The sequence below is a fragment of the Muntiacus reevesi genome, chromosome 2 (assembly GCF_963930625.1).
Source record: "Muntiacus reevesi chromosome 2, mMunRee1.1, whole genome shotgun sequence".
Lineage (NCBI taxonomy): Eukaryota > Metazoa > Chordata > Mammalia > Artiodactyla > Cervidae > Muntiacus > Muntiacus reevesi.
This window is the reverse complement of record NC_089250.1, coordinates 165,056,333-165,198,376: the sequence shown is the minus strand read 5'-3', so window position 1 is coordinate 165,198,376 and position 142,044 is coordinate 165,056,333. Positions and strand designations below refer to the sequence as shown.

General features: G+C 50.9%; 1 protein-coding gene across 5 annotated transcripts; it reads left to right on the top strand.

Moving 5' to 3' along the window:
- The first annotated feature begins 57,877 nt into the window (after positions 1 to 57,877).
- Positions 57,878 to 140,031, top strand: CHST15 (carbohydrate sulfotransferase 15). 5 transcript variants are annotated; one of them, XR_010661565.1, is made up of 9 exons: positions 57,878 to 58,044; positions 99,570 to 100,616; positions 101,238 to 101,577; positions 103,443 to 103,586; positions 106,813 to 106,969; positions 124,545 to 124,701; positions 130,816 to 130,963; positions 132,708 to 136,332; positions 138,595 to 140,028. XR_010661565.1 is itself a non-coding variant. In XM_065923498.1 (8 exons), exons 2-8 carry the CDS (start codon positions 100,044 to 100,046, stop codon positions 132,896 to 132,898), a joined length of 1,710 nt encoding a protein of 569 aa, XP_065779570.1. In that variant the 5' UTR covers positions 57,878 to 58,044; positions 99,570 to 100,043; the 3' UTR covers positions 132,899 to 140,031. The 5 variants fall into 5 exon arrangements, 4 of the variants coding, with proteins under 4 accessions (XP_065779570.1, XP_065779573.1, XP_065779571.1 ...); XM_065923498.1 differs by having other exon boundaries at positions 132,708 to 140,031; XM_065923501.1 differs by lacking the exon at positions 57,878 to 58,044 and adding an exon at positions 58,763 to 58,781 and having other exon boundaries at positions 132,708 to 140,031.
- Positions 140,032 to 142,044: the final 2,013 nt, after the last annotated feature.

The window sequence follows — 142,044 nt, the reverse complement described above, 5'->3', positions numbered from 1 at the left end:
CAGTTTGACTGAAAATGTCTTTCACCCAGTGTCCAGAGGTGGTTTGTTAGAAGGTTAAAGTGTTTCAGGGCTGTTCCCCAAGCAAAAGGCGGGATCCTCAAAAGACAAGGTGGTTCCCTCTCCCACGTGCACTTAGAACCCACCCAGAGGGAGAGAAGTGTGGGGATCCCAGGGATGGGAGTCAGGTCTGGGGATCCACACAGATGTCTCAAAGACCTGGAGTCAGTGCAGGGGAGACTCCTGAAGACATTGTTCACAAACTGTCAGACAGTCAGGAGGGACGATAAAAACCTTAGAGGAGAGATGCAGAGATGCCCCAGGAGAGGTGCAGAGAAGATCCTTTATCCTGGAAGCAGAGACCTCTGCTCAGCCTCACGTGGTTCTAGGAAGTGGAAGCAGGAACCAGATCAGGAGAACCGGAGTGACAGAAACACTGAGAACCAGGGCCCTGGAGGATAACCCACATCATCTGGGAAGTCTTCGACATTTGTGTGCAAACCGGATGCCAGGAAATTACTGCAGTTGTTAGCAGAAACACTGACCAAAACTGCCTGCCCTGGCCAGACCTGATAGTAACCACTTGCTTGAGTTATCTTATAACATGAGGTCCTGCTAAGGAACTGGGAACTAACAAGCTACCACCCACTGGAAGAATTCAGGAAAGGTCAAAAGGAGAGAAGAGATGCCAATTCATATGCTCCTACCAAACTCCCAGAATCCTTCTCGATGGACTCCACCTTGGCTGAGGGATACACATGCCTCCAGGAAGGACCCTGAGTCATAGTGATTGGCCAGGGACAACCTGAAACTAACCCCATCACCATAAACCTCGAGACTGCAAACCATGTGGCAGAGCAATCCTCTGGGCTCTCCTTACCCTATTGCCCTCCGCCCGGGTGCCCTTCCCAAAAGTCTCTGGCTTTGTGTCTCCTCGAACAATGTATCTCTGAGTGTTAGCCAAGAGCCCACTCTCAGGCCCTGGAAGGAGCCCCGCTTCCTGCAACACCCTGACACAAGGAGTGCAGGAAATAGAAGTATGGAGTGCAGAAAAGAATCCGTAAAATGGCACAAAGAAGTGTCTGCCCCAGCTTAAGGCCAGGAGGGTACTTGGTCAGGGCTGTGGGGGTGAGGCTGTGTCCGTATCCAATGGTCACTATTTATTTCTGTGCCCTTGGGAGACGCATGCATCATGTTCCCAGTGCCAGCCAAAGATTGTCGTTCACCATCTGGTTCTTCAAGGATTAAGTCATTAGCCACTGCAGTTGCTGACCTTCAACACACCCTGGAAAGGACTGCAGGGTGGAGAGCAGGAATGAAGCGTTCTGTGCTCTGGGAAAAACTGGCAGAACAGGCCTTCAGATGGTGAGATATTTTCAGGAGAAAATTTTATGAACCCAATTTCTTGCATCTTCCCATACCCAGAAAAGCACTAACATCCTTAACAGAGACAGCTGGTCCTCATGGCTAGCTGCAAGCCTCTACCGAGATGTGTGTTCACCTGCACATCCCTCCTGACCAAAACCATACAGTTTGTAAAAGAATATATACACGCAGAACTGCCAGGCTTTGTCCAGAGGATTTCCCAGGCAAGAATCCAGAAATAGAAAAGCAGTTATTATATACTAACACACATACACGGAATCTGGAGAGATGGTACTGATGAAACTATCTGTGGGGCAGCATGGAGACACAGACGTTGAGAGCAGACTCATGCACACAGCTGGGATGGGGGGAAGAACGAGAGGATGGGCGGTATGGAGGGGTTAACATGGAAACTTACACTACCATATGTAAATAGATAGCCAATGGGAATCTGCCGTGTGACTCGGGGAACTCAAATCCTGGCTGGATAACAACCCAGAGGAGTGCGATGGGAGGAAGGTGGGAGGGATGTTTAAGTGGGAGGGAACATGGGTAGACCTATGGCTGCTTCTTATTGATGTTTGGTAGAAGTCAATGCAATACTGTAAAGCAATTATCCTTCAATTAAATAAATGCAGAACAAACAAAGAAACAAACAAAAAAAGAATACTGGAGTATTGCCACTTTCTTCTCCAGGGGATCTTTCTGGATCAGGGACTGAACCCATGTCTCCTGCGTTGACAGACAGATTCTTTACCACTGAGCCACCAGGGAAGCCCCTGAATCAACAACTATACTTCAAACATTAAAAAAAATCATGTGTCTATTGACCTCTTTGTCACTTCTTTGGAGCAGTACCTAAGAGCTATCTGAGAGGCTGTCTCCCAGGCAATAGTCTTCAGTAAACTCCCAATTAGACTGAACCCACAGCTCTCATCTTGTGTCTTTTTTTTCAGTCAACACAAGTCTAACGGGGTAGTGATCACCAGGTGGGCTTGGGAGCCACTGGACTGGTATTTGGGTGCCAGCTGCACTCCAGACAAGTAACCTCATCCTCCAAGCCTCTCCTCACAAATGGGGATCGTGGGTGTGCCAACAGTTGTGATAAGTACTAAATTAAGTGATGCTCCTTAGTTATAATAATGTTTTATAAGGGTCTGGCTAAAGGACTGCTCTGGGTGCTGTTAAGAAGGACTTTATCCATGTGACCTCCAGCTGTGTCCACCTGGACCACCCAGGTGACCATTCACAGGGCAGAGTCAGGCCTGCTGGACCCTGTGGGTGTGTGGGCAACTCCAGCCTTGCCTCCGAGTTTCCCAAAGTGTGAGTTCCTGGTCCCTGGACTCCAGGGTCTCTCTTCACTCTGGCACAGCTCCCTCCCAACTTGCAAGTAAAACAGCATGTAATATGGGACTTACAATGTGGGAGCTAAAAACAGGAACCCAAGCTCTATGTTTAGAAATGGTACTTACACCTGTGCAATGTGGTGAAAGGTCTGTAATTTCTCCGTGGGTGTGAAGGGAGAGTGGTTTGCCCCAGCCCGGAGGAAAGAGTTTCTGAGATGAAGAGTTAGGGGTGTCTTGGGTGTCCACCCTCTGCTCATCCCGCTGCTCCCCTTCCTGGGCAGTGGAGGCCCCAGTCACCTACATCAGAGAACTGGGTAGTGTTGCCCTGAGACTCAGTCTGGGCGGTCAGTGCCTTGGCAGAGCCACAGATGCAACCAGGATGGCTACTCTCAGTCGGGGTGGTGGGTCATGGTAAGGACCCTCCTCCTGGGCTGTGGGACAGGATCGGACGCACACATTGGAGCCGTGTAGTCCCGGTGGGATGCTCCTACTTTGATGACGAGGTTTGAGCTCCTCTCCATTCTGTCCCTGCGCCCCTGATTGTCACTGTCCCTCTCACAGGTCAGCCCATGGGGTGGAAACCGCATCTGGGCTCTATCACAGCCTGGCCCCAGGTGAGCACGACCGGTCACTCAGGGATGAGTGGAACATGCACTTTGACCCCCACAGACACAGAATACGCCCTCCATGGCCAGAAATACTGGGATAAAAGGCCATTGCTCCTGCCCAGAAAGGGAACTCAGTACAGGGCCTGCGGGGTGGATGGGAGGTTGAGGGTGGAGTGCAGATTAGGACTCAGATAGGCAGACTTTTTATTTTTTAATTCTTGGGGGTGGGAATTTTTTTTAATACTTATGTATTTATTTACAACACTATGTCAGGTCTTAGTTGTGACACGTGGGCTGTGGGATCTTAGTTTCCGGACCAGGGATTGAACCCACATCTCCTGCATTGCGAACTGGACCACTGGCGAAGTCCACAGACAAGCAGTCTTTGAACCTTGTGTTCTTCTAGCTGCTCTTTCATTCCTCTTGGCCTCAGTCTCCCTGCTATAAAATTGGTGAATGTTACTTCTCAGAGACTGAACATGGACGGGCATCTCCCAGGGGCTGTGCTTCATCGTAGCACAAGGGGCTCAAACCTAAGCATCTCCCGCAGGGAGTGGCTCGTTAAAGCCTCTAGACATCTGCAAAGCAGTCCTACGGCACAGACACCTGGGTACAGAGCGGCCTGAATGCAGGCTGTTGACCAGATGTCTCTTCCAGCTCTCAAGGTTTTCAAGCTGCTGAGTTGGATGTTCCTGTTTAACCCGTATCAGAAATCCCACAGGAAGCAAACGAGCAAAACACTCTGTTCTGGAAAGCAAATGTTTGGGGCCAAGGGGACAAGGCTGGGGTGAGGAGCCAGGCCAGGGTCGCTGGACTGCGGGTCTTTCAGAGGTTCCCCCATCAGGGGAAAGATGGACCCCTTGCTCTGTTTCCCTTCTGACCCATGTCTGGAGCAGGGGGGCTGGCCTGGCTCTTTGGTGATCCCTTTGGAAAATTAGACTTTAGGAAGAGGAGAGAAGGGGAAGGATCAGATCCTGGTGGGAACAGAGTGACCTCCTAGCTCTGAGTACCCTTATCCACAGGCACCGCTGGGCTGTGGCCAGCCGTCCAGGCAGTGGGCTGGCCCTGTAGGCGTCCCTGGCTGGAGTGGGGTGTTGCCACAAGCCCTCGAGAGGAGTCTCCCTCTGTCACTCTGGGAGAAGGGCCCTTGCTATTGTCAGGAGGTGTAAGAGTGTGTGTTTGCGGGGAGGCGGTTTCCCACTGCACGGGTCTAGCCGATTCCATCAACACCCTTCAGTGTCTTCCCAGCTGCTCCAGGCCCTCTGTGGGGCTCCGACTGGAGCTCCTGTTGGTCCTCTGCTGTACTAGGTTCTCCTCGCAGGTCTAAGAATGAAATTGACATGAGCCAGAGAAAGAGGAGAAAATCACAAAAATGTTTAATAACATGGAAGAGACCCAGGAAAACTGAGTAAGTCATTAAAATGACTGAAACCATCTCTTTAAATTTCATCTTCAGCTAAAGATAAAAGAAGATGTCGGGGGTAATGGTTTGGGACTTCAAAGGGGAGAAAGGTGATTCACCTGGAGACAGAAAAACAAAACGTTTGGTAAATGTTTGCTGATCCTGCAGAGGCAATGGACACAGAGTGGACACTGGTCTCTGGGCCCTGTTCCCCACCATATCAGTCCCTGTTCTTTGCAGACGTCTCTGGTGATGACTCTTCTCTGGGAACAAGCCTTCCATCTAAATTTTTTTAGGCTATTAGGGGGAAAGAAAGAAAAGAGAGAAAGTGAAGTCGCTCAGTCGTGTCTGACTCTTTCCGACCCCATGGACTGTAGACTACCAAGCTTCTCCATCCATGGGATTCTCCAGGCAAGAATACTGGAGTGGGATGCCATTTCTTTCTCCAGGGGATCTTTCCGACCCAGGGATCAGACCCGGTCTCCCACATTTTAGGCAGACGCTTTATCGTCTGAGCCACCAGGGAAGGTCAGAGTTTTTCCCTGAGTCTTTTGAACCTTGCTTGCTTTCAATCAGAGATACTCTGCATGCTAAAGAGATATTTTGGGGTGGCAAGCTTTGCTCCCCTACAGGTCCCACCCCTCCTTTTTTCTCAAATTCCCAGGGCCTGGGCAGGGGTTCTGGGCTCCGCCTTTGGGTCCTACAATACTTGGGGTCTGGCTAGCTGTTTTACTCGGTTCCTTCCCTTTTTCTGGAATTACTACTCCCTGGCTGCATGCAGCTGTTGGGCATCCATCAAGGCCACCTCCTCCAGGAAGCCTTCCCTTATGGGCTGAGTCATGCCTCTTCTGAACTACCATTGCACTTAGTACAGTCCTCCTGTGTTGGGTGCACCAGGGGCACCTGTTCTGTACTGGGAAGGAGGTGGTGGCAGGAGGGTACATTTGGAGCTGAATCCTAGTACTGCCAACTCCCAGCTGGGTGACTTCCGCAGATTACACCAACGCTCTGAGCATCAAGCAGAAACAGCCACCTGCCCTCACAGGTTGCTGGGAGGAGAGATGAAAGAAATCCTCCAGCACAAGGGGGCAGGCCTCTGAATGTTGGCTCCCAGCTCCTTCTGACCACAAGGGTAGAGGTGTGATGCTTAATGTTGGCTGGGTACTAAGCCCTCTGAATGGCCCTGAGCTGAATTAACTCAGGGTCAGGGGCCTCTCCGGTGTCATTTACTCAAGGGAGCAGGCAGAGCAGGGGCTGGACAGAGCTTGAACGTGGCTCCACCTCTGAGCAGCAGACGTCCTGATGTCCTTCTCTGGGGACAGTGAGGCCAGCCTCACAGTGACAACGTCACCCTGTTGCGCCTGCCCCTCTCCAGGCGGACATTGAAGGGACTCCCACCCACCCTTGTTTTCTGCCTTCCCCTTCTCTCTCTTTCCCGTGTGAACTCAGAGGCCTCCTGAGGGACCCCCCCGAGCCCCCAAGAGCTTCTCAAAGTATGAGGGCACAGGTTGGCGAGGCGGTGGGTGGAGGTTCCACTGCTGAGGCCTCAGGGTGCCTCCCGGGGCCGGTCAGTCCTCCCCGAGGGCAAGCAGCAGAAACGCCGACCCGCTCTCCGGAAAGTGCTGCTCGCCTGCAGCCTCGGAGCTGGCTATGGCTCCACAAGCCGGCTGCGTTGTCCCCTGGGGGGACCGGTCAGGAGACGGAGGCTCCGGGAGTAGGGGACAGCTCTGAGGGGGTCTGTGCAGCCTTCCCTGGGGGCCTGAGCTCAGGCTTGGTGGTTGGGGGTGGGGGGTAGCTCTCTTTCCTTCTCCCCCCATCTCGCCCTCTTTCTCCCTGGACTGTGGGCCTGGGCTCCCTGTCCTCGCCCGGCCTTTCCACTGCTTGCCGTCTGGCTGGAGGCCAGCAGCGCCCAGCCTGGCCTCTGCTGGTCTTCCCACAGCCACTTGCCTGGGCCCGTTTATTGCCTCATTTAGCTACCTGGTCAACAGCACTGCCCGCCTTGGCTCCTATCACCTGGAGATCCGGCTGGGTAGCAGCAGCCGATTTCTCAACTACTCTGAGCTGTGGGATTGGTGACACTTATTTCACAGCCTTATTGTGAGGATTAAATGAGAAATGACCACCCAACTCCAGTGGATCTCTCCCCACCCCACCGGCCCAGGGCTCAGGGCCTGCACGCTGGCCCCTGGAAAGCAGGCGAGAACCCAAGATATTAGGCCCCGGGAGGGTGGAGGAGACATCGGTGAAGGCTTCTTGGGTTACACCAGAGGAAGCTCATCTAAGAGGACACGGCCATGCTCCCCCGTTCCCACATGAGCAGTTCTCTCTGCCAAAGTCCCCCTTTTGGTGCTCTCCAGTCCAGCTCCGGGGAGCCCCCCAGGCTGGTCTTGGCTCCCTTCCCCGTCTTCCTTCTTCAGCCACCTCCCTGCCTAGGAAGTTAGCAGTCTTGCTTCCTCTTTGCCTCTCCCATTTGCATTTCCTCCAAAAGATTGATTTCTGAGCCATACAAACAAAGGATTCATTTTCTTTGTTGGGCAAGGCAAGGCTGCTTGGAAGCATCCATCATTTTATTTTTTGATTTCTTTGTTGTCACATGCGTGAAGCTCCTAAACAGTACACAGCCCCTTGCAGCTTAATAATCAGTACTGCTTCCTGGTCCCAAGTCAAGGGGCCGCTTCGACCCCCAAAGAGAGGGGTCCTCCAGAGACAGAGGCATGGGGGCTGCTCAGAAGGTGCTGGCGTTCAGAGCCCGGCTGGCCTCTGCCTGTGGGGTTCCTCTCCGGGTCTGGGGTCTCTGCTGTAAAGCAGAGATGCCCGGGGGGCTGGCTCTTACTCGGGCTCAAATAGCCAGGTGGGAATCAGGGCACACTGTGCTTGAATTAGAGGCTTCCAGTCAAGTTAATTTCATGTTGATGTCCAATGGGACTGCTCTCTGGTCCTCCCTCTGCCCAGAGCCCTCACTGGCTCCCCAGCACTGTCCGGGCAAGTAGGACGGCATCCGGCGCCCTGTGGACCGTCTCAGCTGTCCCTGCACGCTCACCAAAGCCCTTTTGCATGCTTCTCTCTCTTACCACGGCTCTCCCTCTCTCTGAACTTGCTCTGATCCACCCACGCAATTCAGCTTATTCATCCTCAGCCTCACATCTCTCTGCTCAGGAGGCCCATCCCAGCATCATGGATGCTTGTCTTACCCCATCAGTACCCCCTCTTGGTCTGTCTCACAATCGCCTGCTCTCTTTTCTGAAGGGACACCCCAACCCAGACTCCAAGCTCTATGAAGGCAAGCCAGCACTGTGTCCCCAGTACCTTCTATGTGATGCGGATCCACACAAGACTCTGAGGAGTAGATGAGGAAGTTTCTCGTTGTGATCAAACACCACACTTTTAGCAAAGAAATTCTTGGTGTTGGTTAAAAGGATTTGCTAGATGTTCATCCTAAATCACATGTTGTTGTTGTTCAGTTGCCCCCTCGTATCCGACTCTTTGCAACCTGCATGCCTGGCCTCCCTGTCCCTCACCAACTCCCAGAGTTTGCCCAAGTTCATGTCCATTGCATCAGTGATGCCATCCAGCCATTTCATCCTCTGATGCCCTCTTCTCCTTCTACCCTCAATCTTTCCCAGTAGTAGGGACTTTTCCAAAATGTCAGTTAAATGACATATCACTGCCTCAAATTAAAATTTTAAAATACTAAGCACAGTGCTTTGCATTTTTGGTTCAACATAGAATACAGTTTGCTGAGTTTCTGGAATCCTGGTTGGGTCTAGTTTTTGTAAAAAGTAAAACTTCCCAGTCAAATCAATTATTTATTTGTTTGTGAAAATAAAAATCCACACCCAGCGGTCCGGTTATAATAAATCCCACCCCCCCCCCCCCCCACATCCCCAGTACCCCCCTCCCCTAGCCTCAGATCTGAGGATCCTGGCATGAGGTTCTTGCAGGACCTGACATCAGCCCAACCCAGGAGCGCACGCAGCGAGCTGCCTGTGCATCTACATTTTCTGTTTCCATTTTCAGATGATTGAATGCTCGGGGCGGGGCGGGGGGGGGGGGATGCTTTGAAAAGAACCCCCCACCCCAACCCTTCAGCAGGTTAGTGTAGCTTAGTAATTAGCAATCACAATATGAGCTGGGATAATTATCCCCAAAAGTCAGAAGAAAAACACAGATGTTTTTAAAGCTGCACAGAGGAGATTTTGCCTTTCGATTGTAATAATTTAGCATGCGAAATGAATTAGAGGCTGGCTTTTCCGGGGACTTCATTTCCAAGGTAGGCTAGGGAAAAACCTGCTGTTTTTGAAAAGAACAGTCCTGGTTTGGGGGCAGGTGGGGTGGGGGGAACCCATACAATGCATGACAATTTTCAAAATCTAGCAAGAAGCAAGAGACGCTGGATTGAAGGAATTAATGAGGTTTTTTTTTTCTTCCCCCATCCTGGGATTTGAGTTAAAGCTTCCTCATAATTGAAAACTTGTGGGATGCTCCTCGACTGAAATATCAATATAAAAGTACAGGTGTGTGTTTGGCTTGGCTATCATGTGGAACAGGTCTGGACAAAGAAGAGATACCTTTGGGTGGCCTTGCTTTCTCTGGGTTCCAGAACTTTCCAGGGGCCAGTCCCATTTGCTCACCATGATTCCTCCATAATTACAGGAAAGTATATATCAGAAAGTCCTCAGTGAAACAAACCAGCCAATCTTGTTTCTGGAAATGAAACAAATGATCAAACGGATCAGATCACAGGGAAAATGGAAAAAAAAAAACATGACTGAGAGGGGCCCCTGGTGCACTGGGTCCTTTCTTTTTCTTTTTATGGAGCTGAGAACTTTTTAAAAAATTTGTTATTGGAATCGAGTCGCTTTACAATGTTGTGTTTGTGAATCAGCTGTATGTGTACATATATCTACTCTTTGTTGGCTTTCCTCCCCGTTCATCACAGAGCACGGAGTACAGTTCCCCGTGCTCTAGAGTAGGCTCTCACTGGTCATCTGTTTTGTACATAGGACCAGTTGGGTACAGATGCTGCACTGGTCCTTTCTGGGAGCTCCACTCTGTGCCCTCTGGGAGGATCCTCGGGAAGTTTCATTTGTCTGAGGAAACACGAGCATGCCCTGGCCTTGGATCAGGGACTTGAATTCGAATTTGAGACTTGCTACTGACTGTAAGGAAAGCTGAGCACAGAAGAACTGATGCTTTTGAACTGTGGTGTTGGAGAAGACTCTTGAGAGTCCCTTGGACTGCAAGGAGATCCAACCAGTCCATCCTAAAGGAGATCAGTCCTGGGTGTTCATTGGAACAACTGATGTTGAAGCTGAAACTTCAATAATTTGGCCACCTAATGTTAAGAACTGACTCATTTGAAAAGACCCTGATGCTGGGAAAGATTGAGGGCAGGAGGAGAGGGGGATGACAGAGGATGAGAAGGCTGGATGGCATCACTGACTCAATGAACGTGAATTTGAGCAAGCTCCGGGAGTTGGTGATGGACAGGGAGGCCTGGCGTGCTGCAGTTCATGGCATCACAAAGAGTTGGACACGACTGAGCGACTGAACTGAATTGACTCGTTTGGCTTTTGTCGTTTGTAAACACTGTCCCCTCAGGACCTCGGTTCCCTCAACTGTAAAATGGAACTTGGTTTCTACCCATGTTTTCGTAAATTGTGTTCTGCAGAACTGTAGTTCCGAGAGATATTAAAGAATAAAACAAAGGACAGAAGGACCTAGTGGACAACACGTTTTCCCCTGGGCAGTAGTTCTCAGTCTGGGAGGTTTTATTCCCAGGGGACATGTGGAAAGGTTTGGGGACCTTTGTTTGCTTGTCATAAATCAGAGGTGGTGGGGTTTGCTGCTGGCATCTAGCAGATAGAGGCCAGCACTACTGCTAACACCACCCGATACAGTCTACCCAGCCAAGATTTATCCAGTCCCTCTTAGAAAACAAAATTCAACTAAGTACACTTTTAAGTTTTTATCAGCTTTGTTCAACAGTTCATGAATCAGGCAGTGTCCCAGCTAATAAACAGAAAGAACCTCTAAAAAACTGTACAAAATGGAAGTCTTGTCTAGGCAGAAAGGGGCAGGACCAGGAAGTTGCTAGCAGAGTGAGGACTGTGGCAATTTTCTTGGGCTCCAAAATCATTGCCACCGGTGACTGCAGCCACGCAATTAAAGGACGCTTGCTCCTTGGAAGAAGAGCTATGACAAACCTAGACAGGGTATTAAAAAGCTGAGATGTCACTTTGCTGACAAAGGCCCATAGAGTCAAAGTTATAGTTTTTCTGTAGTCACTTATGGATATGAGAGCTGGACGGACCATAAAGAAGACTGAGTGCTGAAGGATGGACGTTTTTGAACTGTGGTGTTGGAGAAGACTCTCAAGAATCACTTAGACTGCAAGGAGATTCAACCATCAATCCTAAAGGAAATCAACCCTAAATATTCATTGGAAGGACTGATACTGCAGCTCCAATACTTTGGCCCCGTGATATGAAGAGCTGACTCTTTAGAAAAGACCTTGATGCTGGGAAAGATTGAAGGCAGGAGGAGAAGGGGACGACAGAGGATGAGATGGTTGGATGGCACCATTTACTCAATGAACATGAGTTTGAGCAAACTCCAGGAAACAGTGAAGGACCGAGTAGCCTGGCATGCTGCAGTCCGTGGGGTTGCAGAGTCAGACACGACTTAGTGACTGAACAACGCCACTTTCCTTTAAAAGAGGGTGTCAGGGGTCTGTCAAGCAGGTTACTTCACTAGTGCAGACCAGATAATTCCAGATTAACTGGTCTAAGATTCCACTCCTGGGAGAGATTGAATCTCTAAGTTTGGAGCTAAGTCTTGGTTTGGTGATGTGGGCTTAGCACAAGTGCTCCATTTTAGGCTTGTTATTTCTTTTTTTTTTTAAGATTTTTTTTTATGTGGACTGTTTTTAAAGTCTTCATTAAATTTGTTACTATATTGCTTTTGTTTTATGCATTGTATTTTTGGCCACAAGATATGCGTCATCTTAGCTCCCTGACCGGGAATCGGGAATTGAACTCATACCCCCTGCAATGGAAGGCAAAGACTTTACCACTGGACTGCCAGGGAAGTCCCCTGTTGTTTCTTTCTTTAATGCCCCATTTCAATAGGCTTGAGGTTGAGAAATGCTGCCAAAAGTTTCCAGAATCTGTTTGAATAATAAAGCCTATGTGCAGTAAAAAGACCCTTTCAACTTTTAAGCCAAGATGCCGTACATATATGTGAGGGCAGGGCCTCTTTTTTTCCTACCTAGCAATAAGGTGAAAGTACCTTAGGACTCACTCTGGGAAACAGAGCTAAGTGTTAACTGAGGTTTCCTTCTACTCTGACCAGCTCAGACGCTGTATCCAATGAACAGACCTTCCCAGAAGGATGCAGGGCTTCTTACTACCCGTATCTGGTACAGTGCATCAGTCAGATGAAGCATTCAGGAACTTCCAGGAGAGTTGAATCCAAAAAGCCGGGCTTACCTTAGGTTTTCTGAAGCAGAACCTGAAACAGAGGTTTTACTGGAAAAGAGCGCTCAGGAGAAGAGAGAGGGAAGTGCATGGGGCTGGGCACAGGGCTAAGCTCAGGATGTGGTCTCTGCTAGAGTCTTCCTACTGCCTGAGCCTGCAGCTCCAAAGCAGGTATTGTATCTCAGAGTTGGGAGTGAGTTAGAGGCAGGAAGCCAGTCTATGTTTCAGTCCAAGGACTTGGTCCAACATTGACCTTGGTCTAGCGGAAGGCATAGCCTCCCAGGCAAAGACGGGTTCTTTAGAGAAGGAGGTGGTTGTGCACTGTCATCACACACCCTTCTGGGGGTTGACTACACAGGCAGGAAGAAAGACCAGTGACAACTATTTCCCTGCAGCAGAGTGTGGAAGGGCTCAGGATGGTCCACGCAGGGAGCCCCAGAGTCTGGAGGAAAAGCTCGGTCTGTGCTTGACTGACTATTAGAACGGGGAGTGATTTGGGGAATTAACCCCATTGCCACATCACTGGGTCAAATTGCCCTTGGAATTTCACTCAGAGTGCCGAGGGGTGTGTGCAGTGGTAAGTGTCCCCCAACCCGTATTTCAATGACTACTTGGGTTTTCACTTTTTCTCTTCTTTAGCTTTCTGAGATCCAGTTGTTGTTCAGTTGCTCAGTTGTGTCCAACTCTTTGTGACCCCATGGACTGCTGCAGGCCAGGCTTCCCTGTCCTTCTCTACTTCCTGGAGTTTGTTCAAACTCATGTCCATTGAATCAGTGATGCCATCCAAACATCTCATCCTCTGTCACCCCCTTCTCCTCCTGCCCTCCATCTTTCCCAGCATCAGGGTCTTTTCCAAGGAGTCGACTCTTCTGGGATCCTATCGCTGCTCTAAGCTGTGGGGGCCCAAGGGAGTAAAATGGCTGGTGAGGGAAACTGCAGAGGAAAAACCAGCCACCGGCCAATCACCACTTGATGAGCCCCTGCATTAGCCTGGTGCCAAGGGAGGGGTGGTCTCAGAGCAGGAATTGGCTGTTCTGAGAGGTCCAAGGGCACACACTTGACAGGTGCTGGAAAGCAGGACTTGTGGCCTGCGCGTTGGGCTCGTCCTCATATGGACCACACGTGTACTTCCAAGTGGCCGGGGTGGGGCTGCTGATGGAGTAAACAAGAGTGAAATATGCAAGATGCAATTATTTAATTAGCCTCATATTTGAAAACATGTGGCTTCAAATCGGATGCCAGTGGAACATCCTGGCCCACATTCCCTCTCCTTCCCAGACCCGAGCCCATGGCGTCTTGGATCATTTCAGGAGTGTTAGCGGCTGCTGCTGTCCCAGCAGATTTGCAACCACAAAAGGAGGAGGGGTCAGACTGAGAGGCAGCTTCCTCTGGTGGGAGGACACTGGACTTGGCGTCAAAGCCTCTGATGCCATGGCATTTCCAAGAGCGGCATTATAGCCCTTCATATGGATTTACTGTAATTTTCGTGAGCAGCAATTTATTGCTAGCAGTTTGGGGTACTTTTTTCCCCAGAATTTTCAGTATTCTGAGTAACAACACAATGACTATCTTTGTATATTCAGCTCTGCCCACATCTCAACCAAGTCCCTTGGGATAAAGTCTTAAAATAATTACTGGGTCAAGTTTACGTACATCTTAAAGGCTGCCAGATTGCCCTTCAGAAAGATGTGCCAATTTAAACACCCAGTGTCATTGTATGGAGGGCCCATTTCTCTGCTTCCTCATCTGGACGAGGTATTGTCTTGGCCAATCTATTAAAAAAAATAGCATCTTATTATTTTAGTTTGCTTTTATCGTTTACTGTTGAGACTGAACTTTCCCCTTCGCTCTTCGACCACTTGCATCTCTTCTTTTGTAAATTGCCCTCACATGATGTTGCCCACTATTCTCCAGGTCATCCAACTCATGGCCACTTCTGTGTATGAAGGATCTCAGCCCTTTCTGATGAAGGTCACACTTATTTTCTCAGTTGACTGTTTGCCCTGTTTTCATTTTGTGGGAATTCAGTTTTGAGACCTTGACCCTCCAGGTGGAGATAGATCCCCCGGAAGTAGTAACCATCGAACTTCCGGGTTAAGAGATTGTCTCTCACTTATCTTAAAAAATGAGGGCTCAGCTGTAATCAGAGAGGGTCAGTGGGGAAGAGGTTCAAGGGGTCAGAGCGTATCCTGTTCCTCGTTTCACAAATCATGCTGCTAATTGCCCAATTTGGAGAGATTCGGTTGTGATTCTCGGCAGCGGGACGTGCATTGCTTCACGCACAAGGGCAGCTGAGGATGTTTTGCTTTGCTGGGTGGTGTGTCAGGAAGTCCTGCAGTGGCCTCTGGGGCCCTGTGACGAAAGCCCTGGTCTTCGAGTGGAACAGAACTAGGACAGACCTCGCTGAGCTCTGGGTCTCTCCTCTGAGCTTTCTGTTCCTAGAAGAGGGGCTCTAACACTTAGTCTGTGGTCTTTTGGGGGCCACTAACACTAACCACTAACTGGCCAGTGTGGAAATGGTCCTGCCCGTGCGTGGTGATCTGGAGCTTTGAAAGGACTCTCCTTTGACCCCTCAGAGCTATGAAATGAAGTTATTCAGGCCCTTACTCTCTGGGCCTCGCCCCTTCTATAAAACAGAGTTTTTCACGGGGTGGTCTGGGCTGTGGCCCCACGCCCCCTGGGCTGCTGGGGTTCCCTCTGAACAGAACTCTGGGTCAGAGGCTTCTCGAGAAGCCTGCTGCTGCCAGGCTGAGGAGAGGGACCGCCTTGTCCTCTCAGGCTGCATGACTACTGTCTGTGGTTGTTACGTGCTCAGACGGGTCCGACTCTGCGTCCCCACGGACTGTAGCCTGCCAGGCTCCTCTGTCCACAGAAGCCCAAGATGTTCAGGTGAGGGTCTCCTTCTTGGTTCTCAGCTGTGCCTTTTCGCGGTGTCCTCTCTCACATGCCAGAAGGGGCGAGGGGGCAGCGAGGTCTCTTTGTTAGGGCACGAATCCCGCCATGAGGGCACCACCCTCGACCTAGTCACCTCCCCCAAGTCCACCTGCTAAGAACATCACCTTTGGGGGTTAGCATTCCTACACGTGAAGTTGGGGGGACACAAACATTCAGCCCGCAGCAAGGACCTTCCACATCCCCACTTTGCAATCTCCCTCCTGGCAGGACAAGGCGAATCCAGCGGGGAGGACCTTTGTTACAAGTCCGCATGGCCTTGTGATAACAGTAATGGCTGAGTCATGCTGGACACCTCCTGGGCACCAAGCCCTGTGCTCAATGCTTCAGAGACAAAGTCTCCACACGTGTGTGATTGTCACCAGGAGGCCACACCCAGATCTCGCTCCGAAGGACATCTGGGTGGGGACTCAGAGACCCACCCAGAGACACTAGTGTGCAGATACACACACACAGACACACTCACACACACATATTCACACTCGTTCATATAGGCACAGACACACACATGCACAACACACGCATACACAATACACAACATTCACAACACACATACACACACACATTTGCAGATACACACATACATAACACAACACACACATATACCTCATTCACCCACAGACACTCAGACGCAGACACAAACATAACACACTCATACACAGACATGCTCATGCACACACACACACACACTCATCCACACAGACACACTCTCACACAGGCAGACACACACATATGCATACAACACACAGACACACACTAACACACACGCACCCATGCAGCAACATCAGACACAGCTCTCGAGGGCTGGGCGGGGTCCTGGCCGTCACACGTGAAGAAGGGCAGACACAGGCTGAGGCCCGCTCAGAAGCAGATGGGCAGGCAGAGGATGTTTCTAGACAAGTACAAGTGGAACGCCTCTCCTGGGCTGGGCGCTGGGGTGACGCCGTGTAGGGCAGACCTGCAGGGTCGTGTCCTTCCAGGGTTGGGCGTCTATACGGACGTCGAGCTGGAGTATCTGCAGGGCTGCATGCAGAGCCCGGCTGGCTGGAGTCAGCTCCCATCATGGGCTGTCTCAGCAGACAAGTGACAAGGATGCTGGCTGGGGCGTCACCTCCTGGGCGGGGAGAGTCCGTGAGACTCTCAGTGAGATCTTGCCCATCCATGACTCCAAAGCTGCTGTTTTAGATTTCACATTTGGTGGTTCTCACAGAAAACAGAGCAGAAGGAGGAAGTAGCAAGGGTTTCGTGGTTTCCCGCACCCCCTCGCCCTCGGGGTTCTTCAGGTGGTGTTATTAGGGCACATCAGTGGCAGGGGGTAAAGAATGGTTCAGTAGCCCAGTGACCTCTGCCTTGGCTGCCCTCAAAGAAAACCTGCCTTAGCAAAGATGATTCTTTCAAGATCAGAGGCCCAGGAAGTCAGGGCCATGCAGAGAAAGCAGAGCGTGGATGGGCCGGCAGGGAGCCTGGCTTCAGCCCTCTGCTTTGTAACTTACTTGCTGTGTGCCTTTAGGCAAGTCACTCACCCTCTCTGGGCCTCTAGTGTAATTTGAGGGAGTTGCACTGGTTGGGTTTATAGCCCTGAAGGGCTACAAATAACCCTGTACTTACTGAGCCCACGACAGACCCCCACCCACGACAGACCCCCATCAAGGGGTTGGTGGGTGGGTGGGCTGGCCAGCCTTGCTGTGTGGATGCGGGGCTAAGATCAAACATCCGAGCAGGAGGGTTTCTGGGGGTGATGCTATTTCTTTCTTTCTGGGTTTCAGGACAAAACCTCAGAAGCAGGTTTACTTCCCAGCACCCCCAGAATTTTCTTTCCAAGGATGATATGTGCTAACCAAGACGGCGGCATCAGAGCTGAGACTTCTCTTTAAACACTTTTCTGTAAACCTCCATGCGGGCACTCCCCTTGTCTGCCGCAAAACTTGGATGGCGTCTTTAAATAGATCTCCTCAGGGCCTCAGATTTCAGCGGAGGCAAAATCCACAAACAGCCAAGGGCAAATGGGAAAATTAAATGTTTCAGAAACTTACATCTTAAAACTTATAATAAGCATGCAGCAAGCTTTATGAGACTACTCAGTGGTACTAACCAGTCTCCGGCCCTCCCAATCCTTGGACTAAATCGATGCTGGTAATATGCCAGCCAGCTGGCATGAACTTTGAACCATTTCAACAAAGTGTGTGGTGTAGGTTGACCCCCACTGCCTCAACCAGCCCCCACCCCAGGTGATGCGAGCAGGCTTCATGGGTGGGCACGGTGTTTTTTGCTTAGAAGGGTCTCATGCTTGGTTTCATGTCCAGCTGTCACTATCTTAAAGGTTTTAAGTTTTGAACAAGGGGCTCTGTGTTTTCATTTTGGACTGGGCCTTGCAAATTTTGCACAGTGTCTGAACCCAAGCACAGTTTTCTTAGACAATCACTGAACTGATGGCAGTGTGTTAATATCTGGTCTAAAGCCATTTAACTTTCAGAAGAACTAAGCGTTCAACTTGGGTCTTATTTGCACATGACTTAGCCTGCTGACCTGTCCAGAGTCAGTGCCAAGCACAAAAAGAAAAAAGAGTTATTTTTGGCTCAGAGAAATAAAACCAAGTCTGTCTCATATGTAATTTCAAATACAAATGCCCAAACGTGTAAATTTGATGAGTTACCTACAAAGACCATAAGGAATCGCCAACGTTCTAGCACTTGAATTAGATGGTATAGATCAGGGGTGAGCAATCTGTGGCCCTGGGTCTCATCTGGTTTGCTGCCTGTTTTGTGAATAAAGTTTTATTGAAACACAACCACTGCATTCTTTTACCTATTGACTAGGTCTGCTTTCAGGCTATAATGGCAGAGTTGAGTAGCTACAAGAGGCTGGAGGACCAGTCTGGCCTTTTACAGAAAAAGTTTGCCAACCCTGATCTGCTACTAGAATTTATAAATTTCTAGAATACATTGATGAACTTCCAAAAGCATAGCTCTGAAGAATAACGTTGTACCCTTGGGACAGGAAATAATTACTTAGACATAAACCACAATTGAAAAAGATTTATTTATTTATAAATTTGATTACAGTAAAATAAAAACTTTTGCAAAGCAAAAGCCACCATTAACAAGGTTAAAACAAACTTAACTCTCTGGGAAAAGTTCAAAATACTAAACAGAATTCAAATTACATGACAAAATCCTGAAAATCCAAGAGAAGTAGAAAAAATGGCAAAAGGGAATCATGAGGAAGGTCAACCAGACGACCAGTGTCAGTGACAAGCCTGGACAATGACGAGGAGACCAGTGTGGCCATCCCTGGCTGCCCGCTCTGCATTCCTGTGGTGGGAATTCTCTTCCCCCAGGTCTCTGCGTGGCTCCGCCTTTCAGCATGTGGATCTTGACTCAATCCTACCTCCCATCCTCGCCATTGGCTTGTTTGCCCTATGATCTAGCCCCTTTCCCCCGCTGCCCTGCTTTAATACATCACAGGGTCCTGGGAAGCAGACTGGAAATGCATTTCTGGGCTTGCTTGCCATTGGCTCCTGGTTATGTTCAGCCATTGGCAGAAGCTGGCAGCAGATTGGAAGACAGAAGGAAGGAGAAGCCAGGTATCTGTAGCCCCTAGGCTTCCTCTGCTTCAGGGACCATCTCGTCTCCAGGAGATGCTCCACCTCCCTGTAGTCTGGATTCTGCTGGACGGTGCGTCCCTCTATGGCACTCCCTCTTGGGCTCTGGGACACCCACGCTCCCTCCTTGGCCTCTCCTCTAAGATTAGTGCTTACTTGCTCAGTCGTGTCTGACTCTTCGCAAGCCTCATGTACTGTAGCCTGCCAGGCTCCTCTGTCCATGGGATTTTTCAGGCAGTAATACTGGTGTAGGTTGCCATCTCCTTCTCCAGGGGATCTTCCTGACCCAGGGATCGAACCCTATCTCCCACGTCTCCTGCATTGGCAGGGCGATCCTTTACCACTGGGCCACCTGGAAAGACCTAGGATTGGCAGCAGCTACCTTGTTGCTGCTAATCTCCGGGGAAACTCGACATCCTCTTTGTTCCTTCTGCTCTTCATGCACCTTGTAACTAGTTCTCTATACTGAAATCCTTCTGTTGAACTCCGTGGTATAGGATCTGCTTTCTCCCTGGACTTGACGCTAAACATCTGGGATTCTGTGACTTTGCTTTGAAATTACTCTTACAATACAGCCAATCTGGAAATAACTCAAATTTTCAAATTTCCTTGTCCGGAGTTGTCAACTCGGCTAATAAAAGCCAGAAATCACTACTTCCTTCGAGTGCTTTGTTCTGCTGGAAGCCCGTTGGTCCTGGGACACGACCGCTCTCTGTTAAGCGCTCAAGTGTGTGCACTCATTAGGAAGAAGGGAGCAGAAAGGCCATCACTCAGATTCGGCAATGACCTGACAGCGTGGGCCGCTCACACCGTCCATTCCAAATACCAGTCAGCACGTCAGCACGGCCTCGGAGGCCAGCAGAGCTCGGCCAAGCTCATTGGAAGCTGCCACTCTAAGCTGTCTCTAGTAACACATGGGGAGAAGGCTGGGGCCTTTGTGTTCTGAACTTTGAGGCAGCTGCTCACTGCAGTCATTTCCATGTGGGCGCACCGCAGGCATTAGAAGTCTTTGGAAATGGGCATTGGATACTTAGTATTTAGACAGCCTCTCTCCCCCGTTGCCACTGCCTCTATCCCAGAGTCCCCTGCTTCTGGTATAGACCACTCCCCAGCCTCCTACCAGGTCCTCTGCTGCCGGGATGCCCCGCCCCCCATCCCCTTCCAATCCGTCCTCCACGCTGCCATGAGAATGGCCTTTCCAAAATGCTCAGAGGACTGAATCACTTACCCATTTAATACCCTTAAATAATTCCCTGTAGCTTTCAGGATAATTTCCTGGCTCCTTGGTCTGGCACTCAAGATTACTGCATGGTCTGTTCCTCCCACAACATCTGCAGCCTTAACTTTAACCATCCCCTCTCCGTGTGTGCTTTAAACACCACATTTCTTATGGTTCCCCTGCTCTATCTGCTCAGCGTCTTTGCTCATGTTCCTTCTTCCTCCTAGATTCTAGGACCTAGAATACTGTTCCTCCCTTCTCTGTCTGATGCTCATAGCTTTCCCCCTAAATTTTAAAATAAAACATCTGCATTCAAGGGTTATAAAGCATATCCCACTGAGCTTAAGAAATGAAGTCAATCAACATAGACAAGGTTCTTTATACCCCTTCCTAATCCTAGTGCTCTTCCTCTCTTCCAGGTAACCACCATTCTGAATTCACTCTTTTATCATTTCTGTAAAGATCCTTACGTTTGCCATGAGAGTACGTACACATGCCTAAGCAATATGCACTGTGGCTTAGAATGTTTTAAAACTTCATATAGATGACATTTGTACAGCTTGCAGTGTGTGCCCAATATCATGATTCTGAGATGTTTCACATTAATGCAGGTAGCCATAGAGCATTCATTTTCAGTACTATACAGTATTCTAGCATGTGCGTGCACATGTGTGTGTTCACATCTGTCTTCTTGTTGACGGACACTTACATTGATTTCCTTTTTTTTTTTTTTTGCTGTTACAAATCTTACTGCTATGAACACTGTGGACACATCTCCTTGGGCACACAGGCAAGAGCTCTTCAAGGGCATCCTACGGAAGTGGAATTACAAATCACAGGGCAATCACGTTTTCAGCTTTGCTAGGTATTGCCAGATAATTTGCCAAATGGTTGAAGAAGTTTAGACACTCATTAATGACACATAAAGAAAACTCCCTCCAGTCTACAAGCTTGTCTAAACTTTCTAATGACACATTTTAAAGATTTTTGACAACAAATGAGTGTGAAATGAAATTTCATCGTGGTTTTGATTTGACACTCCCTGATTAGAAGTAGACTGCCATCTTCCCTCTTCTGTGAAATGCCTGTTGATAACTTCTGTTCATGTTTCATTTTTTCCTCTAATTTTTTAAAATATTTTGAGACATTTAAAAAATTCATTTTGAATAATACTTTTTTGGTTATATGCATATGCATGTATGTATTTATAAATGAACTATAAGTAAAATATCTTTTCCCTGTTTGTGGTTTGCCATGTTCTGTTTATGGTATCTGATTAGCAGAAGTTTTTTTTTTTTTTTTAATGTAGTCAAAGTCTATTTTTCCTTTTATTATTTATTTTTGTTGTCTTTTTTCCTCCATATACTCTGAGAGAGGATCCATTTTTTTCCATAATCAGTTTTTCTAGCACCGTTTATCTAATAGTCAATTCTTTACTCTTATATTCAGCTTTTTCCATTGAATAGAAGCAATAATCATAAAATTTTTAAAAAGCAGTGATCATAGACTTGCCTTATCCATCATTCTAAAAGGAACACTTTTAAATGCTCTACTGTCAAATGTGATGTTTATGTAGATTTTTAATTTATTCTCTCAGAATAAGTAATACTATCTTTTTCTAGATTTCTAAGAATTCTTTTTTATCAGGAATGGGTGTTAAATTTTATCTAATGTCTTTTTCTGCTCTTAATGAGATTCTAATATGGTTTTTCTTTAATCTCTTAATATAGTGCTATTATTAACCTTGATAATAAAACCAGAGAAGGACAGTATGAGAAGGCAAATTAGTGAGTGATGTTTCTCACAAGTTTGCATGCAAAGCTCCTAACAGTACACTGACAAGTTGAATGTATCAATACCTATAAAATAATAATCATCAAATTAGATTTATCCTAAGAGAGCAGCGATGATTTATTAGCAAACTATGGCAATATAGCAGATTTCACTATATCACCGACTCAATGGACATGAGTTTGAGCAAACTCTGGGAGATGGTGAAGGACAGGGAAGCTAGAACAGTATCTGTAGTACAAACTCACCGAATATTTTCTGAATGAATGGAAGTCACTGCTGTGTGGAAGTTTGCTGTTCAGTTGCTAAGAGCAAACTCTGGGAAATGGTGGGAGACAGGGGAGCCTGGTGTCCATGGGGTCAGCTACAGCCCATTGGGTCACAAAGAGTCAGACACTACTTAGATACTCTTCTAGATGCAAAGACATAATCGTGAAAAAAGCAGGCAAAATCTCCATTCTTACTGTTCAGTCACTAAGTCGTGTCCAGCTCTGTGACCCCATAGGCTGCAGCACGCCAGCCCTCCCTGTCCATCACCAACTCTCAGAGTTTGCTCAAACTCATGTCCATTGAGTGGGTGATGCCATCCAGCCATCTCATCCTCTGTCGTTCCCTTCTCCTCCTGCCCTCAGTCTTTCCCAGCATCAAGGTCTTTCCCAATGAGTCGGCTTTCTGCATCAGGTGGCTAGAGTGAACTTCAGTTTCAGCACCAGTTCTTCTAATGAAGGGTTGGGTTGATTTCTTTTAGGATCGACTGATTTAAATGGTAGATACAGGAAATCAAGTATAAGAGTTGAAACACCTTTGGAAACAGATTATTAGTTGGCTGTATAGACCAAAGTTTATAAAGCAAATAGCTAACCTCTATTCAGGTTGGCAAGCTTCGGGTTGTGAGGGGTGCCTCCCCTTGTGGGGTCATGATCTAGAAGGGGAGACAGACAGGAATTTTTTTTTTCTCTTTCAAAACAGAGACCAGGCCCCTGGCAGCTGCAGCACAGAGACGCTGGCGTGTAGAGTGAAAGGAGACTGGGCGCTGTGCCTCCAAACAGTGAGTGTTGTAGAGTCAGAGTGAGCTGTGTCCCATGGGATGGACAGCTGTGAGTGGCCTGGGGCCTTCTTGACCCAGGACCTCGGATGTGGGTTTGAGCAGCAACCAGACTCCATGGCAGGTGAAGCCACGGGTTCATCATCCGCGCTCCCTGCAGATGGCAGGGTCCGAGCCAAGCCTGTTGCAGAGGCGGCCCCTGCAGACATCACTCAGCATCCAAACTCTGCTTCCAGGTCACTCCACGCCCCTGGGGATGCTCCCCGGGCCATCCAGTCATTTAAATTGTGGAAGCACTTGCTTCCTTGTCTCAGGGAGTTGGATGGGACTAATGGGATGATTTGCACTCTGAGAAGGAGAGAAATGTCCTCCCCTGAGATGTGTCATCAAAACAGTGACAGTATTTGGAATTAACTGGGCAGGTCCATGTTTCTTCGTTTCCCAGCCGTGTGTGAGTGACACGTCCTGCCAGTCGGCTTTGCGCAGCCCTTTGCAGACGGGTCAGACTGTGCTGAGGTGCTGGCGCTTGTCTGAGTCTTCGTGAAGGAAGCCGTCGTTTGGAGGGAGTCAGAAAAACAAGCTTCTAAATATACAAACAGTGACAGTGTCTTGTTTCAGTATTTACCTACACCTTGTAAGGATGGGTTTCTAAGACGTAAAGCTTGCTAATTCCTTCCAGATACGATTCAGTAAGTATGATATATTGAAAATAATAGAACTCTCCTCTGCTAAAACAAAGATTAAAAAGGAAATCTTGTGTGGGCTTGTTGGGGGGTGGGCAAAGAGGGGTGGGATGGATTGGGAGGTTGGGGTTGACATACTTACAGTGCTATCTATGTGTAAAATAGATAGCTAGTGGGAAGTTGAGAGTCCCTTGGACTGCAAGGAGATCCAGCCAGTCCATCATAAAGGAAATCAATCCTGAATATTCATTGGAAGGACTGATGCTGAGCTGAAACTCCAATACTTTGGACACCTGATGTGAAGAACTGACTCCTTGGAAAAGACCCTGATTTGGGGAAAGATTGAGGGCAGGAGGAGAAGGGGATGACAGAGGATGAGATGGTTGGATGGCATCACCTACTCAATGGACATGAGTTTGAGCAAGCTCCAGGTGTTGGTGATGGACAGGGAGGCCTGGCGTGTTGCAATCCATAGGATCGCAAAGAGTCGGACATGACCGAGAAATTGAACTGACTGAACGGAGCAGTGGGAAGTTGCCGTATAGCACAGGGAGCTCAGCTCGGCGCTCTGTGATAGCCTAGGTGGGTGGGAGGGAGCTCCAGGAGGGAGGGGGATACGTGTACATGGAGCTATTAATAATTCACTCTGCCCTACAGCAGAAACTAACACACTTTGTAAAGCAACTATACCCCAACTTAAAAAAAACAAAACGAATCTCCATCTACCATAAACAAAGAAGGTATTCGGCAATTTAGAATAAAAGCTAAGGAATTACGAATGTACAGGATCAAGCAGGTACCTTGTCAAATACTCCAGTTATGAAGAGTTGAGGCTTAGTCAAAGCCTGTCTTTTTGCACAACCTTCTTTCGAGGGCTGCAGGAACCATTTGGGGCCACAAGGATGCCCTGGGATGCTGGGATAAAAGCCCTTGTCAGCACACCAATCCACTTGGATCCTTTGGCAGGAGGCACCTTCACTGCTCATCTTGGGTGCGGGTCACTCTTCCTCTCCACCTTGGCTCTGGGGTGACCCCTGGGGCTCTGGCCTCCCTGAGCTTGGCTGGTGAAGCAGCAGGTGAACAACAAATTCATATTAAGAGGCAGTTTTCCTAAAAAATTATGAAAAAGAGCCTATGACTTCCCCATTTCTTACTTTTTCTAAGTTTTTTCCCTAGCAACCACCATTAACTGATCTCTTTAGGAGGCTTGCAACCTGCTTTTTTTTTCTGCTTGCATTTAGTCAGAGCTTTTGATGCCTTACAAAGCTTTATAAAATAAGTTTTATGTGTGAGAGTCAAATAAACAAAACTCCATCCTTCTATGCAGAGTCAGGATTTTACCTTCACATCCTCAGAGGGCTAGACATGCCTATGTATCCATAGTTGATCACTTTCAAATCAGTTCTTATCTTTGACCTTCCCTATCCTTCAACTGGGTCTCCTGATTAAGAAGACACTATTACTCCACAGCTCTGATGGAGAAACCAAGGCCCTGAGAATTTGGGGGTACATCTAGCCTTGCTCTCTCTTTTCCATGCTCACTGCTCTGAGGTCAGACACTACCCTCTTATCATGTCGCACTGGGAATCCACAGGGATCCTATAGCTGGCCTCAGCATGGTCAGCTTTATCAGTCCCAGTCTCTCTGTGGCCCAGGACAACCGAGGGGGGTGTTCTCAAGGCTGCAGACAGCGCATGCACCCTCCACAGCAGCAGATAGAAGTCTGTGCTGTAACCAGCCTGGGGAGGCAGAAGGCAGAGGCTGGGTCTCAAGTTGCACCCGGAACCTCAGTTGTCTGCATCGGCTATACACTGAGTAGGGGCTCAGTAAAGGGCACAAACTTACATGTCAGCAAATGCAAAAGAAACATCTAAAAATGGAATGAGGCTCTCAAGGTTCCCTGGCTGGTTGGGAGCAGAGCTGAGGGGAGAGGCCAGGCCCCCAACTCCTCCCCCAGGAGCCTTCCTGTCTCTTTGTGATGTATCTTCAAGTTCTGCCATCTTGCTTTTCTTTTCACAGAAGTGGTTGTTGTTCAGTCACCAAGTCATGTCCGAGTGTTTGCAACCCCTTGGGCGGCAGCACACCAGCTTCCCTGTCCTTCACCATCTCCCGGAATTTACTCAAACTCGTGTCCATTGATTTGGTGATGCCATTCAACTGTCTCATTCTCTGTTGCCACCTTTCATGGAAGAATATTTGTCAAATATGTGCTTGCTTTATTTTGCTTTTAAAGCCCCAGGGGTAGGATCAAAATGCTTCTTTGCAGTCATCAATTTACAATAGAGTATTAAAAAATGATTGTAGGCAGACCTCCTTTTATTGTGCTCCGAAGATATTGCTTTTTTTTTTTTTTCACAAATTGAAGGCTGTGGCAACCCTGGGTCGAGTGAGTCTATTGATGCCATTTTTCCAGCAGCATTTGCTCACTTTGTGTCTCTGTGTCACATTTTTATAATTCTTGAAATATTTCAAACCCCCCACCAGCAAAAAGATGAGGATTTTCTGAAGGCTCAGATGATGGCTGGCAATTTTTAGCAATAAAGTATTTTTAAATTAAGATGCGTATGTTGGGGGATTTTTTTAGACATACACTATTGCACATTTAATACCCTATAGTGTATTGTGAACATAACTTCTGTATGCAATAAGAAACCAAAAAAATTTATGTGACTTTCTTCTTCGTGGTGTTTACTTTGTCATGGTGGTCTGGAACCGAAAGGGCAATGTCGAAATCTACCTATACTGCTGAAATGATGAAGTTCCAGGGGAAGGGTCAAGGACCCACCTTAGAATTGTCTTTACCTGTGACTGGGCTTAGGAAATGCCCATGTTTGGGTTTAGGGAGTTTCTCCTCTCACAGAAAAGCTTCCCACTTGGCTACCTGAAAGGTAACTCATCCAGTGGCCAGACCCTCTCTGGGACGCCTGGCACCCCGTCCCTGGGCCCTCGTGACTTTAACAGTCTTGGCAGGCCTGCAGTGCTACTGGCTGGGGGGGGTCACCAGTTTGCCCCCCCAACAACAATCAGCCTCACTTCCTGCCTGGAGATTCAATGCTGATACCTGTGGGTAATCATGGCTCTGTCATCTGTCTTCCCAGCCTGGCTCCATCCAGGTAATTCTTATTGGAACAATGCTTTTGTTCTTTCTTCTGAGATGACAAATGGTGGAATTAAACTGACTGATGGTGTGGGAAGTTTACAAATGTTGAAAATATGTAAAAATATTCCAGGAAGTTTAAATGGTGCCTTCTTTTCAAGACCAAGCCAGGGGAGTAGTGGCCATCAACATACGTACAGTGGATGAATGGAACCATCCGCTCCTGAGCCACAAGGGGCTGGAGAAAAGATCACACGGCTGGTGAATTTCAGATTCTCCATTTTAGCTTGTTCTTGCTATAAGAAAAGTGCACGTGTCCATGTTAATGTTTCATATCTAGGAATTTCCAAGTTCCTGCCTGAGGCTAACTAGAAATATCAGTGACTCTGAAGAGATTTGGCAAAGTAACAGCAGGAAAAAAAAAAGGGATAGCTTCCACCGGAGGGTCTGCAGAGAAGTCCCAAGATGCTGAGTGAGATGGTACCAATGATGTTATTTCAAAAGACGTTTTTCCTTATTTAATTTTTTGAGCTACTATATTTCCATCCATATCTTTTTCTTCCTTTGCTCCTGACTTCCAAGCTGCCCACCCTTCTCCTTATTTCCTAGTTTATGGGTTTGTTTCGGTCCTTCAGGGACTAAACAACATAGAGCATTTTGGCTTGTGACCTGAGATCCAGGAAGCACAGGGAGGCTGGGAGAGGTGTGAAAAGGAAACCAGGAGGCCAAAGAGGGGAAGGAGAAGAGGGAGAGGTGCTCTCTCCCTGCCGGCCCCCAGTCCTCCTGATGCTGGTCCCCTGGGGTCTCTGCCTGCAGCTGTATCAGTCCCCCACCCCCAGACCGCGGGGCAGCACTTGGGAGAGCGTTGCTGGCCTGCCTTGTGGTGTGCTGGCTGTGAGCCCTGGGTACCTGCACACAGAGTCACATCGCCTTCCCCGCCCTAAGGTGATGGTGTGCTCTGCCCTGCTGGGTGGGGTGGCCTCAGCTTCCCTGCTCAGCGCTCCAGGTTTTAGCCCGGCCTGGAGCCTGCCTTGAGCTGCTGCCTTCTTGGCTGGAGCCTGATCAATGTCTTGGCAACCCTTCGGTCTTCCCCACTGCCCCTGGCCAGCCCGGCCCTGGCCTGGGTTCCCACCTCCTGAGGCCAAGTGGTCCCCCTCTCAGCAGAGTTGTTTTCCCAAGTCCCTTAGATGTCCCTTTGGCCCCAGCAGCCCAGTCTAGGATTCTGAGGTCCCTGGGCATCTCAAACCCAGGTCTGTTGTAGATGTGGAGTAAGGGGGGGGGCGGGCGGCGGGGGGCGGCTGTAAAGTCCTCTTTTGCTCCATCCTTCCACTTCAAGGGAAGAAACCCCCCAGTGCCCCCAGCTTATCCCCAGGACGTGAGGAGAGAGCAGCCACCTCTCAGGCATTCTGCAGAGAAGGGAGGAGCCCAGGGCAGGGGCAGTTTGTTCACTGAACTTGGCAGCTTTGGGGCGGGGGACAGAATAGCATCAGAACTTGAGTCCAGGTCCTGCCATTCCTGCATGTGCATGTGACAGGTCCCTAACCTCTCTGGGCTCAGAGGGAACATCTGTAAACCGCAGCAGGGCTGCAACCCATTTCTCAAGGCTGCTGGAAGGCGCCAGTGGATGCTGCAGCCCTGGGTTCAGCTCCCGGACAGTGAACACCAGCCCTACTTCCACTCCGGGATCCTCAGTATCAGGCAGTCTACTTACAAACAGGTCCCACTTTGGAGAGCAAGGAAGATGGTTTAAAAGCAGAGAGCAAGGACCCAGAAATGTGGCCTGGCCCCCGAGAAAACAGAGGCAGGGCCCTTGAGTGCAGTCTGTTCCTCTATGATGGCTGCCCCTTCACTCCTTGTTCCCTGGGCACAAAGCGGTCTTGGGGGTCCCTGGAGTCCCTGGGCACCAAGGCCTGGACCCCAAGTGGTGTGCCCTCCTTTCTTTAGTGATGAAAGGAACAGATGAGAGTGGATATAGCTCCTTCGAGGAAGCAGATACCAAAGGCCTGGGTGCTTCTGGAAACACCTCAGAAGCATTTGCAGGGGAAATCAAAGCTGCAGCAAGATTCATAATTGGAAACCCCTTTATTACATTAATTATCCCTCTTGGAGACCAGAGCAGGGCTTCCCAGGAAGCTTTTAACATCCTGCATTATGGCCGTGGGCGTCTCAGGGCTACGTGCAGAGAGCATGGGCCTCGTCAATTATACATGGCCCCGCGGGCAGGCGGGGCGCAGGCTCTGCTGGGAGTGGTGGGGCTGGACCATGCTCTGCTCCGTTGGGAGAGCGAGCAGAATGTAGCTCATCTGCAGGCTGCCCTCCGGGCCATGCCTCCCCTGGGGAGTGACATGTGACTGAAGAGAAAAATCACTCCAGTGATGCAGGCTAACAGGGGAAATATTTGTTGGGAAATTTGTGCAAAATGGGACTTTTTCTTAAAGACTGTTTTTTTTTTTTTTTTTAATGTGGACCATATTTAAAGTCTTTAATTTGTTACAATATTGTTTCTGTTTTATGTTCTGGTTTTTTGGGCATGAGGCATGTGAGATCTTAGCTCCCCATCCAGTGATTGAACCTGCACCCCCTGCATTGGAAGGTGAAGTCTTAACCACTGGGTCACCAAATAGTAAGTTCAGTTGTTCAGTCATGTCCAATTCTTTGCCCCATGAACCACAGCACACCAGGCCTCCTTGTCTATCTCCACCTCTCACAGTTTACTCAAACTCATGTCCATCGAGTCAGTGATGGCATCCAACCATCTCATCCCCTGTTGTCCCCTTCTCCTACCACCTCCAATCTTTCCCAGCATCAGGGTCTTTTCTAAGGAGTCAGTTCTTTGCATCAGGTGGCGAAAGTATTGGAGTTTCAGCTTCAGCATCAGTTCTTCCAATGAATATTCAGGACTGATTTCCTTTAGGATGGACTGGTTGGATCTCCTTGCAGTCCAAGGGACTCTCAAGAGTCTTCTCCAACACCACAGTTCAAAAGCATCAATTCTTCGGGACTCAGTTTTCTTTATAGCCCAACTCTCATATCCATACATGACTACTGGAAAAACCGTAGCTTTGACTAGATGGACCTTTGTTGGCTGAGTAATGTCTCTGCTTTTAAATATGCTGTCTAGGTTGGCCATAAATTTCCTTCCAAGGAACAAGTATCTTTTAATTTCAAGGCTGCAGTCACCATCTGCAGTGATTTTGGAGCCCCCCCCAAAATAAAGTCTCTCACTGTTTCCACTGTTTCCCCATCTATTTGCCATGAAGTGATGAGACCGGATGCCATGATCCTAGTTTTCTGAAAGCTGAGTTTTAAGCTAACACTCTCCTTTTCACTTTCATCAAGAAGCTCTTCAGTTCTCCTTTGCTTTCTGCCATAAGGGTGGTGTCATCTGCATGTCTGAGGTGATTGATACTTCTCCCAGGACCACCAGGGAAGTCCCCCAGATGGGGCTTGCTGACATGTGATAGCGGAATAGGAAGTGCCTGCTTCTCCCACGTGTGGGCCCCACAGTTTTGATGTTTGGGAGGCTCCTGCTGAAAAAGCCTAGGAGAGAGTCTAACCCACACCCTCAGCTGACTGACGAGGATACAGAGAAGGGGATGTGACTGAACCAGGGTCACCCAACGGTGGGGGGAAGATGAAATGTGGTGAAACCCCGCGGAGGTGCCCTGAGGGACTTCTTGGGAAATGTGGGGTGAGACCAGAGCCCCTTCTGGGTTCTGTGGCTTCACAGAGCTGGGAGCTGCTGCCCCCTCCCAGACAGACCTTTCACAGCCTTGCCTCCTGCTCCCACCCATCAGCTGTGGCGCTTAATCTGGCCCTGTAGGGCCATTCCTCTCTGCCCTTGCTGGCGCCACTGGGGTCAGCAAACCTGGGAGATCTTCAAACTACTGCTGGTCAAGTCCTGAGACACCAGAGTCCTGCCAGGTGAGGGGCAGGATGGCGGCTACAGCCGAACAAAGAGGACTGCACGGCCTGGGAGGGCTGACAGTTGGTCAGGGCTGAGTGAGGAGATACAGGGGGCAGGGTGGCTGGGACTCTTTCAGGGGTCCCACAGCGGCTGGGGTCTTGGGGCAGATCGTCATTCCAGGGCTGGAGCAGCGTGGGGATGGGGTGGTGTCTGCCCAGGGAGGCACCCTCTGCGGCCTGCTGCATACACACTGTGCACATTGGGGAAGCCACTCAAAGCCTCAACATTTATCTCTGCAGACGGCTGTGCTGTTGGATGGCTTCCTGGGATGAGGCTCTGGGGAAGGTGAAGGAGTTGGTCACTTACCTGACAGAGAGCTCTGATAGCCTGTCCCGGCAGAGGAGAAAGAGTCCTGGGCCCAGGGTGCCCCAGATTTCACTGTCAGGGCCCCAGGGAAGGCTGGTGAGCTTGTGACGGGGAGTGTGTGCCTCCTAGCAGGAGAGTGGGGCGAGAATGCTCTTAGCTCCGAGGCGGGTGGTCGCTGGAGCACCTGCAGTTCACCTCTGTCGAGGGGCCAGGTTCAAGGGCTCTGGCATAGGAAGGCTCAAAGCCTTTAGAAAGGGAGCAAGATGGAAATCTCTAAAAATAGGAGCCCTGGAATACAGCAGCAGAGGGGCTCTGTGCTCACTTGGATATGGGCTCTCGAGAGTGAGGGTTGGGGGATTCTTTGGCAAGTGGTGGGGGGCAACTGTGGTCTCTCCCAGGACCACCGAGCTATAGCAGTGGGAAATGTAGGGGGTGGTCCGGTTCTGCCATTTGCCAGCTATTATGGACTGAAGGTTTGTGCTATCCCTCCCCTTCAATTCCTATGCTGAAGTCTTATTCCCTAATGCGATATTTGGAGATGGGGCCTTTGGGAGGCAATTAGAGTCAGATGAGGGTGGGGCCCCCGTAATGGGGTTTGTGCCCTTGTAAGAAGGGACACCAGAAAGATGCTTGCTCTCTGTCATGTGAGGACGCAGAGAGAAGGTGGTCATCTGCAAGTCAGGAAGAGTTCTCACCAGCAGCCCAGCCTGTGGGCAGATATTTAAGCCTGCCAGGGCGTGGTATTTTGTTAGAACAGTCTGAGCAGACTAATGCACTGGCTGGCTGTGTGTGTGAAGATGGAAGCTACACCCTCAGGGACCTGGGTGGACGTCTGGGGTGCGGGCACTGCCCAGTTAGCTCCCTCTGGGAAAGAAGCTTTCTGTGAGGGCATGAAATTCAGAGGCCAAAGGAAGACCAGGGCTCAGCAGCTAAGGGGCCACACAGCCAAACTCCAAGTGGGAATAGATTTAGCATCTGGCAAGAATACCATATTAAGAGGTAATTTTTCATCTGTTATAAATCCATTAGGAAATTAAAAATCTAGGCTGTGACTTTAAAATATGGAATGGGATTTTCTTCAGAGCCCCTGAAGGTAAGATTTTTTTTTTCCTTTAATAAATGCTGAAATCCAATGAGTCTAAATCCCCTGGCTGAGGATAAGGCTCCCAGAGGCGGTGGCCGCTCCATAACCATTCGCAGATTTGGGGCCAGGATCGTATTTTCAGAAATATTAACATAAACTCTGGCAGTCTTTGCCCTGGGCTGGACCTGGAGCAGTACTCACAGGTGTTAGGAGACACTGACTAGTTGCCAGGACCCACCAGGACGCACCAGCCGCTGAGCTGGGGCCGTGGAGGTGGGGAGGGCTGACTCCTAGGTGGCTGAGGTCAGCTCAGATCCCACAGCTCATGGCTGGTTTTGGAAAAAGGAGAGAAACAATGAGCAAAGTCAGAGTTCAACTGGGACTAGTTAGTCTTCAGCTAGGGAAGTTATTGTCCAAGCAGGTCAAGTTCTTGCAGAGTCAGGGAAATCAGTGTACAATTAGGTCGTTACTGTATAACCAGGTTAAAGTTAGTTTTTGACAAGAGCTAATTAGTATATTCCAAGGTCAAGTTAGTATATAACCAAGACTTCAGTGTACCATCAGGGAAAGTTGAATGGACTGCATGAAAGTGTTTTTAATACTTCATCAATCCGGAGATCAGACTTGGTGCAAATCGGGGTCTCGAATCTGGATGTCTGAGCCAAGAGTGCAGATGGGGGAGGCCTGGGGGTCTTCCAGTGATGCCCAGGTTGGAGCAGGAGTGAGTCTTCTAGCCGGAGCCAGTAAGTTGGACGGCAGCTGGAGGACTGGAGCAAGGACAACGCAGAGGCCCAAAGCTTGGGGGCGAGAACCGCAGACCACCGCGGATGAAGCAGACCTCTCTGCAGGAACTAGTGCTCACGTGATGATCTTAAATCACGACTGATGTCAGAATGCAAGAAGCACATAAAACTTTTATCAAGGTTTTTGACCAAAGTGGTTGAAATTTTAAAACCTTATGTCCTGAGGGTGAATCTTACTGACCTGGGATACTTGATTTAGTTTCACACACATCTTCCAGCCATGCTGGAAGAGTGTGAGAAATGTGTGTGTGTGTGTGGGTAGTATGTATGTATTTAATTTGTGTGTACCTGTCTGGTTCGTGTTTGGTGTTTGAGGGAGTGTAGTGTGTGTGTGTGTTTCTGTGTACTGAATAAGTGAAACAGAGATGCCAGCAAGGGAGCTAGATACCTAAAGAGAAGGGGAGTGTGACTGGCTCAAGGTGGGCTAGGGTATTGGAGGTGGAAAACATACAGGCAAATGTACATACGGTTCTGACCGCAGATCAGGTAACACTTCTCAAAACATGTTTGTACAACTTGGTTGCAAGGTTTCAGCTGAGTCGTTTTGGTGTCACGTGACTTCTTACTGTAGATGATTGGACCAGGATGATAGTGAACTAAGACTACTGACTAATCAAATTATTTCCCCAGAGAAATGGAGAGACAGGGTCAGCCCATGAGGGTCAGCCTTCCCTGCCCATCCCGTGTCCTGGCGCTTCGCAGCTCTTGGCAAACATAGGGCTCCCCAGGTGGTGCTGATAGTAAAGAACCCACCTGCCAATGCAGGAGGTGTAAGAGCCACGGTTTTGATCCCCAGGGGAAGACACCCTGGAGGACATGGCAGCCCACTTCAGTATTCTTGCCTGAAGAATCCCATGGACAGATGAGCCTGGCGGATTACGGTCCATAGGGTCGCAAAGAGCTGGACGTGACTGAGGTGACTTAGTACACACGCAGGAACCTGATGTCTACTAACCGAAGGACTAGGCCAAGCACCCCAGAGGCTACTGTGTGTCGTGGCCAATAAAGCTGCAAGGTTGCAGGTACTCTGGCAGCTGGAAAATGAGAAGAGAGAGACCGGGAGAGGAGAGAGACCATGGGGTCCAGGGAAGAGGGTCAGAGGCAGAGATGGAGAGGACAGAGAGAGATACAAAGAGAGACACAGAGACTTTGAGTTCCGCAGCCCCTCAGCGTAAACCCTTTCCAAGCTCTCTGTGCAGGTCCTGCTGTTAACCACGGCGATGGCAGGGCTAGGGTTAAGACTCAGGATCCCAGGACTTTCTCCCCTTACCAGCAGTTATTGACCCTTGCATCTTTTTTCCAATCAGACCCCAGGCTCAGGACTTCCCTGGGGGTCCAGTGGCTAAGATTCTGACCTCTCAGTGCAGGGGGCCAGGGTTCGATCCCCAGTTAAGGGACTAGATCCCACACATCACAACTAAACATCCCGTGTGTTACGAACTAAAACCTGGTGTAGACAAAATACAAACAATACCCGAGTCTCCTCCAGGGGAGAAACAGAAGCCAGCTCTCCCGAGAGAACATTCTGAAGTCCCTGGGTGTCTTATGTCTTCCTAACATCTCTCTAGCCCAGAGTCTGTCTTCCTGTTCTGGGAGTGCCCTCTTTGCCGAGAGAACTCCCAGGCACCAGAAAGCACTCCAGGCTGCCACGACCTCGGTTCCATCGCCTCCATGAATGGAGATCATTCCACAGGTGGTACACACACACCCCCACCCAGCCACACACACCCCCACACATCCACACACACTCACACTCCCTGCCCCCCCCCACCATTTCCTGTTTTGCTTCGCTGTCAAGCCTGCCTGCTCCCGAGCCACCTCCTCTTCACACCGGCAGCATCTTAAACACAAGGCTTCTGAACGATTCCGCGCTTCTCCAGCAGAGTTCCAGTCCCCACTCATTTCCTCCTATTGTTCAGAGAGGATGCACTTGATGCTGTGTGTGTGTGTGTGCGTGTGCGTGCGTGTGTGTGTAACCATATGGCCTCGGTGTGTAGCCATAACTGAGGAAATGGCTGCAAAATGCCCTGTTTGTCAGGTTTATCAGTAAGGGGGAGATGGACGTGAATTCTAATTCCTGGGGGAGAAGCTACGAGGGGAGACCCTCCTATATGCTGGTCTTTTAGCTATTTTTAATGCACTGAGCACGTGTTTGCAGCGTGCCCACCTCCCCAGCCCTGTACCAGCCACTGAGCAATGCTTGGGAAATGAAAAAAGGAAAAATAAGACCTGCATCCACGTCCTGGGGAAGCTGAAGATTGGCAGGTAGTGAAGGGTCGAGGGGAGCGGGGAAAGCAGCCGTCATCCGTGGAGCTCTCGCTAGGTTGTTTAGGACTGTGCCTACATAAGCATTCTCCTCCCTGTCAGCCGGGAGGCAGCTTCCATTCTGCAGAGGAGGAAGTCGAAGCTCAAAGAGGAAGTGACACAGCTATTAAGTGGGGAAGCCAAGATCTGAGCCCAGGTCTGCCGTGGCTGGGTCACCAGGTCAGGCTGCCTTTAGAAGTAAACAAAACCAGCAACAGAAACATTCACAGGCCAGGAACTGCGTGTGTGCCCGCTGCTGGGCCTGTGGGTTTGCAGAAGGGTTCAGGGAGGAGCCAGGAGTGGAGGAGACAAGGCTCCCAGACCCGGGAAGCCCTGCGCCAGATGGAGAAATGGCTGGTCGTGTGCTCCAGAAGGGACCCTGGGTGCCCGAGTTGGTTACGATGCTCATCCCGACCGAGGCTCCGAGAAGGCAGGCTCCACGCAGGGATCCGGGAGGCCGAGGAGGACCAGCCCTGCCCTGGGGACTGTCCAGTGGCCGGCACACCGCTTCTCCTCTCTCCCTACCCGCAATTCTCGCCCCCTCCCCACCCCAGCCGTGCCCTCCCCCTTCCCTTTAGGCAAAGCGGGTGGGGTGCCCTGTGAGGCTGCATCCCTCTGTGTCTGGGACGAGCTGAGATGGGAATCTGTTTCCTCAGGAGCAGAAAGTTGCTGATTTTACAATGTGGCAATGAGAGAGTCAACTTTCTCCATTTTGCAGGGCCCCGTCTTGATCCTACGCTCCCCTGGGGAAGGGGGATGTCTCTATGCCGCCCTTAGAGCAGCGGTGTGCCCTGGTGGTCTCGCCCCACTGATGGGAAAGGAAGAGGACATAGGAGGTCAAGACCCCTATCTTGGGCCGCAGCTCAGTCACCAGGAGGCAGGATGTCGACCCTCTCTGGGTGCTGCACGCTGGTCCGCATGTCTGAGGCCGCCAGTCCGGCATCAAAGCCAGCCTGGTCCCGCGCAGCCTGGGGAGCTGTGTTTCAGCTCAAACTCTGAGATGAACCCTCACTGTGCCCTGTACCAATTGCTCTGCTCTCTCCTTCCGACCTCAGTGTCCCCATCTGTTCAGTGGGGCTGGGGGACGAGACAGTGACCAGACATTATCCCTGACCTGGGATGGAACCTGCTCCCTTGGGCAGAGAGTGCGTGGAGTCCTAACCACTGGACTGCCAAGGAATTCCCTACCAGGGAGCTTTAAACACACAACCAAGGCCCAGCCCCAGGCCCTGAGATTCTGACGTAATTTGTTTGAATGACTCGGTTATTCCTGCCTTGAAAAAAATCTCTGCCAGCGAATCTGAAGTCACAACCAAGCTGGATAACTGAGGGCCTTGTTAGTTGAGTGCGGGGTTTCTGCTCCGGGTCTCCCCTGGGGGTGGGGGCTTGGCCTTGGGAAGGAGAAACAAGGTATTTGAAAGCCAGAACTGTTTTCACCTCTGACGCTCCTGTTTATTTGTCCTTCAAACCAAAGAATTTATAGGTAACTTTATTGAGATACTGGCTGAAGCTTTCATAAAATTACAGATGAGGGTAAGAGCAGTGAGAATTATGCTACCCCATACAGCAGCCCCTAGACACACCTGCTGATTTAAATGGTTAAAAATGAAATAAAATCAAAATTTCACTTCCTCAGGGTACAATACCCCCATGGGGCCAGTGACAACTGGGGGGACAGCCCAAGTACAGGCCGCATCTCTCATCACGGAGAATTCTACTGCGTGGGCTGATATTATAGAGAATAGACCACAGTCCAGCCTTGCCATCCTGCAGAGGGGGAAACTGAGGCTGAGGTCTGCTACGGTGACATGTCTTGCTAAGGGCCTTGGGGCCGAGAGAGGCTCAGGGCCTGGAATCCTGACATCCTGTCCCGTATCCTCCACTCAAGGAGGACTGGGGAAAGAGGTCAGACTTTGGAGACTGGAGCTTTCCCGATCTACATGTTTTCTTTCTCACTATCTGCCTTCCCCCCACCTCACCTCCGACTCCCCAAAAATGCCATGCTGGTGTTGGGTCTCCTCTGCCAGCATCTGGTACACACCGGGTGCCCAAATAATTACTGTCTGCATAAAAGGAGATCAGGGAGGTGGCTGGGACACTGCAGAGAGCAGAGAAGGGGCTGTGGGAGAAATCCTTTAAGAAGCAGGTTGGGGAGGGGCAGGATGATGGGGAAGGAAGGGCCGGGGCTGTTGGGGGAGAATCAGGCAAACAGGGAGACAGGCGACCCCTCAGGAGGAGGGTGACCACGGGCGCCTGATGCCGCCAAAGGGCCAAAATAGGGACAAAGGGTAGGGAGATATCGGAGCGGGTGTGGTGGCCGCGAGCTGGTGGGGCCAAGGCTATTGGCTGCCTCCGGGCAGCCTTTGTTTGCTTGGACCTTGGTCAGCGCCTGGCTGCATCCTGTCTTCCAGGGCCTTCTGTGTCCACAGGACTTCCGAGTTCACAGATGCTGGCACAGGCCGGCTGCTGAAGGACCCTCACCCTGACCCGTGCAGGTTACTGGGCGAGGTGCCTCCACCGCAGCCTCCTTCTCTGTGGCCCTGGGTCTGAGACAGCGGAGGACGCGGCCTTCTTCCCAAGCTGGGACCTTGCCCATCAGTGCCCCCCGGCTGATGCTACATCCCAGGGGTTCCTTCTGAAGCTGCCAGTGCAGAGCAGGGTGGAAAATGGATCTTCCTCTTTTCCGTCCCCCAGCTCTCGGCCCTGAAGCATCTTTACAGAAGGGTGTTGATTTTATCAAGCATGAATGGGAACCAAGTCTGTTATCCGAAGGCAAGTCTGAGCTGGGCTTTCAGGAATCAGAGGCCCCTCCATCCCGCTTCCCAAAGCCTCCACATCCTAGTCTTCAGGCTGAAAGGAAATTCAAATGCAAGGTGTCTTTAGGATAACATCAAGTGGTTTTTTAAAAATGCTATTTCATTTTCTATTCTTTTTTCAAATTCTCTGTGGAACATATGACTAATAGGTTTTTTTCTTTTTTCTTTTTAGCATTCAGGGGGCTGAGCTAAGCCCCCAATTAGAGCAGTCACTTAAAATATTCCACCCCAGTACTCTGAAAGTGATGTGCTAAAGGTGATCAAATTAGCAATGGGAGCAGGGTTCCCGCCAGAAGGAGAAAGAAGGGTGCAGCTTTTGCCTCGCTGTGCTCCAGTCTGTGAGTTGGGGTACAGAAAACAATGTGGGCAGGAAGGTGCCCCCATCCCTGCAACACGGTTGAGATGCTGCAAAACATGCTGTGTCTTTTACATCCCTAGGGGTAGCTGGGAAGGGAGGCAGGATCGCTCTCTGAGAAGCACGCCCTTTCCACCCCTAGGAAAATCACGGAAGTGCTCAGCTCATGGACTGGGGGACAGATGGCTGCCCCATCGCCTGTCTCCATGGACGGCCTTGCACCTGCTGCAAGCAGAGAATCAGAGCAAACTAGGAGGCTGTCCACAGCTCCCCGCCCACCTGCCTGTTTGCTTTCACTGTCTTCATCTTCTCTCCTCGCGCGGCGGACCGGCCACCCACGTCCAGCCCTTGGGTACCGGACCCCGTTTCATCTCTCCTGCTCTGAAGACGCTACTCTAGCAAGTTCCCATCCTCCTCGCCCACGTCAGGCCTTCCTTTCTCTATGGGTTCACCCCCATCCACATTCTTCCATGCTCTGCTCCTCTCTCCTCTTGTGACCCCACTTTCCCTCCACCTGCCACCCCCTTCTCCTCCTTCCTTTCGTAACCTAGGTCCTGGAGAACACCGCCTACTCACACTGTCTCCAAGTTCTCTGTGCCGAACCCCTGCTTTTCACCTCCCTTTTTCTCCTTATACCTGTCATGCTACAGAACCTTAGTCATTTCTCTGGTGCCTGCTGCCTCCCTAGAACTGATCTCCCTGAAGGCAGGGATTGGGTCCTCTTTATTAATGGTTGTCCCCTGATGATCTAGAGTAGTGCTGGTCTACAGCAGGGGCTAGATAAATGTTTTTAAAATAAATGAATGGAGGAATTCACAGATGACAAAGCAGGTCCATGTACGTTGGTGAGTTATCGCCATGGATTTTCACAAAGCCCCCTGAGGCTGGTCTCGGTCTGCCTCATTTTGCAGAAGAGGAGACAGAAATGTAAGGGTTGGCTAGCGATCCCCAGGATGTGGGGTCAGGATGGAGGTGGGTCCAGCTCAGGTCTCCGACACCTAGTTATAGTGGTATCTGCTTTACCCCATGGGGTTTCCATGGTGGCTCAGTGGTAAAGAATCCACCTGCAGTGCAGGAGTTGCAGGAGATGCAGGTTCGATCCCTGGGTTGGGAAGATCACCTGGAGGAGGGCATGGCAACTCATTCCAGGCAAGAGCCTAGAAAATCCCATGGACAGAGGAGCCTGGTGGGCTACAGTCCATATGATTGCAAAGAGTCAGACACGACCGAAGCAACTTAGCACTCACACATGCACACTTTACCCAACAGCTGCCTCCAGCAAAGGGCACCCCCTTCAGTGTCTCTAGGGCCCTGATGAGAGCCACGAGCTCTGCAGATGGAAGCCAGGACCAAGCTGCAGACAACCTGCATTAACCCCATCACCTCCTGCCTCAGAGCTTCCCTCCCTCTGTCTAGGACTGACCTCCCACTGCCTCCCAAACCGCCCTAGTTCAGCAAAACATCAACTGCGTGATGCATTGGTTAAGATATTCTATCTGGGGGTGTAATTATTTCAAAGGTAATTAGGTACTCAATATTTCTTATTCTGGCTGCCAGAGGAATTAATAGGAAACCTTTCAATCAGGAACAACTGCAAAATTATTTCTGGCCCCAAAGATAATCAATATTACCCAGCAGAACATTCTTTGTGTTTCAGGAGGCTATTCATTTCTGGTACTTTCAAAACCGGAGGGCAAAGTGTTATTTCCATCTTCGTCAGAAGGATCCTTCATGAAGAGTGTTTAAGAAGACACTGACACCTCTATGGCTTTTTCTGACCATCCATCTCCACGTCACCCTCCAGGGTACAGGCATAAAACCCTCCCCAGTGGACGGTGACTGATGTCCACATTATTAGGAACATGAATCGCTGCCTTGCCCTGAGCCTTCCGACCAGACTTTCTAGGGCCTGCGATGGGATATGAGACTCTCAACCAACCGTTAGGTGGTACGTCCTAGAAGCCCCCCTGAGCCCGCGGACCCGGCATCTTCCCAGAAGCGCCGCTGGAGGGTCTGGGGCACCTTCCCTCCCCAGCCTGCGATGCAGGCAATTCCAGGGCTGCCCTCTCAGCTTCCCTGCTGACACAGGGGGTGGTGTCCTGCCTGCTTAGCGAGGTCCCTGACATCCTGTCCAGCTTGGGCCTGGCCCCTCCAGGGTGGAGGGTCTGTGCGTGTGGAGGAGGGGGACGTGGAACAAAGGTTTATTGTAGGTTCTTGCTCTCTATTCCCCTGCTCCTTTTTCTGGGTTCACTTCAAGGTCTGCTCTGAAGCTCTGTAGAATTTATGGTGGGAGGGAGTTCACCAACAGGGACAATCAATGGAATGGGAAGAGTTCTCCTATGCTAACAGGAACAGTGATCTCAGATCACCATTCATGTACAGTAGGGAAGGAAAACTATAGGTCAATCAAGTCAGAGGGAGAAAGGCAGAGAATGTTCTAGAACAAAGGCATCTGTTGCATTGACTTCTTGGATAGGAGGATTCTGTTTCCATTGGAACCAATGTAATTTCTGCACTTGCAGGCTTTCCCATCCATGAGCATGGGAAAGTCCTGCTCCTTGGTTTCATCTATAATCTGTAATGCTGGTCTCACAGGCTGAGGTCTTGAAGATGCTGTGGGAGATTTGAAAGATGATGGGAAAATGACCATACAGGGCCTTTTCTGGAAAGGGAAAGAGGGGTCTATGAGCTTTAAAGGATTGAAGTCAGTGGTAAACCCCAGGCTGTAGCTGGTCAGCAGAGCATGAGGATGCTGGAGAAATGCAGGAAGCCTTGGGTTCCCCTGGAGCACTCCTGCTTCTGGGTGGTGATAATGTGGAATCAGGAGGGCCAACACAGGAAGCACCTTCAAGACCATCGATTTAAGCTCAGCTCAAAGGTGTAGCAGTGAGTACACGTGGGGTGCTATGCTTAGTCGCTCAGTCGTGGCCAACTCTTTGTGACCCCATGGACTATAGCCCACCAGGCTTCTCTGTCCCAGGGATTCTCCAAGTCAGAATACTGGAGTGGGTTGCTATGCCCGCCTCCAGGGGATCTTCCCAACCCAGGGGTTGAACTCAGGTCTCCCACATTGCAGGCAGATTCTTTACCATCTGCACTACCATGGAAGAGAATAAAATTGTAGGTGGTTGAAGACGGTAAAAAGTTTATTTCTAATTAGAAGCCATCGAGTCCCCCTCCTCCAGCCTTGCTCCTCCCCTTGTTCTCCCTCCCTCTATTCCCCGTAGTTCTCTGTCTTCAATTCCTCCAAAGAGCTCACCATGCCCCCAAAGAAGATCCAACACTTACCAAAAAAAAACATAGTTTGGGGAAACTGAGGTGCAGAGATGTGAAGGGTCAGCTCTGTGGCTACCCCATCAGGAAATGACAGAGTTGCGATGTCATCCCAGGGGTGTGTGATCTCACGTGCCTCCCAGCTGAGACCCCTAGGAGAGATTTGGGGTGAACTCCACCCAAACATCTGATAAGTGCCCTGAGCGTCCTGTGGTCCACTTACCAAACATTGAGTGGACACTAGGATCCAGCAGACCACAGTCTCAGGCTGTGTGACTCATTGGAACAGCACATGCAAGAGAAATATCCTAATTTGATCCTTTCTGCTCTCTGAAGACCATACGCTGGCACTTCCTGGGCTTCTGAGAGAATTCTCCCATTGTTTACAGGAGGTGATGGCGTGATTACCTGGTTGTGTTTTCAATTAATGATGCCCTCCAATGACCATGGGTTGGCAAGTCAGGCTCAGTGCTGTCTCTGAGGATGGAAAGGTGATGGGCACCGCGCCTCTGGTGGGCACCCTGTGACACTGGAGGTCTGATGTCCTTCTAGACGGCAGCATTTTCCCAGTGGCAGGATGGGTGAACTCCCCATGCCTTGTGATGGACCAGTGGGGCTCCTGCTCCTACTGGATGCCAGTCTTTCCTGCTCTGAACTCCTGAAGCCTCCCTCTGGAAGATCCAGTCTTCTTTATGGCAGCCTCATGCTTTTAGAGCAGGCAGGACTATCTGCCCATCTGTTAACACATCTGTCCACCCATCCACCCATCCATCCATCCACCACCACATTTTTCATCTGATCTCCATCACCTCCAGGATGAGGCCCAAACTCTTGGTGCATCGATTTAGGATAATTTTGCTCCAAGGAATAAGAGGCCTCAATTCAAAGTGGTTTCGACTGTCACCCAGACATCTCATAACCAGAAGACCAGAGCAGGGCAGACTCCAGATGGGGTGTCAAGGTTCTGACCTTGTTCTCGTGATCCCATCGGTTCTGCAAGACGGCTTTGTCCTCTGCCTCGAGATGCCGTGGCCATGACTGCTCTGGGAATCTACACGGTCCTGAAGAAGAGGGACCCTCTCTTCTTCTGTCTCTCTCGATGGCCTTTGGTTGTGGATTTTCTCATCTCCTGAAGAGGCCACAAACCAATCTGGGGAGTGGATTCACACTTGATGTTAGCCAAAAGGCCGAGGAGTGATTGGGGCAGGGGGGTAGTGAATTCAAACCCAACTGACTGTTTCAGTGGGTCTCAAATAAGGCCTAATTGGTGGAAAAAAATTAAACAACCACCTTCCACTGGTCCCTGGAGGCCGAGTGACTGGGCAGCTAAGCAGAGTGGTTGTAGGTGGCACGGCCCGCTGGGCAGCGCTGAGTGTCTCTCTTGTCCCAGAGCCTGGCATCTCGCCGCCAGCCGGGAAAGCACAACACCCAGACTGTCTGCTCACCCGGCAGCTCTCCTCCACGCCCCCTCCAGGAAGTGGCCTCCCCGAGGTCTTTCAAACCGTCTTCTCACTTGCCACCTTGGGTTCGATTTTCTTTTTGCCTGGGAAGGAAGACAATCGGCATAGTGGCTCCCTTGTGTTAAATGTGACACCAGAGACCCGAGCTCCTCTGGCTCCCTCCCCGCAGCGCTCATGGGCGGCGGGTCTCAGGGCCCAGCCCAGGGAGAGTCTTCTACCCGCACCCCCGCCCCCTCCCACCCCACAGCAGAGGCATCATGAGGCCGGGAGGGCACGTGACCTCTGATACCCAGAGGACCTGGGCTCACGCCGCAGCTGGGCTTCTGGGGAGCTGGCTGAGTAGGGGTGACTGCCCAACATCCCTGGGCTTCAGTGTTCTCCTCTAGGAAATGGAGGTAATAACGCCACCATTGAGAATCAAACAAGGTAAGATGCGTAAAAAATGCTCTGCAGACAGGGGAGCGTTATGCAAATTTGGGGGCTATTCTAGAACTGGGGGGCCAAGGCCACTGAATCTTAGTGTCAAGGTAGACACAAGTGATGAGGACCGTGTCCACCCTATTCCTTTCAGAGTTTCCTTTCAAAAACAAAGCAAAACAAAACCCCAGGCTCCAGCACACACACACAGGAGTCTCCTGCAGATAGAGTTGAGAGAAGATGGCGAGAGCTGCCCTGGAGAGAAGGCATAAAAGAGATCTATCTGGGCAATACTTGACACTTTGGTCCAGCACCCGGGAGCAGCCCCACCTGTCCCCTGAGGTATCCTACAAAGAAAGGAAGGCCAGAAAGTTAGCATCATTTATAGATTCAGTCGACAAACTTCACCGAGCATCCACTGTGTGCTGAGTGTGGGGATAGAAACATGGATACAGAAGGGCTTCATCAGTGCTGGGGCGCATTGGCTGTGGGCTTGGATGAACCGCCCCTTGGAACCTGGGCAACTGAACAAGGCACATAACCTCTCGGAGCCTCAGTTTCCTGGTCTGCAAAATGGGAAGATGAAACAGTCTGATCATGAGGGTTAGATGAGACGGGGTATGTGTGTAAAACATTCAGACAGTCATCATGATGATGGCGACAGGGACTGCAAGGATGGTGATGACCAAGTTCCTCCCTTTCGGTAGATCACAGGACATTGCAGAAGCGCAGGCTGGGGATGTGAGTTTCACGGGGGACCTGGGGAGGAGGCTTCTAGAGGGGATGGCTCTTCAATGGGTGGAAGAGGGAAGGGAGCTCCCCAGGCCGTCAGTCTGGGTGGGCGAGGCCTCTGCTACACTCACTGCAAGGCTCACACCTTAGGGGGTTGACTGTGTCCACACAGGCCATGTTCGTTGAAAGACTGGCCATGAGGTGTCTGCCTTGCGGTGGCTCAGTGATGGAGTCTGCTTTGGGGGTCCACCCCTCCCCAGACAGCACAGGGAGAGCACCCACCCCTCTTCTGTGCTTCAGCCAGAAATGACACGCACCGTCCTACCGGCAGTCGCCTGACCAGTATCTCCCACGCAGTCTCATCGAACCACAGGGAGGGCTGGGAGATGCAGGGGGCAGAGGTGGGCAGAGCCTCCCAGGTGAAGGGAGGGCCCAGGCATGTTGAAACCTCAAGCAGACAAGGGCTTGCAATTAGGAGAGCAAGGAAGATGGGGTCTGAGGGCTGGGTGGTGGTGAGGATGAGACAGTGGGTCACCCTGGAGGCCTCTGGCTACGAAAGATTGGAGGGCGTGGCTAGGGGCAAAGAGACTCATTAGGAGGCAGGAATCTGGGCAATGGGAGTGGACGCCTGAGTTGGGGCCACAGCAACGGGGTGGGAGGAGAGGTAAGCCTTCAGCTGTCAACAAACAGAATCAAGAGACCATTTGGAAGCTGGAAAGAAGGGATGAGATCAAAGTAATTCCCAGCCTCCTCACTGGGTCCCCTGGTCTGCGATGGGATCAGGGAGGTTGGGGTAGCTTTGATGGAAGATGAACTTCCCTGCCTCTGCCCTGGCCATGGGATGTAACAGGGCTTGGGAGAGAGGACTGGGCTAGAGCCATCAGGCCACAGAGCCCAGACCTCCTGTCTGTCTCCCCTGTCCTAGGCTGGGCCCTGCTTGTCAGCCACCCTCCATGTACAGACACCTGCTGGGCCCACTTGGGGGAGACAAGGAAACCAACCAGTCCTGGAAGAACAAAGGGGAGGCTGAGGGATTAAAAGCACAAGCACCCACGGCCGCCACTCTGTCATCTCAGCTGCAGAAGTTCTGAGGTGTGAAAGTGAAAGTGTTATTCACTCAGTCTCATCTGACTCTTTGTGACCCCGTGGACTGTAGCCCGCCAGGCTCCTCTGTCCATGGGATTTCCCAAGCAAGAATACTGCAGTGGGTTGTCATGCCCTCCTCCAGGGGATCTTCCCGACTCAGGGATCAAACCTGGGTCTCCCTCATTGCAGGGAAGTTCTGAAACTGGTGATCAATTCCTAGTCTGAACACATCCAATCCTGGGGCAGGCCAGGAGGGCTTAGAGGACAAAAATCGAGGTGTTAATTATGGCACGTGGAAGTACACCTTTACCACAGAGGACTGCTGTGACACATCACGTTGACATCATTCTTTGCAACTGTTGAGGTAACGGAAACATGATGAATCCCCCTGGCCTCTGGTCTCTGGGATTTGGAATCCAACATACTGTAAAGGACTCCTTTCTGAAACTGGCTTTCTCAGCCCGTCCTCTGCAGACAGGAGTTGTTCCCACAAGCATCATCGAAAGTCTCACGCACAACTGAACCGGAGAGGTGGTCTTCGTGAGCCCCAGAGTCCTTTGCTGGTTTTTCTGTTGCGCTCAGGCATTTCAAAGGCTCTTTTCGAGTTTATCAAGAGCCATGGTCCAGCCTCCAGGGAGGAGTACCCTGGTCCTCATCAGAGGCAGGCTCTTTATATGTCAATCAACACATGCATTATATTCTAGCCATTTCACAGATGGGTTCTCAGAGGTGCCAAGGGGTCAAGACTTTGGCCAGGCTCATTGAGGAAAAGCCTCAGGGTGAAAATGGGAACCAGAAACTCTGCTCCGGCCTCTGTAAATCATGGCTGCACCCGGCCTCTGCAGAGAGAAGATGCAAGCCCTGCTAGACCCGGAGAGAAGGCAGCACCCCCACCCCCCGAATCATCCCTCACGAAAGGGACAGGCTTGGGACGACAGCCACACTTGTGGGATCTTCTCTGCCCAGCGGAGAGGCCTGAGCGCCTTTTATTAAACAGAGGACCATTCAACAATAAATATTTCTCTCACACGGCCGGAGAAGTTACCACAGTTGGCCCTTTCCCAGTCTGGCTGAGTCAGCAGGAAGTTAGCCAAGGTGCAGAAGACCTTGTGTTCTGTGGTGCTGGTGTGTTGATATTTTTGAGCTACGGAGCTGGAACGCAAAGAGGACTGAAAAACACCCTCGAACACCACCATCCTCGTGGGGCGCTGATCCTGGAGAAATGAGTCAGGGTCCTAGAGTGCCAGGAGCCTCCTGAGGGTAGAAGGATGGGTGGGTGAATGTCACAGGGCATTTGGGAAGAAGGGGCCCCGCTGTAGCCCTCTCAGCTACAGTTTCCTTGTCTGTCAAAGGCTGGTAGGAATGCATTTCCTCAGGGCTGCAATAAGGCTGAGATCTGCCGAGTGAGGAGGGTTTAGAAGCAAAGCACTGGCCTTGGACTGGACCCTTCCTTTACAGTTAGGACTGCTTAGCTGAGTCCTTGGGCAAAACCCTTTCTCCTTCTGAGCCTGTGAGCTCGGTCTTGTCTGACTCTTTGTGACCCCCCTGGACTGCAGCCTGCCAGGCTCCTCTGTCCATGGAATTTTCCAGGCAAGAATACTGAAGTGGGTTGTCATTCCCTCCTCTAGGGGATCTTCCTGACTCAGGGATCAAACCAGAGTCTCCTGCAAAAGTCTCCTGCAAAAAACTCCTCCTAAAGACGAGTTCTTTACCACTGTACCACTTGGGGAGCTCTTTTCTGAGCCCACTGCTTCTTCATATAAATGTGTCTCAACACGTCCAATATGAACCTTTAAGAGGTAGGTGCGGCAACCCACTCCAGTAGTAGTCTTGCCTGGAAAATCCCCTGGACAGAGGAGCCTGGCTCCTCAATCCATAGGATCGCACAGAGTCGGACATGACTGAAGTGGCTTAAGCAACAGCAGCAGCAAGAGCAGGGACCCAAGCCGACTCATCGGAAAAGCCCCTGATGCTGGGAAAGGCTGAACGCAGAAGAAGACAGCAACAGAGGGTGAGATGGTTGGATGGCATCACCAACTCAAAGAACGTGCCCTCGGGCAAACTCCGGGAGATGGTGGGAGACAGGGAAGCCCGGTGTGCTGCAGTCCCTGGGACTGCCAAGAGTCAGACACGACCTGGCAACCGAACAACAGGAACCCAAAGGCCTGGGTGAATGTGGACGTGTCTGTGAACTGTAAAGCCCTAGAGGTACCAGGTTTGATTTTTTTTTTAGGTGCTGTTGTTATCGTGGCCTCTGCCTGGAGCATGTCCTCACTGAGGTCAGGCAGCGGCACGTGGGACCTTGTTTATTTGTATTAGGCTTTTAGTAGAGTCTGGGGACAGCTCCTTCATCAGGGCTTAATAGAAAAGAAGAAAAACTGATTCTGTTGTTCCCTTCACATAATTAATATTCCAAATAAGAATCATGTAGTCATTTTATGAATATTTGATTCCTCGACTCTTCAAATATCAACTCAGCTCTCAGGCTGAACTGAAAGAAGAAATAATTGTTTTTACAAGAACCCCGATGGGCCCTGAACACACCCTGGGAAGGGATGACTTAGTCTGGTTGACAAGACGTGTCATACAAATGTCTGAGTCGTGGTCCCTGAAGCACCACTCAGCCCCTTTGAGGTGAACTTTAAAGGTCCTGGGCCCCTGTGAGGCAGGAGGGAAGCCCTGCGTGAGGTTGGTTTCAGGGGAAGCCAGTGGCAGGACACCCGGGATTCACAGGGACATCAGTGGCAGTGGGAGAAGTGGGCGACTCAGCTCCAACTCAGCCCCCGGTGGGCACCTGGGGGAAAACAGGTCCTCCCTCACCTTGGCACAGAGGCAGTGGATTCCCCCAGGCTCGGGAAGAGGGACAGCGGGCCCTTCCGTGCTGCAGAGCCCAGGGGTCTCTGGGTCCAGGAGATGCCCTCCTCACCTCTTGACTCCTCCTCCCAGAATCCTGCCCGCTGCGGGCCAATCAGAGGCCGGGTACAGCACATCTACTGTGACACAGCTGGCTAGGCGCGTGCCACTGGTGTGGAAGCACGCGGATGGGGAGGGAGGTGACTGGTGGCCCCCGGGCCCCTGGAGGGGACCCCTGAGCCAGTGCTCCAGCCTTTTCAGAGCTAACCTGCTAGATGGGACTCTCAGGTGACATCTGGTTCATTTCTGGATTTGGGGATTGTGTACCCCAAGGAGAGAACCAATTCAAGGGGCAGTGAGCTCCACGTCATCTCCTGATTTGCCTTTTGTGAAGCTGTGTGCCTTTGGAAGCCTCAGTTTTCTGACCTGTAAAATGGGATGGTATCCTCTCAGCCCCTCCCAGATGTTCACGGACACAGATTGCTGAAATGTCAGGAGCCTTCAGTTCGGAGCTATAGAAATGGTGTGTGTCTGGATGTCTCTCCTGCAGTCTGAAAGGATTGGTTCCCACTCTGCTGTACAACAATTTTTTCTGATTTAGTTGTCCATGCAAGATTACTTTTAAAAGTTGGGCGATATCACAATAAAGCTCAGAATTCTGGCTCCCAGGCCCCATCTAGCAGGAGCGGAGACCCAGCTGCCTGGTGGGATGGGTGTGGGTGCTCCACAGTGCCCCAGACCCCACCCTTCCCCACTGCCCACCCCTCACCTCCTGCAACAGCATCTCAGCTGGAAGCAATGGGCAAGGCCCCCTGTCTGGCATCAGGCAGGTATGCAAGAAGCAACCTCTTCTCCGTCCCTGTGCAGCAGTGAGGCTGGGAGAGGATCCTCTGTTCCCAGGGAAGGACTGATCCAATTTTTTCCCTCTCCTTCCCCTGTGGCTGTGGTGTAGACCGGCATCTCCTGGCCTAGAAGGACTCACAGCTCAATTCTGGATGGAGGGGAGGGCAAGAGATGGGGTGGGCCCATTGCCCCTTGAATCAGTGCTCTGTTCAGGGTACTCCCCAACTCAGGAATGGACCAGATGTCATGGGCCAGCCCTGAAGCCAGCCTCCTCAAGTTCCACTAATGTGACCCATGGGTTTAGCCTCCCAGGTCCTGCCTTTGCTGAGGGCCTCCCATCTCAACCACCTCAAGTGTTCAGGATGCCTGAAACTTATGAGATAACAAAGCTCCCTGCAGGCACCTCTGAGACCTGGGGTCGGCAGAAAAGCCTTCATTAGACATTCCTTTTAGGTGTGGGGCCCCACAGGCTCTTGCCCAAGGACAGCTTGGGATGGGGGTGTGAGCAGTGCTTAGGGGTCTCGTCTTGGGTGGGAGGAGAGGGTGAGGTTTGGAGAAAAGATTTAGGTGCCAAGGTCGGAGGAGGGCTAACTCAGGGTTCACGCTTTCCTCATTTAAGGTGACTCTCCGTGGTGGTCTGGGCTGTTCTTCTCCACCCTCCAGTCCCTCTGCCATCTGCAACCCTGCCCCCAGACCAGCATATAGCACATCCACAGTCACAAACTGGGATACTGCAGTGTCCGAAAGGGCCTCAGAGTCTGTCCAGACCACAGAGGCCTTTTAGGGGTACATGGACCAGGTGCTAAATACAGTGGAGCTGCTTACTGGGAAAGTTATCAGAAGGATTTAAAGAGAACTTAAAAAGAAGTGGAAGTCACTCAGTTGTGTCTGACCCTTTATGACCCCATGGACTGTACAGCACACCAGGCTCCTCTGTCCAGGGAACGCTCTAAGCAATAATATTGGAGAGAGTCGCCATTCCGTTCTCCAGGGGATCTTCCTGATCCAGGGACTGAACCCTGGTCTCCTGCGTTCCAGGCAGATTCTTTATTGTCTGAGCAACCAAGGAAGGCCCAAAGAAAACTGTTACGTCTTCTTAAAACCGTCTCAGTGAGAACGCCCCCCCTGGGTCCTAGTCCTTAAACTCTGACACTTACTAATTTTCCTAACAGGGAGAAAATATCCATCAGTAGCCTTGCTGGAATGTGACCACTTTGCTGTCTTTTAATTATATGTACTTTTGGACAACTTTTTATTGTGAATGATAGTGGTTTTCCCATTTATGATGAAACACATGATCTTTTATAAAGACATGTTCCCAAACTCTCTGTGCTGTTCACTTCAGTAGCTCAGTCGTGTCTGACTCTTTGCGACCCCATGGACTGTAGCATTCCAGGCTTCCCTGTCCATCACCAACTCTCACAGCCTACCCAAACTCATGTCCATTGAGTCGGTGATGCCATCCAACCATCTCATCCTCTGTCATCCCCTTCTCCTCCCGCCTTCAATCTTTCCCAGCATCAGGGTCTTTTCAAATGAGTCAGTTCTTTGCATCAGGTGGCCAAAGTATTCGAGTTTCAGCTTCAACATCAGTCCTTCCAATGAACATCCAGGACTGATCTCCTTTAGGGTGGACTGGTTGGATCTCCTTGCAGTCCAAGGGACTCTCAAGAGTCTTCTCCAACACCACAGTTCAAAAGCATCAGTTCTTTGGTGCTCAGCTTCCTTCTGTGGACATGTCCAAATGCAGTCCAGAAATAGAGATGGGTGCCTGACATCCCACTCTAGCTCCAACCATCATCAGCCCACTCTTCCCACACTCCATTATTGAAGCAACTTCCAGCCGCCTTACACTTTATCTGGATATATTTCTGTGTGTAAATTGCTTCTATGTGAGCATAGTGAAAGAACGTAGCAAGTGAATCACTGCACAGAGTGTTCCAGATAAAGTAAAACCTGCGAACAGCCTGGATGACTGGGGGTTGGGGACCCTTGTGCAGACCAGCTTCCTACTGAGTACATGAAAAACCTGCCCCCCGCCAGGCCCCTGCTCTAGCCCTGGCATAGGCTTGGCACTTGATTCTCCCTTCCATGTCCTTTTAGATCGTGCGCCTCTAGAGGGCAGGGCTGCTGTTCGGAGAGCTCTTGCATGACATCTCTGGACCTGCTCAGGAAATGTTCCCGGAAGAACTGATGTGGGCAAGAGGAGCTAACCTTTGAGATTTCCTAACAGTGAAGTGTGGTAGGCCGAATTTTAAATGAACCCCATCACCTTTGTCCCTGGGGTCATGTCTATGAATGTGTAGGTTACATGGCAAAAGGGACCTTTGCGACGCAGTTAAGGTTGCTAATCAGTCAACCTTATCAAGACAAGGAGGTTATCTTGCATGATTAAAACCTTGGATTCTCCTGTATAGTCTCTGTGTCATCACAAGAGCCCAGAAAGAACAAGCACAGGGGTCCCAGGACAAGAAGGGCTTGAGTGCTGTTGCTGCTTGGCAGATAGAAGGGGCCACGTGAGGAGAGGTATCGGTGCCCTCTGAGAGTAGACACCAAACCCAAACCAGCGCCCAGCGAGGACATGGGGACTCGGTAACCTCAAAGAAGTGAATCCTGCCGACCACCTGAAAGGGGCTTGGGAGGGCTCCCACCCCAGGACCTGCGGGTAAGAGCCCAGCCCTGCTATCCACTTGGTTTTACTCTTGTGAGACCTGGAGCAGAGCATCCATCAGACTTCTGAGCCACAGAACCGTGTGGTAGTTAGAAGGTGCTGTTTGAAGTCACTGGGCTTGGGGTCATTTGTTATGCAGCTGCAGGAGACTAATACAGACAGACAGCAGATCACCTTCTATCACTCCTTGTGATGGGTAATCAAGATGCGATGACACCTTGGAGGGGTTCAGTGCCAGGAGAGAATCCAGTTCCACCCTCATGTCACGGGCAGGGATGTGAGGCCTGGGGAAGGGAAGGGGCCACCGTCATGCTGAATTTTAATGTCATTGAAGAAACTTGTAAGGAAGCAACTTTTCTCGAGTTAACCCTTCATCCAAGAGCAGATAGTCCTGGGAAATGCCTGGTGATGCCACTGTCCTAGAACTCATCTCAGTGTGATCACGTCTGCTGTCCCTGGGCCACTTTGGGAGGTAGTGTGAACAGCGCTGATCAGCATGTGAGGGCTGGGAAGGGAGAGTGGCCTGGGACCCTGCCTGGCACTGTGGGCTGGACTCACCTTTGGGTGCAAGGGAGGCATTATAGGTGTTTAACTATGGGGCCGACATGCTCAGATTAGAGTGTTGGAAAAGATGCTGACTGTGCTTGTAGAAAGAACCAGTTAGTGGAAGTCAAGGAAAGGAGGCAGAGAGTGTAGCTAGAAGCTGCTGCAAGAGGCCCAAGGGAGAGAGCGGGAAGAGGGTTGTTTAATCTGTATATTAAACAGATACCACTGTATCTATATACTGTATAATATACGTGTATATTAAACACGTACCACTCCCAGAGTTTCAGATCTTGGAGTCTTACCTCAAACCTACTGAAATGGAATCTCTGGTTCTGGAGCCAAGGAATCTGCATTAAAAAAAAAAAAAAAGCAACCCAGGCTTGAGAAGAACATGATGGCTAATGGGAGATGGGGGGGTAAAAGAGCCAAGAGCTAAGGATGACACTGGCGTGCCTGCCTCAGGCATCTGGGCAGGTGTGTGAATTTAGAGAACTGCGGTAGCGAGGGGTGAAGCAGGTCTGGTCTGGGTTGGACCCAGCAGCAAAGGTGGGCAGGGAAGGGGGTGCAAATTACCAAGACTTGCTAGGAGCCTCTACGGCTCAACCAGGAAAGTGGAATGTATTTAGAAGGCTCAGGTATTTCACAATAACGGCAGGCAGTGCTGCTCTAAATTTACCAAATCAACAGCTCATTTTTGTGTTGGGTGGGTTGGAGATCTTATGACAGAAACAAGTAAGTGAAAATGCTACCGGCTGTAAACTTTATTGGCTAAATGTCTATTATGCAGCTAAAAACATCCAGTTAATAGGCGATGCCCGTCAACAGCTGGTAGCGACAGAGTCTTAGACGGTGATAACAATGACATTATGTCTCTCTCATCACCCGTAGGTTCTTCGTGTCGCCAATTACTGGCCATACGCTGACTTGTGGAGAATAAAGAGGTGATGACATTGTCATCACTAAAATCGCTTGGAGTCCTCATCTGATTTTCCTTCAGAGGTTTCTGCCTGTGCTTGCAGGATCCCCGGGCTTCATTGGTGGGGAAAGCATTTGATTTTAGAAAATAGTTTGGTGGATAAGTTGCTAATCAAGCCAGGAAATTCCAACTGGGGCATTCACTGGAATGCCTGGGAGTGTCCAGGCATTGACTGGGAGTGTCCGCTGCGTCAGGCTCTGAGATAGGGGCTGGGAATGTCGAGACTTACATGACCCTGTTCTCACCCTCAAAGGGCTTACAGTCCCTCAGATTTCCCTGGAGGGATCTCCAAAGTAGAGTTCTAAAGCCTTCCAGCTATGGGAGCATCTTGAGAGCAAGAGCACTGACCCCCTGGGCCACCCTGTTAGAATAGGCAGCTCTTATGTAAATACACCTGTTCTGGTGTTTGTTTGAAACTGGTCTGTTGCTTTCCTTCACTGAAGTTTTGAAACAGAGTTGAGGTCCACAGCTTTAAGGAATTTGCTATTATCCTAAATCCGGTTGAGGTTTTGGATCGAGTGTAGGAAATTTTCACAAGAACCTGAATTTCACGTCGATTTGTGATGGATTAGCATACCAAAATTGGCTTAAAGTGCACTTAATGGATGCATTACTGCAGAAGGGATCTGTCTAACTAGAGTATTTTTAAATTTATGAAATTGAAATGCACTTCAGGTTACTGAGCAGTCTAAATTCGTCAAAGTCACAGGGCTGGGGGCAGGTCGTTGCTGGTGGCAGAGAGTTGAAGCCACGTCCACCGAAACAAATTTGAGAGCATGTGCCCTGAGGCCCAGGGACCCCCGTCGCCCCCAGGGGCGGCCCTCCCCAGCTCGGGAACTCTGACTCCACTAGCCTTCCACACCCCCAGGCTGTCCCTGTGGAAAGAGCCTCACATTTGGGAATAAAGTGAAGGTGAACTGAACTTTATCCCAGGCTCCGCTAAAGCGTTAACTGAAAATTAAGGGGGATTAGGTGATAAGTAAGTCCTCTGACAGATAAAAGGGGGGCATTCCTGGGACTTCCCTGGTGGTCTGTGGCTAAGACTCTGCGCTCCCAACGCAGGGGGCCGGTACGATCCCTGCTCAGGGAAGTAGATCCCTCACGCTGAGACTAAGGTCCTCACGCGGCAACGAAGAGCAAAGATCCCACATGCGGCAACTAAGACCCGCTGCAGCCAAATTTAAAATTACATAAATAATTAAAAATAAAAGGAGCATTCCATTCTGATAGGAGGATCTGGGGAGACCCCAAACGCTCTGGTCTCAAAGCTCCTATAGTACAGTGACCGAAAGCAACGTTGTGGCTGTTGAGTTGGGGCTTGTAATGAGCAGTGCCCATAATCTGATCTTGTCTCCTTTCCCCCCAAGTGGTTGGTTCTCTCCGTTTTCAAGTTGTTGGGCCAGTTCCTGGAACCGTGATTCCCATCACTTCATTCCCTCAAAATGAACTTCCAACAGCCATGCCTCTTGTATCAGCGGCATTATAAGATCCCAGAGCTGCAGCTTTCAGGGTCCTTCCTCCCTCCAAGTGGGGAAGCAGAGTAAGAGAGGGGTCAAGGTCTTACAGACAGCTGATGGCAGAAGCAGAACCTGGGTCTCCGAGCCTCAGTATTTCCCGAGCAACTCACACGTGTGAGGCCAGGAGACGCAGCTGGTCCACCTCTTTCCTCCGCTCTCACTGCGCTCGCTTGATGGGTGTGCCCGCATGAGCCTGAACTCACTGACACTAGAGCACACTGAAGGTAGAGAGTGGCCTTTGGTCTCTTCCTATGTTGCTTTGTTTCAGAGCCTCAGTCTCCTCATCTGAAAAATGGGGACTCAATAATATTGGCTCACAAGGCTATTGTGAAGATCAAATGAAACACCACAGGGGGAGCGCTTGGCAGAGTATGTCACATGGTAGGGAGCTGTAGGTCCCCATTCTCAGGAGGGCAGAGAAACGCAACCATCTCAGTAGCTCCCACCTTCGCGCCAGTGTGTAGCACAGAGCAAGCGTTCAGGGAATGTCTGCTGGATGAATGAGTAAATGAGTGAGTGAATGAGTGTATTCTGGGGATCATGGCAGGTCCTCGGTCTTCCAGTTTTCTGATGTGCTTGCACTGTCTTGTAGAATCTTTGCTCAACTAATATTTGTTCATGAATTCAATTAAGCAATTGAATAACAGTTCTCATGTGACTGTTACATGCAAAGCCACTTTCAATAGCATTGATTACTAATAGCTGACATCCCTGAGCTCTAACTAGGGTCTAAGAACTGTGCTTATTGTTTTTCAGTTACTGTGTCAAGAATCTGCACACCAGCCCACTGAGGGCATGTATCAGTCAGCCACTGCCACAAAAATGCTGTGTAACAAAACTCCGACATAGACCTTGCAACACGCATTTCCCCCTTGTTCACGTGTTTATAGGTCAGCTGAGGCAGTTCAAATTCCAGCTGCACAGGGGAGTCACTTGGCTCCAGGCTGCAAGTTGAGTGTGGGTCTGCTACACGTGTGTTTAGTTCAGAGCCTTGATGGAAGAAGTAGCAGCTTCTCAGGATGTGTTGGTGGTGTTCTCATTAAGGATTCAAAGCCCAAGAGAGCAAGCCCAGGCCTGCCACACACGATGAGCCTCCGATTCAGCCACATTCCTCAAAATCTCATTATCTAAAGCAAATCATGTGGGTAAGTCCAAAGTCAAGGGATGGAGAAGCATGGTCCATGCACTATGACGCCGTGACAGGATATAGAAGTGCAATAACCTGCATGGGGTCAATAATTCCACTTACTGCATGTAGGGGCTATTACAGGCGCCAGACAGAGGCAAAGAAAGAAATGACTTGTCCAGTGTCACTCAGCTAGTCGGTGTCAGCAGCAGGGGTTGAACTCAGACAATTTAATTCCAGAATTATGGAGGCCTAAGTGTGCATCCGGGGAAGGGACATTTGTTTTCTTAAATTGAATTTTTTTTTCACTCACTAGTTGCCAATATGATACACCAGCCTCTCTCACAGACACATATCCATCTGTCCATACATCCACTCACGCACATACGTCTGGTATTTGGGTGTTCTCTCAGCTCTCCAGAGTAACAGACTCAAGGGCAATTTTTGGGTGATTTTTTTTTTTAAATTAAAGTTGAGAGGAAAAACTACCCTCCAGTTAATCTCAGGCACGTGTATAAATACCTTTAGAAAGTCCCTGGTGGAATCTGTATCAAAGCGGCAGCATGACTATACTTAGAAACAATTTGCTCCATGTCAACCGTGATTTCTGACACTTGAATTTGAAAGTGACCTGGGTGGGCCCCGAGCCATCTATGCAACAGAGAGATGTGTTTACTTGGAAGGAGGAGAGGAAAGACGGAGGTATGTGTGGCCGTGGAATAATGTTCCACACACCCTTACAGGAGGGGATTTCCTTCTGGGTGTTTCCACAGAACCTTCCCTGTGTTTGTTTAAACCCATTGCACACCCTGGTCTGACAGCTGCCTGGCCCAGGGCCTTCCTTGCAGACGCATGCACAACCAACCTTCTTTAACAGCACACTGCTCCAAGTCCTCCCCCCTGCAATTACTTGAGTATATAAACCTCACTGAAAGGCAGGCTTTTCTTGGGAGCTAATAAATAAGCCCCAAAGCCACAACATGTGTAAGACCTTGAAAAATGGCATCATCATCTATTGGGAATTGTGAACCCTGCAAAAAGCAGCTCATTGTATTTTCAGAAAAAGCTTTTTGTTTTAAAAATAATAATAATGAACAAAACCTACCAAGTGGAGTCTATATGGAAAAAGCAATGTAGTCTGAGATTCTAAGGCTGGTCTCTTTGCTGCGTTAATCTCCCTTCGTAGATTTTATGTAAGAGGCATTATTTGCAGGAAAACAAGATACCGTTTTGAAGAATTCCCCTCTCATCCCAGCTTCACATCTGCAATTATAATCCTCTGATTGTGACCCCTGCATTAGTTGCCATGGATGCTGAGCAGAAGTTTATGACCTCAGGGTGGGCTATAGTTTCTGGGGGTGAGAGGAGCCTCGGGCAATAAAAATCATATTTTTCCAGAAAGAGAGGAAAGGTTGGGGGAAGGTACCCTCAGGACGCACCCCTCAGCGGTGTGACAGCACTGGACACGGAGAATTTTCAGCTCCACTTCTGGTTGCTCCTAGGACAAGATGCTGAACTGTGGTCAAGGGGACTCGACCGGCAAAAGACTATGTGACTGAAGACAAGGATCTTTCCCCCCCCCTTCTGTCCCTTAGATCTGTTTTCTGAGAGGCTGGGCTTGAGTCTTTCAGAATTCAGTGTTTTCTTCAACTGGTTTATCTTCGGTGGAGAGTCTCCAGGTCGACCACGGGTGCGCCACTTCCTTGACCTCGGGCAGCCCCGTGGTTTCCTGGAGCAGCCGCGCCTGGGGCCACTGCGGCCGGGCTCGGGGTCCCGCTGAACCTTCCTTCACTGTGAAAGCAAGCAGGCTGGGCCGAAGAGCCCGGGAGAGCCGTCTCCAGATGCAAAAATACAAGAGGGCGCAGAACCCACCAGCGCCATGGCCTTGAATATCAATGCACGGGCTGACTCCAGACCACCAAGTTCATTAAAAAAAAAAGTCTCTGGCAGGGTGTCACTGGCAGACTTGAGGGGTTTCGGTTTGCTTTCCATTCCGAATCACCGCAGCGCCCATACCGTGCTGACTCGGAAGGGGAGGGGGCGGGAAGCAAACCCACCGCTCGGCGCGCACGCCTTGGTCTCACATTCCAGACCCGAGCTGTTGTGTGTCCGCGCGACACGGGGCGGGGGGGCGGGTTCTCTTCGGATGTTTCATTCGCCAACCGCACGTCACTCCCAAAACTTTTCCTCCCTGCGCTCGGGGAGTCAGGTTGACGCGCCCCGCATGCCGGGCTCCGGGCGCCGGGCTGGGCGCGCTCCCGCGAAGCCGGAGCCGCAGAGGCTGGGCTGCCCCCGCCGCCCCCGGGCTGGACTCTGGCTTCTCAGGTACAAGTTGGGTGCCAGGCGCGGCGCGGGGGCGGCCACAGCGGCGGGTGGGTGTCTGGCCCCGAGCTCCGGCGCCCCTCCGCGTTCCGGCCGGGCAGCGCCGGGGTCGGCCCGGGCTGGGCGTAGGGAGTCCGGGCCGGCGGAGGCTCCGCGCAGCCTCATTCCCCGCGGCGCTCCCCGCGCGGTGGTGGTGGTGGCGGCGGCGGCAGAGGCGACGACGGCCCAGGCAGACAATGAACTTGCGAGCGCGCGCAGAGCCGAGGCAGGTTTGGGCCCCGCGACCCTCGGCCCAGCCTCACCGAGGCAATCGCCGTCTCCAGCTGAGGGCGTCCCCTCGCCGCCGATCCCGGCCGCGCTCTGGGCACCCGGCGCGCCGGGAACCTCGCGGGAAGGGCTGCTCGGAGGCAACGGCGGCGGCGCCAAGGGCTCGCACGCCCCCCTCTCCGGCTAGGGAGAATGCGATCAGAGCTCGGGGACCGGGGACTCGGCGGCGGGGTGGTGGCGCTGCGGACAGCTGCCTCTGGGCAAGCACAGGCCAGCTGTCCAGGAGAACGGCCCCAGGAATCGGAATGGGGGTGCGGGGGGCGCGCTATGCAGGCGGAGGACCGACTGACCGACCGATCGGTGCTTTCTCCCTGGGAGCGCGCGTGGGGTGAAGGTGGGGGTGGGGATTCCCCAGCCATGCGCTCCGCTCCCCGGCGCACTTCGGGGAAGTTTCCAGGCGCGGCTTGGGGCAGGTTGGTGTGTTTGCTATCCGCCACTCTCTCCCCGACTCGGGTTCGGGGCCACCTTCCTGCCCTGGCTCCAGTCCCGCGGCTACCCCGGGCGGGGAGGCGTGGGGTGGGGGATCCCAGGCGCGGAAGCCCGTGGGACCGGGTTCCGGGAGGGGGACCGCGTGGGCGGGCCTGGGAGGAGACGGGAGCGCGGCGAGGCCCGGAGCGGCCTGAACTTTTGCTCCCCGCCTTCTTCCTCCCGGCCCTCCGCCCCCTGTCCCCTCCCAGCGCCCCGCCGCAGCTCCGGAGGCGGTGTGACTCGGGAGGAGCCGGCGCTTCCCGGAGGTGGCGGAGGCGGCGGCCGCGTCCCCAGCCGGCCTGGGCGCGGCGAGCCGAGCGCTGCAGGTCTGAGCAGAGCGGCGTGGCGGGGCGGCGGGGGCTGCGGGGCGACGGAGCTGCGGGGAGCCTGGGTGGCATCGGCCCCTGCGCGGGGGCGACGTTGCCGATCGGGATGGAGCGCGAATCTACTGGGTTATAGGTGCGGATGGAGAGGACTCGGCGGCCGTGGGCTGATGGGGGACGGGTCGTGGCGCAGGTGGCCCCCTTGGAGTCCTCTTAAGATCGCGGGATGCAGGCGCCCGGGAGAAGCGAACCTCGCCTTTGGGAGAATGAATGAAACGTTGTGGAAGCGCCTTCCGACTCCTCCGGGCGAACGGATTGGCCGGCATGCGCGCGTGTGTGTGCGTGTGTGTTTAGGATTCGGAGCCGCCGGGGTCCTGGGCGCGGCTGCTTGACCGCCCCGTCGCGGTCCCGGCCCCTCGCTGCGCGTCAGCCCTGCAGCCGGGGTCGGCCCGCGGGGGCTGGAGCGGCGGGTACAGACTGAAGGCTGGGGCTCGGGGCTGGCTGTTGGCACCTGGACGTCCGCGCCTGGAGTAAGGAGGTTCGAGAAGGAGGCGATAAAGGCTGGGGCTGAGCCCAGCTTCCCCGCCTCCGGCCCCGTTTTCCCGTTCCCCGAGGCCCTTCGCTGCATTCACGTAGGGTGAGTTGATGGCACGGAGTTTGGGGGAATGAAGTTGTATCTCTGGGAAGCCTTAGGACGCTCCGCGAAGGGATGTGGCGCGCTGTCTTGTGAGGCTGAGCCGAGGGGTTTGCAAGGCCCCAGTTCTTATCAGCTGCGGTTCTAGAAGGACATCCACCAGGTGATGGAGCAGAAAGGCAGCCGGGGGGCGCACCTCCCGAGGCTCCCGGGGGGAAACTGAGGCCTGGAGATTTGCCCCAAGTTCCTCTAGAACTGCCCCCCCCCCACACACACACACAGCATTTTCCATGCCCAACTTTCCTACTCCCCTTCCCCCAGCGGTGCAAAATCAGGAGCCCTCCTTTCCAGAACATGGTACTTGTTAATTTTACCAACGGTATGTTGATTGAATCCGGATGTCTTAGCACACAAATCATATATGATTTTGTTTAAAATAGCATGGGAATAAAATGCCTTTTAACTGGGTAATTTTTAATCAAATAGGTTTTTCTCTCTAATGCTCCTGAAAGATTGGCAGGAGAATGTCCTGCCTCCCGCTGGCTGGGGAAACTGAGGCAGCAGGTGAAGCAGCTTGCCAGGCTCGCTCTCTCAGTATAGGTGCACAAGTGAGCCAGAAGTGAAGCTGCAGGGGGCTCTTCTCCCCCTCCCAGGTCCAGCTCCCTGGCCCTCTGAAGGAAATTCAGCAATGCTTTTGTGTTCTTTCTCTCCGGGTATTGCATGACTGCAGTGAGCAGGGTTAATTCATCCAGGACCTTGTGTTTGGAGGCAGGATGGAGAGGCAGGTTTGTCCAGAGTGGATCCCCTGCCTGCCTTGCTTTTCTCTGACGATCAGATGGCCAGAGTTCCCAGCACTGTCACGGTGGCCGCCGTGAGTCTCTGTGTCTGTACCTTCCTTTTCTTCTGTTGCTGTTGCCCGTGGCCAGGAGAGGGGAGGCGTTTGACTTTTCCACTGGCCCGAAGAAGAGAAGATTAATCCCAGTGTGTGGAAGGGGCAGTGTTTGCAGGAAAGTTTGGGAGAGGTTGGAAAGTGGACTTTGCTTATTTGGTGTCTGGAGAAGGCGCAGAAGAGAAGCCCCAAGTTAACCATCTGGTCCACAGGAACCCCAGGCTCTTGGAAGCTGCATTAGTGGATGCTTTGGGTTAGAGCTGAGTTGTGATTAGACTGTGGGTGTCCAAGGCCACCTAGGACCTGGCTGGAGGTTGCTGGGTGCACTGGCATCCAGGTGAATCCCTGCTAGCTCCAGGGGATGGGGAGAGGTGGGGAGACTCCGGGGCTGCCCTGAGCAGGTGAGCCCATGCCCTACCCAAGAGGGCAGCTTTGACTCAGTTCTACCCAACTGGGAGAAAAATTGACAAGTCTTATTAATTTTCAAGGGAATTCTCAAGCCTGAACATTTAAGTGTGGGCTCAAATTCTACAGGGAGAGGAGAGGATTGGGAGTGGGTGCTCTGCCAAGAAGTCTGAAGCTTGACATCTGGTCCTGAGTTTGCATATTGGGAAGGGTGTTCCACCATCAGAGAGGTGTGACACGTGATAAGGATATGGGGACCGCCGCCCTAGGCCGAGGGACTAAGAATTGAGGACGCCCTCTGTGCCTGTGGCCAAGTGCCAGTCTTCGTGCGCTGTATGTCACACATCCGTTCAGTAGCTATCAGACGAACTCCTGTCTCAGTCGGTAAAGAGTTTGCCTGCAGTGCAGGAGACCTGGGTTCGATCCCTGGGTCAGGAAGATCCCTTGGAGAAGGAAATGGCAACCCACTCCAGTATTCTTGTCTGGAGAATTCCATGGACAGAGGAGCTTGGTGGCCTTCAGACCATGGGATCACAAAGAGTCAGACAGGGCTGAGGGGGTAACACTTTTACTTGCCGTATGGAAAGAGGCACTCTGTATAAAACTTTTCATATCGCTTCATTATCCAGTAGTACACACCGATACAGGGAGAAGACAGAGTTCCTGCCCTTCTAGGAAGGGAGTGGGCAAAAATGTCTGTGCCCCGTGGACAGTAGAGAAATGAGCCGCATTAAGAGCTGGGAGAATAAGGCCGGGAAAAGGACCAGTGGAGGGTGGGTGGCCTGGGAAGAGTCTCTTCTTACTGATGTGGGAATTGAGGCTCGGAGCAGGGAGTCCCAAGTCACACAGCCCAGAAGTGGGACAATAGCCCAGGTCTCTGATGCTCTGGCTCCTGGGCCGGCTCTTACAGCCCTCCCTGCGGGGCTGGAGCCTCTTGGAAGCTCCCAGATGAGTGGACACTCCCTGTGCTGGGCAGTTCTTGCTTCCTGCACCCCAGATCCAGAGCCTGTCCTGGTCCCCAGGCGTCAGCAGTTCCAGGATTACAGAGGTGCTGTTTGGAACCTGTTTTGTGAGAGAGGAGTTTCCTTGACCTATGACTGAGAGCAGAAACTGTTTAGAAACGTAGCTGGCCTGGGAGCGTCACTGTGTGAGCACGCCATCCCCAGGCATCTCTTGAGCGGCACGTGATGTAGAAGCGATGCTTTCAGTCTCAGCTGGTGAGGACGGTGCGTCTCCTGAAAGTGGGGCTACTCGGGACGGTGGCTGACTTCCGCCCTAACTGTGCTGCCTTGCTGCGGATTCAGAGCCTATCTTCTCACTTAGCTGACAACGTATCGGGGGACTGTTCTGACCCGCGCAGGGTGTTTCTTTATTGTTTTCAGTTGCTGGGGTCTGATTTCCTTCCTGAGAGGCTCCTCCGTTAAAACGAAGTGCTGGGACGGGATGATTTATGTGTCGACCTGGGTCTTCATGGCGTGAAATGAAGCACAGAGGTGGCTGTTATCTAGTGTGTGCATCCAGTGTCCACATCTAGGAAGAAAAGTGAAGGGTCTGTGTTGATTCGGGCCAATACAGAATATTTTTCAAGTACGGGCGTTGGGAGGAAGACATTTGGTCCTAACAGCCGTCCTTTGTTGGGTCCCTACTGGTTCCCAGCTTGCCCTGTGCCAGCCTGGTCAGACAGGTGTCTCCCTTTGTCTCAATCAGAGGGCGGGGAGGCTGTTGGAGACCCCAGGGCCCAATCATCTAGCCCTCCGGATGTGCAAGAGGTCGGATCACAGAACGGGAGTGGAGGAAGGAGGGACGTGGGGTGGGGGTGGGGAAAAGCGGTCATGGCTCTCGAAGGGGAAGGCGGTGATGAATCAGCAAGTGGGGTGGGGGGTGGCAGAGGAAAGCAGGTTCTCGGTCTCTGTTGATTTCGAAAGGGATGCGGAGGAAACGCGAGCAGTCTGTTTCATCAGCGCCAGCCATACGCGACATTTATGTCTTCCTCCAGGTGCAAGCCCAGGGCCAGGTGCGTGGGGGCCACGAGGCAGAGCTTGGAGTAGTGGGCCAGGCAGAACTTGACGAGTCAGGTTACATAACACTGCCCAGAGTGCCGCTGTTGCTAGGTTAGCGCGGCTCTGAGATTGGAGTGGCCTGGGGCCACTTCGCCCCTGGCCTGAGAGCTGGGGCCTGAGACCTGAGCCAGGTTTCTTTCGCTCTGTTGTGTCCCGCTCTTTGCGACCCCATGGACTGCAGCCCACCAGGCTCCCCTGTCCAAGGGATTCTCCGGGCAAGAATACTGCAGTGGGTTGCCATGCCCTTCTCCAGGGGATCTTCCCCACCCAGGGATTGAACCTGGGTCTCCTGCGTCTCCGGCATTGCAGGTGGATTCTTTACCATCTGAGCCACCAGGGAAGTCCTACAGAGGACACTTAATACGGGCTTGGAGTGGTGCCTAGCATACAGTAAGTGCTTAATATACATCAGCTCTAGAGCTCATTACTGAGGATGGGAGAATGTCTCTTGAGCTCCTTGAAATTGCTTGTCCAGTTATTTTATTTTATTTTTTTAATGTAGCTGTGTATGTTTCCTGGTGGAGGAAGGAAGCATGACTTCTAGCATATTCTACCTCAGAGAGCTTCTCTGACACCCTAGGACGCCTTAGCTTCTAGTCAGGCTGATTGCTTCATCTCTCTGGGCAAAGAGAGGGCTGCGTCCACAGCCGCCCTCTGAGATGCTTCCAGCGGACGCCGTGGGCAGGCGGTCGGGCGGTTTGGCTGTTCTCCTGTGTAGTGGTGATTAAGTCGGGGGCAGATCAGGGGATGTACTGGGGAGGCCGGCTTTCGAATGCTGCATTCCTGAGCCCCACTCCAAGCTTCAGAGTGTTCTGAGCGGGTGTGCGGGGGCCTTCTTGCCCGGGCAGGCTCGTTCTGACACCCATGCTACATTTCTAGAATTTGCCTGGGTCCAGGCCTTCCGGGTCTCTGAAGCAAGAGAGGCTGGCAGATCCTCAAAAGCAGAGAGTGTCATTATAATGGAAACCTGGACCCTTTCCAGAACTGCGCTTGTGATTAAAATATTGAGACAGGCCGCCTCGTCATCCAGGTGCCTGGAAAATACCCCAACACGGGCAACATGATTAGATTACAGGGCTGTGCTGTACTCAGTCACCCCAGTCGTGTCCGACTCTGTGTGACCCCATGGACTGTAGCCCACCAGGCTCCTCTGTCCACGGGGTTCTCCAGGCAAGAACACTGGAGTGGGTTGCCATGCCCTCCTCTAGGGGACCTTCCCGACCCAGGGAGCAAACGCACATCTCTTAGGACTCCTGCATTGGCGGGCCGGTTCTTTACCACTAGCGCCACCTTGCTGTTGAGTTGCTCAGTCGTGTCCCCTGCTTTGAGACCCCATGGACTGCAGCATGCCAGGCTTCCCCGTCCTTCACCACCTGGGCAGGTGCAATTATCTTTTCCTATGACGGGCAAGAACCTGGTGGTTTCACATCTTCTCTTGAAATGGAATATGTGCCTGCTGACCCTTTTTTCTCCCTGTGGTTGAGAAGATATTGGTGTGACCTCAGAGGGGGAGAGGCCTCGGGAGATGGCGGGTCTCTTTCTCCCAGGGCGGCCCTGGATCTGGGGGAAGTTCTGACTTGCTCTGCTTGCTCTTGTAGGGAGCTGCCCTAAGGGGGCCGGGGGCCCATAGCGCATTTGCTGTGAAGTTGGAAGGTGCATTTTAGAGTCTGAGAGGCCTGTAAAGCTGTGTTATTGTCTCACTCCTTGTTGAAAGGGGTCTGGACTGCCCCCTTTGTGACATATGTTACTGATTCAGGCTGAATGAGGCAAGTTTGACTAGCACCTTCATTTTCCAATCAACCAAAGGTTTGGTGCCCACCACGCGGATGTGCATTTAGCCTGAGTGTTGAATCCCATATCCCCTTGGAGAGGAAGTCTAGGTGGTGGGGTGAGCCTGAACACCACATGGACCTGGGCTTGAGGCTCTCCTGTGTTTCTTTGTTCCATTATTGTGACCCTGGGCCAGTGGTTACATCTGCTTGGCCCTCAGTTTCCTTATCTGTAACGTGAGGTTGATAATCTCCATCTTGGTTTTTTTGTGTAGTTTGGGTACCAGCAGTACAAACGGGTTTCCTGATAGCTCAGTTGGTAAAGAATCCTTCTGCATTGTGGGAGACCCCAGTTTGATTCCTGGGTCAGGAAGATCTGCTAGAGAAGAGATAGGCTACCCACTCCAGTATTCTTGGGATTCCCTTGTGGCTCAGCTGGTAAAGAATCCACCTGCAATGTGGGAGACCTGGGTTGGAAAGATCCCCTGGAGAAGGGAAAGGCTACCTGCTCCCGTGTTCTGGCCTGGAGAATTCTCCATGGGGTCCCAAAGAGTCGGACACGACTGAGCAACTTTCACTTCCTTTGCACAGTGCAAATTAGGGTCCAAGGGAGCCCCCCAGATCAAACCCCTCTTTCCTGGCCAAGTTCTGAACCAGTGGAGACAGGGGAGGAGAAAGATCCATAAAGATAGAAATGCAGTATTTGGTCCCAACTGAAGTGGACCTTGGAGAATGTGCTTGAACCAGTGGGCATGTGGGCATCGCATACCTGAAGTGAGAAGCGGGCAGTGAGGGCCACTGACCTCCCCTGAGTCGCAGGCCAGTGGGAAAGCGGAAGCCTCATCTGGGGCAGCTGCCCCCCACCTCCGCCCCGGGGCAGCCAGCAGAGGGCAGTGCCTACTCTGTGTGGGAAGAGATGAGGCCAGGCTCTTCCTTGCATGCTCCTGGGATGGTGTGGACCTCAGCAGGTGGAGACACAGTGGTGGTACACAGGCGGCGCTCTCTCCACCAGGAAGGAAACATCAGGCATGGGTAGGAAGAGTCCCCCGCTGACCTCCTCTGACCCCGCCATCCACCCAGAGCAAATGATAAGTGCTGAGCCCAGGGCCTGACCCATGAAGGGGTCTCACACGTGGCACCTGTTAGGTACAGGGTTGATAAGGACAGCATCAGATATGCAGTCGATAAGGACATCGAGGTTAGAAAGTAGGCCTGTCGACTATGCTGTTACCTGCAGAACATGGCAGTGAGGAGTCAGATTGAGGTAATGATCAGCCTTTGACCTCAAGGCTGCGTTCTAACTGTAACACAAGGGTAATTTACAAGGAGGGGCGGAACCACTGGCAGACTGACTGCCTGGTAGCCTGAGTGCCAGAGCCTTTTCTGCCTCCTCTCGGTCCCCGCTCTTGGTTCCCCCCACGGCCTGAACCTTCGTCCAGCCCCCGCCCCCCTCTCATCATTGCCTTCTGGAAGTCTTGCAAGTATTTCTTAACCATCTCTCTACATCCTTCCATCCAGACACTCCTCTGAGTGTCTGCAGGGCTCCTCTACTGAACTTGACCTTGACCCCATCCTCCTTTTTACCATGATCTTTTTAGTATTCTGGGTGTGGTCCACTCACTCCGGCCTGGTGAGCCTCTCAAGGGTGAGAGGCTGTCTGGGGGTCCGGTCAGTCACGAGAGACTGTTTGTTGAATTAACACATCAAGAGCCAGCTTGTCCTGGATAAAGGCCTGTGATGGATTTCATGTGGGCCTCTGAATGTGCATCCAAAGAAGACAGAAAAGTAACCCCAATTTGGTAGCGTGGTGCAGGAGAGTTAGTGCTTATCAGTAAATTTCAGAAGGAGTCAAGAGCCTTCCTGACATTAGGTTTTGGTCTGTTAAAAGGTAGTAACCACAGTTTTTTGTGTGTCTTGAGAGTCTTGGGGAAAAATACTATGGAAATTTGTATTTCAGGAATAGAAGCAGGAGCCATTAACTCAGGCAAGAAATGTGGGAGCTGTTAGTGTTTCTTAAAGCTGGTATAAATAGCTTGTCATTAAGTTCCATGCTCCTTTGTTTGGAATGTAAATATTTGCATTAAAAATATAAAGTATGTCCTGGAGTGTATTTATAGAGACCATAATTTCCAAACCGAAAATCAGACTATTGGTCTACAGAGGGTTGTTCCCTCTGATTCGTGAACCTGTTTATATAAAGAGTCTTCCAAATGTACACATGCAGAACTGCATTTGCTTTGTGTACGTCAGGGATCTCCAGGATTACAAGAAAGTGGGTGGCCCCAGGGAACTGGGCCAATCAGTGGGGTTTCCCGATACACACTTGTGATCATGCCATCTGTTAAGTTGCAGCCACCCTGGGCAGGGTGAAGTTCTGGCCCAGGTCCCGTGGGACCGGCCGGCTTCCCTGTCTTCAGTTTCCTGGACATCCAGGTGGGAATTGGCTGCAGCTGGCTTGTCTCTGGGTCGTGTAACCAGACACTCGATTTCAGAATCGCTGTTGCTTTAAGAAGATGTGGAGAAGAATTCAGGATCGGTGGTGTTCTTTCTGTGGTCCCGTTTCTGGTTCAAGGTTGAGGTCTGAGGGCCTCTGCCGGATGTCATCCTCCGGCAGATTCTTGGGGCCGTTTAGCTTTTTCATTTTCCATGACGAACAGTGCAGACTTGTCAGACATTTGCTGGAGACAGGATGTCACCACCTATTGGTCTCTGCCCTCTTCTTTGGAATCAGAGACTGGGGGCTACAGTCGGGCTGGGCCAGGGCCTCTGCTCCTGGCATTGCGTGTGTGTGTGCGCGCGTGTGTGTGTGTGCATGTGTGTGTGTGCGTGTGTCTGTGTGTGTGTGTGTGTCTGTGTTGGAAGGGGGCGGGTTTATTCTCAAGGGGGCAGCCCTTGCTGGAAAGACTCTCTCCAGTGTCTCAACAAATACAGAGTGAGGGTCGTCTGGTCGGTGGGAGCGGGCCGACCTGGTCCACAACTGAGCTCTGAATCCAGGCTTGTCCCGCACCTGGAAACCCCCCTATCATCACAAGGTGATGAAGGACACATGAGTGGGGATCCAGAGGGATCTTGGCAGGACCGGGGGTCCCCCAGCTCTGGCTTCCGGTTGGCTGTACCAGCACCCCCTCTGCCTGGCATCCCAGGCAGCCCAGGGCCCTTCTGTGGGTGGGGACAGCTCCATCTCCCCGCCGTGTGCTGTTGCTGTAGGACCAGGCTCAGTTGAAACGGCAGGAATCCTTCTCCGTCTCCACAGGGCATGGTGTCCTGGCTGTAGGAGCTTCAAGCATCTCTCTGCTCGGGGTCCCAGGATGTCAAGCCCCACTCAGGGGAGGAAGTAAAACGGGGTGGTGATCTGAGGGGAGGGGCGTGGCGGGCCGAGTCGTCAACCTGACCGTGCCCCGTGCACCATCCAGGGTTAAGCGCTCAGCTTCCCCTGGTTGCCTCTCACTGACTCATCAGTATTTCTTGTCTGAAAGAAACACCCTCTGGGCTTAGAAATGGTGAGTCCTTGGGGAGGACCATCTTCCTATTTACCTGGATGTTCTTGGACTGTGGGACACTCATGATTGCCCTTTCTGTGGTCATCTGTAGCCAGACCCACATGTTGTGAACTTCCCTTATTTTCTCACAATTCTCGATCAAGATAATAGTTCCAGGAAGGCCCCAGCCAACCCCATATCAGACCAGTAACCCACCCACACTGTTTTGAAAGTCAGAGGAAATAGCTGCTTTTAGGACATGTTGAACTTGCGGAAGAAAGTTGTCAGGAGCCCTAAATGAGAGGATGAAAGAATGCTCAGAATAATGGAATTGGGTTCAGCCTGACATCTGTGTTGCCCTAACTTTGAAAGTTATTTATACTTGTTATGTAGCAGTTTCTGTGAGAAATTAGATGTGGAAAGATACACAAAAGGGAAGAGGGAGCTTAGCAAATGTGGCCTCTTCATTGGAAATAGCTTCCAGGCAAAAAGAAAAAAAAATCCTTTGCTCACCGGTTGGCTGTTGAAAATCCACGTTTCTTTTACGTTGTTCACAATTTGGTTCCAAGAATAAAAATGATGTATTAAAGAGTAGATGAAACCTCAGTTGCCATTTCAATGGTAGAAAATAAATTTGCTTTTGGCTGTTAAGCTGAAATAAATCAATAGAAAAATGCAAACCTACCCACTTTCATGTCAGCAGTTTTTGTTTGGTTTTTTTTTTTTGTGGTTTATGTACCTTTGAGTCAGTTATGAAGTCGTGGAACTGTTTAGGGAGAATGTGTGCATGTATGTGTGTGTGTGTGTGTGTGTGTGTGTGTGTGTGTGTATGTGTATTTATGTTATGTATATTTACTTTACAAAGTTCTCATCGAATTTATTTTTAAAAATCATGCAATAGATTTTTTTGTCTGTTCAACCTATCCTTTTTATAAAACAGCTTTAATGAGATGTAATTCACATGACATAGAACTCACCATTTAAAGCATACAATTCAGTAGTTTTTAGTATGTTCACAGATGTATGCAACCAGAACCATGTTTTCTTTTAGAGCATGTCCTCATATTAAAAGGAAACCGTCTACCTATCAGCTGTTAGCCCCCATCTCCCCATTCACCACCCCCACCCTAAGCAACCAAGAATCTACTTTCTATCTCTATTAATTTCTTTATTCTGGACCTAAGATGAATGGAATCACATAGGATATGGGGTTTTTTTGTGTCTGGTTTCTTTCACTTAACATCATGTTTCATGGTTCATCTATATGGTAGCTTATACCAGCACTTCATTCCTTTATATGGCCACATAATATCCCATTGTATGAATAGCCTACGTTACATTTGTCCATTCATCTGTTGATAGGGTGGTTCCACTTTTTGGCTCTTAGGGATAATGCCGCTTTAAACATTCATTTATGAGTCTTTGTGTGGACATGTTTCCATTTCTAGAATTAAATTTTTTGAGCTATCTTTACTTGCTTTCCATAATTCATTTACTTTTTTATATGCTCTTCTCCTGGCCCTAAAGGAGGACTGATTCTCAGATGAGATTCTGATTCCCCCTGACTTGTCTGAATGTTAGAGCTTGCAAAGGCCTTCAGGGGAACATAGTTCTGCCCCATTTTGCAGATGGAGAAACTGAGGCCCAGAAAGGCTACACGGAGTCAGGATTGAATCTGGGTTTTCAGAGTCGATTCAGTTACCCTCAACATTCTCCTGGAGCCCTTAGTAAAGCGGGCTCTTGATTGGCTGGTTGGGTGGACAGACAGTGACCGCCTGGCCCTCGCCCACTGTCCTAACCCCCTCTGACCTGCAGAGGCCCCACAACAGCTCATCCTCCACCAGCTGGCAAGCGAGAGCTGCAGCTCGTGGCTCGTGGCGCCAGTGCCTCCTGAGTTCTTTCCCTGAAGCAGCGGGAGGCCAGCGCTTATCCGGGGAGTAATTAAATTAGGAACCAATTCAGAGAATGAAATTTTATCTGATCTGGCCGAGCCCATAAACACGGGGCTGTGCTTGTGACTCCAGGGTACATTATGAAGTTGGTTTTTAAAGAGGCTGGGCCGCAACGAGGAAAGAAACGCGCAGGGCCAGCCGGCAGCTCTCCCGGGCAGGCGTGCTGCAGTGCCTGGGGGTGCATTCCCGGGTGTTGAGCCGAGTCCCCAGGCTCGCTTTTGTCTTGTGACTGGAATGTTCTCGGCGCTTAGGAAGGCTCACCTGTTAAGATCCTTCTGTATCCATTTCATACTGTTATTGTTGACACCGCAATGCACCTCTGTAACTACAATCAGAAGGAAACTTTGCTGGAAGCTTGTTGGTTCTAAATGCAGGTTCTAAATCTAAAGCCCTATGGGCTTTTTGAAAGAAAACACACATTCCAGTTCTGCGTGAGCTCTTGAGGGGTGGGCTCCGGGCATCTGTGTGTGTGTGCTCGTGTGCACGCGTATGCACTTATGTTTGTACGTGGGTGCGAGTGTTAAGCTCTTTAAGATGAAACGTAGCAGTGATCACAGCTGTTCTTCTGAGATGGATTTCCAGTTCTTCCATGGCAAAGATGGGGGCCGGTAATCTGCAGAGATCTCAGGAACGAGCCTCTTTTGTCCTCAGTCTGTCCTCGACTGTGACTTTCTTTGGGTTTCTTGATCAGATTCCCTGCATGTAACTAGCATACGTGTTCCATCACTGCATCTTCTGTGGGATTTTAGCTCTGGTTTCCTTTTCTGCATGAATGGCCCTCATCTCCACAGGGGCCCAGCCAGAGGCCCAGGAGTCACCTTTGGCCTTTAGCATATCACTGCAGGAATTATCTCCTTTCTGTCTCTGCCATCACAAGGTTATTTGTCCCTTTAGGATAGAAGGTGTGTCTTATTCAAGGTTATATCCAGGACGCGGGCCATGGGAAAGAATGATTGGCTGTACCGACAAGTGGCTGAAAGGAGGAAAGGCAAGAATACATTGAATTACCCTTGATCCTGCAGCTTCGCTCAAGAAAACAATCGGGAGCCTGACCGTTCATCTTCAATTCTTCTGACTCAGGTCCTGCATCCCCTTTAAGAGTCACCATCCAGTGATGGAGGACCTACTGTGTGCCCAGCACTAAGAGCTGAGAATCTAGTAGTGACTTGACGAACAAGGTCCATCTCATAAACAAGTTCATAAATATCAGAGAACAGACAATAATAAGTGCTACATGTTAGGGAGTGACTGTCTGGGTGATTGGAGAAGGCCTTTCCAGAAAGGTGACGTTTAAGCTGATTCTTGAACGACAAGAAGGCACCACGGTCTGTAGCTCAGAAAGAGCATCCCAGGTGGAGGGAACAGACAAGTGCCAAGATCCCAGGAGGGGATCAGTTGATGGGATGGGATCGGGTCAGCCTGGAAGAGCAGGTCAGAGAACTTGGTTTATTGCACACTTGGGTTGATGCCCATTCTTTTCTGTTCTACATCCTTCACGTTTTCCTTTGAAAGTGTTAGTCGTTCAGTTGTGTCTGACTCTTTGCAACCCCATCGACTGTAGCTCGCCAGGATCTTCTGTCCATGGGATTTTCCAGGCAAGAACTGGAGTGGGTAGCCATTCCCTTCTCCAGGGGATCTTCTTGACTCGGGGATCGACCCAAGTCTTCTGCTTTGCAGGCAGGTTCTTTACCATTTGAGGCACCAGGGAAGCTCCTTTCCAGCTTCGCTCTCTCACTGTCTCTCATCTCTGGGTGAAGAACCCCTGTCCCATGCTGGGCTGGCCTGCAGCTGCTGTGGTTTCAAAAGGTAGGGCTAGTGAGAAGCAAAACCCCCATCCTTTTTGTCTTCTCACTGAGGGTTTGGCGTGTGAGCAGAAGTTATTTTTATGTAAGCACATGCTTGATGGGGGAAGTCTTGGGTGGGCAGCTGAAACCACACTCATGAAAACAGGACTGAAATAGTCCGTGAAATCCCAAAGGTGAGCATGTGGCTGTTCACCTGAGTTTGGTGATGACTCCGGACAGCCTGGTTCAGGGAGAAGGCACCATTTGGAGAGGGACTGGGGCATAGCAGACTCCCCAGCTGGTGTGGCCCCTGCCTTGAGCCTTGCTTTCTTCCCCTGACCTTGACCAAGTCCTGTCCCTCTCTCAGGACTTGACTTCCTCTGGGCCCTCATGGGGAGGTTCTTTCCTCACCCCCCATGGCTCCCCACACCTGGCCCCAATGTCTTGACATGTTGACAACTTGCCAGGAGTCCCCTTAATCTTTTGGCACTCCTGGATTCTGCCCATAATTTTATTTTAGCTTTTTAATTTGAAGTAATTTTAGACTCATAAGAAGTTGCAAAAATAGCACAGAGTTCCTGTGTACTCTTCAACCAGCTTCCCACAATGATAACATCTTACATAACCATAGAACATTATCAAAACCAGGAAACTGACACAGGTACAATTCCATCACTACGCTACAGACCTTGTCTTGCTGCCATCTAATTTCATTAAACCTAGGGAGCCACAGCACTTTGGAAGCCCCTTAGAATTTCATGAACTTCAGTGTTGTCATTTATCTTTTAGATTGTTTTTGGATCCCTCCCAGTTGGCCATCAATTAAAATTAGTTTTTATCAGATTAAGAAATTCTGGAAGACCCGTGGTTTATGTGTTTCATGCCTCTATGTGCCCATCTGAAGCTCTGTAGGTGCCTCATCCCTGGATATGCGCACAGCCTTCTTCTCTAGATCTGAGAGATTCTCAGAGACAAGGAACCTATAATATATAGAGAATAGTTTGGTGAAATGGACTTCCCTGATAGCACAGTTGGTAAAGAATCCACCTGCATTGGGGGACCTGGGTTTGATCCCTGGGTTGGGAAGATCTCCTGGAGAAGGGAAAGGCTACCCACTCCAGTATTTTGGCCTGGAGATTTCCATGGACTGTATAGTCCATGGGGTCACGAAGAGTCAGATATGACTGAGCCACTTTCACTTCACTTTGTTGAAATAGAACCCAGGACAGGGAATTGAGAAACTTGAGTTCTGATAATAGTAACCTACATTTGGCTACTTAGTATGTGCTAGATTTTGCATTATTCCATTTACTCTCAGCAACCTTGTGACAGACATGAGTAACATCCCCATTTTACAGATGTGAAAACTGAGGCTAGAGAGAGTCACCCTACCCAAATTTTGGTAACTTATGAATACTAAGAGTTGGGACTTGAACCCAGGCAGCTGACTCTTACCTTGTGGGGCTGCCCTCACTTTTTCAGGCCTTCACACTTCTAGTTCCTGTGTCCTCAGGCTGCTTACTTGACTTCTCTGAGCCTCTTTCCTCATCTGCAACACGAGGGACTTGACTGAGAAGATGTCATGTCCCTTCCGTCTTTGAATGATGAAAACAGGTATACCAGTAGAGGAGGAAACACTCCAAAGATCTGATGGAAATTTCTACCCTGTCCCTTGTAGGTCATTTTAAAGTTGGGAAGATTTCTGTGGCCTCATTTGGTTTGATGGGGAAGCTCCATTCCAATTGAATTATGCTCTTGTGCACTTTATTTCATTGTTTTTTACCACACTGCATGGCATGCAGAATCTCAGTTCCCCAACCAGGGATCGAGCCTAAGCCCCTTGTGGTGGAAGCATAGAGTCCAAACCACTGGACCGCCAGGGAAGTCCCTTGCTCTGGTGTATTATAATTACACCACATACAAACTGATTTCTCCAAGATACAAAATCCCCATGCAGCCTGCTATGTCTGAAGCCCCAACATTCAGCTCTGGGTCAGAGTGATGCTTGTAATAACCAGAAGGTGCTGTGTGAAGCTGCTCCCGGTCAGCCTCACAGGCAGCGTTAGTTACTAGATGCCACCAGCGCAAGATGCTCAGGCATTATCAGCAGATACATAATTGATTTTGCATCCTCCGTAAAGGCAGGTTAAAATTAAGCTTGTTGGTAAATGGTGTTTAAACCTCACTGTCTGGGGACGAGTGGTAAAAACTAACAGAGCAGGGCACTTGTGAAAGGGCTTGATTTTTTTTTTTTCAGATTGTGGAATGAGTTCATCCCTCAACTACGGTAAAGATTTTCCCATTTAAAGGGGCTGGAAGCGTGTAAGCTTCCGATCATAAATTTCATAGGAGGGGACTCCACTTGAGTGCCTGTGAGATGGCTAGACTATGGGATGGCTGTGTAATCACATTAGCTTGATAAATTAAAGGTCCCCGTATTTTTTAAATCATCAGGCCGAGCTGCATTAGAGAAGATATTGTGATGAATCAGGGCTATGATAAATGGGCTCGTGGAAACTCCTGGTATAGAATGGAAGGTACTAAGTCTGCAGTGATCCTGGAAAGGTCCCTGCTGAAACCAACGATGGGATTAAACCCTGGGCATCTTGCCATTTTCTAAGTTTCCATTTGTATTGATGTTTATTACTTTGGACTTCCCTGGTGGTTCAGCTGGTAAAGAATTCACCTGCAATGTAGGAGACCTGGGTTTGATCCCTGGGTTGGGAAGATCCCCTGGAGATGGGAATGCAAACCCACTCCAATATTCTTGCCTGGAGAATTCCATGGACAGAGGAACCTGGCAGATTACAGTCCGCGGGGTTGCAAAGAGTCTTGGCTGTTACGTGTACCAGGAATCAGAGAAGCTGTTTAGATGTGATTTCTTTCTCTGTTGCAATACTGTTTCATTAAGTCCAGAACTGGCACTATAATTTGTAGACCTTAGTACAGCATAAAAATGCAAGCCCCTAAAGGATCTGCCTGCAATGCAGGAGACTTAGGTTCAATCCCTGGGTCAGGAAGATCCCCTGGACAAGGGAATGGCTACCCACTCCAGTATTCTTGCCTGGAGAATTCCATGGACAGTGGAGCCTAGCAGGCTATAAATCCGTGAGGTCACAAAGAGTCGGACACGGCTGAGCAACTAAAACTTTATGAAAAAATTATTAAGAACTTCAAACTGGGCTTCCCTTGTGGCTCAGCTGGTAAAGAATCTGCCTGCAATGCGGGATACCTGGGTTAAAGCCCTGGGTTGGGAAGATCCCCTGGAGAAAGGAAAGGCTACCCACTCCAGTGTTCTGGCCTGGAGAATTCCATGGACTATACAGTCCATGGGGTCTCAAAGAGTTGGACACGACTGAGCGACTTTCATTTTCTCAAACCGGGGAGAGCAGGGCATTAGCCAAGTGCCCCTGTGGGCACCAGGCCCCGCGTGACTGCACAGGTTGTGGCCCATGGAGCTGGCGTGAGACAGCTTGTGTCATGCCCACCCTAGACCACCTTGACCTACAGCAGCTTGTGTGAACAGTAGATTGTGAGCACCATGAGGGCCGGGCTGCGGCTGTATCACCTTGGTTTGCTCTGCAAGCTCTGGCGGGGTCCCTGACCCCTGTTCATGCTGAGGAGAGACTTGCTGAGCTGAATCGGGACACAGAGGGATTGTCCTCGTCTGCTAGTGGGATTTCACGTGACTTTCTCAGATTCTGTGCATCAGAAATCTGGAAAAATCCACCTTTGGACTTTACAGAGTGGATGGCATGAGGACCAAAACTCCCACTGTCTGCAGCTCAACTTGGAGAAGAATGCAAAGCACCTAGAGCATCTCACAATGGTTTATGTGTGTTTCATTTGCAGCCCCGGGGCCTCCGTCCTTAGAGAACCAGCCCCATCCCTCTGGACTTTCATCTCTGGGTGTCCCCGGCTTGGGCTCTGCCCTGCCAGCTGAGTGGAAGACCCCTGGAGAGAGTCCAGGATTCCAAGGCCACCATAGGTCAGCCTCGTCATTTCCCAGCCCTGGAGCGAAGCCGTGGAGATGGGAGGGGGTGGACGGCGCATCTGGGCAGGGAAGCGGGCCCCAGCAGCCGAAGCATCTCTCCTGGGAGCCAGTGGCTGCAGGGCTTGGAAAAGCCCACTTCTTCTTTGTGTAAAGTCTTTGTTCTCTCCAGTGTGTTGAGCTGGGGCTTGTACGGGCTCAGTGGGTGCCTGTTTCCTTTTAGAAGCCAGTGAGAAGCGGAAGGTAGCATCCCCGGGCTGGCTGCCAAAGGGAGGGGAGGTTCCAGCGAAGGAGAGCTGGGACTTGCCGGGTTTACATTGGAACCGGAGATCTTGAATGAGGATTAAAGTTATTTTAAATTGGGGGAGGAGGCTGGGGGTTGCTCAGCTCAGAATCCCTAAGGACAGCTCTTCAGAGCCGAGTCTCGGGTCGGGGTGGGCAGGGGTGAGCGGCAGGGAGCTACTGTGGATTCCCCCCTCTTTTGTTCTCAGTTTGTGCAGAGGTCACCGGGGTGTGAGCTCACAGGGAGCCAAGACGTGCTCGCCTTTCATTGTCACAAGCCGCTGAGTCTGAATGGGGCTGCGAGGCTCCAAGAAAGAAACCGTCTTTTATACCCGTCCTGGCTGCGGAGAAAGAGCTGTCAGCAATCGGAGTGGTTCTGGAGGCCACTTCTACCCTTGCTGAGCCCAAGATGGTCTGTGGTACCTGGGTGTCCGGAATCACATCCTCCCATTCAAGGTTATGCTCAGCCAGGACTTAACTCACTCAGGAAATGACACGTTATCGCACCTTGGTCTGCAAACAAAAGCTGGTTTTATTTATTTTCCCCGTAAAGACATCCACAGGCATTGTTTTCACTTTGAAAAGAAAAATAACAGGAAGAAGAGCCCACAATATTTTTATTAGCTGGTGTGGGAAATTTAGATAACTTAAATAATAATGTTGGGTTTGAAACTATTGGGGGAAAAAGTCTTGAGGCATAAACCAGTAAAAAGAGAGAGAGAAAGAGAAACACAAAAAGATGAACGTGTAAAACCTCACAAATACCTCTTACCTCTGCAAAACCTCACAAATACTGAAATGGCGGGGATCTCTTCCTCTTCTGTGGAGTCCACCCACTGTGTCCATGCCTCGCCCAGCCACACTGCATGGGACCTGCTGACGAATGAATGAATCAGGGTCCAGATCCCTGTTATAGGCTGCGAGTTGGCTTTCTTGGATGATGACCTCAAATGGAAGGAAACTGTAAAGATTGTGGTCAGTGCTCAACATAAGTCAGTCCCCCCTCCAGCCCTGAGAGGTAGATGACCTGATCCTTGTTTATAGAGAAGCTGATAAATCTCAGAGAGGTTTGGGCAACTTGCCCAGGGTCAACCAGCTGGCGGTGGCTGGGCTGAGATTTGGTTCTAGGACTTGCCCCACGGCTGCACGCCACTCTTTCTAAAGAAGATGTCAGGGACAGGAAGAAATGACACTGATGGACAGCCGGGTATTGGAAATGCCTCGGTGTCCCCATTCTGAGCCTTAACCCACAGATGGACAGAGATAAGGAAATGGACAGCTGGCTACCGGGGAGCTGGTTGTGGCTAAGACATGCCTGGTTCCTGCCTGCGTGGAGCGTGGTTTCTAGTGGGTGGACGAGATACCAACCCTCAGTTGAGTGACATATTTCAACAGTGATGAGTGTCCGAGGAGAGACGAAGGGTGGGGGTGTTGTGTGCACATGCCTGTTGGTACGCCGAGCCAGTGTGGCCAAGGGTCCAGGGAGGTGTCAGAGAGTTCCGGGGAGTGATGGAGGAAGCTGGGAGAAGAGTAGGGAACAAGAAGCTCTGAGCCCAGAGAGGAGGGAGGGACGGCCTAGCAGGCCTCCTGGACGGGCAGAGTCTGTGATGTTGGGACAGTGACAGGGGTGGTCATGGTGACCTCGAGTGACGTGCCAGGACCTGGGGTCTCTGTCTTTAAGGCTCAGAATGTGGTGGACTTCTTGGCCCCTGGGCACCAGATGGGATTCCATAGTGACCAACTTTCCCCAGGATCAAAGAGCGTGTTCCCTTCTCACTTTAAAACTCATGGGTGTCCCTGGTGGCTCAGACAGTAAAGGATCTGCCTGCAGTGTCGGAGACCTGGGTTCAGTCCCCAGGTCGGAGAGATCTTCTTGGAGAAGAGAATGGCCACCCACTCCAGTGTTCTTGCCTGGAGAATTCCATGGACAGTGGAGCCTGGTGGACTACAGTCCGTGGGGCTGCAAAGAGTCGGACACGATTGAGTGACTAACAGACACTTAGACCTCATGGCTGCCTGGCCTTCAAGTGGCTGCCAGGCTGAGGTGGCCCCGTGACTCGGCCCAAGAGGACTGGGGCTTGCAGCCTCCTTGCCGAGTCCACCCCGAGAAGAATCCTTTTAAGACCCTGGAAACCCTTCAAATCTGGGAACTTGAGGTCCTTAGCCTCTGGACCGAGACATGGGTCGTAAAGTCAGCCCTGAGAGGTTATGAGCAGAGGTGGCTTTGGTTTGGTGCCTCTACAAGGAAGTGGGCATCTCTCTGAGAACATTGTCCTCCAGGGTCAAAGCGAGAGAGCGGAATTGTATGGGCGCATTCATGCCCGAGTCAAATTTCTGTGTGCCCTCTGCTTCTCTCTCAGTTCCTTATGGGACAGAAACCTACCACCACCCATTCTTTCTTCTTTTTATGAACTTTTCCCTCCCCTGGAGGGTAGCAGACCTAACTGGACAGCATCTGCAAAGGTTCACAGCTTGATGGACTTGCATAAACAGAACTCACCTGTGCAACCGGCACCTCGGTTGAGTGTGGAAACTGCACCCCAGAATCTCCCGGTTCCATTCTGCTCACTGACCACCCCCAACCAGCCACGTCAGGCATGATCACCATCCTCACCTCCACCACCTCTGCCTGTTCTTTGTACTTAATATAAATGGAACTATGCGGAATGTTCTCTTTTGTGTCTAGTTTCTTGCGCTCAGTACTGCATTTGTGAGAGTCTTCCCTGGTGTTGCAGTGTTAGTTTGGCCTTACAGCTGGGGCTCTGAGCATCCTAATTCTAGTACATGGCCTTGATCCGCGTGAGGATGCGTTTCTGCTGGGCATGGACCTACGAGTAGAATCACTGGCCTTTGGGAAACAATGTGCTCAGTATTCGTACGTGTGGCTAGTCTTCCAAGCTTTTATCTCCAGTACAGTTCGCACCAGCAGCATATGAGTCTCCTGAAAGATGAAATAAGAGCCTGGAACAAACATACCGTGAGACTGATGCCCCTTCGGTCCTCTCCCCACAAAAGACCCTGGGGGATAACTGCTGACTGTCCTGCAGGTTTGCATTGAATGAATAAACTGGGAATGAGCAGAGAGAGTCCCTGTGACACCCCAGAGAGATGTCCCTCCCTCCTGGGATTCTGCACCCCCTGGTCACGTTTCACTGGGAGCCAGTCTTTGTGCCTGACCTTGGGAATGGGAAAGAGCCCAGCAATTAGTCACTGCCCTTTGGGGTGTCTTCCCTGAAGCAGAGCCTCCGGGCTGATCCTTGAGATGGAAGTAGCTGGCCTGGGCTTCCTTCGTCCTGGAGCAGGGACAAGAAAGGAGAGCTGCCACCACTTAGATTTTATTTGCAAATGGGTTCAGTCCTAGAACCAACCAGTTCTACCCACTCTCTCCTTTTGTGTAGCCTGACCAGCCAGACTTTCCCCCACTGTATTCAAGGCAGAGAAGGAACTTTCTCTTCCCCCAAGGCTGATGTTCAGGGCGACAGGGGATCTAAAGCAGTGAGAAGAGGCAGCTGGCATTTCCCAGGCGTCCCTGTGTTGACACCATGGGCATATTGTTGTCCATGATATGGACAGGAAAGAAGGAGAAAGGATTCTAGAAGTCCTTGAATGCAGAGTCCTACAGGGCCAGCCCAGGCTGAGCACCAAGATGTGAGTGCTGCCCTTGTACCATCAAATTCCTAACTCACAGCAGCGGCCGTGGCTGCATAAGGGAGGCTTGAAAGGAAGGAATATCTGTGGCCATGGCTTGAGGCTTGAGAGTGAACAGGAGAGAGTGCCTACCTGCCTCGCCCTGCCCGCAGTAGCTTCTGCAGATCTAGGACTGGGGTGAAAGCTGTTTTGTCTTGTGCCCTATGGAGACTTACATCAATTTTGGGAAACAGTGATTTCCCAGTGCCTTTTGTTGGGAGGCCAGGTAGGGAGAGGAATGAAGGAAGTAAGAAACTTCGGAGGTCCCTGGTGAGGCAGGGAGGCGCTGGTAGGCTGGGGAGGGGCTCAGCTGGTCTCTGTGCTCAGGTATCCCCTGGCAGGAGCTCCTGAGGGGACACTGGTGTAACTGGTGGTCTTCTCTGCCTCGCCTGTTCAGTGTCGATCACTCAGATTTCTACAACCTGAAACCATACACTCATGAGTCCTGCGGTCTTGCTGGTCCCTGGGGAAACACCCGGCTCCCCCGCCCTCTGAACCCAGGCCACAGCCCTGTGCTCGGCTTGTCAGGGTTTCCCCTTCTGTCGCTGGGTGTGGTGGAGGCACCCTTCAGCCCCCCAGAGCCACTGGGCTCCCCCACCCAACCCCGCAGGACCAACCCTCGTGACTCCTGCAGGGTCACACCCTTCACACCCACAGATGGAGTCTGAAAACTGCAAGGGTGAACCTGAACTTCACAAGACTCTTGCATCTCCTGGCTGTCTGTATGGTCGGTGTGGCCTTGACTGGTGCTAGAGCTAAACTTGCAGAATTCAGATGAACCCGATTCTCCCTGTTTGGGAGTGTTATGGGATGTGGGAAAGCAAGCTAAGTGTTGATTTGGGAGTTTGCACCTTTGCCTGGGGGAGCCCAAATTTCAGATCACTGACTCTGAGGGGGGACCTGTAGGGCTCTATACTGAGCTGAATGTCTGTGCAGCGACATGGGACATTTCGGCCCTGAGAGGCAGAGTCCCCACCCTGACTGGTCGTTTCCCACTCATGTCTGCCTGTGGCTTAGCCCAGAGAGGGATGTGCTCAGACCTGTGCAGACACTTTCTTCCCAGCTTGCATTTCTCCTTGCTCTGCCATCTCTGTGGACTTGGGGCCCCAAGTACCATCAGATCTAAGACTGAAAATTAAAAAAATGATCCTGTTTTTTTTATTGTGCGAATTTATGTTTCTTATTACAATGGAATGCTCTGCAGTTATTTGCAAGATAAGGTCTTTTTAAAAGAATAATTGTTTCCTCTGCCTTTCTGATTTTTTTGGTAAGAGTAGGGCTATCAAGACAGGTGATATGAAAGCCGAATTTTTAATAAGAGCGCAGTGATTCTTTTTCAACCAGCTTAGAAGACATTAAAATAAATGTAGGTGCTTTGATCTTCTCTTTCTGTATTAGAATGAAGGATCAGTTGTAGCAACAGACAGCGAAGTAATTCGTTTCTGATGCATTTCAGCGAGCTGACTTTCTAGAAGAGGCCAGAATGAAACATGGAACAGTATGACACAGACCAGAGACATACCCCTATGTTTACTAAACACAAGTCCTAAGAGCAAGTGGTAACAGGAGTAATAGTAATGATGACGATAAATATAATAAAGGTAGTGACCAACCAGTCAAGCACGTGGGGATACCAGGCTTCTTGCTCAGAGTGTTCCATGGCTCATCTCAGTCCTTTGTGCAATTCTGTTAGACTAGACGTTATCATCATCACCCTCTCATTTCAGCTGGGGAACTGGAGTGGGCTTGGGGTCAGGCTGTGGGGCCAGGACAAGGACCCTGGCCACCTGGTTGCCCCCTGTGCTCATAGCCACCACCCTGCTCCCCAGGAGCTGCTCATAAGTGGTGACTAGTCTCCATCACTGTTGGCTCTGCCTCTGACCCCCCAGAGGAGGTGAGAACTGGAGGCAGCTATTCCTGGAATGAGCCATATGCTCATTTTTTGCTTCAGTTATTTCAGTAATTGAGGCAAAGATTCTGGGAGTTTGGACATTAAGTATCTGGATAATTGCCTCAGTACATCATTTTCATTTTACATGTTTAGACCCGACCTTTAATGAAATTTGAAAACCCAGCTCTACCTGGAGAAACAGTATTACTTTCTAACTTTGTTTGCCCAAAGTAGCTGATGGCTTTGGCTTCCAGTTATCAGCTTCACTGCCAACATATAACCTCCTCCAGAGGCCCTGTTTGTCAGACTTGAAAATCGACCTTGATTTGGGGGCAGATTCCCTGACTTTTCCTTTCCTGGGAAATGAAGAGTTTGAAAAGATGGTCCCTCGGGTGCCTGGGCTTGGTTCCTTGGCTCTGTTCTGGTGACTTCTGTCCCTACCTGGATCATGGGCGGGTCTCAGGAGGGGGTGGAAGTCTGCCTTTTCCTTCATCCCTCCTCAAGGCCCAGCACTGATGACTGAACAGATGGGTCAGGACCAGTGTGAAAGTGCCCGTGGTTTCCCTGAATGATCTGAGTGCAAAATATCCAAAGAAGATAAATATCTTAAGAGCTTCCTGCTACCTTTGAACATTTTTTTCCCCTAATTTCTTCTTTGAGATCCCAAAAAGAATTTTAAAGAGACTTCAGATAGGCTTCTTGCAAGAGTCCTGGCATTTTATTGTAGTAAGTGGCGGGTGCTGTTGTCATGTGACTAGAGGTCAGGGTCTGCATGCCGGGTGATGTTTGGAGAAGCCCAGCCAGTGACTCTGGGGCGTGCAAACAGCTCCTCTGAATCCCACTGCAAAGCCTCTTTGGGTCAGATCTCAGCAGGAGTGGGGGTGACCGGGGCAAGAGGAAGAGGTCAAGGCTCTGGGAGGCGCCCACACAATCCTGCCGTTACCCCAAGGCCCTGCCTGGTCTCAGCAAGCTGTGAGGGGGGCCAGGAGGGGGCCTCGGTGCTGACCCCACCCCTCTGGGAGCGAGGTGACTGGCAGAGGAGGTAGAAGGACCTCCTCCCCAAGCTGAAACGCCTCCACCTCTTTTTTTTCCATTGTAAAGTGAACGCTGTTGGCCGTTCGTAGGGAAAAGCTTCTTTGGGGTTTGTTCACAATCATTCGTTTCCGCTCAAGGCTTTTACAACTGCAGAAAAGGGTGTGAAAACCTCAGAAACGCTGAGTTAACTAACCAAAGACAGCCCAGCAAGGCTGTGAACTGTGTTTTGTCATCCGAAAGTGAAAATAATCCCAGGGTATGAACATTCAGGAAAAAAAAATAAGTCAACCCATATTGCTTTGTGACAACGTCAGCTTTTCTTGTGGACAGTTTCATAGGAGGAGGGGTGGGTGAGGCTGGAGAAAGGCAGAAGCCGTGACAGACCGGTGGAGGGGTCATTAAAGAGGCTCCAGGCTCCCCCCGGTCCCAACCTGCTGGCACAGATGGTCGACACTTAGACCCATCCAGCCCTGGCACCCTGGAATGCCATGAAGAATTACTTTAACCTAAAAATCTGGTTTCTCCCGCCCATAAAAACCAGTAAATCCTTCAAACTAATTGAATGAAGGAGCTCATTTAATTACATAGTAATTGGTATTTTGTCTCTTTTAAGTATAGAAGAGGGGAAAGTGGCTGAGGAGAACACATTCCCCCCTCCAAAAAAAAAAAAAAAAAAAGAAGAAGAAAGAAAAAGAGAAAGACAGAAGGGAGAAGGCTAATTTCAGTTGACTCTGAATACTTGATGTTTTTGAAACATTTCCAGATTTCCTTTACAGGAAAGGAATGAAAGGGATCCAACAGGAGGAAGAATTTTCTTTTTTTCCCCTTTTGTCCTGAACTCAGTCCTGGGGTTTTGTGGCTTGTACAGAGAAACTGGGTAGGCTGAGTGCATTTAGAAAAATTGGCCTGAAGGAGTTGTAAGAACTGAAAATGAGTGAAAAACAAAACAAAATGGAAGAAACAAAACTTCCGGCCACAGATAAGAATCATGTAATTTGCTAAGACATATCATTTTGGTGTTTTCTTGAGGAAAGCTAATTTGGACGAGCGGGGAGCTACAATGGAGGTTAGGGGAGTAAGACAGAGCCTCGGCCTCTGGAGACCCTTGTTTCTGCTCCCGCAGAACCGGGGATGGGTGGGTGACCCTCTGGGTGCCCAAGCCTGGGGCCAGCCCATGGACAGCCCCACCCTTGAAACCAGTGTCAGCTGCAGGCCAGAGAGATGCCAAGAAATGGCTTTGCAGTGCCATAGGAACTAATCCTAGAGAAGCAGATTCCGAAAACTTGCAAAATTTAAAATCCTATGTTAAACATGAGCTCTCTCCCCTTCCCATTGTTGGGAATTCTCTGTTTGTGACTGTACTCTATTTTTGTATATGATGCCTGCTTCCTGCCTGCCTTTCCAATTTCCTTCTTTAGGAATTATTTTAAAAGGGAACAGAAGAGACCCTCTTACCTTCATGGAGCTTACAGTCCAGTGGTCAAGGCAAATGCCAGCCCAACAAGCATATAGAGGTTGACTTGGTCTAGGGACTGGGTTGGGGGAGCTTGACTGATATTGGAAGGGGTAGCAGGAGTTTATGGGTCAATGTAGAAGGAGATGGTAGCCGTCCAGGGAGGCTGGGGGAGGCAGATGGAGACAGAATCAGAGGTGGCACCTGCCTGCCGAGTCCTGCCCTTTCCTTGACTGTGAATGTCCCCATTCACAGTGTGGCTGCTGACCAGGACTCGGAGGTTAGGGGGCCTGCCCAAGGTCACCTAGTCAGGGGGTTGTTTCACGGTCTGTGGTATAAGAGTCATCGAGTCAGGCATGCTCCTGGTTTGTTCACCATGTGTCCCCAGGGACACCAAGTTCAGTGCTTGTTTGATGCTCCAAGGCCTCTGCTGCGCCTTGCATGAGTGGACAAATCATCACATAGGGCCTCGGATTGTGTCGGGAGAAGTTGTTACTGACTTTGAACTGACTCAATGTCTGAATATCTATGTGCTTTGACCAAATAGTTTTCTGAACCAACCTAGAGCAGTTCTTGATAGAAAGTCAGCTACAAGGATTTTTTTTTGTCAACTTTTTAAAAGTTTGAGACTTTTTTCAGTTCAGGAAGAAGTCTGCTGTCTGCAAACAAGTCCCAGTCTTCATCATGATGCCTGAACACTTTCCAGATCTTTATGGAAAAATTCCACTCTTCCATGGTTAATTCCAAGATGTTATGTGTTTACTTGTTTACATAGAACTGAATTCCCAGGGCAGCTCTTGCTGCCCAGCTGTCTGCGTTTATACCCTGTATCACTTCCTCTGCTATCCCCTCTCTGCTTTGTGTGCATGCTCAGTTGCTGAGTTGTACCCAACTCTCTGCGACCCCATGGACTGTAGCTCACCAGGCTCCTCTGTCTGTGGGATTCTCCAGGCAAGAATACTGGAGTGGGTTGCCCCTGCTCCAGGGGATCTTCCTGCATTAGGGAATCAAACCCATGTCTCCTGCATTGGCACTGAGCCACCAGAGAAGCTCCCCTCTCTGCTTTAACTTGTTGTAAAAGGAGACTAGTCCTCTCCATCGGCAGGGTGGGCATGGAGGATTCCACTGAAACAGCATCTTAGCAAGCTGTTCTTGGAGAACATGTCTTTGTTATGATGTTTATTGAAGGACCACCTCTCTGGCTTCCGAGAATCAAAACTTGGGAAAGATTTTTTTCGAAAGAAATCATACCCCACCAAACACTTTCAGAATGTCTCTACTTAATGGAGAAGAGAAAAGAATTCCTTTTTGATAGGCTGATCTGTGTTTAGTGTCTGGGGTGATATGTCTATAAATAAATACTTACTTGACCTATTTATCTTACAGAGGTTGGGAATCTAGATTTCAGATTTGAGTGAGGTTATTAGAAACTGGGTCTCTTTTCTAAAAGTGTCAAGGATGTTAGAAGGAGAGTTTGAGACTACCATTTAAAATTATGTATTTATTGAATACTAAGGAGTTTTGTTTTGCGATTATTTTAACTGGTACAACTAGTTAAAAAAAAGTTACCACTTTTTTTAAGGTTATATTCCATTTATAGTTATAAAATATTGGCTTAAACTACCACATTTAAAATTAGTTTCTTCTCTGGGTCTCTCCTTCCATCCAAAATCTGGTCTTGGCTCCACGTGTCCTGGTGGGACCAGCGTCACTGCTGCCGTGTCGGGGCAGGAGAGGGCCTGTTTCAATCAGTTTTGTTCAGATGTTGCTGACACGCAGCCTTTGCAACTTTTCTGCTTCCTGTCTTGCATCCAGGCCTGGCTGGGTCTTTGTACCCCAGGAGAGAGTCCATTCTGCTCAACTGAGATCCTGTCTGCGGAGGTGGGAGGGAGAGAAGGAGACATGGGCGAGGCAGTGGGGATCTAGTTGCTGTTTGCGAAGGACTTGGAGCTGGTGGCCGCATGGAGGCGTTGTGCATGAGTTGTCTTGATCCTCACTGTTTTCTGGTGGGTGCGTAGCGCCACGGTCTCCCTTCAATAGGTGAGCAAACCGAGGCACGGAAATGTAAAGCGGTCTGCCCCACGGCACACGGGGCTTCACAGGTGGCGCTGGTGGTAAAGAACCTGCCTGCCAATGCAGGAAAGGTAAGACATGTGGGTTCGGTCCCTGGGTTGGGACGATCCCCTGGAGAAGGAAATGGCAACCCACTCCAGTATTCTTGCCTGGAGAACCCCATGGACAGAAGAGCCTGGCGGGCTACAGTCCCTGTGTGACTCTGTGTGACTCTATATGGGGTCACAGAGTCGGACACAACTGAAGTGACTTAGCATGCCCAGGGTACATAGTAACCTGATGGGTACGCGTGCGCGTGTGTGAGTGTTCACACACTTCATCTTTAGTCCCGGCCACCATGCTTCGCCTTCCATGGGGCGATGTGCCTGTTCCCACGCCCTGCAGCTGTGTGAAGCAGGATCGGGGTCAAAGGAGTCAGCGGCTGACTCAGTCAGCACGCAGTCAGTCACAAGACATCATCCTCGGGGGTCTCACCGCCCTCTCTGCTTGTGGCCCCTTGGCACTCTTCTGGACTGTGCCTGTGGATGCCCGCTCTAGGGGGTTCTGCGGTCGGTCAGGGATTTCCATGCCTGTGCCAGAGAGGGCAAGGGACATGTCCCCCCAGGCTCACTCCCAGGCATGTCATTCTTGCTTAAATGCCAACTGGATTTGTTTTTTGTTTTTCTTTTCTTTTTTTATTTAAAGCAGTTGAGCATTATACTATTTCTGTTGGAGAGAGAAGATGAAAAGTGAGGGGATAAAGTGGAGCTTGACTGTAACTCCCCACTTGGCACTTTGCATAAACGCCTTCCGGGCCATGACACCCTGCCTTGTACAGCCCTGCAGTCTCTTTGCTGTTGCCCCTGATCTGGGGGGAGAGACAAGAGTGACCCATTTTCAACAGATGAGGAAACTGAGGCTCAGAGATGGGCTTTCATGTCCCGGGGTCCTTGGCTCAGCCCATTTTCTATTTGCCACTCCTGTTTCCTCAACGTTTATTGTCATTGTCTTTTCATCATTCCCATTTTGTGGTCGTAAAAGTAATACTCCACGTGAGTAAAATTGGAAGCATGGTGATTGGAAGCCGTAATGTACATGTGGGTCCTGCCCCCATGCCCCCTGTGAGAGGAGCAGTTTGGGCTTCAGCTCATGTTTAAATCCAGCTCTACCGCTTACTTGCTGTGTGATTTGGGACAAGCCACTTCACTGCCCAGAGCCTCGGTTTTCTTACCTGTGAAATGGAGTGATTGCTTGTATTGTTATCATCGTTTCAAAGTCAGGGTGCATGAGAAGCAGCATAATGCCTGCCATGGAATAGGTGTTCAGCTCCTGTTAGTCCTCCTCCCAGGCCCTGTATCAGGGCTTCTCAAGCACCTCTAGGGGACCCTGAAGGCAGTAGATAATAAATTCTCACTGGAGTGCCAGGGGCTGCCCCCAGGCAGCTTGCAGACAGCAAGACAAGCTGCAACTCTGCAGATTTTGTATCACTTAGCGATGTATCTGAGTATGACTTAATTTATAAGCAATGTTTTCATTGTTTAAACATGTAAAACCCAGAAGCTTCTGGTTGTGGCTTCCTGCAGCTCCTGGCATACCTTAGCACACTCCTGGGAGGTTGGCCCACATTTCCATGGCCCTGGAGTCTACACATCCCACCTGGGAGCAGTGCAGGAGTTGCTGTCCTTGCCTCTTGCCAACCCTAGTAAGGGCTCGACCTGTCTTCAAGCAGACAGTGGATGTTCTGGAGAAATCCCGTTTCACCCTCATCTTGTTCCAGAACCCTCCAGAGGACATTGCATTTTAGTCTATTGCTCACTCTTTCCATCCAAAAGAAATAAATTCCCAAGAACTGTTGCCAGGCAGTTCTTCTTGTTCAAGGGTTAACCAGATTCTTATTCGCTTATCTTTGGAAATAAAATGATGTTTAAAACTATTCAGATCGGCAAGGACATCTGGTGGGGAGTACGCAGCTGTTCCGCATTCAGTGGTTGCCACCTCTAATGTATTCATTGCAGGGCCCACCATGCATCTGCAGGGTCATTATTCGCCGTTGGTTTTGAATATGTGAGCTCTGTCTAGGCAAAACCTCTCTCCCCCGCCCTTCCTGAAGGACATCTGAGTTGGGCATCTCCTGACACTTGGCAGTCTTTTTACTCTTCCTGAAACTGCGTCAAAGCAGGTGAGAGGGTTCCAGACACCCAAGTGAGGGGGGACAGAGCCTCCCTGCTCCTTGGGACCTGAATACCTAGTCTCTGCATTATACTCGAGGCCACTTCTCTTTTTCATTCCTTTTCCTCTTTGTGGTAAGGAAAAATTGATGGAAGCTAGAGTCTACCTCTCATCTTTGTGGTTTAGGTGCTCAAGAGCCAAAAAGATCCCCTTGCTGAAAATGTGCACTTCCCCCCTCCGCACCCACCCCCAGTAGTTAAGGTTTGTTGTTACAGATGTTTGAATCCTTGAAAGCATGCAAAAACATACCTCAGTTATCAGGTACCTGCGTTCCTGAGATCACTGGACTCTGACGATGCATCATACTTTGAGAGGAGACTGAGGGTCTAAGGGTGCTGGGGTTTGCTTACAGTCACGTGGCTGGTTGAGAGGGGTCCCGGGTCTTTGGATCCCTAAGCCCTCTCTCTGCTGTTCTCTAAGTCATGTGGAGGGGGGAGTGTACAGCATTAAATTCGTCTATAAAATGGGACAACTGCATGAGTTTTCCTCTTAGATTATCACGACGTATAAACAGGATTATCCATATAAATCCCAGCCTGCTGTCTGGACACCAGAAAACCTTCACTAGATGTTAGCTCGTGTCACTAAGAGGCAAGAGCCTTGCTCTGGATTTCTGCCAAGAGCTTGCTCCTTCACTCATTCATTTAAAAATTCTTTTGAAAATGCCTGCTCTTGTGCCAGGCATGGTTGATATACAAGGAACTCTAGGACCTAAGCTGATTTGATTTCAGGGTTGAGCATCACCGACCCTACCTGTGTGGAGCTGACAGTACAATGGTTCATACAGTCACTGGACCCTAGCCACCCCTCTTTGCCTGGGAACCAGGGTGGCTGGTGGGCTGGGTGAAAACTGACCTTGCCCCTCCTTGAGCCTCGAGTTCTGGGCAGCTTTCCCCTAGCTTTACCCCCTTACATGATGGTGTGGTGCAGAGAGAGGCCATAGGCTTTGCGGCCAACACACCTGTGGTTGAATTGTGGTCCTGCCAGTGGCTGGACATGGGGCTCCAGGGATGTTTTTAACCCTGCTGTGCCCCAGTTTCCTGTATATAATTTGGGGTCACAGAGCAGACCTCAGAGGGTTGCCATCAAGAAGGGAACTTGCAGGCTTCCCTGGTGACTCAGTGGTAAAGAATGTGCCTGCCAATGCAGGAGATGTGGGCTCAACCCCTGATCTGGGAAGATCCTACATGCCTTGGGGCAGCTAAGCCTGTGCACTGCATGGCCTGAGCTCCAGAACCTGGGAGCCGCAGCTATGGAGCCGGAGCACTGCAACTAGAGAGTACCCGCCACTCACCACGACTAGAGAAAGGCCCATGCAGCAAGAAAGACCCGGCACAGTCAAAAATAAACAAATAAAATTTAAAAAAAAAGAAAGGACCTTGGTGGCAGGGGTTGGACCAACGTTTGTTACCTTCTCTTTCCATCATCCCTGAAGCCACTTGAAACCCTAAATTAGGCCCATGTTTTGAAGCATGCATCTCAGTCTGCACAAAGAATGGTATTTCATTTCTAATGTCAAGTGTCTTCAAACAGAGCCCACATGGCTTCCTTGACATGCTGTGAGTTGTAGGATTGTCCTTGCTTTCTCGCCAAGAACCGTGGAGGTGGGTGGGTCCCACAGCACCCTGGTAAGCTTGTCTCCAGTAGGTCCTGCCCTCATAGAAAACCGTCACCATAGATGTGCAGCCTTGAGTGGAAAATCAAGTACCTAAATCTAACACTGATTCGGATTACTCCTGGAAATAATAAAATGAGCATTTAGAAATAGTTTCTCCCCAAGTTTGGTTTCAGAACAAGAAAATCGTGGGTTGTGCCACAAAGACCTTTAGCATCTTGAGCCTGTTGAGAGTCTCAGGCAATGGCGCAGTGTGAACATCTCACAGCCTCTTGTCCACCCTGCCCCTGGCCGTTCTGTGCTTTGCAGAGAGAAGGGGCCATCTGGCCAGTGTCGTCTGTGTGTCTGGCTGTTGCACGGAGGAGCCGGAGCAGGTTACCTTCTGGGAGAGTGGGCGGTCCCTGAGGATGTTAGAAAGATCTCGTTTGATCTCCTGCCTTCAGCTGTTGGAGATCCCATGGGTCAGCAAGGCAGCCCTGTTGTCAGGGTGCTTTTTCAGTCTCCTGAACTAATGCTGGTTCTCCTGGCTCTGCAGACACTCAGGGGCTGGTGGGCTTTGCAGCTGCCCTCGAAAGGGGATCTGTCATTCTGAGTGTGGGAGTTTTTCTGAACCTCTGTTCTGGGGTTCGTTGGGATGTTCCAGAGGGCTGGACTGGCCGTTTTTCATACTTGTAGCTTCAACAAACAGTGCCCTGCACACCGTGGCTGCTTGATAAACACGTGCCGCCCAGTGGGAACTACTCTTAAGGAGAGAACACTTCCTGTGTTTGGGAATTAATTGCCCAGCTTTTTTGCCTAGCGTAAGGCAAGTATCGCACCAGCTTTTCAGTCCTCGCTGCAAAATGGTTGACTTCTTAAGTGGTCCGAAGACATAATAGATGATTATGATATGAATATAATGATAACGGGCTTTTACTAAGGAGGAGTTCATTGTAAATCATCCATTCAGGAGTGTCAGAGCTGAAAGAGGTAGTCCTGACTCTATATTTTCCTTTCAAGATACAGGTTCAGAGATGCAGGGACTTGTCCAAGGTTATTGGCCAGATGTCAGGTCTGGATGGCGACCAGTTGGGAAATCTCAGCTCAGGGGCCACACCTGTGGCTCGCGGCCTTGTTGGAGGCAGATGCTCACTGCGAGGGGTCTCATCTTTCCCCAGGGCGAACCTCCAGTCATCCCAGGCTCTCCAGGGCTCCTCACCCTGGTTATGGCAACATCTGAATGATCCCAGTCGGCTCTGCTTTTTAATATCCTGTTTCAGCTATAAAACTTGGCTGTTATTCTGTGATCTGTATGCCTGCCTCTAGCTGCCACCTGCCTCTTCTCACTCATTACTTCATATTAGTTGCAGACGGGAAAATTGGACACCTGTACCTAGAACTATATATACACGGAAAGCAAGTAACCCGGAATGAGGAAGGCCTACGGGCCTCTCCTGTGATAACTCAAAGAATACGGATCATTTATTGAGGCTTTCTGTGTGCCAGTTGCTCGGCTAAGCATTTTATATAGATTATCTCATTTCCTCTTCACATCCATGCTGGGTGGAGAGAGTTTTATTCCCGTTTTACAGATGAGGAAATAAAGTCACAGGACAGTGAAGTTAGTTACCCGAGGTCATTAAGCTGGCTCAGACTTGAGTCAGATTGACACGCAAGTCTGCCTCACTCCAAAGCCTGCGAGGCTTTGTTCTGACGACCCAGAAAATATTTTTGTTCCATCCCAACTTTCTACCAAGTTGTGCATCATTTGGTTCCCTGGGCTAGATGCAGAGGAGGAGCAGCTGTGTATTTGTGGAGATCTGATCTCAGAGAAAATGTCTCTTTCGTATAGGTAAATTTTATGTAATGAAACAATAGTTTAGAATGTATTTTCTATACTGTAAAGCATGTGCAGTGGTCATTATTAACAAATAAAATTTTGATGATGAGCTTAATACAGAGTCAAGTATTTAAAAATAACTTTTAAAAAACTGCCTGTGTTGCATGTGACATACATTTTGATTGAGCCAGGGAGATTCTGCAGGTCAGTCTGAGAATCCTGTCTCAAACAAAACACAGATGAGGTGTCTCGGTCAACGGGAAAGGTGAAATCTGGCAAGGAAACCAGAAGAACAGGATACAGGAAGGGCTTGCTCAAGGAGAGGAAGCAAGGAAGAAGTTATAGTGACTGTAAAATAGGCAAGGGGGAAGTTTCTTCATCAGGGAGTGGGGAGAATGGGGTCAGTCGATTGATAACCAAAACATAGTAGCTATGGTTGTCGTAAATACACATTTTGCCAGAAAATAACCTGGTATGTGACATTTGGGTAGTTTTGTCTTGATTTGGGACCAACTGACATCTGGGTTTTCAGCATTATTTTGGCATATCTACTTTTGGTGTTAGCCAAAGAATTCTTCAGGGCAAAACACTGATTCAGTTGATTCACTGGGTCTTCTTTGAATGAATTCAGTTCGGTTCAGTTCAGTCACTCAGTTGTGTCCGACTCTTTGCAACCCCATGAACCGTAGCACGCCAGGCCTCCCTGTCCATCATCAACTCCCGGAGTTTACCCAAACTCATGTCCATTGAGTCGGTGATGAATTACTTTGCCCTGAATTGCTCACTTAGATAAACATACTTTTTGAAACTCTTCAAAGCAGAATCAGCTTAACTTAGTAAAGTCTATTTTTGTAACCTGTAGAGGGGTGTATTGGATAGCTTTTATCACGTAGCAAGACACCCTCAAACTCAGTGACTTAAAGCAGCAGCCACTTATTTCTCATGTGTCTACAGACACTGGCTGGGGGTCAGCAGGGTCTTGGCCACTCCAGGTGGGACTCAGCCAGGTGGCTCTGGTCCACGAGTCTCTTGTCCTCCTCTTGGCCAAGCTGCCATGTTCTTCCCCCAGCGCCCGTAAAGGTAGAGAGGGCAGGTGGACACATTCGACTCGTCTGAGGCCTGGGCTCGGGACTGGCCTGCTGTCTCTGCGGCCGCATTCTGTTGGCCAAAGTAGTTTCCAAACCCAAGTCAAAGGGTGGAGAAAGGTATTCCACTAATTTGATTAGAGGAACTGCAGAGTCATTTATGTGGCAAAGGGGGTGAACAGAGAGAGGAATAATAAGCTGGAACCAAAGGGCAAACTGCCATAAACAGAAATAAACTGCTACTTACCAAATACTTCCTGTGGGCCAGGACTGTGTGTGTATAATAATAGCTAAGATTTATTTGGCACTTACTGTGGGTCAGACATTCTTCTACACGCTGGACACAAGTGGGTTCTATGAGTGTTACGAGATAGACCCTAAGATTATCTCCAATTTGCACCCAAGGAAACAGGAGGGGAGAGGTTTAGTGGCTTACTCAAGGTCAAAGTAGGGGAACCCTGCTCCAGCACCCAGTCTTCAGTGCTATATGTGATCTGTTACTGTCAAGGACTGTTGAGAATCCAGAGGCCCAGGCCACTTAAGGGACTTGTCCGAGGTCACCAGGTGGACACAGCTAAAGCCTGCTGGCTCACATGACTGCTGACTGTATTCTTCCCACTGTGCTATTGACTGACGATGTGAATTGAGGAACGCAGCTTTATTCTATTTGCTGATTGTGATGTGGTCAAAGGCATGAGATCCAGGTATGAGACTGAGACAGATCTGTTATTCGTACAGAATTCTCCACTCTCGTTAGCCTTCTTCTCAGTCCCAGTCACAGACTTAGGATAGCCTTGAGCTAAATGTGAAAAATATTCCTTTTGCCACTTGTTGATTAATATTCCTTGGGAAAAAAAAATGTATTTTCATATACATAGCCCGAAGAGAAATGTCAGCAGTTAGACAAAGTAATCAGAAGAAGGCTTTGTGTTTTAGTAAAGGTTAATTAAGACCCATCAATTTTTTTTCTTTAAAACCTTGAAGTAAAAGAATGTAATTAGCTATTTTTTTCCCCTCTCTGTTCCCAGAGGTCAGATGTAAATGTTCTACCTAAATGAAACCATTTATTTAAATTCATCCTGATTTCTTTGGAAGTTTTGTATATCTTTCTTCTGCTATATCAGCTTATAGCTACAATTATTTAATAAGGTTTTCCTAGGGTGAAATTGGATGCCCTTTATCTATCTTAACGCTGAGGGGGCATTCAATTACTTAATCCAAAGCACTATATCTGGGTCTCTCAATTACAATTTTGTTATAAATGGCTTGCTAATGATGCTCGGGGTGCATAGGTTAATAGGGGCCATCTTAGCCAAGGCTGGGTAATTGAACGCTCTTTATTCTGGGACCGGTTATCTGATCTCTTACAGTGGTACTGGGTTCCCACGATTCCAGCCTGCATCCACAGGGCACAGCGTTGAGCCTTGGCTGGAGGGCAGTCTCACTGAAATGCATGCCTGCGGACCACGGTTTAATACCCAACAGGAGAGCCAGGAGTCCTGGCTGATCGGAGTCCACTGGCACCAAAGCGGGGACATTCCAGACAGGTGAAGTGCAAGGGATATCCATTGCTTATTTCTTAAGAAAGAATAACCTGAGGGTTAGGTTTCAGAATGACTGTTCTTGGTGTATAGAAAATCTCAACCCAGGAGAAAAACAGCAATCCATTTTCCTTTCAGTCTAGCTGCATGAATTTGATTTTTCTTCACTGAGTTGTGTTAGTTCTCAGCTACATGTATTTTAAAGATCCCTTTGAAAGAATCCAGAGTGTGCCTCTCTGTGTGTGTGTGGACCGATCTCAGCTTTCTGGGCCTTCCAGAATCTGGTCCCTGCCTTTTCTCCCATCTGTTTCCTACCCTCTTCCTGCCCCATAACCCAGAGATCTGCTCTCCTGATGGCTTTGCTCTCCAACTTCCCTTTTTTGCGGGGTCTTTACTTCCCTGGTCCCTACGTGACTGGCTTCCTTCTCATCAGTCAGATAAACCCTCCTGAATTAAGTCTTCCCTGGTCATCCTCTCTACTCTACCTCTCCTTCCTCTAAGGCGGCAGTTCTTCCCAGGGATGAAGGCCAGGGATGCTGCTCAACATCCCACAGTGCACAGAATAGGCCCCCACAGCAAAGCATCGTCCGGCCCTGGTGCGGCATGGGGAGCCCCTGTTCTAAGGGTGTCATGGTTTTCTCTTTTTGTGTTTTCTTCCAACATCTGAGATGATGTTATTCATTTGTGGCTTTTTAAATTGTCTGTTGTCCTGCGATTCCCCTAACTCCGGGTAGAATATAAGTTCCAGGTGGGGCAAAGGTCTCCCTATTATGGTCACTCCTCTACCAGTCCCATCCACTTGGATGAGGGTGGTCTGGAAACCTCAAAGCTCCAGGCCCTGTTCATAGCAATGCACTCACTAGTCATATGGTTATTGTTTTTAATCAAGTATTTTACATACTATATGCTGGTCAGATGTTTCAATAAAACATGTAAATATAACATACATTTTTTTCTCAAAGAGAGCCCCCTGGAGGGATTTTCCACACCAGCAAAATCTCAAACTCTCCAGACACCAGCTGGGTGTCCTACAATTCAGTTGCATTCTTCTAATAACTCCCGGGAATTAGCACGGCTTTCATGGGTTAAGAGCTCAATCCTCTGAGACTGGAGCTTCCCTGGTGGCTCAGTGGTAAAGAATCTGCTTGCACTGTGGGAGACTTGAGTTCGATGCCTGGATCGGGAAGATTCCCTGGGGAAGGAAATGGCAAGCCACTCCAGTATTTTTGCCTGGGAAATCCCATGGACAGAGGAGCCTGGCGGGTTACAGTTCGTGGAGTCGCAAGAATCAGATGCAACTTAGTGACTAAACCACCACCACCTCTGAAACGGCTCCCACTTCGGGCCTGGATCATAAGTCTTGGGTCCCCAGGCTACCCACACTTCTGTTCTAATTGGCTGCAGGGTCAGAGGTTCCTACAGTCCTTCCTCAAGTTCCTTAACTTGAATGATGCGCGGTACTCAGAAAAGCAGCCTCCTTACTCTTACGGGTTCATTACAAAGGAGACAGTACAAGAACAGCCAAATGGAGGAGATGCACAGAGTGAGCCTGGGGGAGGGTCATGGACCTTCCAGGTCCTCTCTGCACACACCACCCTCCCAGCACCTCCGCGGGCTCTCCCACCAGAATGCTCTAGGAATCCTGTCATTTAGAGGAAGTTTTGGAGGGCCTGCAGCTCATGGGGTCGCAAAGAGTCAGACACAACTTAGAGACTAGACAACAATAACATTATCTATGCACGAGTGAGTAAATCATTGGCCACTGGGGATTAACTCAGTCACCAGCCCCTTCCCTTTCCTTGGAGGTTGGAGAGGCAGGGCTGAGAGTTCCAAGCTTCCAAGTTTTTCCTGCTACCAGTCCCATCCTGAAGCTGTCTGGGTCCCTTCTCCCCCGTCAAGAGTCGCCTCACTAGCATAAACTGAGGTGTGGTTGAAAGGGGCTTGTTATGAATGACAGAAGGTATTGTCCCTGTCACCCCTCTCACCCAGGATGTTCCAAGGGTTTTAGAAGCTCTGTGTCAGGCAGGAACTGAGGACAAAGACCAGATATTTCTTTGGTATGACATCACATCCCCATCACATCCTGGTTTCAGGCCCCCAAACCTGGTCATGCCAGCTTCCCCGATGGCTCAGATGGCAAAGAATCTGTCTGTAATGCAGGAGATCTGCGTTCGATCCCTGAATCTGGAAGATCCCCTGAAGAAAGAAATGGCAACCCACTCCATATCCTTGCCTGGAGAATCCCATGGACAGAGGAGCCTGGCGGGCTAGTCCATGGGGTCGTGAGGAGCCGAACATACCTGGGCGACTGACAGTTTCAAACCTGGACGTGCATCTCGGGCAGTGCCCAGTGCAGAGTCCTCCTTCGGGAGGGATCTGGAGAATTAAAGAGGGAAGGGATGAAGGAGTGGATTATAGGAGATAACATTGGAGCTGAGTGTTTAGGCTCTGCAGGCCTCTGGAATTGTCTCCCGTTTCCTGCTCCCATTTTATGAAGTGAGACGTGGAGTGGGAGGTCTGGCTGGAGGGTGTAGCCTGCCCAGGGGACAAATCCTCTGGCCTGCTGTGTCCCAGGCCTCTGTTGAAACTGTCAGCTTCTCTGACTACTCAGGTCTATTTATTTACTGTGCTTGTCTTAGAAAACCTTTGTTCTTGTTGAGGAATGTTTTGCCCATTTTGGTGGGTCCAGATTTTGTACATTTTTGTCTTGGAGCTTCAAAGACCATGTTTTGGAAAAGGTCTAATTAGGCCTCCTGCAGCCAGAGACAGAAGGGTGCGAACTGGCTCCCCCCGCGATGCTGGCTGGAATCTCACTTTAACCCTGCTTGACCTTGTCTTCGCCATGTGAAAAATGTTTTCTTGGCTTAGTGATGGGGTTTCTGAGTAGGAGAGCTTGCCCTTTTGTTTCTTTGGTTTGGGAGAATTGTTTGTGCCAAGTGATGGTTCAGGGCTGGTTGAGCAAATTGGAGGCAGAGGTCTGAGCCTTGAGGTTTCCGCCGAGTCCCTCCAAAAACTCTCAGGGATAAGGGGGTGATGGAGCCTGAGATGTTGGCCTGGTTCCGGGCTGTTTGCTCCCACGGCCCCCTCTCCTCTGTGCTTCTCAGAACTGCTCTGACCCCTATCTCAGCCTTTACTCACTAGCATTCCTCAAACTGCTTCCTTGAGACATTAGATAGAATTCCATGGTCAATTATGTTTTGAAAATGTTGTCTATTATAGTCCTCTCTTATGGATTCACAGTGAAAAGGTGAAGTCTGCTCTAAAGAAGTCTGTGTCATTTGGGCCATCCTACCTTTCCTCTAGGTAATTTAAGCCCTGAAGACCTATCGACCATGCAGAACATTTTGTGGAAGACATTTTAGGAATACCACATGGCTATTTCATGGTCATCATGTTTTGATAAAACATGGGCCTTTCTGTCCAAGGGAAGGGGATGTTGCTGCTGGTGAGTTGATTGCTTGGCCTCTCCGCCAAAACGAGGGGGGCTTTATGCAGAGTTAATTAACACCACCTTCCCTGGGGACAGTAAGGATCGTTGGAGGGGTGTGTGTGTGCGCAGAGACAGAAGTGAGTCTGCCACCTTTAGCTGATTCTCAGGTGCTAAGGAAAGATACTGTGATGGGATTGCCCATCTTTGATTCCGCTTCAGATGTTCTTGGCATTCACTGACAATGAAAAAACATAATAGTAATAGTCACTGATGATGCTATCATTATTCATGTTATCTCTCTTTTATGGGATCCTAAACATGTGTAGGCATTCTGCAAACTCTCCACATGCATTAGCTGATTTAGTACTGGATACACACTTGAAAGGGAGATACTTTCATCCTAATTTTACTGGTGAGGGAATCAGAGCTCAGAAAGGTTATGCAGCTGACTTGAGGTCACAAGGCTGGCTCATTAGCAATGTTCTACCACTGCTAGAAACCATATAGGTCTCCTTTTTTGCTGTTTTTACAACGTCTACAAAGAAGTGTCACTTGGGCAACAATACATTTTATAACTGCAGACTTCTATTAATGGATTTTTAAGAATCATGTTTTCCCAAGGATGATGAAAGTGAAAAATTGTTTCATGATCTGAAGTGTTCTGTTACTCAGGGGAGTACTGCATGTTGCATTTAATTGCTTAATAAGTTAAAGTCAAATTTTTTTTTAATATGATACATTCTACTGAAGGAGAGAATCATTTCAGTGTTTCTAAATTTTCATTAACTTTTGCATCCTACACTGATAATAAATGTTAGCTCTAGGTTAAAAGACTATTAGTGCTGTTAGGAGGGGAAAAAATATTTTCTCTGCCTCCTCCCATCTTAACTACTCTCCTTTGATTTTTTTTGTTGATTTAAAAGAGTTGTTATTTCAATTCATCCTTCAAATTCATAGTGACTAACTGTGCATGAATCGAAGAATGATTCCAAGTTGGGAGCAGGGGTTCTAGTCACTTAGCTGTGTCCAGGCACAGACATTATAGAATATGTGGGTTGTGTGAAATAAGAGGTGTTTAATAAGGTGCTGGTGGAGCTGGTATTGGGGTCATATTTGGTGGCAGAGATTGAACTCCAAAGCCAAACACCAAGGACCTGACACCTCTCCCTTCATCCTATATGATTTTCTGTAACTTGCTTGTAACCCAGCCAGCGTGGCTGAAACTTAGAAGTGGAAAAGAAGTGTGAACTTCTCTCCTTGGAAGATGTTCCCAGGGTGATTGCTGTCATCATCTAATGTAATAAAATCTCTTTTTCTTTGTTGTTTAGGTAATCTGACATCTTAAGGATTTTGTTCCGCATGAAGAGGAAACATTTCAAAGGAACATAGGATGTGAAAGAAGAAATCTCCATGGACTCTGCGTGGATGGTGTACCTGTCCATCTCTCATTGAGGCCATGAGATCTTCTAATCCCTTGGGTGTTTCCATGTTCTCCAGCAAGAACACTTCCACTTCATTTGGTGCCATGGGAAAAACCTGAGGGTCAGGAAAAATTGTTCCTGACCTTGTGACTTTTTCCAGGATTACAGAACATGACAATTGGATATCATTCGTGTTATCTTTTGGAGGCAAACCAAAGAACGTGATCCCTCATTCTCTGGTGTTTTGGCACCTGCTCATTTTTATTCTTGCTTCTGTTGCTTGTGCCTTCCGATCATCTTATGTGATCACTGAGCCATCCTTCAAGTTTTACAGCACAACTTGCAGGCATCCGTACTCCTCAGGGGCTCGCCCATGGCTCAATGGGCCAGCAGTCCAGGGGCATTACCATGAGGCACTGCATTAACTGCTGCATCCAACTGTCACCTGACGACGTACAGACACAGCAGGTCAGCTGCCGAGGAGGCTCCCATCACGGGCGTCAGGAGTGCCCAGTGTGCAAAGCAGAAAACAAAATTGTGTTTCGAGTGGACGGTAAGCAGATGAACTTGCTGGCTGTTCTCGAAGTGAGGGCTGATGGGAATGAGAGCTGGGGTGGGTTTTTGCGCTTCAAGAAGGGGAAGCGATGCAGCCTCATTTTTGGATTGATAATAATGACTTTGGTGATGGCTTCTTACATCCTTTCTGGGGTCCACCAAGAGCTTCTGATCTCATCGCCTTTCCATTACGGAGCCTTCCCCAGCAATCCCAGCTTGATGGAGGGCGAGAATCCGAGTGACACAAAAGAGCATCATCACCAATCCTCTCTAAATAATATTTCATACGTGAAGGACTATCCAAGCATTAAGTTAATTATCAACAGCATCACATCCAGGATTGAGTTTACCACCAGACAGCTCCCAGACGTAGAAGATCTCAAGAAGCAGGAATTGCACGTGAGTAGCCTGATGCTCATCTCCATTGACTGATTTTAAAGAATGGCTGCTTCCTTTCTTATCATCACCTTTGGCAAGAAAGTGACCAAAAATTTCCCAAGTGTAATAGTGGTAATTTGACAGCCTTATGGATGAGAATTCACTGGGAGGGCTGTGTCCATGCCAACAAGGGAACTCTGTACTGAATGGCACAGCTAAAAAGGTTGAAGGAACCCCCCCCTTCTAATAATTCCTTTCTGGGATGTTTTACTTGAAAGGTGGTCCTGGCAGTTAAAATTACTTTTGTAGATCACTCTTTAGTCTGTCCTAAATCACCGTGTTTGTCTCTAACGGCCACTTAAATATACAGCTATATAGTCGTGTGTGTGTGTAAGATAAATCACGGTAGAATGGATTTTGATGGAACTTGTATTTTCATTCTCTTCATATTTTATTTTTGTTGGGGGTTTAGGAAAAGCATGGTCATTGTTTACCAAGGCTACTTTTAGCATTTAGTCATCATCCAGTAATACTTCCCTTGCGAACATTGTAATAAGCCTCAGTGGAGGATCATACTGAGGACAGAGTGTGTTTCCCCCCGCGCTCACTGTGTCTCTCCGTTTTTGTCTCTTTCTGTTGCAGATGTTTTCCGTCATCCCGCACAAATTTCTTCCCAACAGTAAGAGCCCCTGTTGGTACGAGGAGTTCACGGGCAGGAACACCACCGACCCCTACCTGACCAACTCCTACGTACTCTACTCCAAGCGCTTCCGCTCCACCTTCGACACGCTGCGCAAGGCCTTCTGGGGCCACCTGTCCCACGCGCACGGCAAGCACTTCCGCCTCCGCTGCCTGCCCCACTTCTACATCATCGGGCAGCCCAAGTGCGGCACTACCGACCTCTACGATCGCCTGCGGCTGCACCCGGAAGTCAAGTTCTCTGCCATCAAGGAACCGCATTGGTGGACCCGGAAGCGCTTTGGTGCGTGCCGCCATGTCCCCATGGCAAGGGTGCTTCAGCCACCCTCACCTAGTCACTCCTTCCGGGGTCAGGGGTCAGGGTTGGAGTGGGAGCCCTGAGAATGACCCGAGCGGGGCATTCTGGAAGGTTCCAGGAGGGAGGCAGGTGGGGAAATGAGAAAAAACATGCTGAGAGGCAGAGATCAGAGAGTTCTCTGGTTTAGAGATCCCTGGACAGACACCCAGCAGAACTGAGTACCCAGCTCCCAGTCACCTGGTGAGCATTTATGCAGTGCAGACTGTGTGCAGGGGCAGCGAAGGGTGCCGGATGGGCACTCTTCTTGCCTTGAAGGGCCTTGGGACACGCACCATCCAGGTGGACGTTTGTTGGGGGCTGTAGGCTCTCAGTTCGCAGCTCAGTGCTGTTCCTGCGGGAGCCCCCACACCCACACCCCTGCACCCGGAGGAGGCAGGAGGAAGAAAGGTGGCTGTGTCTGGCCAGGTTTCAGCTTCCTGCTGGAGCATCACAGGACCTGAGGCTGTCACTGAGCTGCTTCCAGCCTCTTCTCTGACCTGCCTGACCCTTGGGCCTCAGAGGGTCAAAATGAAAGCCCCACAAAGGTAATTCTGGGCCACCCTGCTCACAGCACCCCTTTCCCAGGAGGTCGACGGTGAACACCACCCCATGACTCCTGCAGGCTGGTTTCTGCTCCACCCAGCCCGAAGCCAGCTTGAGCCACCCCCTCGGCCCCCAGGGTCACTGTTTCCTCTCCCTCAGCCTTTTCCCTTCTTCCAGGAGACGTTTGGTCACTGGAGCTAAGGGATGACAAATGCCAAAGTCTGGGTGAGCCTGGAAGGTGGTTTCCGTGGGAAGGACCTAGGTTGCTTGGAAAGGAATTTTGAAAGTTTTTTTAGTACAACCTAAGTTGAGATCAACTCTTAGTGTGTTTCTTGACAAATGTTTGACTTAATCCTTTTGATGTTCCTCCCAGAGTGAATAGAAGTGTAAATACATCTTTTGTGGTTTGCCAGCAGCCACTGTGGAAGCCAGAGTTTCTGTGCTCATCTGCGGGGGACCCTCGCTTACACAACTCACCATCTTCCCCCATGAAAACCAGGTTCCCGCTGGTCAGGGGGAGAGTCATGGGGGCATGCAGCCTCTGGAGTCTGGTATCTGGTACCACCTTGAACCTCTTGCTGTTTTGCCTGTGGATACTCTCTCTCCACTTTCCGTTAGACTTGATGGCTGTGGTTTGGGGCAATGTGTTGTCGATACATTTTCAAGTAAAATTTACCCACCTCTCAGGCAAGGGACAATTTAGGCTGCATGTTGCTGATGCCAGAATAACTCAGGTGTCAGCCTGGGGACCATCAGTTCTCCTTATTGTTTGGACAAATGGACAGACTGCCTGATGGAAAAGAACCTCAGGAAGGTGCTGGGGAGCCCCGACAAAAAAAAGATGCATCTGAGCTTCAGAGGACATGGCCCCTCTGATGAGAGGTGTTTTCTTGTGATTCATCATGTGTATGCTGATGCCATTGCTGCTCCACCCCTGAGGGACCTCCCTTGATGCCCATGTTAACCAGCCCTGACCTCTCTGGCCCTCCAAGTAGACCCGGTTATAGTTCTGGAACAGGTGTGCCATCCTTTCAGGGGCTACTGTGCACCTGAGTGATGGTGTATTCCAGACCTCAAAGTGCATGTGACTTAAAAGAGGGAGGCTGGTTTGCAGACATCCCTCTGTCTCTTGCAGCTCATGGGGTCAAGCCTTGACTGATGCAGCTGAGCCCTCAGACCTTTCCATCCGTTTGTGGTCACTCCCTTGAGGCCACCAGCCCAGCATGGCAGCTTTGTCCTCAGTAACCCCTGCTTCCTGGTTCTTGTAGGAATTGTCCGCCTAAGGGACGGGCTGCGGGACCGCTATCCCGTGGAAGACTACCTGGACCTCTTTGACCTGGCCGCACACCAGATTCATCAAGGACTGCAGGCCAGCGCGAAGGAGCCGAGCAAGATGAACAGAATCATTATCGGTATGGCTTCCGTGGAGCTCCTGCCCTGGGCCAGGCCGGGCTTCACTGCACCTGCAAGCATTTGCATGACATTTGCCCTCAGCTGCTGAGTGCATATTTCCCCAGTGACTCCCCCCACCCCTCTCCCCTGTGTAAAATGTTCATATTGTTTGTGCAATTTTCCATAACGCATAAATGTTTAGTAGACTGTCTAGTTGTGTGGAGACTCAAGTGCACCTGAAATGGCTTTTTTTAAATGTTGCTGTTTCTTGCTTTTATTAAAGTTAAGTTTGCATGCTGGATTTCTTTTCATGATACGCCCATCTGAGTAAGTTTGGATGGAAGATCACGAATGCAAAATGAATCAGTTTAATTCTTGTGGTGTTTGTACTCCCTGGCCGCTGGGACCCTGTGAAGATGGAGGTGGCCTCTCCTGAAACAGATGCATCTCTCATGCATCGTGGGTGACTGATTGCTGTTGGAAAAGCTTAGGTCTTGTCAGCCTTTAGACATTCAAAATGAGGTGGTTTGATTAGCAATCATTTTTTTTTAATTCACAAGAATGTTTTATAAAAAACATATCTGTTTACTCTATTGGATTCAACTTAAAAGACATTTATCCACTTACAACTCTGAGAGAGAGAAATCGAATCACATATTTTTCTTAAATTGGTTACCTGAGGCAGCGATCTATTTTTTCATTCTTCTAAATCTATTATATTTTGATTCTCTAAATTCGGTTACACTATCAGTGACTAAGAAGAATTGTAATCAACCATCTGAAAGACAACTGTTTACTTATGTGTCCCATGTCCAAGGGGGACAGACTTACATGCTGAAGCTCTGATTTATTTATTTTTAACTCAAAGAAATCGAGTCCTAGAAGCCAGATGAGAGCATACCCTCTTACTCAGTCCGAACTGGGTACTAGCTGTTTTCTTGCAGCTGTGAGTTAACACCCAAATTACAAATCTTAATTAATCTTTGACTGCGGCTCCCATACCATAGAGCTGTGGGCTTCCCTGGTAACCCAGTTGGTAAGAATCTGCCTGCAGTGTGGGAGACCCTGGTTTGATCCCTGGGTCAGGAAGATCCCCTGGAGAAGGAAATGGCAACCACTCCAGTATTCTTGCCTGGAAAAGCCTATGGACAGAGGAACTTGGCAGGCTACAGTCCATGGGGTCGCAAGAGTTGGACATGACTTAGTGACTAAGCCACCACCACCCATACCATATGCCTCTGGGAAAATCTCACATTCTTGTGAAATAGCTAAAAAACTATACATCCCAGGGTCAGGAGATAGAGCCTAAGCTAACGAATTAAAAAAGGAACGCTTTAGTTTGGTTTTCTCATTTTATTTACTTCTAAATTTAGAAATGAAAACTAAAGAATATATCCACACTCTGATATTTACCTGAAGCAGAGTTTTGTTGAGTTTTATGGTAGATGGAAAGCTGGCATCTAGCCCAGGAAGTGCCACCAGTGAGCTCCGTGCCATGCAACAAGTTGGTCTTTGTGTTCCTGGACTCAGTCTACTCATCTGTAAAATGGGTTTGTTGGACCAGCTCAGTTCTGGGTTCCTCCCCACCCTGAAACTCTGCTTTAGCTTCTTCTGGTTAGATCCCTGGAAGAAGCATACTGGTCTTTCTTCATCTTGGCCAATGGATCATAGAGGGCCCTTTCTCAGTGGTCTGGGCTAATGACTGGAGTCAGAAAGGACTCCAGCAGCTGGGTTCTCTGGGCTTGGGATCAATACATGTGGAAAGGCCGCTGCCCTCTCTCAGGGCTGCCCTCTCTCAAAGCCCCCTGCTCTGCCCTGTCAAAGTGCTCAAGTGAAGCTCTGATTGTTTATTGAATTATTGATCTTCCCCTAGGTTGTAAGGTTTGAGATTAAAGGGGATTTTCTGTCTTGTTTCTGTCATCTATCTACAGTGTCGAGCACAGTGCTGGGCACATTTTAGACACCAAATCAGAGCTTTCTGCATGGATGATTGAAGGATGAGTGAATGATGAATGAAGGATGGATGGGTAGATGGACAGACAGTTAGATAGATGGACAAGCATAGAACCAGTTCATTTATGAGCTTGACAAAATTTGTGCCAACTTAGTTCTAGGTACTTCCCTTGTCCTAGTATTCTTTTATTCATTATGAGTAGAATTTTCAAAGGACTTCAGATTGGCTTGTTTTTTCCTGTGTTCTAGGGTATTACCTCTTAAAAAAAACAGAAAGATGAGAATAGAAATGCTCACCTGGACATGATTGCACATCCAACAGAATAAATAGGACCCTGCTAATTCTCTGCATAACCGTGATGTGCTCATCAGTGATCAAAGAGAGTTAGTCTTCGGGCTCAGATTTTCTCTGAATAAGTGACTTTGAGATGTGTCATATAGTCCCGTGTACAATGTCAGGAAATCGAATGTATAATTAATTGATTGATTTGCCTTTCTTTCTGAATCTCTGAAGATTATTCCTTAAAAAAAAAAAAAAAAAAGAAGGAACCAGTTCAAGTCTATGAGACAGAAATGCTGAAAGGTCTGTGTGTTGGCCTCACCCCTGGCCCAGAATGTGCTTAACTGACCTCATCATGCTTCAGTCATGCCAACTGTGATCAAACAGGGGCTAGAACTGGCTTCCTGTTCACCCAGCCAGCACTGGGTGAATGCTAGCTGTGTCCAGGCCACGGGGTGGGTGGGCACGCAGGACCAAGGTCCCACGAGCCTTCCCACAAAGCCTTCCTCTTCGAGTGTGCTCGGGGACTGACCCTTGTGATTTCAAGGGAAGATTGATGCGGATTGCATGCCGTTTCCTAATATGAGTCAGCTTGCCCAAACTCCTCCTTCACCCCTGATGCCTTTTGAAGGAAACCATCTAGTATATTCTCAGTGGGCCCTTAAAATGCCACGGAGCTGTGCGCCGTAGGCAAAGTTAAACATCATGAAATTGGGAGGCCAGATGCTCATAGAGATTTTTCTGGCACATCCTGGAGGGAGGAGCTGGGAGGAAGAGGGATGCTCAGTGTGGCTCAGATCACCTTCCTCTCCAGATGGAGGTCGTTGCGGGGAGGGGGTGATGGTGTGGCAGAGGGCGGTCATCAGCCTCCTCTTCCCAGAGTCCAGTCGGCCCGCTTCCTGGACCAGCTCACCTGTGCACAGCTATTGTAGACGGCCTCACAGTCAGGCGTGGCCCCTAGTTCAGGAGCACGTAATTCAGCTTCACTCACTCGCAGCGTTTTCTGTTTCCAGGCGAGGCCAGTGCCTCCACCATGTGGGATAACAACGCCTGGACGCTCTTCTACGACAATGGCACAGACGGCGAGCCCCCCTTCCTGACCCAGGACTTCATCCACGCTTTCCAGCCAGATGCAAAGCTGATCGTCATGCTCAGGGACCCCGTGGAGAGGTGAGAGGCGTATTTGTGGATTTTTTTGTTTCGGGAAAAGGCAGTTTTCAAAGCCAGTCTTCTTTCTCATCACAGACAAGATTTTGCTGCTGCTTCTTCTTTAAATAAACAGGCTTAACATGTGATGTTACTGCTATTTCTTATGTAAACGTTATTCTTGGGGCAATCTTCACTGCCTCTAAACAAACTGTGGATTGTTTCCTTATCGTTCTGACCCTAGCCTGTGGGCCTTCAGCCTCTGCCAGGTCTGGCCTGGGGACGTGGGACTGCCCCTTGGGTGATGTCCAGGCAGGAGAAATGCCCTTGGAATCCGGGGTGTCGGGTTTCTCTGTAGGGTTTAACTGCTGTAGTTCTTGGTCCTCTGCCTTGATTGATGCCTTTCCCCTGTCGGCTCTGAAAGTGCTAGCTGCACCTTTCCTGAGAGGAAGAAAATGACAGAAGTGTGGTATCTGCTCGGTGTGGATGAGGTCAGGCCAGCGTGGTCCTGAACAGACTGGGTGAGGGTGGCCGGGCCAGCACTGGGCCATGCTGAGGTTGTTGACAACGGCTGTGTGCGTGGCAGAAGCTTAGGGCTGCCAGGACTTATCATTTAGTCCATCACGTCCCCTCTGGCCCAGCCAGTACCACTGCACCAGAGGCAAGAGGCTCCATTCTGCTCCAAGAGTTCCCATCCAGGGCAACCCAGTTCCTCTAAACCAGCCCTGTGAGAGCATCCTTCCTGTGTTGACCCCAAGTCTGTCTTTTGGGAGTGTCCACACTTTGGGCCCATTTCTTCCCCATAGAACTACATAGATCAGATTTAATCCTTCTAAATGGGAGAGCCTGCCAGATATAGAAAACATTATCGAGGCCCTGTGTCTTTTTTTCTTTGGACTAAATGCCTCTTGTTATGGGTTACTATAGGGGCTTCCCAGGTGGCACTGGTGGTAAAGAACCCGCCTGCCGATGCAGGAGACATAAGAGACGCGGGTTCGATCCCTGGGTCGGGAAGAGCCCCTGGAGGAGGGTGTGGCAACCCACTCCAGTATTCTTGCCTGGAGAATCCCACGGATAGGGGAGCCTGAGGGCTGCATACCACGGGGTCACAAAGAGTCGGACATGAGTGAAGTGACTTCACACACAGCACAAAGGTTATTATGCCCACGCCCCCACACATGCCAAAGATGTGTGTGAACTTGACCCTGTTGGGAAATAGGATCTTTGCTGATGGACTCAGGTTAAGATGTGGTCACACTGGATGAGGGTGGGCCCTAACCCAGGAGCTGATGTCCTTACGGGGAGAGGAACTCTGGACCCTGGGACCCACAGACACAGGGAGAACGCTGTGTGAGAATCAGGCAGAGGTTGGTGTGATGCTGCCAAACCCCCGAGGACTGCCAGGGACGGCTGGGACCGAGGCCCAGAGCAGACTCTCCTCGGAGGCCCCGGAGCGCACCGGCTCTGCTGGCACCTGGATTTCAGACTTCGGGCTTTCAGAACTGTGAGAGAATAAATTCCTGCTGGAATAAGCCACAAGTCGGCGGTAAATCATTACAGCAGTCCTAGGACGCTAACACACCCCTGGTTCCTTCCTTGGATAGCAGACATTCCTGGCCCCATAGCCTTGCGAATGATGATCGTTTGAAAAACACCTGTAATCTCCCACCCAGATAATTGCTATTTTTATTTTGGTTTGTTTTCTTGCAAGCTGATACTTATCTCTGCAGAGAAGTGCTGTGTGTGTGTGTGTGTGTGTGTGTGTGTGTGTGTGTGTGTGTGAGCGTGTGGTGTGGTGTGTGTACAGTTGTGTGACTCTACAGTCTCTCATCTTGCTTCTTTCATTTCTAATTCTTGATTTGCCTCCACGGGCCCCCCGTGGGTCCTGGAGTGGCCTCCGTGCCCTGCAGTGATCTGGGCAGAGAGCTGGATGGCCCCTGCCCCGTCCCCATCCCTGCAGACCCCCTGTGCGGCACCTCAGGGGCCATCTTCATGCTGCAGATGGTTCCACTCTGCCCACTGCACCTCCTCCAGCCTTGAGAGTCCCTCCATGCCGATCCTGAGGCTACCCTGTCCTCAGGGGACATGGGGGCAGCCGTGTTCTGCCTACCTCTTCCCACACCTCGGGAGACAGGAATTCGGCCCTTCTGCCCAGGGAGTGGGCTGGCACCTCCCCCCAGCTTGAGAACAGTTGACCCAAACCAGCGGTGCTCTCATGTGTATGTGATTACATAGCCGTCAGCCTTGAAAGGCCCGGTGACTAAGTGACCCCGCGCTGCCCACAGAGGGGTTTTCACAGCTGCTCTGTCGTCCTCCCCCAGACCACCCCCGCTGCAGCTCGCGAGGCTGGAACATTCTCTCGGAAGGGGTGGGGGCCTCGCTGCTTGGCCAGCGTCTTCCCGTCATGTCTCCCCGTTCCTCATTCTGAGGAAGGTCACAGGCCTCAACTCCAGAGGGCCAAGAAGGTGAAACTCCGGCCTCTGTCACCCCCTGGGCACAGAAATGGGAGCCCGGGGGATGGGGTGCTCATGCCAGCTGCAGACAGGGGTGGGCAATATGGTCTGCAGTTCAGCCAGGGCGGGGAGGGAGGGGGAAGTGTGGCCCTGAAGAGGGAAGGAGCAGCTAGTGGAGAGGGCAGAGAAAGGCCTTCCTGGAAGAGCTGAGGCCAGCCGGGGTTTTGAGGGCTGAGTAAGAGTTTGCCAAGTAAAGAGACAGGGAGAAGGTCAAGGGGAAGGCGCGTTCTGGGCAGGGAGGATGGAGAGCACAAAGGGAAGGACTGCGTGTTCTCTCAGAGAGCGGAGCCAGCTTCCCTGGGTGTGTCCCTCTCCCCTCAGGGACATGGGAGCCGTGAAGACAGGCTTTAAGCAGCAAGGGCCATCATGCTGCCCGGGTTCAGACACTGAGCCAGGAGCCAGGCCTGCCCGACTCACCTCTCAGACCTCAGCCCGTAGTTCCCCTTTTAGAAGATGGCCATCCCAAGGAGTCTCGTCTCCTTTTTTTTTTTTTAAAGAACACATGCCCTGTTTATACTGGGAACTGAAAGTTCTTGCCTTCCTGACACTCACTTAACAGAAAGTTCATCAGTTGAAATGTGCATTGATTCCCGGTCACATGCTGGGCTCTGTTCTGATGCTGAGCAGGCGCACAGAGATGCCCGCCCTCCAGGAGGGGCACTTTGTCAGGAATGCGAGGCCCTGATCCTCATGCACACGTGATGGGGCGGAGGAGAAGGGCAGGATGCCGTGGCAACACAGCCTCCTCAGGAAGCTAACCGCATTGTGGGACTGCTGCCTGTATTCTTCATCAACTGCTGCATCACAAATCACCCAGAAACCTGGCCGCTTAAGACATCACACTCAACTATCTCACACTGTCTTCCATGGGTCAGAACCCGGCACAGCTCTGCTCTCCCAAGGCCGTCGTCAAGGCGTCACGACCCAGGGCAAGTTCTCATCCGAAGGCTCAATAGGGGAAGGATCTGCTTTCAAGCTCATGCAGTTGTTGGCAGAATTCAGTTCCTCAAGAAGTGTGGGAAGAGGGCCACGGTTCTTTGCTGGCCATTGGCTAGAGGCTTGCCACTGGGCCACCCCGTCATCAGAAGCTGCTTGCTCCATCAGAGCCTGCTGCAAGTGGCAGCGAGCTGCTGCGAAGCTGGGAGCCTCCATCTTTTGTCATCTGAGCACAAGAGGGACAGCCCATCACCTTTGCCACATGCTCTCGAAGAGAGCAAGTCACGTGGTCCAGGACATAGGCAAGGGGAGGGGGCTACAGGGAGTGAATACCAGGAGGTGAGGATCTTCGGGACCATCTGAGAAGTTGCCTGCTTCTCTTTGCTGCTCTCATCCCACCGCCAGAAGGAGAGGAAGCGCCGGTGTAGCGCTGAGTGTGGTGGCAGCGACCCCCGGTGCAGAGGGTAGTGTGTGCATGTGTGCGCCTTCTGTGGGGGTTGCTGACAGCGGCAGCTGTTCCATTGCCTTTTAAACGTTTATAAAGGATGTAACAATAGGAATTTCTTCTTTTTTGAGCCCCGTGACTCATGGCCTGTCTGAAATGGCTGGCTCATTTCCCATTGCAACCAGAAAGGATGATAAATATCGGGTGTTTAGGTCACTCTTGAAGAAACAAACACTTGGAGCCCGAGTTCCCATTAGTCTTTACTGGGTCCCAGGCCATCAGCCACTGGAGCCGTTCTGTGACCTTGCACTTCTGCAAGTGGGAGATTCCTTGAGTTTCTCCCTGCCCGTGGGATTGGACCGCATTTTTCTTTCCTTGTACACATAGGCTCAGAGAGGAGTGGGGAAAACCTTCATTTCTAGTTTAAATTCACATTTAGCCTTTATGACTATAATTGATCAAAGGCAGAGGGTTTGAAAAGGTTGAAATTGTAAGCAAAATCAAATCAACCACTTTAGAGCTTCCGGGGAAGCAAGCCCAGTTATCTTTCTGGAGAGGAAGAGAGAACAGTGGAATGTGGATGGGATGGTTCTCAGGGCCAAAGGGCCAGCCGAGAATTCCTGGTGCACGTTTCTCTACGTAAGAGATAACGACAATTTAAAATTCAAGTTCCTTGGCTAAATCGCCCCAGTTAATTAGAAAGAAGCCACCAATTACAAGCAGGATTTTCCTTCATTTAGTTCAGTTCTTAAGTGGAAAAGACTTCTTTTCAACACTGCTCATATTGGCCGCCTGCCTGTTCATTTGTGAGATAGTTGATGGAGTTTGACTCAGCACAGAGGTGGTTACAGTCCCCAAGAAATGCAGAAAATGGTTGGAAGGTGCCCACCCCTTCAGCGTACTTTGTTGGAAGGATGTTTGGAGAGTGGTCCTGCACCATCAGTCATGGACTTTACCATCCCTGTATCTTGGGCTTGATTTTTCGAGTGATCTTCCCACAGTGCATGGTAACGACCACCTCCGGAATCTTTGGTTTTCACGTTTTATGGAGAGAGGTCAAAGCAGAAGGAGAAGTCAGCTCCATTAAGGGTAGAACTTGATTTTGATCCTAGTGTCTTAAGACCCAGTGTCTTGTCCCCAGTGCCTTGGAATCTGGGGAGTTATTTTCTTCATCTGCTTTTATGAACTGATTTTCTTAACACCCCACTGGGCTGGTTAAATGAGTTATTCTCTTCATGGCGATAAACTAGGAATGGATGGAACGAGGCTGCTAATGAAATGAATCCCTTTGTGTGCAGTTTTTCATTTGGACAGAGAGTGATGAGCAGGAGGGAACCTTTGGACTGGAACCTTGAACCGTTCATGAATGTCGTTCCATCGCTAGAGTGGCTGTTGGGGTGTGTGGGTGGTGAACAGTGACCCAGGATCATTGTGATAGGGACACAGCCTCAGGGACCAGAGGGTCTGTATGTGAACCCCATCTCTGCGGCTCTCTGGCTATGTGACCTTCAGCAGGTTATTCAACCTCTCTATGCCCTGTTCCTTCATTGATGAAATGAGGGGAAACAGTCCTATATCTGGGGCTTCTCTGGTGTCTCAGATGGTAAAGAATCTGCCTGCCAAGTGGGAGACCCAGGTTTGACCCCTGGGTTGAGAAAATGCCCTGGAGAAAGGAATGGCTACCCAGTCTGGTATTCCTGCCTGGAGAATTCCATGGACTAGAGGAGTTGGGCGGACTATAGTCCATGGGATCACAAAGAGTCACACATGACTGAGCAAGTAACACTTTCACTTTCAGTCGTGTATCTTGGGTTGTGAGGATAAAGTGACTTAATATGTGCAGTGTGTTTAAAATGCTGGGCAAGTGGTAACTATTATATACTACTTATTAATTACTATCATTATAATAATAGTAATATTACTATAGTAATACTATAATAGTAATAACACAATAGTAGCAAGTAATAATAACAATATCCAGACCAAGCACTCGGATACTCATGAAATGTTTATTGAGCCCTCTTGATGTGCTAGATGCACTGCCTACATTGGAGAGCAGAGTCCTTCCCGTCTGCCCTCCTGGAGTCTTCTCCAGTGGAGAGGTGGCAGCCTAGCATTCACTGATCACTTTCTTTAGCCTGGTTCAGCACTAAGTCCTTTTCAGGCATTGCCTCCTCTGAACTTTGCAAGCAGGTGAGAGGGCTGTCTTGACACGTCACAGCTGATGTGTGTGGGCTCAGTGGAGTTAAGTCACCTATCAGCTGTCACCTGGTTAATAAGTGGCCGGACTGAGATTCGATCCCATGTCACTTGGACTGAGGGGCCAAACTTTTCATCTCTGTCGTAGGTCAGTTACTGGGAGGCCGACTCTGAGGCAGAGGGTGCAGGAAGTTTATCAGTTCACTGTCAGTTCAGTCGCTCAGTTGTGTCTGACTCTTTGTGACCCCATGGACTGCAGCACGCCAGGCTTCCCTGTCCTTAGCCATCTCCCAGAGCTTACTTAAACTCATGTCCATTGAGTTGGTGATGCCATCCAACCATCTCATCTTCTGTCGTCCCCTTCTCCCACCTTCAGTCTTTCCTATCATCAGGGTCTTTTCCAATGAGTTAGTTCTTCGCATCAGTTGGCCAAAGCATTGGAGCTTCAGCTTCAGCATCAGTCCTTCCAATGAATATTCAGGACTTACTTCCTTAAGGATGGACTGGTTGGATCTCCTTGCAATCCAAGGGACTCTCAAGAGTCTTCTCCAACACCACAGTTCAAAAGCATCAATTCTTTGGCACTCAGCTCTCTTTAGAGTCCAAGTCTCACATCCATACATGACCACTGGAAAAACCATAGCTTTGACTAGACGGACCTTTGTTGGTAGAGTAATGTCTCTGCTTTTTAATATGCTGTCTAGGTTGGTCATAACTTTTCTTCCAAAGAACAAGCGTATTTTCATTTCATGGCTGCAGTCACCATCTGCAGTGATTTTGGAGCACTCCCCCACCAAATGAAGTTTACAGGGCATGCTTTTGGGCTAGCCCCCATGAGGGGTGACAGGGCAGGACCAACAGAGGGAGAGGTCACAACAGGGGTCTCAGCCAACTGCTTCCTCAAGGCATCTCCCATCCACCGGCCATTGGCTGTGTCTGCCCTGGGGAGGTGTAACCTCAGGTGGGGCAGGTCTTTCAGTGAAGGGACTGAATTTGTGAGCCGTGAGCAGGATGGTGGCTCCCCACTTGGGCAGAGTTCTGTGAGCAGTAAGGATGCCAGTCTGCATAGGTGCCTAAGCCTGGACTTGGCTCCTTCACTTGTGTCCACACGAGTGACATCAGGATTCTGACCCAGGGCACGGACCAGCTCACGGAGCAGAGAGATGAGCCGGATTGACGCTTCTGAAATTGCCATGCACCCCCACTACAGATGAGAGTTTCTCTCTGGCGACTCAGCCGCTGCTGAAAACCTCCTACCAGCCCAGCTTCTTGAGGTCGCTGAAAGCACTGACTGGTGTGCGGTAGATGTGTTTGTTCTCAGGCAGAATAGGAGCTCTGACATTCCAAGGCGGAGGGATGTTTTCTCTATAGCAGATTTTGCATGAGGACTGAAAAGCAGGCCGTTCCCTAGCACTGACAGATTAATTTTTAATGTAAACGAGCTCAAAGGGAAATTAGAAGAACTCCCTTGTGGGCAAGAGATGGAATCCGGTGGAGGGGGGGCATGGCGCTGAAACATACGGGTTCTTGACAACTGCAGCATCATGCACCCCTGCCACCTAAGGCCTCGTGCTCCTCCCTTTTCCCTCTTTAAGACCGTGGAGGTTTTGGAATCCCAGGCAGCAGTCTTGAGAAAGACTGTAGCGGAGTGTCCTAAGCCGCGTGTTCACCGCCTGGTGAATTCGGGCGTTCTGCTTCTCAGAAGCGGCCTGTCTGGGTGTCACTGACACACCTCGGTGTGGGCCCTAAAGACGACAGCAGGTCCCCTTGGTGGGGCTGCACTGTGAGCCGCCAGGGAAGGGAGAGCGAGCTGGCCGGCTCTGGGTCCGGGCCACAGGCCCTGTCCTCTGAAGACCGTTGAGGAGTGTCCGCCCGGGGAGGGACCTCATCTCGTTACTGGCGGGAGAAAAACCATCGTGCTGAAAACCCCCATGTGTTTAACACTGTTTATTTTCTTGGGAAGTGTTTACAAAGTCATTGGCAGTCCTGAGTATTCCCACACGGACTGTTTGCAGAAGGAGGCTCTGTGTGCTGGGGAGCGCGGGGAAGAAGAGACCGCTGTGTGTCTGTCTGCAGAGATTGGAAGGCGGTGGGGGCGTGGGACGCCGATGCCGGGCCGCCAGGAGGAGTCGGGGGGCCTCTCCTACCCAGGGTGTGGGAGCTGACGAGTGAGGGCGGCCCGTGTCCCAGACTGGCCAGCCTGGGGGTGGAGGCCATTGCCCCGCGGTGAGGTCTCCCACTGGGGGTCCAGGCCTGACCTTGCCGCTGCCTTAACCTGGGGTAGCCCAGCCCTTCTTGGTGCCTGCCTCCTCTCTTTTCCCCTGGTCTCAGGGTCTCTGATGCATCTCCTGTGAAAGTGCTTTGTGAGCCACACGGGCCTTGTGGGTGGAGGGCTGCTGGCATGGCCACCATCCGCAGAGGTTCACCGAGGCCCCACCAATTCCCCCTCAGAGGGAATCAGAGCTGGGCCCAGAACCCCGCTCATTCTCAAGGGGAAGAGAAGGCCCAACCCAGGCAGCCCCGGGAACCGGAAGCTCTGCAACCCTCTGGACACTTTTTAGGCCCCAGCCCTAGCATGTTCTTCTCTGGCAGAAGGTGAGCTTCATCAGCATCGCGCAGCTTGGGTGACTCCAGAGGTTTTCTCCGAATAAGCTGGTCTGGCCAGTCCCGCTTCACTGTTCCTCATGATGAGACGTTCACGGTGCGTGAGTCAGTGGACAAAGAGCCTCTGTCTCAGCGATATTAAATGGCTATTTTTTTTTCCTCGTAGGAAAAGTATATATCATCATTATTGATGACACCGTGTCAAAGGTTGGAAAGTTATCGATCAGGAATTCGGGTCTGGGTGCCAGCAAGTGGACAGTACTGACGGGCTGCGCTGGCTGGCACGGCGGTCACCGCGTGCACGACCCTCCAGGAGCTGCGGAACCCTGTGCTTTTATGGGGGGGGCGGATTGGAAGACAGGAGTGTGCCCACTCTTGGGGGCCGCCAGGGATGAGATGTGACCCTTCACTTGTGTGTTGCCAGCTGGTGCGTACGCCAGGGGCACGGAAGGGCCAGGGAGTGCTTGGCCCGAGATAGGCCTGTCCAGGAGCCGCCGGTCAGCTGTCCACAGCTTCGGCATCTGCCGAGGGTCTTTCCACCAAGCATGGCTCTCTGTGACGGCTGACGGGTGAGCAGTAGTAAGCTGGAAAGATGGAGGAGCTCCAGGCCTCTGACAGTCTGCACTTGACTGGACGGACCTGACACCGAGGCTCCAGCTTCTGTGGGCCTTTCAGGCTTGGGGATCTGAAAGATTCGGGACCTGGGCCCCTCTGAGGACTGATTGGTGAAAGCCAACTCTCCCTTTGGGGTGATGACAATGTAGAATTAGATGGTGCTGGTGTTTGCACAGGTTTGCAAACTACTTCTTGCAAAAACTGCTACATTGTTCGCTTGTTTAAAAGGGTGCATTTTATGGGGTGTGGATCACCTCTCAATCTAAACATAGTATGAAAAAAATTCACAAAAGGAGGAGAAACCAGCTGTGGGGGGTGGTCTCACCGAACTAGTGCGTTTGAGCTGGAACCTGCGGAGTCCGCGCCTAGAGGAGGGCCAGTCAACACACATGTCATCGTCTCAAAGCTAAATGGTAAAATGAAATGAGTTGTTTGGAGTGGCCAGTGAGTGTTAGCTCGTCCATGTGATGAGAGATCGGGAAGTAGGGACGGAAGCCGTGAGATACCCGGACCTCTGTTGTGCTGTGATTTCCAGTTGCCGAGCGTGTCTTCTCTTCCTGGTTGTGCCAGGTTTCACCCTGAATGTCTGCCGCTATATTACACTTGTGATTGCATTTCAGTCTCCTGTAACTTTTTAAGTAGTTCTGTGACAGAACTGACATTTACTTCCAAATCACTCTGCACCTAAAACAATAAAAACTTCAAAACAAAACCCCCCAAACCATCAGATGGTTAGTCCCCGACTCGGGCCAGCTGCCGATTTGGCTCCATCCCTAAAGTATGAGCCCAGGATCAAGTCCTGCTGGGTCACTGGGCTTTGGGGTTGGGCAGGCCTGGGTTGGTTTGGGCCCAGCTCTGGGGCCTCCTGAGCCCCGTGACCTTGGGAAGCTTTGCAAGATTGGAGAGGACAGAGTGCATCCCAAAGGCTGGTTGTGAACAGGGAAGGAGATTGCACATGTAGTGCTGAGTTCAGGGCAGGCCTCAGTAGCCAGATGCAGCCATGTAGCGGGTGGACACCACGAGGATTCTGGGAGGCTAAGCTGTACAGCCCTGGAGTGAACCTGGCTGGAGGAGTGGCCCATGGGGTGGTGGCCGCCCCTGTTTTCCTATCAATACACCCAACTCTGCTCACCTAGGCTCAGAGGAGTGCCCCGCTGTTGTTGGATGAATTCAGCTGTGACCTTCAGGTAATCCCCCAGATTTTACATGGTGAGACCTGCGAGCTCACTGCTGGCCACTCCTTTGTCCCCCCTGGAAAGAGACATGATTCTTTCCAGAGGTACTAGGTTCAGCGAACCCCCTGCCACCTCCACTTTCATGCCCCTCTCTAGGAGTGCTGGGGTCCTGAGACCCCTGTCCTGCCCAGGAAAGACACCTCACACCATAAGCAAGCCTGTTGTCCCGGGGCCGCCCCAGCAGCCTTCTAAAATAACCGCAGCACAGAAGGCCCGGAATGTCTTATATTTGGAATTGCTGTTGGAAACAGTTCTGGCCAAATGTAACACCCATCTGTTTGGGAGGGTCTGAGAGTCAGAAAATGAGGTGGTTCAGCAGGAGGGGGCTTGGCAGCACCAACACTCAGGGCTGGGGGTGGGGATCCGGGTCAGCTGGCCCTCACTCGGCCAGGGAGGCCCTCGCCCCTGCAGCCTGGGCCACGCCCGTCATGCCGGACGGCCCCAGTTGGAGAAAGGTTTCCCCGTATCAAACCCAGCTTTCTTCCTGAACCTTCTGCCCAGGGGTCAGTCCTTCAGGAGGCTGGGACCTGTCCCCTCCCAGCCCTGAATAGCCTTCTAGCCGTGAAGCTGGCGTCCTTCCTGCTGAGTCTCGCTTCTCCAGATGAAGTGACTCCTTCCCCTTCGCTGTCTGGCACCCAGCCCTGAAGGCCAGTGTCCTCTGGGGCTCTGACCTGGCCGGGTGGCGCAGAGCCACACCCTCCAACATGCTCAGTGCCCTGCCTTTATTAATGTAGCCTGAGGTGCTCGTGTGCCTGCAGCTCTGTGATGACTCATTATGCACTTATGTCAGCTAAACCCCTTGTGTAGTTTCCAGGATGGCCTCTTTCCTCTACATCACCATTGCACAGTTGGTTTTTAAAGAGTAAAATATGGATATTTAGGTTTATTTTGTTACGCTCCCACTTGTTATTTGAGTGTGCCTGTAACCCAGAGTGGGGTCTGGCTGCTTGCCGCTCAAAAGCCAATAAAGAGGCAAGGTTAGTGGAAAGGAAAGTTTATTTTGGATGCCGGCAACTGGGGTGGGGGAGAGTGGATGCTTCTCCAAAGGCCCACTCCCCACCCCCTACTCCCTCCAATCAGGGGGCAAGAGCTTTTATAGATGGAGGGAGGGAGGTACATGCAGAAACAGCACTGTCAGCTCTGACAGTCATCTGGAAGTTGGGCATTGGTGATCTGACCAGTGTCATCTTGAATGTTTTAGGTACAGTTAATCTTCAGCTCCAGGGTCAGTTCGTTCCCATTTTCTTGAGGCCAGTTCTCAGAATTCCAGCAGCTTCTGTCATGGCGACGGTCTGGTCGTTCTGTAGTTAACTTCTTCCCCCTGGGGGAGGTTGCAGTCTCTACAAGACAGATAACAGGGTAGGGCTCAGAATATCATCTACAGCCCTTGCGGAGGAACTAAAGGTCCTTGACTTCATGACTACATTACTGTTACCTAATTTTGTTGAACTGTTTTCCTTTGTCCCTGCATTTTCTCACTTCTCTGATTAAACTTATTCTTTGGCTAACGTTTGCCCACAGACAAAGGCAGGTGGAGGACATGGTGGGAAGGACCATAGTGTCCTGCTCCAGCGTCTTGAGGTGCATTTGGAGCCTTATTATTGATATATCTGTTCTCCTTCTCAACGTTGTTTGAACGGTCTCAATGCATCCAAGTGGCTGGCACTCTTCCAAGATCATGATCTGACTCTTTCTCCCCAGAGAACAGTTGTGGGGAATCACGTGCTCGAGCTAAATCGCTTCGGTCGTGTCCGCCCCTGTGCGACCCTGTGGACTGTAGCCCTCCAGGCTCCTCTGTCTGTGGGATTCTCCAGGCAAGGATTCTGGAGCGGGTTGCCATGCCCTCCTCCGGGGGATCTTCCAACCCAAGGATGGACCCAAGGTCTGACTCCTGTGTCTCCTGCTTTGGCAGGCAGATTCTTTCCCCACTAGTACCACCTAGGAAGCCCACTGGGAAAATCATAGTATTGTTTATTCAAGACAGTCTTACCCCTGATTCCTCAAGGGTACTCAGATAGTGCCCTCTGGGGAAGTAAGGGTCTTGTTTTGCTTGTCCTCTTTCTTTCTTTGCAGAGGAGCTGGCCACACGGCCATCATCCTCCTGCACACACAGGCCACTCTTCAAGGGTCTCAGGGTGAGAGAGAGGTGCTGGCAGAAATGACTCCTCAGGAATTTGGTTTCGGGTCTGTATTAGTTTCTCAGGGGGCTCTTGTAACAAATTATCACAAACGTGCTGGCTTGAAAAAACAGGCATGTATTCTCTCATTGTTCTAGAGACCAGAGGTTGAAGTTAAGGTGGTGGCGAGTTTAGTTCCTCCTGGAGGTTCTGAGTGAGGGTTCATTCCACTGGTCACCCAGCTTCCAGTGGCTTCTGCGATCCTGGCATTCTTAGCTTGTAGGTAACGCTTGAGTTTCTGCCTCTGTCTTCATGTGGCCTCCTCCCCATGTGTCCCTGTCCTTGCCCCTTACAGGGACACCAGTCCTTGGATTTCGGGCCCACCGTAAACCCAAGACGTTCTCACCTGGCAGTCTTCACCATAATGACATCTGCAGAGACCCTATTCCTGAAATAAGATCCCATTTGCAGGTACCTGTGGTCAGGAGTTGGGCATCTTTCAGGACATCTGTAGACTCCAAACGGGCGCAGGGAGGTACTCTGCTCAAATGGGGTGTGAAGTACTTGTTACAGACACGCATCTCGGTACGTGTGTGGGCTCCAGGGAAGCCCGCTGCCCACTCTGTGAGCAGATCCAGGGTCCCTGGGGAACTGAGGAGAAGGAGAAGTCTCCCCTCACCCTGCCCAGGAAGTGGGCCTGGCCTGGGGCTAAGGGCCATGAACCAACCTGATTCACAGAAAATGGGAGCCTGAGCTCATTTCACTGCACCCCAGGCAGATGGAAATCAGTCTTCTCACTTGGGCAGGGCTGGACTGGCCCGGTTGGACCTGAGGACATGTCTCAGTTTGTTTGCTGGAGTTACTTCTGGATCTCTAAAGGATTGTATGGAGTCAGCAGATTCTTCATGAAGTTACTTTGTGTTTAAAATTAAACCAGGTTTTAGAGACTCTTGTTTTATTTATGAGCTCCGCCCCCCCTCCCCCCCCCCCCCCCCCCACCGTCTACAAGAAACGTTATTACCACAAAATAAACCCAGCGTGGAAAGCCTGAGCCCAGGGTTGGGATTTTAGGTGGCAGTCGATGTGATAGAATTCCAGTTCTGCCAACCGATTTAGATGGCTGTGTGGGAGGCCTTGCTAACGACTCTAAACTTGAGCTTCCTATTAAAGTCCAGATTCTGATGACAGTCTCAGAGGTGTCGGTCACTTCCCACCGGCATCTTTCTTGGGCAAAACTGTAAATTAGCAGCACTCATAGGAAGCGGTGTGAGCCCGGAGGGACCTCCAACAGACTCGCTACAAGGTGCCCAGGTGTGTACCGCCCAGCTGCACTTTGAGTGCCACGCAAATCTGATTTTGGGCATTTATTCATCAGCTCTTAGATTATGCTGTGACTGAGCCTGTGGTGACAGGTGCCGTGTTTCAGTCTTGATGGAGGTCCTGTGTTTGAAGAGGGAAAACCGCACAGCTGATGTGGGGGCCACTTGTAATCGACAAACACGGTGTCATCGGGGTCCTGTACGTGGCTGAACACGGATCTTGGGAAGATCTACTCGCCAGCGCTTGAGCATCTCTCAGGACTAGTCTTGAAGCAAGTCCTTTTGGAGGTGTGGCCGAGCAGGCTGAGACGTACAAGCACCCTCCTTCCAGCATGTGTGCGTGGATTCTAGGCAGTCTGTGAGCAGATTCCAAACACCCCACTACTTCTCCGAGGTGTTCTCTCTGGACAGTGGCAGTGGGTGATTTCTGAAGAGCCGTGCAGAAGGCACTGTACCAAACGCCAGAGGGGGAGGATGATCCGGTCCCTGAGACGCTGCTCTGATTGTCAGGAAATCTTGGATTCCTTGCTGGCTCTGACAGTAAAGCGTCTGCCTACAATGCGGGAGACCTGGGTTCGATCTCTGGGACGGGAAATGGCAGGTTGATCCCTGGAGAAGGAAATGGCAACCCATTCCAGCATTCTGGCCTGGAAAATCCCATGAACAGAAGAGCCTGGTGGGCTACAGTCCATGGTGTCGCAAAGAGTCAGACACGACTGAACGACTTCACTTTCTTTTCTTTTCACTAGTGAGGGGGGAGAGGTGCCGGAGAAGGGGTGTCTGCAGCCACCTGTGCCCTCTAGGGCACTGCTGTCTCTGCGGGGTCAGAGGGTGGTGAGGGTGGCCAACGGCCATGAAGGAAGCCCTGGGCGTGATCAGCGGTGTATAGCTACTGTCCCCAGACCTGTGGGACCCCCGTAAGGTTTGCTGTTTCCTTCACCGGAAAGAGGGAAGCCGGGTTGGAGACGCTGGGAGAATAGTAAGTATGGAGCCCAGAGGGACAGAGGCGTGCCACCGCCATGCAGGGAGCCAGTTTGCACCAGCCTGGTTTCCGGGCAGCCCCGGGCTGAGTGTGCATGAAGGGTGTTGGGCACGGGGCGGGGAGTGGGGAGGAGGTGTGTGTTGAAAACGGCGTGAGACAGAAACAAAGGGGGAAGTTTTGAAAAACCAAAAAAAAAAAAAAAAAGGGTAAAGACTTAAGCTCTCTGCCAGCAGAAAAAGGAGAAGAGGCGAAAAGAGATGTAGAAACTCTGAACTTGGAAATTCTATTAAAGCAAAAAATTGCTGGGGCATTCCCTGGTGACCTAGTGGTTAGGTTTCTGGGCTTTCACTGTTGTGACCAGGCTCAAACCCTGGGCGAGGAACTGAGATCCTCCAAGCTGCGTGGGACTGCAAAAAAAAAAAAAAAGAAAAGAAAAGAAAAAAAAATTTACAATGGAATTTGTTTGTGTTTGGCTGCAGTGTATATATTATCTTATCTACTTTTATGAATATTCAAAATCTCCCTAATTAAATAATTAGAGAAGTGCCATAATGACAGATATATTATCTGATCCCATCCAATATAACCTGATATGTCTATGTTTTTAAAAAATGTAAAATATGCAGATACATGTTTGAATGTGCACTGAAAATTTCTGGAAGGATGTATGAGAAACCGATAACAAGGCTCACTCTTGAGGTCTATATGGATTACCTCGTCATGAGGAGAGCACAAGGAGTTTTCCTGTTTTACAGATGAATTGAATGCTATACCCATCCTCCCCACCATGACTTAGAGTATAGGACCTGGGGATCAAAAGTTAAAAGGCCACAAGGGAAATTGGGGCTGAAGACTTGAAAACAAAGGTGTGCTCATTATAGTGTTATAACTTGTTTTGTTTTACTTTTATTTTATTTTATTTATTTATTTATTTTTGGCTGTGCTGGGTCTTCGCTGCTGCTCAGACTTCTCTCTAGTTTCGGCAGGTGGGCGCTCCTCTCCAGGTGGGGTGTGCGGGCTTCTCCCTGCAGTGGCTTCCCTCCCTGTGGAACCCGGGGTGCGCAGGCTTCACTAGTTGCAGCTCGTGGGCCCGGTAGTTAAAGCTCCCCGGCTCCGGAGCATAGGCTTAGGATAGGTGGCGCACGGCCCAGTTGCCCCATGGCATGTTGGGATCTTCCCGGACCAGGAATTGAACCTTTGTCTCCTGCATTGATAGGCAGATTCTTTACCTCGGAGCCATCAGGGAAGCCTGTTCTTTTGTTTATTTGATATAAGAAAAGAATTATCCCGTGGTCAAAGGAAATATCTAGCTGTAGCGTTAACGTCCAATAAAATATATTTGCAGAAAGAGAAAGCATAGTCACTCAGTTGTGTCTGATTCTTTGCGACCCCATGGACTGTAGCCTGCTGGACTTCCTTGTCCATGGGATTCTCCATGGCAAGAATACTGGAGTCGGTTGCCGTGTCCTCCTCCAGGGGATCTTCCCTACCCAGGGATCAAACCCAGATCTTTCGCATTACAGGCATATTCTTCACTATCTGAGCCACCAGAGGACTCTCTGGTACAGAGGATTTGTGGAAAAAGAAAGAAAGAAACGTTATTCTGACTCCTGTTAAAGAATGATAAGGCGACTATTCAGGGCTATAGGTGTAGGGACCACTGAAGTGGGATCTTGCAGTAGGGGAAGGAGATTGGGGTCGACTCCAGATACAGCAAGAAAAGGTGGGAATTTGTAGCCAAGGAGGATGTGGGTTGGCGAATGGGAAGCTGACTAAGAGGAAACAGCAGGGGTAAGGGGAGAGTCTGGCTAAATAGCTAAATCAGCCTGGCAGGATTCTTGTTAAAACTCGGGGATGCAGAGACAGACAGGGAAAGTCTAAAAGTCAAGGCTGAGCTGGGAAGAAGGCCCAGGGGAACCTGAGAACAGTTTGGTCAAATAGAGACACTGTCAGCTCCTGTGTGAAAACAGTGTCACACACATGCCGTGGGATCTGGGTGAATAGCTCCAAGTGCGTGGTCACACGTGGAGGTCTTCTGGTGTCTGCATGCCATTCGACCTGGGGTGGGGACGTTTCTACATTGTGTTAAAAATAGGTTCCTATCAACCTAGAAAGATACATTTCATAATTTTGCTTTAACGTTCAGAGTCTGGAATCTCACACAGAATTGTAATACTGGCAGAGCAACAGCTGTTCTGTTATTGTTGCCACGAACAGAGGAGAGAGGAACCGGAAGGGGCATAAAATTTTCATGGCCTCTCTGCTCTTGTAGTCTTTGTAATCTGGTGTTGTTTCAAAGTTCACTCATTGTGAAAACTGCCTCAGTCCAAGGTGCCTAGAAAGAACCAAAAAAAAAAGGAAAGCACAGAAAAAACGAATGGGGGCTTGTCTGGGGTCAGTGTAGACCGGGCCTGCATCCAGGAGAGCCTGGGTGGACCTGTGAAGGGTGGGGAGATCGTCCAGGGCAGGGACGGTTGGAAGCAGCTCGCAGCTCCTGGGCTAGGGAAGAAGAGAGCAGTGGTGTCTTAATGAACCGAACGAGGTAACATAATTGCTAGTTGATTTCCATTGTCACGCAAATGGCGCGATTTCACATTCCTGGGGGGTAAAAAGATCCATCTGTTTTATTCACAGGTTGTACTCCGACTATCTCTACTTTGCAAGTTCGAATAAATCTGCAGATGACTTCCATGAAAAAGTGACAGAAGCTCTGCAGCTGTTTGAAAATTGCATGCTGGATTATTCATTGCGCGCCTGCGTCTACAACAACACCCTCAACAACGCCATGCCTGTGCGTACGCGGAAGTGCTGCTCTGCGGTTATTATGCCAGGGCATTGTGGATCGGGATTTTAGCATTTAAACAGAGAAGCGTTTTAATGTGCAAATGCCTCTCCCCATGCCTTTGAGCGGTGGCTAATGCCAAACAAATATTCATGGATGTAAAAACTATAAAAGCTGATGGGCCCTTTCAGCTGGCACCCTGCTTTCTTCCTCACTGATGGCTCAGTTGCAATGCTCACCGCCCCCCCCCCCGCCCCCCGCGAAAGAAAGAGGGTGCATTTAGGAAGATTATTATTTAGCAAGGCTCTGAAAACATACCCTGCAATTAGGACTGGCAGACGTGAGGACCCAACTCTCTGATTGTCTTTAGAGTGTTCTCTCGAATACTGGATTGTTTTATTGTTTTAAAAAATTGCCCACCAGTGACTGTCAGTGCTTCTCTGACAGTCTTAATGGAAAAAATTTTTCCATTGATTCCTCTTCCCTTTGCTCTCGTTTGCCTTCAGGAATATAGCTATACGCTTCTTGTTGTTGCTGTTCAGTCTCCCAGTTGTGTCTGACTCTGTAACCCCATGGACTGCAGCACATCAGGCCTCTCTGTCCACCATCTCCCGAAGTTTGTCCAAGTTCACGTCCATTGCGTCGGTGATGCCATCCAACCATCTCATCCTCTAATGCCCTCTTTTCTTCCTGTCCTCAATCTTTCTCAGCATCAGGATCTTTTCCAGTGAGTCGGCTCTTTGCATCAGGTGGCCAAAGTATTGGAGCCTCAGTTTCAGCATCAGTCCTTCCAGTGAGTGTTCAGGGTTGATTTCCCTCAAGGCTGACTGGTTTGATCGCCTTGTCTCCCCTTTTTTCCCATGCAAAAGAAGCTGTTACTGGTGAGTTCTGCACGGGGTAGCTGAGGGATGGTTTCGTACTGCACCGCACCCTGGGTTGTCCCAAGAGCCTTCTCAGCAGGTCTGCCACAGTGGTGAGGCTCCTTCAGCCCCCGAGTGTGGGCCACAGGTGTGCTCCCTTGAGTGTGCCACGTGCTAGATCTGCTTGAGGTGGAGGCCGGGGAACCCCCAGGTGTGATGGAGTTCGAAGTCAAGAGGGTTCACTCCCTTTTCTTTGTTGTCTAGACTATCTTATCTGACAGCGTTGCAGGAAGGGGGCTCTCATCTAACACTTGGAAATGGATGTCCAGGGAGACACACATGCAGACAAAGCAAGGGACTTTATCGGAAAGGGGTGCCCCTGTGGCGAGCAGCAGGGTAAGCGAACCCAGGAGAACCGTCCCGCCGGGTGGCTCACAGTTTTAGGTTTCGTGGTGATGGGGTTAGTTTCCAGGTTGTCTCTGGCCAATCAGTCTGACTCCTTCCTAGCTGCTGGTGGGTGCATGGCTCAGCCAAGATGGATTTCAGCGAGGATGATTCTGGCAGGCTGGTAGGACATATGGACTGGCATCTCCTCTTTTCTTAACCCTTCCTGAATTATTCTGGTTTGCGGTAGCTTGTTCGTTCCATATTCCTCACCACATGTTCCTGACCTATTGTTAAGACAGCTCATGCAAGTGGCTCCTATCTTGCCTGGCCGGGGCGGGCAGTTCCCGTCAGTGTCTCCTCTAAGAGCAGGATGCACAGAGGAACAGGTAGGATCCCAGGCCGCCCTGCTGGTGTGTGTAGTTTTGCAGGGAAGACGCACACAAAGGATCAATACAGAATCTGGCCTCTGAGCCCGGGAGCCCATCCCACCTGCCTGCCCTCCCACTCCCCACCTCCCACCTCCCTCTCCATCACTCCTCTACGGCCTCACCCTCCCCTGCTGGGTCCTCTTGCTTCAGAGCAGGGATTCACAGGTGTGGTCCCTGGACCAAGAGTATCAGCATCGCTGGGAATGCACACTCTCAGGTTGAGCGCCAGACTCCAGAATCAGGAGCTTTGGGGGGAGCGAGGGCGGATCTATCTGCCTGTGCAGCAGCCCTTCAGGGGGTGTGTTTGGGTGCTCGTCTTGGGGACGCCTGGTTCCAGAGCCTTCTCCACTCCCCTCCCTGGCACGTGCTCCTCATCCTTCGAGTCTTGCTTTAATCTTGACTTCCGTTCTTTCTCTTTCCACTCCATTCATTTCCCTGCAGCCCAGATTACAGTTGGCCATTACAGATGATTGTTCTTCACCAGTTTAGCTCCACCTCCGCTAGACTGCAAGCTCCACGTGGCCAGGGGCCATGTCTGTTACATAGCAGCACATCCCCGTTGCTTAGCATGTAACCTGGCATGCAGGATGCACTAGAATGTTTGCAGAATGAATGAATGAATGGGCAGTCTGTGACACTAGTGAAGAATCCAGGTGGAGAGTTCCAACTAAATCCCTAATGAGCAGCAGAGGGGTTTGGTGTGCTCCTGTCAGGGGAGACCCTGCACCGCACTTCTCAGCTCTCTCCCGGCCTGGGGTGGGGGAATGGGTCCTCAGGGTGAGGGCCCAGCTTCAAGACCAGGCTCTGGTGAGTGTTCTCCAACTGACCCTGGCAGGCTCCTCGCCCTCCCTGGGCCTCTTGTGTTTCCACTCAGAGCTGGCTAAGGCAGATAACCTCAAAGTCTTCTCTCAACTCTAACATTTTTAAGTTTTAAATGTATTGGGCACTTCTCCTAAAGACTCTTTTTTTATCCCCACTCCACTTTGATTCTCTGATCGGTACTGGGGAAAGATGAGGGGAGGGGTGGCATGAGCCTGTGTTAGGTTTGTTAGCAGTGATGCTCCGTGAGCCAGAAACTGTCATTTGAGGTGAGCGGCACTTCCCTTGACTGGTAAGGGGGCTGGGAGTCGGGGGTGAGGAGTTGGAGTGAGACAGGAGTGTCCAGCGGACTGGGAAGGCTTGCCCACCCCTCTGCCCCTGCAGGGCCCTCTCAGCTTTGTTCCCTGCTTGCTCCGGACGGTCCCTCTGCTGTTGACCAGCCCTCCTGGGAAGGTGGACTTGGCTGCAGGAGGCCTGCCTGGCCCAACGCAGGGGGCTCCTCCCGTGAAGGCACAGAAGCACTTCCAGGGAAATGCTGTCCCCTGTGCCCGGGTCCAGGGACCCAGCAGCTACTTTAAATCACCCCCGTCCTGCCACAAAGGCAGGACCTTCTAGAACCTTCTAGAAGGTTCTCAGCAAAGCAGGTTCTCTGGAAGAGATAAACCTGGTTACAGTGGTCCTCTGTGGGAGGGACAGACAGAGAATGGAAGGCTCTCGATGACTTAGCAAGAAGCTGTGCTCGCAGCGGCTGTCTGTGTTGGAGGTGACACGTGTTTATTTCTGAGGCTGGCACGTGCCGTTTTCTCTTTATTTCTGGCCCAGCTTGAGGTCTTTTTATGAGCTGGTGTCTGAGGTAGCCGCATCCTGAGGACTGCAGGCAGCTAATGAATTCTGGAGACAGCTTCCCCCCCTCCAATTGTTTTTCTTCCTCCACCATCTCCCACACAATTAGAAGAACAATGAAATGGAAAAAAGAATAGCGAGGGATGAAACTAGTTAGTGTCTGTACATATTTTGTCAAGCGTTTCACCTTCTTATGGTCATTACCGTGTTCCGTGTGGGAGTGCCAGGGCACTTAGCCTCATGCGGGATGACGGGATAACGACTGGGATCCTGGTCCCTGCCCTGGAGGTGGTCAGGGTCGAGCTTGGAGGGAGCAGAAGTAGGAGGTGAAAGTATCTGCGTCAGGAACCAGGACTGAATGCTGGGAGGCTGTGCACGTGGGAGAGAGTGGGCTGGGGGTCCAGCCAAGCCAAGGACTTTGCACACGAGGAGAGCCAGGCGAGGCCAGGCATCGTGCGGGGAGCTCACCCTCAGAGACTCCAGGCGGGAGCAGCAGGCGGGGGCTGGGACCGTGCCCGAACAGAGAGACGAGGCACAACCAGAGGCCGGACACAGAGCGGGGTCCCTGAGTGGGGGGCACGGATGGGAGTGCTGGAGAAGGGGGGGAACCGCAGAGCAGAAGGGGAAGGGTTCACTGTTTTTCTGGAGCTTTGCGAAGCCAACTGTGAAGTCGGAGCAGTCTCCAAGACCACTCTCCCTGCTGACACCACATACATACTGGGTGAAGTCCTCCAAAGTACCATCAGGTTCGGTAATTCACTGGAAGGATTCACAGAGCACACGATTGGCTGTTACACTCGTGATTACGGTTTACAGCAGGGAAGGGACACAGATTAAAGTCAGCCAAGGCAAGAAGCACGTGTGATGGTACATGCAACATATTGCAGCCGGGGACGCCCACCCAAGCCTTTGGTGTCTGCAGCGTTTCTCAAGGTTCCATCACGTACTGCCTGCCTGGCTGACCTTTACCCGTTCAGTCCCTCCTGGAGGTCAGACCGGTTCTGCGAGGCCCAAAGCCCCCATCCTAACTCATGCTGTTAGACTATCCAGTGGCCAGACCCCCCTCCCCACACACACACACAGGCAAGCGGGATGCTCTCATCAGGCAGGACTTCCCAGGTGGCTTTAGGTGGCCTCCCAGGAGCCAAGGACAAAGGCCAGCCGTCTCTGTGGGTCAGGTTAATGCTCCACCACACACACTTGCAGTTTGGCATGAGAGAAGGCACAGGAGAAGGACAAGGACCCCGAAGTGCAGGTGGATAGGAAGGGCTTAGTACAGCGCTGCTCAGACGGGGACGTGCGCACAGCGAAGGTCACAGACATCCGCGTGGCACGTGGCGGTTCCTCCTGGGGCTGGTTGCTGGGGCACTTGCAGCTGTTTCTCACGGCTGTTGTGTGCTGCACGTAGAAGCAGAGGCACCTGGGACCTGTGTAAAGGACATCTCTTGCCACGGAATGTGGGGGTAACCTTCGCCTCTCCCTTCACCCAGGTCCTTGCTGTGAGATGTTGTGAAGATACCTACAGGGTGGTTCTAAGGATGAAATGGGACCCTGAGGGTGGGAATCCTTTGTGCATGGGACACAAAGGCCTGCACGGGGCAGCAAGCATGAGTGGTACTTAAAATCCAACTTCTAGGGACGTCCCTGATGGCCCAGTGATTAAGACTTCGCTTTCTAGTGCAGAGGGTGGAGGTTCGATCCCTGGTCAGGGAGCTAAGATCTCACATGTCTCTCGGCCAAAATGTAAAAACAGAAGCAGTACTGTAACAAATTCAATAAAGACTTAAAAAGTCTTTAAGTTCAGTTCAGTTCAGTCGCCCAGTCATGTCCGACTCTTTGTGACCCCATGGTCTGCAACACGCCCGGCTTCCCTGTCCATCACCAACTCTTAGAGCTTATTCAAACTCACGTCCATTGAGTCGGTGATGCCATCCAACTATCTCATCCTCTGTCGACCTCTTCTCCTCCTGCCTTCAATCTTTCCCAGCATTAGGGTCTTTTCCAATGAGTCAGTTCTTTGCATCAGGTGGCCAAAGTATTGGAGCTTCAGCTTCAGCATCAGTCCTTCCAATGAATATTCAGGACTTACTTCCTTTAGGATTGGCTGGTTGGATCTCCTTGCAATCCAAGGGACTCTCAAGAGTCTTCTCCAACACCACAGTTCAAAAGCATCAATTCTTCGGTGCTCAGCTTTCTTTATAGTCCAACTCTCACATCCATACATGACTACTAGAATAGCTTTGACTAGACGGACCTTTGTTGGCAAAGTAATGTCTCTGCTTTTTAATATGCTGTCTAGGTTGGTCATAGCTTTTCTTCCAAGGAGCAAGCGTCTTTTAATTTCATGGCTACAGTTACCATCTGCAGTGATTTTGGAGCCCAGTAAAGTAAATCTCTCACTGTTTCCATTGTTTCTCCATCTATTTGCCTTGAAGTGATGGGACTGTATGCCATGACCTTAGTTATCTGAACGTTGAATATTAAGCCAACATTTTTACTCTCCTTTCACTTTCATCAAGAGGTTCTTTAGTTCTTCACTTTCTGCCATAAGGGTGGTGTCATCTGCATATGTGAGGTTATTGATATTTCTCCCAATAATCTTGATTCCAGTTTTGCTTCATCCAGTCTAGCATTTCGGTCCACATAAAAAATCCAACTTCTGAAGGTAGTTGTTTGCTGGGATTCCTCTTGCTGTTGGTTTATAATGTGTAATGCCTGTAGAAAAGCGTCTACGGTGTTGGAGGAGTTACCCCTGAACTAACGCTGACCTTCTTGCTCGGTCCTAGGTGAGGCTTCAGGTCGGGCTGTACGCCGTGTACCTTCTGGACTGGCTCACCGTCTTTAACAAGGAGCAGTTCCTCATCCTCCGCCTGGAAGACCACGCCTCCAACGTCAAGGACACCATGCACAGGGTCTTCCAGTTCCTCAGCCTCGGTACGAATCTCACGCTGGACACCCACGGAGCGGGGCACGATCCCCATGGACACCCACCTGCCGGGTCCCAGCAGACTCCGTGGGCCTGGGAGGGCGGGCCTGGGCTGGGAGACCCACAGGTTAGCGCCTGTTGGGAAGCACCAGCTCCAGACGGGGCCTTGTGCGCAGTGTGGGGAGGGGGTCTCTGGGGAGGAAGAGACGGCCACTCGTCTGGGAGCTCACGGTCCAGTGGAAGGAGAGGAGGGAGCGAGACTTGAATCGCCGAGTGACTGACAGGGTGACATGGGGGAGGAGTGTTAGCGTCCTCATACACGTGAGATCCTTACACGTGACTTGGGGGGCCCAGCTGCTGAAGGGATTTCAGAAGGAGTGGTGTGAGCCACGCCATGAAGATGGACAGGGTGTCCTGGCTCTCTTGCAGAGGCCACAGGGCCTGGAGGAGGGGATGGACAGGTCATTGCTTTGCTGGGACCCCTGGAGTCAGAGCCCTGTGGCTGGGTTTGGGCTCCTGAGCCTCTAGGGTGGGGGACCTTGCCCCCAGCCATGAGAGACCATCCCCTTGAGTCCCTAGTGGCATTTCGTGGCAGCAAACCGACTCGCTGGCCCCAGTGACGGCTGATAGAGGCGCATGGGTACAGGGTGCTCCCCGGTAGACGGCATCCAGGACCCCTCGAGAGGCTGGGGCGGCTTGCACATTCCCCCTCTACTCCCCGCCCCCGCCCCCAGACGCCCCTGCAGCCCTGTCTGATGAGCTTGCCTGGGAATTTTGTCAACTGAATATTTCCTGAAATCCATTTGCCCACCGCTGGGACTCAGGACCCTTTTGTCATTTGATTCCTTTCTCCTTTTCTCGGAGACCTGGTAATGTGATGGAGTGTGATTACTTCTCCCTTTTAAGACCTGGAACCGTTTTTCTTTGATTGGGCCACCTGCAGACTCTGGCACATTTCAGTAACTTGTCTTTGGTCCCTAAAATGGATGATGGCAAAGGCCAGTCTGTGCCTTCCCTGTCATGTAACCCAGGGACACTGGGGTGTAGTTTTTTGTGCATGGGCTCAGGACTTCAGCCTGACCTTGAGAGCCCCGGGGCACAGAGGCTGAGCAGGGATCCTGGAGGTTAAGCCAGTGAGAGGCTTAAAGTCCTGAGGGCTGGGGGTGGAGGCGGCACCCTTGTGTGGCAGCAACTGCTGGTTTGTTCTTGGGCCTCTCCCCATGGACACCCCTGCTGTAGGTGGGGGTTCAGCCAGTGGGGGCTCCCTGAGCACAGGCGGCCCCACCCCTCCCCCCATGATGACTTCACAGCAGCACACACAGGGTGAAATACGGCCCCACCACGAGGCCTTCTGCAGCGGCCTGGAGTAGAAATGGTGGAGGCAGAGCTCGAGTGGCCGGTTACAGAGCATCTCCATGCAGGGCCCGTGTGTGGTAGGTCACAGTTCTCCAGGCACAGGCCGGTTCCTCTTTATGGGGCTTCGGAAATGAAACCAGGAGGCGAGGCTGCGCCCAGAGACCCAGCTGTACTTCCAGGGGGGCGGGTAACACACCAGACCATGCAGTCTCTCCTGGAATTTCAACCTTCCTCCCTCAGCAACTCCAAATGAATCCAGCCAAAGAATCTGAATCTCCAAACACATTCTTACGGTAACCTCCTGTCTCCCCAGGAAGCATGGCCAGGATTCTCTCATCAGAGTTTCTTACGCCACCCTACCACCTTGCCTCACAGGCTCTTTCCTTTGCGTTCCAGGGCCCTTAAGTGAGAAGCAAGAGGCCTTGATGACCAAGAGCCCTGCGTCCAACACGCGGCGTCCCGAGGACCGGAATCTGGGGCCCATGTTGCCGGTCACCCAGAGGCTTCTGCGGGACTTCTACGGGCCTTTCAACGCCCGGCTGGCGCAGGTCCTCGCCGACGAGGCCTTCCTGTGGAGGAAGACGTGACGCTGGCTTCCCGGCGCCTGCAGGGCATGGCTTCCATGGTCTGAAGTCTCTCTTGGTGGGGGACCCTTGCGTTCGGAGCCTGGAGGAGACCCCCCCTCCCTGGGCCTGCGTTTGTGGAACCTAGTTCCGAATCCTTTGTGACGTCACACAGCCCAGCAAGGGACCCATCCCAAGCCCCAGATGGAGGCTGCCGGAGATTCCACTTGGAAAGGGGTCCCCTTCTGCTCTGAGAGTGTCCGGGCTCCGGGACGAGGCAGGCGGGCGCTGGGCAGGGCGGGGGGGGCAGGAGGGTGCTGGGTGCGGAGTCTGGGCTTTGACGATTCCGGGATCCACTGGCGGCCCCACCCCAGGGCTGGCCAGGATACACACTACACATTCAGCTCCAAAATCCTCTGTTTGGGTCACTAAACCTCATGATGGTGGAGAATGGAGGCTCTTTCATTTTTTTTTTTTTTTTCACCTTTTACTCCAAAGTCAGTTCTCCTGTCTCTTCAGATACAAACCCCATCAACTTCACTGTTTACAAGAGAAAAAGACACAAGCTCATTTTGGGTAGCGCGTTCCTGTCTCAGACCTTCTCCCCTTCTGTCCTCTTGGACGTTACTTATGTTTAAAAAGAAAACGAATGTATTTAAAACAAACCACTTTCTGCATTTCACTGGCTGGCGAGCTCTTTTTCTGTTCACGTAGATGTTTTCTGAAGAATTTTTCTCTTTTTTTTTTTTTTTTCAATTTCTAACTGGAGATATAAATTCAGTTTAAAATCGGAAGGGAAATGGTCGCTGTTAATTCCAGACTGAGCGCCTTGAAGGAATCGATGGAAAAATCTGTGCATCTTGGCTTCGGCTGTGCCCCCGAGAGCCTCAGAGAGCTGCCCGCATTGGGAGGTTTTAGTTCTGGGGGCGACAGGCTCCACTGCTCTGGCTTCCTCTCTAGCGAGCTTGTCAGCACCGTCTCCTCCGAACATGGCCAGAGGTCCTTCCTCACCCAGCAAACTGCAGAATGCCCACTTCCGATCCAGAAACACACATATGAGCTCTGCCTGGGCCGGACGAGCTGTGCTGGGATTCCATATGAGAATGCCGGGAGCAGATCCTTGATAGACCTTTCTGGGCCACTTGGCAGCTCGGTTCGCTGTCAGATGGGCTGACGATCTTGCCGTTTCTTGGAGGTGATGGGAAAGATTGAACACCGCCCTTGCACACAAGCCCCCAGGCGGGACCCCCAGCTAAGGTCTGCACACGGTTGTCAGTGGAAGCTTCTGCGAGTCAGAAGTCTGCAGGTCGAGGTGCCAGGCACACCACCAGTCAGAAAGTGTAAACGCCTCCATGTGCAGCCGCCACTCGTGGGGCTGAGGATTCACTCAGCTGTCCCATCCCTACTGCTGTCGGAAGTGGGATGCTCCGTCCACTGGAAGGCACGCGGCGGCCTCGCCCAGGCACGGCCGGGCTGTTTCTGCTGTGGAGGAGCCTGGGTCCTGAACACCCACTTTCAGGGACAGACCCCCCCCCCCTTCCTGTCTCTCCATGGCACTCAGAGCAGCAGTCCACAGGAGCCCCGGCCTGAGCACAAGGTTCTGTAGGGAGATGTCACTGGTGCGTACGTGTGTATTTATTTGCAGCACAGGTGTGCGTGCGTGCGTATTTCTCAGTGGGATCCCTTCAGATCTGTTGCCTGTCAGTCCCTCTGCTGGACTCAACCCCCCTTCATGGGTTCGTTTCTCTGCCAGTTCTTTAACATCTTGTCAGTTTCAGCCCACGTTTTGCTCTTCGGCGCCAACTGTGGTCACAAGGACTTTGCTTACGCACCCCTGTGCATGTGAACAACATGCAGCATAATTCTGCTTCTTACAGAAGTGTTCACCGAAAGTCTTATTTCCAATATTATTTGGTTTGCTATACAAATCTGTCTACAGGCGCAGGCCCATCCTTCGGTGCCGATCAGCACCATCCACGTGGACCCGGTTTCTCCGGGGACCTTGCTCCAGAGGGCGGGCTGTCTTTCGCCTTTGCTTTCCTCTGCTCTCTCTTGCTCGTGAGGCCCCTCTCCTGGTGACAGCAGAGCTGCCATTTCGAGCGGTGGTCCTCGAGCCCATTGTCCCAAACCAAAGTGAATTGGAGCCTCTCTCATGACCTGAATTACTTTGTGTCCCCAAAGCTGTGCATCCGCTTGTATTAAATTGTACCCCCTTTGTCGCGTTAAGGTGTGTTCATGAACCACCCTTGTGCTGTCCTTTTGTTAATACTGATCGTAATTAAACGTGGGCCCCGGAGGGCACGCCCTTCCTCCTCAGCTGTCACAGCACCTGTGGGAGCGTCTCCGCCGAGCCCAGGCACGTGAAGGAACCACAGGAGGAGCTCAGCGTCTCACCTGCTGCACTGTGAATGCTGTCCGCAGGGGACCTGCCACGTGTGGTGATGGCGAGAGAGAGGATGCGGACGTCCCCAGGGACTCCTGCGTGGGGCCAGCAGAGGGTGTGAGTCAGGGCGGCGAGGTGCAGCCCCGCCCACAGACGGGCCTAACGTCATCTTCAGACATTCAGGTTTGAAGCTTGGGGGATCAAAGGTCCTGCTGCTCCCAACAGACTGCTTTCCTCAAGTCTCAGGCCTGCCTGGCCCCTGGGGGCTGTGAGTTTGCAGTCCCCGGTGTCACTGGGTGCGTCATGGTCCCTGGACACCCGAGACCCCCGGTGCAGCCAGGGCAAGCCTGAGGGAGATGAGGTCATCTCAGGTCTGGGGTTGTGTGAGCCTGGGCCATCCTGGAGGCAGTGGGGAGCTGGGTTGGTTCCCGAATCCTGGGAAGACCCACCCTGGGTTCACCCCCATGGTGGTGTGTTGGAGGGGAGAGGGGGTAGCAAGGCTGGGCCTGCCAATGAGGAGGCCCCCAGCTCTTGACGGCAAAGCCAGGGACAACTTCACTCCGAAAGGAAGGTGCTGTGCCCGTGAGGAGAAGGGGCGGGTGGGAGACGGGGATGGGGGTAGATGGGTGTGTCTGGAAGGTGGATCCCAGGACCGCCTCCCCGGGAGCCTGTCCAAAACCCCCACTGCTGTGGGGCCACCTCCCACCCCGAGTTGGGACCCAGCTCTCAGGGAACATTCTGATGAGGACTGTCTACATCTGAGTGTAAACTTCTGCTCAGACTGAGTGCTCAGTCTCTTCAGTCGTGTCTGACACTCTGTGATCCCGTGGACTGTAGCCCAGCAGGCTCCTCTGTCCATGGGGACTCTCCGGGCAAGAATACTGGAGTGGGTCGCCATGCCCTCCTCCAGGGGATCTTCCCCACCCAGGGATCGAACCGGCATCTCTTATGTCTCCTGCACTGGCAGGTGGGTTCTTTACCACTAGCGCCACTTGGACTCTGGGCTACAGGATGCTAAAACTGGATCAGCTTTCCTTCCCATCTCCAGCTCACACCTGCAAAGCCCCTTTCCCAGGTAACGTGACATATCTCTTGGTTCCAGGAATTAGGAGGTAGGCATCTTTGGGAACCTTTATCCAGTCTGCAGCAGGGGGTGGTCCTGTGAGTGGGTCGGCAGTGAGAGGATGCAAGGGGTGCCCAGTGGCCTGCCCCTTTCGGACAAACAGGTCTGAGTGGGCAGCGTCTGCCTAGCAGAGGGAGGTCCAGCTTCCCGACGTGTCTACTCTGAGATGGGGGTTCTTCCTGTAAGAGGCAGGCAGCACCTGTGAGAGGAGGGATGGGACAGGGTGAATGGCGAGTGGTTCCTTCATACGTTTCTTCCAACTGAGCCTGGCGGTGGTCCCAGGGGGACCTGCAGAAGCCATACAGGCACTTCTGAGTTTCTGACACTCAGGTGCTCTGAAGTGAGTCACGCTTCCATGGGAGTCACTTTTGAAAACCACACAAACAGAAGGTTTTCTGGCCCCGAGGGGCTCTTGGGGGCCCACCAGCCTCCAGGAGGGAAACCCTTGGAAGGCAACCGCCAACCTCACCATCAGCGCCTGTGCCTCGTGGCCCCAGGCTGGCCTCCACTCCGTGACCTTGGCTCCATCCTTGCTGCCTAAGCCCCGCCCCATCAGCCTGGCCCCGCCCCTCGTGGTGCCTGGCCCCGCCCCCTCGTCATGCCCATCCTTTGCAGAACAGGTCCCAGTGGACAGGGTGGAGGCTGGGCGGTCCTGGGCCTCTTTGGCCTGCAGGTGGCTGTCCCTGTGAGCCTGCAGGTGACGAGGACACCACAGAGACGGAGACGGTGGCACCTCAGCGTCTGTAGAGGCCCCCCCCCAAGGAATAACAGTCGTTCCCCCTTGTCCGCCACTTGGAATGGCTGGGTCCTCCTGCCAGGGGTCGGGACCAACCAACTGCACCTGCGTACATCACCTGCGAACTTGGGCAGAGCAAGGAGTAGTCTGTCCATCCCATGTGAGTGCCCGGCCCTGTGGGTGCCCAGCTCCCAGTCCCGGGCACAGAGGAGAGTAGAAGGGGGCCTCAGCCCCCACAGTGGAGGACCCCAGCTGGGGGTAACAGGGCAGCGAGCGTGGGGGGCCGCCAGGGCTCCCAGGGCTTTCTGTCCAGCTCTAGCTCTGAGCGGGCCCTTTAAGGTCAGGCCCGGGTCAGATCTAGAAGCAGGTGGGCCTGGAGCCTGGGCCTCCCACATCTCAGGACTTTCCCAAGACCTCCCTAAGGTAGTGGCAGGGACCCCACCCTTCATTTCCCTGAGAAATTCCCTTCTCCCAGAGCAGAGAAAGCCCGGTTCTGGGAATAAGGCTGGAAGGCTTCCAGCATCTTCTCCTGGAGTCATGGGCCATCTTTCTTCACCGTTCTTCCCCTGGAAGGCACAGTCTGACTCGCACCCACCAAACTTGGCCCCTGTAAGAGGACAGTGTGGGAAGGGGGCGTGGGGCCAGCCCTGGGCCTGGAGCCAGATGAGCTGGGTTCAAGGCTGGGGTTGTGTCCACCCCATCTCTTTGTGGACACCACAGCCCTGGTAATGGTACATGAAAGTATAAAATGAAGATCAGAGAGGCTCCCCATCTACCTGAGGTCATACAGTTCCGATCTCTGGAAAGAAAGAGCAGAATGTCAGTTCAGAAGTTTTCCTTTATATCTTCCAAGTCAGAACTCTTAACCCTGGTACATGTACAGCGTACATTTCCTACCCCTCATCAGCCTCCCCCTCCCCAGCTGCCTGTCTGCATTTCACGTGTCAGCCCCATCTCTGATACCCTTAGGCATGGGGCAGCAGTTTCTGGGTCTTCTGGGCAGAGGTTTCTGCAGATCTGCCCATCTAGGGGTCTAGGTGGTGACCGGAGTTTCTAGGAGAAAACAAAGGGAAGTAGACATGGCTTTGTTTGGCCAGAAGGGTCTTGCCACTGAGACTCCTGCCAGTAGAGGGGTCCTCAATGTCCTGGGCCGGCCAAGCCTCCCACTCACAGGACCAAGCAGACTTTAGGGGGGCTGGCTGTGGGGGGCTTCAAAGTCACAACAGAAGTGGACGGGCTGTCCCTGGGCTCAGCCCTGCCTGATGGCCTCAAAGGCACCAAGGGGACACACACAGCTGGAAAGTCTGCAGGGTCCGCATTTAACTTTTTAGCAAGGGTTTTCTGAGCATCTACTTTGCACAAGGCTCTGGGCCAGGCCTTAGGGTGGATGGGAGGCTGCTCGTCTGTTCACTCAATGATTGCTTCACTGGTTCTTTCACCACATATTTATGGGGCCCTGACTGTTATGGTTTTTGCAGTGGTCATGTATGGATGTGAGAGTTGGACTGTGAAGGAAGCTGAGCGCCGAAAAATTGATGCTTTTGAACTGTGGTGTTGGAGAAGACTCTTGAGAGTCCCTTGGACTGCAAGGAGATCCAACCAGTCCATCCTAAAGGAGATCAGTCCTGGGTGTTCATTGGAAGGACTGATGCTGAAGCTGAAACTCCAATACTTTGGCCACCTCATGCGAAGTGTTGACTCATTGGAAAAGACCCTGATGCTGGGAGGTATTGGGGGCAAAGAGTCGGACACAACTGAGTGACTGAACTGAACTGAACTGACTGCGTGAAGTGCGGGTGGGGGGAGGGCAAAGGTCAGAGGTCAGAGGCCCGGATGAGGCCTGGAGCTGTGTCCATGGTGGGCAGGATGGGCTGGGTGAGGTCAGAATTGTCAGAGCATCCGTAAATCCTTCTTAACCACATACACGTTCTTAAACGTTTGATTTTACTTAAAATATTTAAAGTACACTCATGTCTGTCTTCTGATATAAGGGTCAAAGCCTTTTGCCCGAATGTGAGTCTGCAGATTGGAGTTTTGGGTCATCTTTGTGACCGAAACCACATCGTGCTGAATCTGCATTGGTTTCTGGTTTTGGTTCTCTAAAGGGGCATGAGAACTGAAAGGCCCTTGCGAAGCATCCGAAGGCAGAGTCTTTCATCATACATGTAGTTACTCCCCTCATGTGTGCTGGGACTTACCAACCCTTCCGACTTGGTTTTCAGAAAGTGACTCATATTTTGCACTCGTATTTCATTTGTTTACATCAGCAGTCCTCAAGGTGTGGTCCAAGGATGCTGGCGACCCTCAAGACTGTTTCAAGAGATCCACCAGTCAAAACTAAGACTCTTCATGACCATACCAAGACGTCATTCACCCTTTACCCTCTCATTTCCTCTTGAAAGTACAAATGATGAATTCTAGAGGTTGAAGTCCACTCTGATGGCTGATGGACAACATGCTTGTGCATTCATGGGCTTTGAAAGTCTTGCAGCCTTAATTTCTCCTGGTGTTCTGCAGGCCGTGGGATTGCAGAGTCGGACACGACTGAGCGACTGAACAACAACAAATGCTGATAGATGCGAACCATATAAACAAAAGCTCTTCGGGAATCTTCAATAATTTTTAAGAGTGTAAAGGAGTCTGGCTACCAAACGGTTTGAGAACCGCTAGTTTCTATATTTATTAAATCACACATTTCTAATATTAAGCACAACTGGCATGAGAAAGACTTGGGGATAAACATAGCTGACTTGTAGTAAACACAGTTGACTGGAGGGCATTTTGCAGAATGGTCAAGAGCACTAAGTGTGCCCTGAGCATCGGCGAGGATGCTACAGGGTGAGCTGACAGGCATCGGCCAGTGGGGAGGCAGACGAGAGGCATCCACGGGACCCGAAGTGACGGTAGTTACAGCGATGCCGCTGTTGCCGAACACGCGCTGAGTGCCAGGCCCTGCGCTGAGTGTCTCCATGGATCCTCACCACCCTAAGAGAGAGGGCCTCTCTTTATTCTGGTCCTCTGCTTATACAGGTGGGGGAGCTGAGGCTGAGAGTGGCCAGGTCCTAATAAGCCCGAGACACCTCCCCGCCCACTCCAGCTCCTAAGGAGCAGAGTTAGTCCTTGATCTCAGGTCTGCTGATCTCCAGGACCTGCCTCTTAACCAGCTCTCCTCACCTCTGAGTCCCTGAAGTCTCGCCAGTTTTTAAGGAGGCAGGTGGGGCAGGCAGAGACTCAGGCACAGTCAGGTGGGTGCCTGTACCTTCCGCACAGTCTGGGCCGGGAGGCTGACACGGGCACTTGTGGAAGCAGCGGAATGGACATGGATGGTACCCTGCCCACCTCCTATTCCATGCACCCCATCAGCTGGTGCCAGCCTTGTTGGGGCCTTTGGGCAGGGCCTTGATCCTGGCCTCTGCCCCGTCTTTCTGCCTCCTCTCTGCGTCCCGCATCCATCTGGAAGGGAGGAAGCTGAGCTGTGTGTGTGCTGAGCCCCTGACTTTTTAGGGGGTTGAATAGGAGGGACCAACTGCTCCAGGGGCCCTCCCATTTCATGGTCTGAAGCTTTCTCAGAGCCCAGGAATGCCGGGTTGCCCCCATCCTGCCAGTTCCGAGGTTAGCAAGGGGCCTGCTGTGGTTCCCTGTGGGCAGCAGCTCCTGCGGTGCTGTGGGTTCGAGTCACGGGTGAGGAATGGGGAGTGGCCGCTTCCCTCCTCGGGGCTGTCCTCCAGATCCCCAGGGAGACAGCTGGACATCTCCAATTAGGCCCCATGGTCACCATGGAGATCCTTTGTTTACTCCCACCTACACATGAGATAATCTGGAGAAACTGCCATTTTTCTACACTTTCAACATGATTTGGAATTCAGGCAAATTCCAAAGCCACGCCAGCCTCCAGTTCCGAAGGCAGCGACCCAGGCAGCCTGCACGAACCTTAGGATGCTGGCCAACTTCCCCTAAGAGAGCACTCACCTCACCTCTGCTGCACATTGTCTGTCTCTCTGCCTTTGCTCGACCCATTGCGCCACCAGGAGTGCCCACCTTCCCCATTGTTCAACTGAGTCAACTTCATTGCCCCCCACCCCAAGGCCAAGTGCAAGTATTACCTCCTCCTCCATGACGGCCTCCTGGATTCCACCCTGTCTCCCACCTCCTGACCTGCTTGAGGACTCTTCCCTTCCTTGTCTCACCCCTGTCTAGCGTGGCGCTGATTGCCTTCTACGTGACTCAGTAGTCTCCCGACTAGACAGCGGATCCTGGGGGTACACAGGCTGTTCCTTCCTCCACCCTCAGATTCCCAGCCATGGAGCAATGTTCCCGAGGGGGAGGCCGAGAGCGCCTGGAGAGAGAACTGAACTGGGAGCTTGGTGATCTGGACGACCACTGTCCCTGGGCTCAGCAAGTGGTTTGAATTTCTCTGAGCCCCGGTTTCCCCAGCTTCTGAGCAGGGTGGGGGACCTGGAGGATTGCAAGGGGCCTTTTCAGATCTGCGTTTCTCTTTATTGCCTTTTGAGAACTCGCCACTTTCCCCAAGCTGCTTCCATGCCCAACGTGTTTTGCAGAGAAAGTGTCTGGAGAAGGGATTGGGGCGGGCGTGGCAACCCCCTCCCCATTCTTCCGGGAGTCCAGGAAGCCCGACCCGGGAGTAGGAGGCGCCACTGACATGCGGCCCTGTGCTGCCCCCGTGTGACCCATGTGGGCACTGCACCCGGAAACCCTTTCTCACCAACTTCTCCGGGGGCCACCCTGAGAGATGCCCATCACCAACCTGGCTGGCCCGCTTGACCTCCCTCTGTCTTCCTGCTCACCTCTCACCTGGGCCAGGGAGCTCATGGCGACCAAGGGTCATCCTAGGATGAGGACGTCCCAGGGTGGAAAGACTAAGATCTCCAATCAGCCACCCAGGCGAGTTGTTCTGGAGGTGCCACTGT

Coding starts and splice junctions, on each gene's coding strand:
- CHST15 (XM_065923498.1), top strand. CDS start 100,044: ATGGGCCAGCAGTCCAGGGGCATTACCATGAGGCACTGCATTAACTGC. Junction 101,578..103,442: donor GTGGACCCGGAAGCGCTTTG/GTGCGTGCCGCC, acceptor TGGTTCTTGTAG/GAATTGTCCGCCTAAGGGAC. Junction 103,587..106,812: donor GATGAACAGAATCATTATCG/GTATGGCTTCCG, acceptor TTCTGTTTCCAG/GCGAGGCCAGTGCCTCCACC.